At 37.5% G+C, this 132,867-nt stretch overlaps 3 protein-coding genes and 1 long non-coding RNA gene across 7 annotated transcripts in view; 3 read left to right on the top strand and 1 right to left on the bottom strand.

Annotated features, from left to right (window-relative positions):
• The first annotated feature begins 58,367 nt into the window (after nucleotides 1-58,367).
• On the top strand, nucleotides 58,368-94,009 carry insyn2ab (inhibitory synaptic factor 2Ab). Its single transcript, XM_017308766.1, has 6 exons — nucleotides 58,368-58,623; nucleotides 58,841-59,003; nucleotides 68,943-70,107; nucleotides 79,958-80,029; nucleotides 91,507-91,956; nucleotides 92,080-94,009. The coding sequence occupies exons 3-5, from the start codon at nucleotides 68,948-68,950 to the stop codon at nucleotides 91,688-91,690; spliced, it is 1,416 nt and encodes a 471-aa protein (XP_017164255.1). The 5' UTR covers nucleotides 58,368-58,623; nucleotides 58,841-59,003; nucleotides 68,943-68,947; the 3' UTR covers nucleotides 91,691-91,956; nucleotides 92,080-94,009.
• A 2,739-nt stretch (nucleotides 94,010-96,748) lies between these two features.
• On the bottom strand, nucleotides 96,749-103,590 carry LOC103476765 (indoleamine 2,3-dioxygenase 2-like). Its single transcript, XM_008429325.2, has 10 exons — nucleotides 103,417-103,590; nucleotides 101,849-101,944; nucleotides 101,576-101,695; nucleotides 100,797-100,915; nucleotides 100,153-100,167; nucleotides 99,958-100,057; nucleotides 98,748-98,865; nucleotides 98,603-98,654; nucleotides 98,296-98,444; nucleotides 96,749-98,116 (listed from the first exon to the last, which is right to left on the bottom strand). Exons 1-10 carry the CDS (start codon nucleotides 103,504-103,506, stop codon nucleotides 97,746-97,748), a joined length of 1,230 nt encoding a protein of 409 aa, XP_008427547.1. The 5' UTR covers nucleotides 103,507-103,590; the 3' UTR covers nucleotides 96,749-97,745.
• Nucleotides 103,591-110,334: 6,744 nt separating this feature from the next.
• LOC103476763 (uncharacterized) lies at nucleotides 110,335-111,850 on the top strand. Its single transcript, XR_535547.2, has 2 exons — nucleotides 110,335-110,571; nucleotides 110,973-111,850. It is a non-coding gene; the product is annotated as an uncharacterized LOC103476763 (long non-coding RNA).
• A 9,388-nt stretch (nucleotides 111,851-121,238) lies between these two features.
• LOC103476762 (uncharacterized) overlaps nucleotides 121,239-132,867 on the top strand; it is a 17,121-nt gene continuing 5,492 nt past the window's right edge. The window contains exons 1-5 of one of the 4 annotated variants that reach the window (XM_008429322.2): nucleotides 121,239-121,728; nucleotides 124,342-124,404; nucleotides 126,781-127,778; nucleotides 130,667-130,830; nucleotides 131,762-131,936. In XM_008429322.2, the coding sequence (XP_008427544.1) occupies nucleotides 127,058-127,778; nucleotides 130,667-130,830; nucleotides 131,762-131,936 (1,060 nt within the window). In that variant the 5' untranslated portion in view covers nucleotides 121,239-121,728; nucleotides 124,342-124,404; nucleotides 126,781-127,057. Of the gene's footprint in view, nucleotides 121,729-124,292; nucleotides 124,405-126,780; nucleotides 127,779-130,666; nucleotides 130,831-131,761; nucleotides 131,937-132,867 lie in introns of all 4 variants that reach the window. The other 3 variants (XM_008429321.2, XM_017308807.1, XM_008429323.2) reach the window with 3 other exon arrangements.

Here is a 132,867-nt window from a genome sequence, read left to right as displayed (position 1 = left end):
TATATATAATATATATAATATATATATAATATATATATAATTATTATTACTTTAATATTCTATAATGTTATATTATTTCCAAAAGTTATGTAATAATGATGCATCTTTCTATTTTTTTGTTTTGTTTTTCTTAAATTATCTGTTGTTTAGTCATTTCCTTTAAAACTCCATGTGATCTAATATTAGTTGAGCTACGTTCAAGAACATTAATAGTTCAGTGATTCTTGAGAATAGGGACAAAATGGGTTTTAATTTTCCCATATTTTTTTTTATTATTTTTCAACCTTATGTATACAAATATGACAAATAATGTTTTGGAAATGTAAAGATGCTAAGGTGCAGGCTCCCAGTTGCAACATTTTTTTTTTTTAAATTTTTAATCGACCTGACCCAGAACTTTGTCATCACCATCGGACAAAAATAAATATAACATTATTTTTAAAATACCCTATTAGTGATATTTTTACTCATTTTACAGACAAATGCTTCTCAAGAAACAAAAGAAATATGATTTTAAACAAAAAACAACAAAAAGACCATCTGACGGAGTTGACACTGCATGACGGAGTTGACACAGAACTGAAGGTCACAAACTTGTGAGTAAAATGAAAAACTTCATACTATGAAGTAATGCATTTTATGTAAGATACATTAAAATGAATTAATTGCACATTTAAGTGAGATTTGACAACAATTTCACTGAAAGAGTCACAAAAACTGATGGAGTTGACATCTGACGGAGTTGATGAAAAGCCAAACTACCTCAATTTATGTGATGTTATTCTGAAGGAGGCCATGTTGTAGTTAATCAGGTCCATGAAATCTTTAAAGTAAACTAAAATTAAGCTTTTATTTCACAAAATTTCATCAAAGTTTTGTAAATTGTCAGTTATGGTGTTGACACATCATGGTTGTGACAAACAACTTAGGAATAAAACAAAAGAAAAAACTAAATAACATAAGCTAACCGGAGCTAACTAGCCCTCGTAGCAAAGGAAGAGAAAGGAAGAGATCATGGGGTCCTCAGAAGTTATAGTGCCCCCCAATAATGCCTGATTTTTTTACATTCTTTTCATGTCTGACAGTGTTGACAAAAACTAGGGACACATTTCAATGGAGTTGGAAAATATATAAAAATGATTTTTAATTCAATTTATTGATACTTTTATAATTATTTATATGACTACTTATGCTTCATTGTCAGAATATATAATTTTAGTATTTCCTTAATCTATTATAATGTATTGAGTTCTGCTCCTGGACAAGGGCATTTACAGGCATCATCCACCAACTACAATGTTTAAAATAAAAAAAATATTCAGCAAATACCAGGAAAATATACATTGTTGTGCTCACATGACCCAGGTTAGTTGAGTCAGATATTTGAAAAAATTATATTTTGTGTACATTTTATGTTGTGCTTTATCCATAGGACCTTTTTTGTCCCTATTCTCAAGAATCTATGAGTGCCTGATTTTATTTTTATTTTTTTTGCAATATGGCTCAGTCTTTTTTTTGAATCATTGGAAGGAGTCTGTGACCATGGATTTTTCACCAAAGAGACAAAAATTATCTTTTTTTTTTTTTTTATTGGGCCATGATAATCAAAATTATGCTTTTTCTAAACCAACCAACTGAAGAGGACTGTTTACTAATTAGGTAACTTCTGAAGCCAGTTGTATGTACTGAATTTAAGTTTACCAAGATAAAAAGAGGCTGGATAAAAAATGCACAACACACATTTAAATTTGCTACTTGTGAAAACCTTATAATTCCCCTTCTATGCTTCACAGTCGAGCAATACGTCCGGTTGGTCTAAAACATAGAATTCCTGTACAAAGTTTGAAGTCTGAGGCTGGAATGTGGCAAACTGTGTTGTAGTTCAAGGACTTCAAATAATTTTGCAAGCCATTGTTCTGTCTGTGTCCTAATTACACTGTTTTTTTTAGATAATCTTCACAGTCACATTCCCTGAGTACCAAACAGACTGCTGCAGACCAAGTGGCCTTTACATGAAACTCACAAATTTGAAATATCAGCTCACACGAAACACTCCTGGGCAATTTTGTTAAAGGGCATCTGCAGGAAAAAACAAACAAAAAAAAACTCATGTTTTTTTTTTACGCTATGAGACCCTGAAGGCATGGTTCAGGTTTGTAGAAACTGATAAATATGGTGAGGATGGTTTGTGACAGCTGGAAAATTATAAACAAATATGCTCCAGAGCATACGAGATAATCCCCTGTGGCCTCATGACATAAAAACACAATTTGTATAAACATACGGCTTTGCTGACCTCTTGTGGTGACTGCAGAAACAGGTTGTTTTCAGATGAACCAAACCCTCCTGCAAAACAACTAGACTTATAAAGACAATTACTCTGTACAGATGTGTATTAATGCATTAATATGCTGTTCGTTTTTTGTTGTTTTTTTGTTTGCTTTTTTTACTGACACTGAAATAAATATGAGTGTTTTTGTAGAATTCAAGATAATTACATTTCCAAAAGCTCAATTTTGAATCAGACAGTTCCACTGAATAGTTAAACACACTCATCACGGGTATGCATTTTATGATAATTTGGTGCTTTCTTTTTAGGCTGGAACGATTATATAAGATTTGATTTCTGTAAAATTTAAACACACAAAATGGGTGCACTTAATGTAATTTGTTCCGAATTTACTCTAATTCTGTACTTACAAACTCAAAAACAGATTTAAAAAAAAAAACATTTCCCTCTTACAGCTGTGTGACGAGTGAAATTTGAGAATGTTAAAGTTTGAGCACATGAACACGGACGTGAATACGTGGGCTAGCAATGCAAGAGAAGAAAGATTAAAATACAACTAATCCCCAAGTGAAGTTTTATTGATAAACTGTTTAAAAAGTTTTACCTAGAGTTCTGTCTTTATGTTTTCCGTGTGAATTGTGACATTTTCATGCAGTCACTATTGCATCCCATGCACCCTGAGTGTAGGAAACTTTCATGAAGAACAGCAACAGGCAAAAGTTACTGCCACCCGGTGTGAAACACCTCACTGATGTTGGTTTCTTTTGGATAACCTGCTATACATTTGCAGACTATGCCTAAAAGATAAGTCCACAACAAGAACCCAAACAGTTTAAATGACCCATACCATTTATGAACGGAAGAGAAGTCAACTATCCTCCCAGACTTGCCGTCTTGCCACAGGCATATAGGGATCTTCTATCTGTGGGATTGTGTGTTCAAATTTGAGGCTGTGTGCGTTGTGTAATTTTGACCGTGTGGGTAAGAGAAAAAGCCAGCGATAATATAGTTTTGCATAATTTTTTTCCACTTTCCAAAAGGGCAAGATGTTCAATGTCTGTGATGAGTAGAGTCAAAGTTCTGACAAGAACTGAACAAGGTAGAACAAGAGGAATAAATGATCAAATAGAAAAAGATGTTCAAGTTTAGAGACCAAAACATAAACAATAATTAGTCATATCTCAGAGGGAAAGGCAAAACATTTTTTTATTGTTGTTTCATAAAGAGGATACTGACACATTTTCTAAACATAATTTTTTCAACCTTTTAAAATATCTTTGTTGATCCAAGCATATGGGCGTTTTAAGGTACTTTCCCCGTGTTTTTTTTAATGTTTTTTACATAAAGTTTTGAGCTTCATACAAAAGCAACTATTAACTATAAGGTTAAATTAAAATGCAACCTGTTATTTTTTTATTTCTAAAGCACACTAGAAACGTTTGTTGGCAGGCTTTCATTTAATTTATTTAAGTAGCCTCGGTATATGATTTCCAGGCATCCCAAAAGACATCCAATACTTTTTCTTATGTTGGCAGCTTTTTGTTTAGTTATCCGTAAAAAATAAATAAATAAATAAATAAATCCCATACAGCTTCAATGAAGTTAATATTCAGGCTCTGAGAAAGGCCATTCCCAGTGACGGTACTGCTTTGTCTGTGTTCGTATTCAGATACACTCTTGCTGGATTTGGCCAAACGAAGCTGTTCTCAGTCAGATGCTTTCCTGATTGTATTAGATGGTGGATAAGAATTTGCTTATGTTCAACTTGTCTTGTTTCCTTAATTTTGTTAAGAAAAAAACTGATATGCCAAGTCTCTAGCTAATGGATCTTTGCAAATCATGTTTTTTTTCCACAGAAAACCAAGGATCAGAAGCAGGTTGTGGTGTTTTTATAACAGGCTGCTAGCAGAAAAAAAACCCAAAAACCTCTAAATACAACAGCAAAAAAAATGTTGGGTTATGTTTGGATGCAGAAATTGCTAATTTACTGAATTCATGTCTTTCATTGCTGAGACAATTAGGGGTGAATGTATTATGTTTCAACAATACAAATTTCTAAACACGAGCCAAAAATTATTTAAGCAACAACCAAAGAAAAAGTACATATTGAGTTTTTTTTACACATTTTAATGGTGATGTACCATTGTCTTATTACAGTGCTCATCTACAGAGAAGCATCCTGCAGATAGGACAAGTAGAAACCACTGATTTTCAAAAAAGTTAATCTGCATTCAGATAATTTAGATGCCCTCAGTGTGTTTGAAAAGTGCTTAGGAATAAAGAAAGAGTGATTGAAACTGATTAGGTGGTTTTGGAGAAATACTGGAATTTCTTGAATTTGATAGAAGCATTAAAGAAAGAAGGATCAAAAGTGCTTTTTTCTGCATGTTCCTTTACTTCCCTATATGCTAAAAAAGGAAACTTATTCAGAACAGATATTTTCATTAAATATTTTAGCAACTTTTGTTTGTGTACAAATCTGACTTTTGTGTTTGAGCAAGGCGTAGGTCGGGGGAGGGGGACTAAAGGGAGAATGTATAAAGAACATTGTGTTGGCCATACAACTTTTATTTTTGAGAATCAAGCTCTTCTTTCAAGCTGCATCCTAATCTCGTGGTGCCTCTGGGTAACACCATATGTCAGCTGAGGGCAGTGTTGCTCTGAAAATGCAGCTGCAGTCTGTGCACATGCTAATCTCTGTTTAGCAATTCAAAAAGATTTATGTATGTTTCTGTGCAATAATGGCCCGTTGTCTTCTCTATCTGAGACTTTTATGTAAGTATTTTAGAGCAAATCCGTATTTAAGTCGAACCCATTTTGGCGGAATCGTGTGGTTTTCGTCTTCAGAGAAGCAACATTTACATTTCGGCTCACATTCATGTGTGTAATACTACTGTACCTGACAGCTTTGTTCTTTGTTTACATTAACATTTTGCGCTCTTAAAGTGACGCTGCACAGAGGCTTACTGTTAAGGTCAGTGTGCGCATTGAGAGCAAGGAGCAATGCTGTAGGTATGCTCACTTCCTCAAGGCTCAGAAGACCTTTTGGGAGGATTTTTTTTTTTCTTCAACCTGCATGTCAAATAGATTTCTGTCCTGAAAAACACCATGAGCTGACCTTCATCACTCCCTTTTACATCCTTTCAGGGAAAGGGAATTCTTATCATCGCAGGTATTTGATTCTAATGTCACTGATTTTTTTGGGATTCTAAGTGAACAATGATAAAAAAAAAAATATATATATATATATATATATATAGACTTTTGGAAGCAAAATTAACTCAACCTACTACACTGTGCCAGTGTACTCAAAACATCCACAACTTGGTGCTGGGGGGTATTATTCTAAAATAGGCCACGATGACAAGTTGTTCAGCAGTGACCGCTGGCAGTGATATTATTTTTTATTTTATCCCTCTGCCGTGCCCGTTGGCTCCTGTGCCAGCCTAAGAGAGAAGGTGCTTCTGTGTCGCTTTATGACAAAATGCTTTATCCTCCCATTAACCTACGCAGAGTTAACACGAGGAAGGCTTTTTAGGTGGAAATCAGCGCTGGTGTCAACAAACATCTGTACAAGTGAGCTCAAAGACAACTGGCTGCATAGCGAAAGCCACGCGCTTCTTTGCCTTTCATTTCTCCTTCTCTTTAGGGGTTATTCCTTTGAAGGGCTCTGACCCGCAGAAACCACCGATAAGAAAATGATTACGGCTCGTGGACTGGATCCAGCTCACGATCTCCGCTGCTCTGCGAAGTGCAAGAAAAAGTCCTTTCCCTGAACTGAAATGGAAGTGCCAACAGCTTTTTGATCACTCTTTCAGTGCGGCATTCATGAGTGTGTAAAGCTGCCTAACTTGCGGTCTGAAATCCACTGCCAGCACATTGTGTTTCTGAATGCGCCGCATGATGTGAATCCTGGACATAGATGGAGTGTGAATGCTGGCGCAGGATCAAAGAACTCTGCACTGTATCTGAAATGGATCAGCCTTGACTGACATGCTTTAAAAAAAAGGAAAAGACACACACACACACGCACACATGCAGTCATGCTGTATGTACAAAGGCTTATTTAGTCCACAGGGATCAGCAGTCAGTTGTGACACTCCTCTGGCGAAGCATCTCTTCTGCCCATGAAAATGGAAATGGCAGCAGCTGATCTGTCGGTGGGGACCAATCTGCCTCCTCATCAGGACTCTTCATTAAACTTGAGCTCCGTCTATTAGCCCCAGTCATTCTCCTCATTCATTGCAACACATGACCTTGAGGTGGAACAGCATGTACTGTTTTGTCAACTCCTAGGTCGCCACCGCAGAACAGTCGGTGTCGCTCTTACTTTGGATACCGGATCTCCTGGGTGAGTGAATTATTCCAAAAGATTTTCTGTTAACTCCACGATTCCCTCCCTGAGCCGTCTGTCACATTACACCCAATCATAACCAGTAATTTAACTTAACCTCGTGATGCTCGTTGCATACTGTGAGTTTCCTCGCCGTCTAGCACAGAGTGTGATCAGTGCTCTCCCCCCTCACGATAGCGCTGCTTAATTGAGCTGGATGTGCGTCGGTGATTTCACTTAGAGGGGGATCATCAAGATTCAGACAAGCACCTGGTCCTTTATGTGCCTGTAGAACGCTGGCAGGAAAAACGATTACCGGCCTCATTTGTTCTCGATAGACAGTTGTGACCTTTCCAATTGGCACACCCTCTTACGAATATGACAGCTTTTCTTTCCCGGAAACATGCAGTGAGTTTGCATTTAATATGCGCAAGAATTGCACCTGCGCCTAGTGGGAAGTTTAGAGCTGGAAGACACTGAACGGTCACGGCGGGGTTGCTTTTTGACATCAGATTTGTCTGTTGTTGGTGAAAGTCCATCATTTCGATGCTGGAATGTGACCCAATTTAATATCTAGTAAAATGAAAATATAGCTTTGGAAAAAATATAAAAGCCCACTGCGCTGAACCCCATTGAAGGCCTCCTGGTTATTCCACCAAATATTGATTTCTGAACTCTTCCTGAGTTGAAACATTAGTATTGTTGTTTCTAAATAAATATAAAGTTATTTTCTTTGCATTATTTTAGGTCTGAAAGCACTGCATCTTTTTTGTTATTTTGACCATTTCTCTTTTGTTTTTTTACAAATAAATGCTTTTTTTTTTTTGCTTGGAATTTCGGAGACATGTAATCAGAAGTTCATAGAATAAAAGAGCAATGTTAATTTTACTCAAACATTTACCTATAAAAAGTAAAATCAGATAAATTTTAAGTCATCTCTTAATTTTCTCCATAACTGTACACTCATGCAAGGAAATGGAAAAAAACATGAATATACAACATAAAAGACAGATTTCACCATAAAAAAATCTTTTGTTAATAGTATGCTTTGATGTTCCTTAAACATCTGGAAATGTTCTGTATGTCATCCAAGTTATGCCCAAAACAAACATTGAGAAAGCACCAACTTAAACTCAATATAGTCAAGTTAAACCCCACTATGATCTCAAATGTAAAGTAGAATTACAAAATATAAAAATATATGAAAGTGTGTGATTAAAGGGATATAGTAGCAATTACATTAGCATACCTTTCATTTTCACTTCCCTAGTCGGATCAGTACATTATTTTTTCTCAGATGCTCCTCAAACTAAGAATGCGATTTTAACCGACTGAATATAGAAACATACCAAAAGGACTTTGTACAACTGCACCTAAAGAAAAAAAAAAAAAAGGTGAGAATATGTTCATAATATTGTGGAGCCCTATAACATACAAGAACATGTGGAGTAGCACAAATATTCCCTACTTTCTGCTCTCTTTATAGTGAGAGAACAAAATACGCACATGGGAGATTTCAGACACAACACAGCTTTTACAAGCTACACCATGAAAATGGCCAATCTCAGTGGCCAATCACATGAGTTAGATTGGATCATAAAATGTTCTGTTTAGACGCTGGATTGGACAGAAGCACGGGGAATTATAGCCAAAATTGTTTGCTTCAATGCGTTATATTTCAGAAGCTCTCCTAGGATGTGCAATCTCCGAGAAATATGTGTGTGTGTGTGTAGTAACTCTAGGAGGCATGAAAAAGCAAATCAATTATGTGCAGATGGAAATGGTATCGGGGCCATGGAACTTATAGAGTAATAGTTACTGGTCGGTTTAATATGTTGTGAAAAACTTTATGCCTCCTATAAAAAAAAAAAAAACATACAGTATCTGAAATCTGTCTGGAAAAGGTAACAAATCTATTTCTTAGGCTGTGGGACTCCAGTAAATCACAGGGAGAAGCAATTATTCTCAAAAAAAACAAACATAAAAAGACCCCAAAAACCATATTGTAACAATAAGGAGCTTCCCCAAGTCTCTTAGATGCCATGTGTCCCACTTTTTTTTCTTTTAGATACGATTTTATCTGATTATACAAAACTTGTAAGTGAAACTAGCAAAAAAAAATCTGTGAAGGGACAATTTTTTTTTTCCACAGTCCTGATTTAAAAAGCAGGTTTAACAAAAAAAAATAAAAATCCCTACATATTTTCCATAATTGCATGGCAATTGTTTCTAATTCGCTATCAAGGATTTCCCAATAAGCAAGTGCATCACTTTTTAGTGCTCATAAAGCATCAAGTAAGTGAAAATGATTTGATTTAAACTATACTCTTCCTAACACGGTGAAAAGGATTATGAATGACAGATATATGGCCTCGAGAAGCGAGTGTGAAGTTGATGCACAACCAGCATGTCCATTTACAAGCATGCTGCAAAAGCAAAGCCCTGATGAAATGTGTTCTCATTTCTCTATGACACGAGAGGGAAGAATTCAATCTGAGGAGGTTACAGAGAGGGATTCATCGAGTGTTCAGAGACAGAGAGAGAGAGAGAAAAATCCCAGAGGAATACATTTCAGTCACTTCTCTCTCTCGCCCTCTCTGTGGGAGAACATTAATGCTTTGTAATGCTGCCTTTGTTTGTCGTGCACTGTCCAGCCTGAACATGTTTTTGAAGGCTATTTTCTAATATTGCACACTGTCAAATGCCCACACATGCCGCTATGCTGAACTAGCAGAAAACCCACACGTACACATACTAGGCAAAATCGGAAAATGGCTTCATAGACACGAGGACACCTGCACGGGCAGTGTATTTACAAACCACCGTCTTGTTTCTTTTGGATGTCGTGGCTGTGCACTGGCGGTTTTAATCTAATGGTCTTTAAAGCCATCGCATCCAGGGGCTCCTCTGTACACCACTGCTCTCCAATCTCGAGCCCAACTGGAGCCTGGTCTAAACCTGGGCCTGAGTAATGATGACCAGAGGCACAACAACCATCTGTAATGTGTCTGCTCCTCCCTTCAGGGAGCCAGAGAAGGATCTGCTGTCACTCTGGCAGGGGAAACATCTGTTCCCATTAAATTACAGTGGCCCTGCCTTGCACGTTATCTCCACTGCACTCCATTTTACTGCTAGAGTCCTGTGTCTGTCGACAAGGGGATAAAACAAGATTAGTTAAATGACTGGGAACTGGGGAAGAACGACGGGATTCATGGGAGGGGGAAGAGGGAGCATCTCTCCCCTTTGTTGCCAGTTCTCTTACCAATTAGTAAGTGGGGAATGTCCTCAAGTGATGTGACAGAGGGATAAAATCACCCCATCCATCAGTTATCTTGTCACCATGACCTAAATCCGTAACTGGAGTTACTCTGTTAGTAGCCTGAATGAAGAGGTTTGGCTGTGTTTAAGATCAACCTCCACGATTTGATAGCAACTTTAGACCGCCTAGGATCTGATGTTCTAAAGTTTACGCAAATAAAAGCAGGTACAGACTTAATATCATGCGTAAAAACCTGATCTACAAACAACATAGAAACTTGTGTAGCAAAATGAGGAGAATTGCACGCAAAATAAATTTAGCATATCTGCCTTCATGAACATCCACAATATTGGGGGAATATAAAAATATAATGACTTATCCCAAATTACATAAACAAACCTGAGAATTAGCAGGGGTTAGGTACAAAATCCTGAAAAGACAGGGTATTCGACCATACCCTAACTTCAAAAACTAAAATCCACCTAACAAGCAAATAAGTTTTACTTGTGTTTTCATTGGGATATTTTTGTCACCTTTACAGATATGTGTTCCATATTTGGCTCATTCTTTGATACCCCTCCCATTTGTCTCCTTACTTATTAGGATTCTCTGTCTTGTGTGTGTTCGTGAGGTCTTACCACTGGGGCTCCTTGATGATTCATGCAGCACACCTGCTGCTGCTGCTGCTTTCACACCTGTCGGTAATCTACTCAGGCTGCCGGAGCTTTGTAAGGAGCTGTTGGACAACCTGATGACCAGCAGAGCAAAGCCAACTGAATGGCTCTTTGAGAAACTTCTAGTTCTACTTTCACGTCTCCTGTCCAGGTTTTTCCTCATCTAAGCTTACCTTGACAGAATGCATCAAGGATCCCTCGCTCTGCAGTTGCTCAGTCAAGCTCCACAGAATCGCTGCCTGCTTATTCTCCACCAAGTTTGCCCCTGGAACATCTGGACCTCACAAGAGAACCATAAAGTTGCCTACAAAAAGACTCTGGTTAATATCTGGGACTTACTGTGGGTCAAAAAGCTTTCCTTGGAAATTACAGTACTAATTTAAGTACTTGTATTTGCATATGATCATTAAGGTTCAGCTTTGCTAATCAATTTCCCTTTAGTCACTCCAACAGTTTTCTTCTGTGTAGACGTCATCCCTTCTGCTCGTTGAACTCACGTGGCACCCATAATGCCGACAGCATTCATTCCAGTCTTTTCTGTAGCTATGCTTGTTTTCTACTGGTGATTCTTTTTTATTGCCATCTATAATTTTTCTTGGACTTCAACTCTTATAGGCTTGCACCCACCCATAACCATTTTCTTCCACCTATGCAGTTGCTGTCAAACAAATATAAATACCAATAAAATACACTGACATTTGTTGACAATGGGAACAAGTGTGGGAGCTATGAATACTTTAGCAAGCTTCTGGATGAATGAACAAAGAAAAAATAGGCTGAAAATGAAGTTCTAAAGGCAGCCCACCTCCAGAACCTACACTACTGACTGAGCATAAAGCCGAATTGGTTTTACATATCAAGATGAATTGGTGCACCAGCACAGACATCCTGAACAAGAAGGGCCAAAATTGCCTCTATATGCTGCAGGATACTGTCACATATTTTTAATGACACTTTGATGGCTTCTGTTATATTCTACAAAGTCATTTGATGGAAAGAGGAAATGCTGAAATAGGCAGAAACAGTACCCAGAGTAGTGCCCTATAGTATGTTGGCTATATATATATATATATATATATATATATATATATAAACTACCCGGCTTTATAGCTGCATTTTTAGATTCACAGATCTTTTATTTACGTGTGTGTAAGTGAGAGAGACGGAGAAAGAAGTCATTCATAATGAAAAAGCACTTCATGTTAAATACCATTTCATACATTCCCATTTCGACCTTCACAAATTGATTGCATTTTTATAGGGGAAAAAGACATCAAGACAAAACATTTCAGAAAATTCTGAAAATAAGACACCCATTGACATTTTTGGGGCTGTGTTTTATAAAGCATAAAAGAAACAACCTTAAGCAAAAAAAAAAAAAAAAGACATTTTACAAAGAAACCTTTCTGTATTTTCTCATAGAGAATATACAAAATCATTTTTATAATTTCTTTTTCAATTCCCACACAGTAGAGATATTCAGACTTCTCTGTTCAATTTTCTTAGTGAATTTTCTCCTACACATTAAAATGATGTGTTGGATGTTGGAGGAATTTCTAGTTTGAGATTGTTCTCAGGAGGAGTAGGGGTAAGAATGCATGATTTTTTTGTTATGCTGTGCTCAGCTGATGAACCGAATGACATCCAGGGTAGGACTGTAGTCCTTTGCGATTCTATAAAGTACAGCTTCAGATTGATGGTTGGATAGATGGCCACTGTTGGGGAACATATCAACAACCAACCCTACGCTGCTGTAGATGTGCTGTGTGCATTTTGTCTGTAACCAGGAGGCTCTTTCTTGAGCAGTGATGCACGCAGCGCCAACTAATACTTGTAACTCCTACTATAAAATATTTTTGTGTATGTTTGGCTTTCTTCAGGCTGAAAGAAAACATCATCAAGCATGCTGCATTTAGGAATGGTTTAATCTGACTAAACTTCAGAGTTCACAGACGACTCCGTAACGAAAGGCTCACAAGACAGAAGCCCCACAGCTTTATTGGAAAATGGAACAAAACCTGAAAACTTCTATAAAATATTTATTTATAAATAGATAAGCAAGACAAAAGCTCACTTCTGTCCGCACACCTTGACAGGCATACCTGTTGACAGCCAATGCTCAGTAAAGTAAATGATCAGCTTTTGCCAACACTCCCCGGTAGATCTTTGGATTTGAAGACAATTCTACGGAAACTCACTAACTTTGTTTAAGGAGTGCCAGGATTAAACCAGCCATATTTTCTCTTTTGTTTTTTTTTTTTTTCTATGTGTTTGACATCATTAGGAAAGCTTAGAAATCACGCTTTCAGAAACTGTAAATAACTCAAATACGCACCCAGGAAGACTTGTTGTCATGGTCAGTCACAAATATTTGGGACATTAAATTTTGTCATTTATATTCAAAAGTCCACTCCCAAAAAGGATGTGAATCATTTGGCCAGGCGTCTAAATCTGCATTAATTCAATATCTCAAACACTGGGTTTAAACGTCAGTTGCTTTGTGTGACCAAGCAATTTCTCGTGACTTTAACAATATCACATTTCATAGTTTGGAAACATTCTCTGAAGGCACAAGACTTGATATTCATGCAGCTGGAACTGGATTTGCTTGATGTGAAGCAAAGCAAACTAATTTTGGTTGCGCTCCCTTTGTAATGTAAAACAGCATCATGTTCCCCTACGTGTTGTAAACCCGCATCTCCTTCTTCTTATGTGGTATTTGCCAAATATAATTTAAATAGATGTTGCTGTAGGCTGCTTATGCAACACGTCTACTACATACTTTTGGCTGTCATAAAAGACAGGCATTATCAGAGTAGGTGTGTCACATTGTAAAATAATGTGACACTGAAATGGATGGAAACCACATTGGACAGCCCAAGTCGTGTGATGCGGTAAATTTGGCATCAGTAAAAAACATAATTTCTTCTTTTTGCCTTGAAATGAACTATAAATTATCCCTTAAAAGTTATACTGCTGTGGCTCAAAGAAATGCAAAAGAATTCAGGGCAATCCAGGTTAGAAGACAAAGACATCTGGAGGGTAAAATTAGCTGAAGGGAAGTGGAGGAATGAAGCATACCAGCTGAGAGAGAACCCTGCAGAGTTTTTGTGACAAAGTGAGGCGGAGACGACAGTGCTAAAAATAAAGATACCGAAACAGAGTAAACAAAACTAAAGTGCCGCAAATGACTTTTGCAAAAAAAAAAAAAAAATTGTTTCTCATAGACAATCTTAATGCAGACAAACACAAACACACACATCAGATGACATTCACGCCATTGGTAAAGCAGAGGAAAACTGAATACGCTGCAAGTCAGAGGATCTGGAGTATAGTGATAAGTCTCAGGGAAAAATAATGAAAGTCATGATAATTAGTCATGATAAAGTATTTGGCTTTAACAGTGTGAAAGCAAACTGGAAGTGTTTGGAAGTTCTTTTCAGTACTTGAATAACAAATTTGCCCTTATTTCATCTGAAAGCCAAATTCACAAATCTCATGATAAAACTGAAAAAGAAAATAATCATAAAATTGTGTTCTTTACTTCCCACAGACTTATTTTTTCAGCTCTTATGTGCTATAGGCACAAAACAAAGATGAAACAGGAAAACAGTCACTGCATTTTGTGAACAAATCACACAGGGAGTGTTACATCACTTTTGACATTCAAAAATGTCTGCAGTGTCAGATTGGATGAGCTGCAGAAAAGAGGATGATCAAGCTGAAGAATCAAGTTTAGTTCCAGTCCAGAACTAAACATTTCTCTCCTGTTGTAAAGAAACTCTACGTTGAAAAGTCATTTATTTTGTTGCTATGATGCACACCTCGTCTTAGTGATTATTAGCTTTAAAGATATTCTAATCTGTGAATGTATAACATTTTGCAAGATTACTGGAAATTACAGAAATGGGCCTCCGCCATCAGGTGACTGGGTTGGATTTGAAGACAATGCAAAGAGCTCCATCGTCTTTCACAAATACCAACTCAACTGACTCTCTGGTCCTCAGTAATTCATGCAAAAGGACATGTTGCACAGGACAAGGACCTGATTTTCAATAAAATAAATTACTATAAAGTTTATGCTCACGTAATGTCACACAGCGATTTGCATGAGCACAGTTTGCGCATGGCCTGCACACACATACATGAGTGCTTCATTATTTTAAAGTATTGTTTGGTGTTCATAAAATGAGAACTTATGATCACAAGCTAACACCAGATTTCTCAGAACCCTTTCAACCTTAACCACTGACTTAAAACTCTTTACAAACCAACTGAACTGAGGAATCTTTACACTGATAATGTTTGTTGCTGTGACTGTCTTTTACCTTCTTTAAGACATTCATTTCATTACTGATGTCACTTACATCTCAGTCTTCTCAGAAATGTCAAGGCTACTCAAAAAAATAGAATAAATGAAATATTTTCTAATTTGTAAAATTAAATTTAAGCTTTTAATCATCACAGTTGGAGCTCAACGTGTGTCATAAAGCCATAGTAAAAAGTGTTGTAGCTCATCACCTTTAACCTACGATTGTTCAGATTCTCAGAACTGTCTTGCCGTTAAAAAAAAAAAAAAGTGCCGCAGCTCATTGTTTTGCTTTTCAGTACAATGACTGTGAGCTGTGATAAACAGCTTTTTAATTGCAAGAGCCTGGAGTGTGACCAGCTTCAGAAGTTTGCATTTTACGCCACAGAGTTGTTCTGGTTGCAGCATAGCTCAACCTTACTTTTAATGAAATACAAAAACACAGCTACTCAAAAGACAAGCACGTATTAATTTACATGAACAATTACGTTTTATTTATTCTTCGCTATCTTTTGTTATTGTATGCTTCCTTCTGTAGGAGTTCCTTCAACTTTTGAAGGAACAACTTTTGAAGACGCCAAGTGCTGAACTAAATATTGCTGTAGGAATAATCCACCTGTCCATCTACCGGTCCATCTGTCTGTCCGTCTCTCCCCGCTCCGTTCTTCTCAGGATCATAAAGGACTGGACTCTACCTTCCATCAATCCAAAACTTGTAATCATCAGTGCGGACTGGAATGCAGACGTCCATGATCACACACTGAGATCCGGTCCATGAACAACAGAGGACTGGTGACGAGGGACTGCCCAGACATTATATATCACACCTTGGCAACAGGCTCACACTTGCACTAAGAATGCAGACACAGCTCTGACATTGTGTACACAAGAACCACATCCATTAAAAGCAGCTCAGGTACCACATACTTCTATAGAAACTTCCACAAAATGCCTCAAGGGACATGATGGACAGCTTTCTTCAGATTCACTAACCTCAGAAGGGTTGGACAGCCAAACGCCCATGAGCATCTCATAACTTCAGCAAGGGCAGAGACATGATCCATTCTTATGGTCCAACTAAGACCATAAGAGACCACATTAATACCCATACTGGTATTAAAAAATACTTAAAAATGACCATGTGCACCTCTCCAGTACCGAGTTGGACCACTTTTTGCCTTTAGAGCTAACTGCTTTAGCGCTTTGCCACACAGATTCAGCAAAGTGGGAAACATTCCCCAGAGATTCACTCATTGGATATTTGCTTTTTCCTGGTCATTCTTTGTAAACCTCAGAGATGGCTGCAAAAATTTCAGAAGACAAGCACTTCCTGATATACTTAAAGCAGTCCATTAGCCATCAACAACAATGCCATAATTAAAATAACTTTTAATACCCCCGACCCCCATTCTGATGTTATGTCTGCAAGTGAAATGCTTAATTTGCTTCTCATGTGACTGGCCAATGTGCTGTTTGAATTTCATTCATTTGCAAAACTCCAAAAAAAGGTAGCTGATAATATTTAGGGACTTAAGGCTCAATTATATAACATATAAAAATGAAACCATCTCTATACTGATAAGGACGTAATTGGGGTCTGAAGCCATTAGGCTGTAAGAGACCCTGCTACTCCTTACAAAGGAGTGATTGGTGTTGGACACAGATAATCAATATGCAATTATTCTGTCAAAGGGAAGCAAAAATGAATATGCATGAAAAAGATGGAAGGCCTCTGTCTTTTTTCCAGTTTTAACAAATCTGATGAAACACTGCCCTCGCCCAATTTCCACGTGTGAATAAATCAATGACAAAGTAGAAGATATGACAATATCTCTTCTTCTCACCCCGTCATTCTCTTCCCCTTGTTCCATCTCTGTCTGCCTCTAATAAAACCGACTGGCCTACGACTTCTCTTCCCTTCCCTCAGATCCATTTTACAGTCAGCTTTTTATAAGCAAGACATCTGAGGTGGTGATGAGACAAATGCACAGTAGAGCTCCGAGAGGTCTGCATTATTTGTGTGGAAATGATTTAAGCAGTGTTTAAACAGCACTTGATTAGTGAAACTTATTCTACCCTGAAAAGCATTTTTGCCTTATCATTACAGCCCTATCATTAATCTTCATAAAAAGTACCATAACCGGAAGAGGAAAATATTCTTTATCAGGATAACAATGTTGCTGGCTCTTGGCTTTCATTAGAATAGATTCATAAACACAATGCTGTCCCCCTGTTGTGTAAAAATTGCAAACTATGGAATTGCCTCAACAATAAGCAACAATTGGCCTCAGGCTCTTAATACCACCTTATACAGTATGAAACATCCATATTTTGCTCTCATGTACACATAAGTATAGAAAATCCATGTGCACACAATATTACATCAGCACTCACATATGGCTTCTACCTCTTTCTTGGTTTTGCATCACAGGAACACCAAAGAATACAAAGGCAGTTGCTGGTCATTTTAACTTGCCAGTCTAATTGGTTTTTTTAAAATTATTTATGATTAGCATATTCGACAGCGCAATCCCAGTGTGCTATAAGCATTGAATATATTCAGTAAGATTTCATATGTAATCATTTTGGAGCAAATCTTCATCTCCACAAACAACTTAGCCAATGCATGACTTACTTACAGGTTGTGTCAACAATAAGTAAACAGCAGGAGAGTATTTCTATGAATCCGACTCCCACTCACATTGATCCTACTTTGTCTAATTGGAAGAAAACTGTTGTAGAAACAGTTTGGTCAGAACGTCAAAGGCACTCAGCTCAAAAGTTGCAAGACCGCACTTAAGGTCAAAATCTGTATGCGTACATGTTTAATATACTAAATCCATTGCCATTTTTCTTGTGGCTCACAAATGGCACTTACAGACAAAGGTCTGTTTCAAGAGAAAGCAAATTCACAGAAGCTGCAAGACGTACACACACACTGACATTTGCATGCCTTGCTGTGCACAACCCTCCCATGCGCGCTTGTGCATGCTGGGGTGGAAACGGAGGATAGTCATTTGATATTTTTGCAGGGCAGAGCTGAGATGAATTAATTATTCCAAGTTTGGGTTTAGCTTCAAAGTTAGGTCTTCCTCCAAGGAATGCCTGCCTCTAGACTTTAGTAATGTATCTGTTTCACTTAGAGCTAAATATAACGTTGCTTTGCATTCAGACTGCAGCGGATACATTGATGGTAGAGCAGTTTTTCTTTTTATGTAATCACTTATTTTTTGTTTTCTTTGTATGATATTGACATTAGTACTGATTCAATTATACAGGTCCTTCTAAAAAAATTAGCATATTGTGATAATGTTCATTATTTTTCATAATGCAATGATAAAAACTAAACTGTCATATATTTTAGATTCATTGCACACCAACTGAAATATTTCAGGTCTTTTATTGTTTTAATTCTGATGATTTTGACATACAGCTCATGAAAACCCAAAATCCCTGTCTAAGAATGCATTTCAAAGTTTACAGTACATGACAATTTGATTATTGCTATGTAAATCATGTTTGTTTAATGACCTTTAGTTGTACTGCAAGGCAGTATTTGTGTACTTGTAATCCTACACATTGGGGTCACCATTATACACTTTAGCTGATGCACTAGTGGGAGTCATTGAGAGAAACAGAACATGAATCAATGCAAACTCACTACTCACTTTCTACTTGTATGTTTAGGTTGTTGTCCTGCTAGTAGATCAGTCTCCAATCCAGACTCTTGTCTTTTTGAACTTTAAACAGATTTTCTGCCACTTTTTTCAAATCTTTTCAACAACTCAGATTTTCCTTGGCCTGTGAAGATGAGCACAGATCAAGGCTGCCACAAACATGCTTCACTGTTGGCATGACATCATTAGGGTAATATGCAGTGTTAGTCTGTCAACACACAAAAAGTTGCATTTTAGCCACATTTGGCCAAAATATAACTTCTGGCCAAAAGTTATATTTGGCCAAATGTGACTGGTGTGTCCTTTTGGCAAACTGCAAAAAAAACCTTCTAATTGTCCGACATCATCTGTGGATCTATGAGCCAATTTGGCTATGCTCACAGCACATACAAACCAAATTAACTTCTTTGCCCAAATGTGGCTTACACTGAAGTCTCATTGCAGTCACGTTTAAGTAGCAACATGAACACGCACACACAAACACACACACACACACACACAAAATGGATTCCAGCAAAAAATCAGAATAGATCATCAAGACTTCCTGTTTGTTCACTAAAGCTCTTTAATTTTGCAGTCTTACGTGGCACTGAATGTTCTTTTAGTACCATTAGCTGTATTTTCACAATTAGCTAGATATTTTTTTATACGACATATGGAAATATTACACTGAAAATCACACAAATAATGTAGACTTACAAACAAGAATATTTAAGCATCCTAAGCCTTTTAGCCAGACTACATACATGTGTGTGCGTGTATATATATGCAATGTATACCATCTTCTACTTTAAAAGACCAAACCTGACTAGTTGTGGTAAATATTAGGCAAAAGCAAAAATAAATTAATAAAAAGAATGAATCAATATGGGATACTAAAAAGAAAAAAAATAAATTTTCAATGTTTGGTATCCTTAACAACTCAATGGGTAACATAAAAAATATCTTTCAACCTAAACACAGAAAACAAATCTACCCACCATCAAATGAAACATCGAGGTTTTTCAAGCTCTCCAGTTTAAATGTGAACAAATGCATTTTGTTTGTTGTACAATGCCCAATAGGATATATCCAGTTCTTCACATTTTCAGTCATTGCAAAAATGGGCACTCAAAGTCTGCCTTCAAAAATGTGCTCTTGATAAATGCCTGACTGCTCTAGTGAGGCGCAACCTGAACAGATCAAATTAACAAGCAATACTCTGAGGATTTCTTCAGCATTGTTCACCCACTGTGTGTGGATTGGCCACCAGAGACAAAGTGAACAGCAATAAAAGAAGATGAGAGAGGGATTTGGATAAGTCACCCAGGATCACCCTATTATATGAGCCATTTTGTCAGAAACTCTCATCAGCATGACGGGGATTTCCAAGACTGCTTCAACACAGCTGTCCGCAGGACTTTGTGTGTCATATATAAGCAAAGGATAATAAATACTTTCATTGATGAAATGAAAAGTATTGAGATTGATAAGGCTTTATAAACAATAACTGTGATTGAACTATTAGGTTGTGTCCCAAGTGGCGGGGACACAGCCTCAAGTGGTGTCCCATCTTATTAATTTTAATCTAAATTTCAAGTTTTATTAATAATTGCATAAGCAGCTATTTATACAGTTATTTATAACTAGGCCTGTCATGATAACAAATTTTGCTGGATGATTGTCTAAAAAATTATTGCGATAAACGATAATATTGTTTCAAGGCCTTTTGACACTGATTTAATGGAAATGACTAATAATACATGCGATTTCCTGATAGATACACTTTATTTTCAAAAGAACAAGTAACAACTGATAAACTAAATAAACAAAACAACCAAACACAAAAATAAAATGGATTCTCAGTCTCCATTAACAAAAAACGTGCTTGAATAAAAACTAAACAACATAAAGCCAAAGTGGAAATAAATACTGCATTCAACCAAAAGAGTGCAGATTATGAAGTCTGTATACTATATTGCCCTTCAGTAATCACGAGATTTAAATAGAGAAAACGGGCACATCCGACCACCTAATGCAGTAGTTCACACTACACAATTTTTTGCCCCTATTTTCCCCTTATGACAATCGTAGGTCGTTGGCCGATCTAAGATTGTCGCTGGTGGTTTCATAACCAATCATCCTGCAGTGTGTGGTGGGTTACGGTAGGTCGTCGTGGCCGCTCCGATCTAAATCAGGGGTTTTCCCCGTCTGGGAGCTTAACGCGCTGTTGAATGTGACAGGTAGTCAAACCCGGTAAGTTTTCAGCTGTTCTTCGTTAACGTGACATAAATAGGTTATAATGATTTTCATTCAGTCAGGACTTTATGCCGACTCTAGCCACATGCATCACAGATAGATTCTAGTAAAGCATTGATTAATGCCTGATTTTAAAATTAGTTAACTGGACTTGTAGCCATTATTTTATGCCCATGTAGCTGGACACCACAGGGCACGACGAACCCGATCGAACCGTTATACCTGGGATTTCTCTCGGCTAAGGTGTGGTCTCTCTCAGGGTTTGAAAATGGGCCGACAACTTGTGTAATGTGCGCTGGACATTAGACTAAGGAAATGAGGAAGGGAGGGTCAGTGGAGAGCACCGGAGCTGAGCCTTTTTTCATTCAGCGTCATCAACAGAAAGAAAAAAGGCCGGAAGAGACGATAAAGACGATAATTAAAATGAGGTCGATAGGTTTATCGTCCGATTAAATGATTTATCATTTATCGTGACAGGCCTATTTATAACCAAAACTAGATTGCTATTGTGGCACATGTACAACTTGTACTGAACAAGTTAGCATGTTTCCTCACATTTCATTGCTCTGTTGTTGCTTGTTCTGATGGTAAAGGCAACTGCAAGTGGAAGCACTACAGAGCCAACTAGTTCATCAAACGTCTGTTGGCTTGATGATTATTCTTGGCAATAGTGGAGGATAATGGTTTTGTTCTGGAGGTCCCACAACAATATCTGGCTGGTGCTTTAAAATCAAATTTGTCTAGTCTAGTTTGCCCTGAACTGCCTCTTGCATTTTTGTTGTTGAATGGCCCAGAAACATACGCAGTGCTCTCACATAACGCTCAAGGGCTTTGCTGCAGCCACACAGAATATAAACACAGCTCATTAAAGGACAAACGCTAATAAAACTCAGGGAAAAAAAAACAAAAGAAAAAACAATTAGTCATATTGTAAACACACAAGCTATTCCTATCTCTACCAATAATCCTTTGTTATAAAAGGAAATTCCATCTGGTTACAAATTCCTTAAAATAAAAGAGCAAAACCAATAGCAATACATTTCTTTTATCGGGAGTAAGCTACAATTGCACTCTTTAATAGCTATACCCTTTAAATTTGCCAATGTTTCTTCTGACTAGAAGTAATAATACGTTGAGAAGTCCAATTACAGTTCTAATTTAAATCCGAGAGAGAATCTGAGGGGGTGCGATAAAGATTAAGCCAATGACAAGGAAGTCTTTCAACCACAAAGACATTGAGCTCGTTAGATAGTGTCAAAATACCAGTGAGAAAAAAAAGCTGCTGCGGCATCATAAGATGTTGATGACTGAATTATCGCTGTAGATTCATTGATTGATCAATGAGAAGGGTACATATACAATGTGAACTCATTTTACATTGTTTTAATATATCTTGAGAGGTGTGCGTTTCATGCTCTATATAAAAGCAAACGTCTTGGTTTATTGAAAATGTTGAACCCAAGTCTACAGGTGGTAAAACATAATTTATAGCTTACCTGAAGTTATAAAGCAAATTAAGATTGCATGTAATGGACATGGGAGACATGGAACCTGCTTTAGTGCCCCCTTGTTGAAAACAAAACATGGGCAAAATATTCATTCATGCCACTCAAAATCAAATTTTGTTTGGAAATGTGCTTTACTTCAGAGATGCAGGGATTGTTCAGATTGCACCTTTGTTTCACTTATGTCCATTTGTGAGTCAATATTTTCCTCAAGCATCTAACCATTACTCCTGTCTCAACATTCCCTTTCAACTGGAACATGAGCTGTATCGATTAGAGGACTAAAGCTGGGATTGATCGCTGAGAAGATGCTGTTGCTTTTGGTCCGCCACAGCAGCCATATAGCTCTGCAAATGTAAAATTAGCACATGATGTAACTCTAAACAAACACAAAATGTTTTTATTTGATAAAAATGTTAGCTTCCAAGCTGCTACTTAGTGCAATATTGAACAGTACATTTGTTCTTTAAATGGCTTCTGTGTGTCATGCGCCCACTATAAGCAAAACACTCTTGTAAGGAAGACTGAAATGAAAGCTATACTTCACTATTAGACCCTCCCTTCAAAGAAGAGAACTAATGACCAGACAAGAGCCCTTGTCATGTACTTCAGTTGAACTCAAGGCAACTGATTCTTGTGATATCAGCAATTAAATATTAATTTGAAATCTGACAAAGGACCAAAAGACTTTGAGGTAAATCAAGCAGAACACAACTCATTGATAAATGTTGCATGCTCACTATAGTCATTTTAAAAAAGACTTTCAAATAAATCTTGTCACGAATGGTTGTGAGTGATTATTTGGTGTTAAAGATAAAAAATAAAAATAAAAAATGGTTCTTTGCCAAGTCTTGAATTCAACTTTCTATTTTGTCTTGAAATAAAACCCATGCACCCTTGTTACCAATTTGGAGGCTTACTATTGATTCATCCAGACTGAATGAATAAGTGCTCTGATGTTTGATGCTTTACCAGATGACCTCAAATTGCCACTATCCATCTGCATTGATGCTTACCCTACATAAGTTAGAAGGGGAGTTTATGTTTCTTCTCCCAAAACCTATCCAGTCGATGAAAACGGCAAAAACCATTCAGATCTAGTGTTTGTATGCTCGGTTTAGTTAAGAGTACATCAGAATGCTGTTTCTTTAAATAGTAGGCCCTGATTTACAGAACACTGAGGTAGACGTGTGCAGACTTTTATTTACCAATTGAAAAGGATTTTGACTTTCAAGATTCTATCTGTTGGAACAAAAAAGCCAATAAAAATCACCTTGGTTTACATGATGCATTTATTAGCTTTAAAATATTCTTGAATCAGAGTTAACAACTGTGGCACCATGCAGATATTCCAAAACTAAATCCATCCAAAACCCTGTGGGGATTCTTAAAAAGATAAGTGGACAAGATTCGTCATCTCAGTTTGTTAGATTTTGAGAATCTTTACAAGGTAGAGTTAGCAATTATGGCCAAATCCTACCACAAAAGATTGAATGCCTAGATTGAATCAAAAGTTGTTTCACCAATGCATTATTTATTTTCATAATTTAATTTTAAAACTTTTGTGAGCCAGTTTGTGCTTGAAATTCTTATTGCAATTTACAAAATAAGTAGATTTATTAAAACAGAGGTAAACAAGTTACGGTTTCATTGAACTACTTTGACAAGCTTTAAAACTTTACTGTAATAATCGTCAAGAAATTAAAATCGTTTTGCTCATTATGAGAAAATATTTCACTAAAAAGCTGTTTGAAAAAAAATCAAGACACTGGAGCTGTACGCAATAAGAGATACTAACACATTGTCTGCTGTCATTATTATTCACACAGAGCAAGGATCCTGCTGCACTACATTAAACCAAACCAGGGTGGAAACAAATCCAAACAGTAATAAGAGAAACCAAAAACATCAGATGAATATCAAAATGTGTTTTGTGCAAAATCATTGTCTGAACTGTAAAATCAGACATAAAACTGAATCATGTCGAGTCTTGGAATATTGACGTATTTGATTGGGGAAAGTTCTATTTTATCTGATTTATTTCACTCAAATATGAATAGTTCATGTAACAACTAAAAGAAATCACGAATAAAAATGAGCAGAAAGAAGTATAAACTTATAATTTCTGCCCCCTACTCACATAAAAGGATGTGAATAGGTGTTCAACTCAGTAGACTATTATGGACATATTTCCAAAACACCAAAAAATGCACAACAAATCATCAGCTTAAGAGTGCCTCATCCATAATGATTTTCACATATCTTCTAAAAGCAGAAAGAGATTTAGATTGTTTTATCTCACTGTCAAGATTGCGCCATAAACTGATACCTTTAATTGAAATGCATCTTTCCGTCATTGCCATTAAATCTATATATAAAAAAAGGAGCTTTAGTTCAAGCACAGGAGCCAAACAGACTTTTATAGCAGGTTAAAAAGTATAGCAGATGACTCATATTACCTTTTTGTCAGAGTTAAGAAGAGAGAGAGAACAAAAAGCAGAGGTAAAGAGTCGTTCTGACAGGCAACACCATGAGGAGCAGAAGCAGCAGTGGTGCTCGGATCAAGACACACCTGCTGCTTTCACAAGAGCTCTTCAACAACATGGAAGTAGTAAAAAAGGGGGAAAAAAGGCTATTTTAGGCTGTAGAAATTATTCTAGCTTACTATTTTGATTACAGGACCTAATAAAGCTGTACGATTTGTTCCCAAATCCATCTCTGTAGAGACTTGTAATCACATTATGCACAGCATTTTTCTCATCAACATACAATTGGTGTTTTTACCTGCACACTGGGATACTGCAACACATGGGGCTCATTTTGCAAATACCAAACATGCTCCTCTTTTTCAGCCCAGATTGAAAACTCCCACCAAAATGTTACAGATGTATACTAATGTGCATGAGTAGCTTTGAAACTGCAAAAGAGAAAAAGCTACATTTAACATGTTAATATCTGAGATTGAAGAATGTCATCAACCACATCTGAAAACTGTACAGAAAGAAAGAAAATAGGCTTCAACAGGCACAGAGGTCAGCCCTGAAATGATGAGTGACAGGGACAATCAGGACTCTGTCTCCCAGTGTGTGGCTTTTACAAAGCACCGTGCTGCATGTCTTCATTATGGGCACACTGGGAGCATCACGAAAGTGGGCCAACTCTCACCAATCCCTCACGTTAATCAACATCGAGCGCTTGGATTTAAGCCCAGCAGGTATTATCTATGCATCATAGTTGAAAGCATGGCCAAATATTACTCCATTGCCTTTGGAGGAAGTGGCGTAGCGAATGAAGCTATTCCACTTCCTCCACTGCAATTGCTAAAATTCCAGGCAGAATAAAATTCTTAAACGGCGCAGACAATTGACATCATCATTCACAACTTCTCCTTCTGTTCTCTGATTGGCCTGGTAGAAAATGTACGGGAGACAATTCAAGTTAATGGGAGAAAGCTCAGACTGTGCTGGAATTTTTGGCAGAATTATTTTTTTTTTTAGCAAAATTGCACAAGAAGGCAACAGCCCGGCTGCAGCAACACTTCTATAACCTTATTTAAGGGAAAGTAGCTCAACATAAAACAGAAGGGAGCGGGACCGTTTTCTTACATGCTTTAAAAGCCAGAGATGAGATTTTAATGTATTCCTTTTTTTTTTTCCCCACAATGCAACTCTCACATATTTCTAAATGTAAAAGAGCTAATTGAAGGACAATCGCTTCTACCAGAAGTTTTAAAATTTATATGGTTCTCATGGGAATTTTGCCTCCACAGTGGCTGACACAGTACAACAAGTAAGGTCTCCTGAGGGTCAATTATCTCATATTGTTCAACCAATGCCTGCTCCTTCACCATCTCCTGAAAGGGCTCCATGTCTGTGGCAGTGCAAAGATTTGCACAATAGAAATGGGGTTTTCAAAGTAAAGGAATTATGATTTCACATTAGAAAAAAAAAATAAAACACACAATTTAGTAACTTTGTGCTTTGCTCCTGCAGAGCAGTAGGTCATTTGTTGTTTTTATTTTGAAACAAATTTGAGTTGAGTTTGCTCAGGCACTAAAGAAAAAATAAATAAATGTAAACTACAATAAATAACTACTGCTTTTACATACACTGTTTTCAGTACTATTAAATATATGTGTGTTGTCTTAATATCGGCAGTCTTCAAATTGTCAGTTATTTTCACAATACTTGTCTGGCAACAGGATTTTAACAATGTAGAAAAATAAATCAGATATTTATTAAATATTAGTCTTTTATTAGCATTAGTATTTAATAAGCAAACAGTGAACACTGTACCCTCACAAAGTCTCAAATGTTTAAATGAAGGAATCACTATATATATATATATGTATATATATATATATATATATATATAAACTGTAAGAGTTGTTTTTTTTATTATGTTATGTTTTAAAGCACTTTGTATCAGCTGTGGTTGTATTAAAGTGCTTTATAAATAAAGTTGGTATATATATATATATATAAAAATATATATATATATATATATATCATGGAAATGTTTCTGTATTATTACTGTGACCTCAGCAAGAAAGACAAAATGAGGACCTGGAAAGCACTACAAACCTTTCACTTAATGGGCTCTCATGCTCCATGAATGATTGCCTGCAACGGTGGAGAACACCATTACACTTTTCCCCATTTTCATTCTTCATCATGAAAAACAGGGCGAACGAATTGGACAGCCTGAAAACAAAATAAGGAGTTTGCTTCAACATTACATTTTCTCCTGACTTTAAAATTAAAGCTCTGCCACATTGGTGGAATAGAAATCATTTACAATCTGTACTCTTTGTGCAACATTGCCTTGTTTGCAAGCATGTTTTTTTCCTCCTATAGGCTTAATGTTTCCTCTGATATTTAAACTAAAATACGCGTTAATATTGTTTTTTGTACTTTTAAGCATCTTAAGTAAACCGGTAAGTTATTAAAATTGGGTTTCGATTTTAAAATTGTAGGACTTTTTAGTGCAGCAACATCATAGCTAAATATTTAATTTACAACATCATTTCAGAGTTCAAGCGTAATTCTAAGACAACACAAGTCCAGGGTAGTTTTTTTTTTTTTTTTACAACATTTTTTTTGTGGAGTTGGATATGGAACCTGTACCAGAGGTCAGAGAGAGGCACCAATGAACAATGACAGATTTACAAGGAAAATGATTAAAGTTTTTTTCACAGATTTACTGCAGCCTTGAACTTTAAGACATAACCCAGAGGAGCTGTATGTGGAAATGCAAATGATGAAATCAGTCAAACTGGATAGTAAAAGGCTGAGTATTGGAGGAAAAGGCCCATTATATCCGATGAGCCTATATGTGAATGGTGCAAGGTAGTTGATGAGAGACTTCACAGTAATGTACTGAACTACCTGCTGCTTTGAAATGGGAAAAAAAATGTTAGAATGAGTATCTGTCATTTACTAAAACAGCATGAATTGTGATACATTACACCTCCTTAAATTAAATTAATTGCAAAGTTGAAATATCTTTTTTATTTAGTAGTTTACAAATCTATCTATAAAGGTAAATCAAAAGATTTAAAATTGCATTTACAGTTATGATTTAATTGACAAGTTTATTATGTAAAAGTGCAAAGAATCATCTTCACAGTTTAATTGCTGTTACTAATCTGTCAGATTGAATCTGATGGTATCATGGTTTTCCCAAAAGTCAGCATATTTATCAAAGATAAACCTTTATTTGTTAGCCCTGGAGTGAGTACCTCTGTGTCGCTATACTTGGACCTTATTAACACGCATACACTGGTCTGCTCATGTAGCTAGCGGCTAGCTAGGCTAATCGCCTGGAAAGGCTAATCGGCAAGTCACAACTCTTAAAAAAGTCACATTGATAAAACAGCACCCTACAACACAAAACTATTTGGCCAAAATAGTTCATACACAGCAGAACATGGTTTTATGCTACTTATGCTATTTTTCACTAGATACTAACCTTAAAATGCAGGACAACAGGATGGCGTAGCTTCTGGAATGGGCTCTTTGCACGTACGGCGCTGACGTCATATCCACATGAGCTAAATGCTGCTTTCTTGCTTCAGCCTTGAGTTACCATGACAGCTAGAAAGGACAAAGTCATATTTCAGAAGCAAATAAAGTAATACCAGGAATATTGTTGTCTTCCAAATATAATGGGCTTTAAAGTTTTCATGGATTTTCAAGCGATCCAGAATTAAGAAGATGGTGGCCTGTAAATATTTGTCTGTCTAACTTTTATTTATTTTCAAATAAAACATCTTCTCGTATTTCTAGAAGAGAAAGAACACGCAAAATACTTCCAAACAAAAATTCACAATGGAATAGTTGTGTGTTTGTCACACTGACTACGGGCTTTATGTTTTTGACCTACTTTCGATGGCTATCAAATGGGTATTAATAAAAATCTTTCGGTTGCAGAGAATGTCTGCCATTCATCTGGGAACAAGAATTTATCTTTCTCTTATCTTGAGAAATAAGCCCGAGTTTCATTTAGAACATTTAAATATATTACCTGATCTTTGGGGGAAAAAACACTTCAACTGCATATTTATAATTCTGAGGTAATCCAATAATTACAAAGTGCTGCCAGGACTTAATTAGGTATAGTAGGATAATTATATATAATACAATAATTACATATTACAAAACCGATCATGTTTTTATTGTGTCAGTATAGCAACAGCATATTTGTGCTTTGCTTAAGATATGAATCTTTACATGTTTAGAAATGTATAAACATTTGCTGATTTACAGTTTTGTCTCTAAATTTGAAAGTGAATAGCAATAAATCTAGCGTATGTTTTAGCTTACTTACAGATTTATAACAAGAGTCGAATTGTTTTGTCATGTAGGAGTGTTTTTCTTTGAATTTTTTCTCAGTTTTATTTTCATCTCAAGACTTAAATATCTAAGTAGGTTTAGCTCAGACATCACAATACAAGAACTAATGAAAATTAACAAGTTTTCACATGAATAACATTCAAATAACTTTCACATTAGACTCATCACATTATCTAAAGGCTTGAGTGATTTACCATGTGGCTGCTCTCCAAATGGCCTCTTTGCAATAGTCCTTTTGTCAACCTGAATGCCGATCAATTATTACGGTGTAGAAGAGTTGTTGACAACCATTAAGATACCTGCAGTTCACAACATCAGTTGTAAACCACACTAAAGTCTATTGCTTTGTTTTGTGAATCTGTATTTTGAGTCATAAAATTGCACCAATTATAATACCCAGCTGGTTATTCATCAAACTGAGTACTTCAGAAAAAAAACCCCAACAAAGAACATGTTGCATTAAAAATATCCCTTTGCAATTCTCATCATGAGCTTCATTATTTAAATGAGTTGAACAGCTTCTAATTTCAGGATTCTGCAGTCTTGTGTTTCAAAGCGATAAGAAGGTTTTGAATACAAGAATAAATAAACAAAATTGCTTGTTAAAATGGACACCAAGTGACAGCTTTTTGGCTGAACTCGCTAAATGTGGTATATTGCTCAGCTAGGACATTAAAAGATAAAGGATTGTGATATTCAGCAGAGACTCGCCTGGTGCTGGTTTTTAATAAGCCGCCGACTATGAGCTGCAGAGATCTCTGGCAATGTGCATTTCCACAGGGACTGCGTTGTTGTACTGACCTCCTACACTGGCTCTCCATGAACCTGCCACTGATTCGTCGTTTCTCCTTTTTTCTCTGCTCACTGACCATAAAACAGATCACGCTTGGTTGGATTCATTCTTTTGAACGTAGGAATTTTTGTAACTGATTAATAAAATGAAACATCCTTTTACGACACGCTCTGAATCGGTCTACAAGCTGTAAACACAATTTAATTTGATTTGCCAATAATATCCGTCATTTACTAGTACAAGGCTATATTACTGCCTTTTTCAGATTAAGAATACATAACTGGCCAATTGGGTTTTATTTTAAATTAGATACATATTCCTCCCCAGGGATTTACTGAGGCATCTGACAAATTTAACATAATGGCAAAGTGGTGAGTGATCTAATATATTATATAATTGTGTCAGCGACTGAGGTAGGAGTTTAGAGTTTGACTGCAATCGGTGGGTTGCCGGTTCAATCCCCGCTCTGTTCGCGTTTGTTGTTCTGTTGTTGGGCAAGAGAAATAAAATACAGGTATTCTGAAGAAAATAAATAAATTAAAAAGGATTTACCATTTATATTTCAAAGTAAACCATCTAAAGAACTTTGAAGAAATCGTATTTATTATTCGGATGATATGTTTTTTTTTTTTTTTTTTTTGTTTTTTTTTCAAATGTGATTGTCAGCTTTTGTTTTGTGGTCTTTTTAGCCAATATTTGCATATTGAATTTTACAGCCAAATATGCACAAACACGTCTTGGCTATTTTTGATCAAATTGAAAGATTCAGAGTTGAAAAAATTTAAATGAATGTTTTTCAGCCATCTTCCAAACACTGCAGCTGTGCATAAAGTCGGGTTGCCCTTTCAGTGGTCATCATGTTGTAAAAACATCTTTTAAACTTTGAATGGTTGACACTAACATTGTCCTTAAATAATATTTTAATGTCTTTAAACTGAGCATGGAGATAAGATGGACACAATTTGTATTAATATCCGTTATGAGGTGTATTTCTTTCTGTCTGCATTAGCAAACAGCAATCAGATTTCTTGTGTTTTTGTGTTTTGAAGTATAGCTTCTTACTCTCCGAGTACATGACTCGTTTCCCAGTGGATAACACTTTCTTACGAGCTCCAATCAGAATCTTCACAAAATCCTTTGATTTTCTTCTGGGGTTGATGGTTTGCGTCAAACACAGATTCATGTCTGGGACAACCTATCTGCTTCCTAAAATATATGATGGTTGGACGTATCCAGGTGCTTGGCTGGATATGTGCATATAATTGTGAATATAATTGTCGGAAGAGATAAATGTGGCACCTCCAAGTCACAATCTGGGAATTAGAACCAAGAATGAACCAGAGTTGTAGAGGTTCACAGTTCTTTTCCATGGATAATTTTTTTTTAACATTCTCACAAGATGTCACGCAAGGAAGACATGAATTTAAGGTATTGCCTTCCAGTACATCCACATGTCTGTGTCCATTAAAATATGTTTTTAATTATTGTCAGGGGTTTCTCAAATTATTTGAAACCCATAATAATGTTAGTTAGGGTATTTACTTGAATGTAAATATCTGGTTTCAGCTGGATTAAATTTACAAGGTCACATCATCTTACTGCAAAAGAGAAAAACACATGGTTGTTTTTCTGTGCTGTGCTTGTTTTATTGCGGCGCTTTGGACTTGTCAATGTGACAATAATGTCTTACATTTGATTCTCTGCTTCATTTTTGGAAGTGTTTTGGAGTAATTCCTATGACATTTCTCACCAGCTGAGCGTGAACCGCAGCTCCCACAAGCCTTTTATTATTCCTTTATGACTCTTGCTTGAGATCCTGCTCTTTGACCCAACATCCACAGCTGGAAGTTTGTGTCTGTGCAGGATCGATAAAAGCTGCGGTGAAGGCAGGCACTTCATAGCAACAGCTTGAAGTGCGGGCAGAAGTGCTCTCTAAATGGAAAAGGTAGGGATTTATGATGGAAAGGAGCACAGAAACCTTTTTAAGCTGCAGACTCCAACTTTAGCAACCTCTATGCAGTCTCATCCGGGGCCTTTTTTGGTCTGTGTGACCCGAGCTCTGAACAGTTGCCTCTTCACCGTTCATTATCTCTGCAGTTAGTTTTCAGTTTCTCTCAGTTTGGAACTGCCTTCTGTCTTAACATCTTTCTTAGTCTGATCTTCCAATGCTATTTTCTCAGAATAACTTATTAAAACACGTGACTTACTGCAGCCAAGCAGTGGAAATGTTACAGCAATGAAGAAGGAAACATCTGATGAATTATTAATTATTAATAGCGGGCATTACCTGATCATGCAGTCCACTAATTATGTAACTTATTCCATTGTCCTGACTTAATAAAGTCCAGATCAGATTTTATGAGTACTTAGACAGCTACATTAGAAAATGAAAACAGTGGATTGCTCTGGTTGGTGAGCATTGAGCTTCTGCACCCAGTAACAGTATTGAAGTACTTTGGGGTCTTTGTAAATAACAGTATCTTTGCTTGTGTTTCACTTGTAAGCTCTGTCTCTCATTTAGTGAATCAGTGGAGAAATTGATTTGTTCCACAAGAAATCATTAGGTTTGTGGAACTGATTTAAATGCTCTGGAAAAAGGCTTAAATGTCAGGGTCAAAAGTGATTAACTGCCACTTCCCAAAATGAAGCCATTTTTCAAGAAACAGATAGGTCAGGGTTACCTAAAATAAGTATTATGAGTACTTATCAACTAATTTAACATTTTTGTGCTTAAAATTACTTAAAAGTCAGATAAAATCATCAAAGACTGCGAGCATCTCTTTATTTAATAAAAAGAAGATGTTCACATCAGACATGGTTCATGGCTGTTGGTTTAGTAATGATGTTACAATATTACATATATTGTAGTGAAATACAAATACAGTCCACTCAAATCTGAAGAAAACAAAAATAAATCAAAATACGGTTTACTTTTTTCTTTTTTGAAGATTGCATTGGTTTTTCCAAAATCTCCCATACTGGTTTACTTTACTTGTATGTTTCATCTGACTGAAAGTAAAATAAAGTTTCACAGACATCCAGTTAGTCACCCGACTTTAGTCTAACAGAGTCTAAGTAGGAAACTAAAGATTATATGTGTGTGCACTCATGTGCTTTAATGCTTTTCTGATGCCTAAAACCAAAAGCTTATCTTATTTTCCTGTTGTATGCATAACTATATATAGCTGTACACACAATTTATCAAATGTTGCACAGTACGCTCTCTCTGTTCACACAAGCAACCAATCCCAAGATATTGCCATGTTTGGAGTCATTTTGCTCCTCAGCTACTGGTTGTGTTAGTATGCTTGCAGGCCTGCCAAAGGAGAACATATTTATCAGACTCCTTTGTATCAGGCTGCTAATCAACTTGATAACCTGCAGCTGCTCTTGCTGCCTGGCTGAGCCACCCTGTACTCTACACCAACAGCCTTTAAAATGTGCTTATTTTTCACTGTGAAGATTACAATGTCCTTGAACAAATCAAAGGACTTAACACTATACAGGTCTAGAACGGCATTTTAATATGGAAGAATTTTAAAATGGAAGAAATATATATGAAATATGAAAGGCACTAATTTATTTGGGGTTTAAATCTATTTGCACCACATCATAAAAAAAAAAGATTATGTATGCTTTTCTTTTTTCTCTTCTGTATGGTTACAGCTTCCTACCTGCTGGCTCCACTGTGGGAGTTGCGTGCAGCCCTCCTCCCACTGTGCCACTTCATGACTGAGGCCTACAGCAGATCTGATTGGATCATCGCTTGATATGCTGTTTAAGTTATTTAGGTTAAATACATTCACTGTAACTCTTCACTGTCCTTAGGTAATAGTGTATGTGTGCATTGTGTGACTCTGTGTTAGCCTGTGACATCCAGGACAAACCTCACCTCTCACCTGATGACTGCGAAGATTTTCCCAAGGAATGGTACAGACTATAATGACTCTAATTACTCAGCATGAAACTAAGATGAAAAGAAACATGTCTACAAATTGTATTGCTTTCTTTTTTTTTCTACATGTAACAACTGCAGCTCGAATTTAAACATACAGTAGTCATGCTCACTTCAAACACTTCTTGAGTTTTTAAAGTTGTTCATGAAATCTAAACATGTTGCTGCATGGTCATGTTTTACTTTCTCAGTATTCTGTTTGATCTGGATTCTGAAATCCTTTGTTTTCTGCCCTCTGACTTGCAATTGGTTATGACTCCTATGATGTGTGTTTAATTTGTCATGAACTCTTAACATTGCACAGTTTAATAATTGTCACCACCTTTGAATGTAGGAAAAAAAGGTTAAAGCAACAACCCCGTTTCTTCTCTTTCAGAAGCCATTCAACTTTACTCACAAACACGGTATGTTATTTTTCTTACTTCTCTGACTGCGTCTGCTGGCTGACCTCACCCTGCAGAGAGATGAAAGGTCCAGGGTCATCTTGTAAACTGTCTATGCCCCCTAGACTAGAAAAAGAGCAATGTCGCTTTCATCACTCAAAATGTTGCACAGTATATCTTTAAGACATCTCATTGTGTTTCTTGGAAACTTGTAACCACTTGAACTTGTGGAATTTTTTTCAACAATGGCACTTTGCAGGAGCTCCTTCCCAATAGTTTGGTTGTCATAGTCCTCCTCCCATTCTTGCAGTGTCTGCCATTGTAGTTCTTTCATTCAGCTGAGTGGCAGTTTTCCATTTTGTATCACATCTTTCTGGTTTTGGTTTCAGTTTTAAAGTATTGAATTCACTTTAGCTGCACATAATTTTCTTCACGTCTCCATATGTTATTGATTTGTCTATTAACTTTATCAAAGATGGCTATTTTCTGAATGGTATCTGGAATACCGGATAAGCCCTGGTGTGATGAGGAGTAAATTTTAATGTCATTTAAATCAATGGTGTTGTGGAATTTATTAATTGTTTTTCGTGTGTGTGTGTGAATTTGTTATGGATAATCAAGTATTTATCTTTTTCTGGTGTATAATTTGCCTTGCATACACACCTCATGCAAATGAGTACAAAAGGCACCAAGTCTTTTTTGTACGTAAGTGCTCCTATGACAGCTTTCTTATCATTTCATCCATATTAAACAACTGTTAAAAGTGTAACGTAAGATGATCAGACATAGTTGTATTGTGCAAATGTGGATTGTTTGATTTGTAAATGCATCCATATTTTGACGGTTTCCCACCAACCAATTTTGTTTTTATTACGGCAATAAAAAATGATAATAAAAAAGTAATTGGGTCGAAGATGAATGCGCTAATCACAATCGGTTTGATGTGTCAGTTGAATATAAAAGGTGCAACACAAACAAACACGATTCTGTTTTACACACACATCGGTGAATCACGACATGAGACTTTTAGAATTTTTTTCATAACAGTTTGTATGGTTGTAGAATATACACAGAACTCATTCAGCCAAAAGCAAGTTAAGCTGGACAGAACTCCTTAATAGATTTATTAGATTTTTCTTTGTTTCCTATGTTGCGAGTACTGCTTGATGAGTCTAGTGTTTCATGAGAGCTCTTTGAATTAACCAATAGTCATTCAGAATTGATGAAAACGTCTTTGATTTGCAAATACATGTCTTTGTTCCTGCTGTAAGTATGCATGAGTTTCTTAATGTGCCTCTTCCATGTATTGAAAGATGTTTTCATGTTGGAGCGGAAATCAATTCATAATTGAGAGTTAGTCCTTTTCATGGGCGCACACATCCATCATTGTCCACATGCAAGTCCCCATAGATTCATTGTCCTTGTGACACATGCATCGGTGCAGTTTTAAGCAATAAGGCAATCATCAATTCTGCATTTCCAATTTGACTGTGAGAAAAAGTCTGAGTGGTTGCAGTCAACGCAGTGTGTGACATCTGGTGTCTTACACAGGAGAAGCAGCAGAACTATATGCAGATAATCAATCCATCAACAGACTCTTAGGCTGACATAATTCTATTACACAGAACGTGAAGCAAATAATCCAACAGTGAACAGGGAATTGAAAATTGCTTCTGTTGTTATAGAGTAGCCATAAAATATAAAACGCTGAGGATGAAGCCATTCAGTTAACAATTTACAATTTTCTGCAAATTCACTGACTTTGTTTATTATTTAAAGTAATATTTATTTCTTGGAACATAAAAAAAACCTCTGTTATGTTTACATCACTATAAATTCATGCCAAAGAAGCATCCACCAAAATATCAATATATAAACACTGCAGTTCATGAACATTCCTAAACAGGTTGATATTTCTGCATCAGAAACTTCTTTTTGTTTACATTTTTTTTTTAAGATCTTATTTTAATTTACTGATAGGATTTTAGATTTTCGTTTGCTGTGAGACGTACAGAAGCAACAAGAAATAAAGTGTTGTGATGTTGAATTAACTTTTTGATGATATCCTAATGTATGAAAATGTACTTTGATTGTCTCTGATTAATGCCATCAATGACACTTCATTTCATTACTGCTCATATGCTTTTATGTTCTGCAGATTAAACTTCCCTTAGTATACATTTCAGTGGTGCTGTCATATAATTACAGTTTAATCACGCTGTAAACGGAGCTGCCATTTTGAGTATTGTGAAAGGGAAGTGGCTAATTTCCTGTCTAGATTCTCATCTCAAAGAAACGTGTCATCATTCGGTCTTGTTAGATGGGGCCTTTGTGCCTGTGAGAAATGATATTAGTGTTAATCTATGTCACTATGGATATAAATACCTCACAGAACATAATGAAAGGAGTTAGGTGCTTCCTGTATTCTTCTCGGTTGCCCCAAACGTTACTACTAATGCTACCATTGAACACTCTTTCTTTATATTGTTGCTATTGTAACCATAGTATTTTGGACATTAAAATAGTTTTGTATTTAAATGTTTTTTCTTGTTATCCCAGTAACTACTGCACCGATCTATTTTGGTTACACATCTATTCAATATATATATATTTTTTCTACAGTTGTATCAAATAGGCCAGAAATGAAGCTATTTGGTCCTTGGCTATTCAAGCACTTGCCAGTTATCTAGATGTCTAGAGGAAAATCTTTTTAGCCTGTCTCCTACTGAGGACATAATGACAAAATAGATGATGAAACTGAGCGGGGAAGGGAACCTGTAATGAGAAAACTAAATGATTGTGTAATATATCCCGGTTGTCCAAACAAAAATGAGGTTAGTAGGTTAACTGATTGGAGACAAAAACTGACCTGCCGCAAACTATCCGAGGTGACCCACTGCCTAACTTAATTTCCTGACTGCCGATCAAAGTGGGATTGCATCAATTAAACTTATTGTAGGCCAGTACAATAGCAAACACTTGGAGCCAGCTATGGGTCACGACACGATGAGACTCCACCTACAGACGATAAGAACCTCAACTGAGCCCAATATTTAAGGTCGATTTGTGTCAAATCTGGGAGGAATCGCTGATGAGAGAGATTCCTTCTCCTTCTATAACGAAACCAAGTCTGCACAAATCCTGTCAAACAAAGGGTGGCTGAAGTAATCAGAAATACTTATATATATATATAAATAAATAAAATGTTATTTGTATAGCACATTTCAGCAGCAAGGCATTTCAAAGTGCTTTACATAATTAAAATAAAAACAGGAATAAACAGTGAGAAAGAGAAAAAAGATTTTGAAAAAGATTAAAACAAATAAAAACAAAAAAAATAAAAACATTAAAACCTCAAGGTTTTAGTTAGAACGCCATCTAACAAGGATACTCATACCTTAAAACCTTCATTACCATTACCTTTTGTCTGAGTCGTGAATTGAATCAACATACTTCATATCAGAAGGGCGTTGACTTCTGGTGACATATTATAACCAGGGATACTAAATAAAAACTATATGTGGGTTTAAGAGAGTATCTAACACATCAAAAATAATACTAGGTATTCACCAGTGAAGAAAATAATTTGCTTTGAATAAAGACATGGTTCCACAAGAACTTGCAAAAAAAACCAAAAAAACTTACTATGACAAACAACTGAGATGCCCGGTTTGTGCTTTCAAGACACACACCTGGCATCTTGAGCAGAAAGAATAAATTCATACTGTACAGAATAAGTCCACAGCTTTATCTAGCAATATGCTGGAGCATGATATTAAATTTTTATGGGTTTGGTGTGGTTAGGCCAGTGCTCCAAAAACATAACCTACTGTTTTATCAAGAATTAAGGGGAGTGAGTCAAATGAATTCCCAAATAACACATTTTTGAGAAAACTGTAGCAAAACATTTGCTAGTCTTTAATTAATGATCTTTACAACCTTTTAGTGGTTAAGTTACAACTGCACAAATTATCTTAAGTTGTAACCAGCCTATGTGGACTTAATGAACTTTATTCACACAGTTGATTTCATTAACAGCATCTGGGTGAGGACAGTTTCAGTTCAATAGAAATCTTCCTTGCACTTCATTATTTCAAAGGTTTATCACCCAGCGCATGTTAGCAGGCTTCAACTAGATACATATGTATGTATAAAGGTAGATTAACTCTTTGCAAAGCCCCACATGGGAGAAATGCTTCTGCATGCCATGACTGAAGGCTATTTACAAGATGAAAAATCTGCTCCACCCCCTGTATGTAATACAGCTCCCTTCTGTTTGATAGTGTTGAGGCTAATAGGATTATGCAAGAAGAGGCTGCATGTGATGGAGAGGAGGGCAGACTTTCATGATTTACAAGCCTGACAGGAACAATTAGAAAGGAATGCTGGGTCGGCTATTACTCAATACACTCAAAACGAAACCCTTGCCTTTCATTGACATTATTGGAGAGATGGAGGGGAATATTGGAAATGTAGCAGGAAAGGAATCATTTTCATTAGCGACCAGAAATTCCATTAGCAACTTAAAAGAGGATCTGAACTGATAATTATTTTAGAACTAAAATATTCTAAAACACTTACACTCATCTGGATATATCTCCGTCATCTGCATTAAAATTGGAATTGTACATTATATCTCGCGGTGTTGAGAAAGGGTGCATTTAATACATTCTGACAAAGCTTATTACTAATTAATATCAGAGGAATGTGATATTAATTAGTAAAAGCATGTATACTTTCAGGTACAATGACAATCAGTAGATATCGTTGCAAAACCATTGCTATACGATGATCCTCTGCACACATCAATTGTCATTCTCTTCACCTAGCAATTTTCTCTCGGCATGTCTTTCCTGAGAGCGAGAGTAGGTAGATAAAAGTCTCCAAACAGGACAGTGCAGAGAGTGAGGTAATTAGAGCAGCTGCAGCATTTCAGGGCTGGCCCGATGGGTCACGTGCAAATGCAGCAGCGAGGGGATTCCAGCAGCTCTCTCTCCCTCACATCTGCTGAATAAATTAACAGATCAAAAAAAAAAAAACACACAAAGTATGCTGACAGCTGATTAGACTGGTACCGATGTATTCTGTTTGTTCAGTAGCTCGACAGAGACGAAGCATTAAGGTCACAGTGACAACATCTCTTTGCAAAAAACTGATCAGGAATCTGTCCATTTATTGTAAAGCTACAGGAGCCAGAGGAGATAGAGGTCTGATTTTGTTTAATCCCACTCCCACATGCTCCTGCAGGATTTTCTTCTATTATTACCTGCTCCTACAAAAGCACAATTCCACCCCTCCTGGTTCCCTCTAAGATTATGATCACTCCCACCTTCAACTGTTTTCTCTTAAAAAATCTGTCCCCATCATCTCACAACGTAGATAAGAAAGTAGCCTTTATAGACTTATTCTAATCTTAGGAAATTATATTTAAGTTACTATCATGTTTGACAAGTCACCTCTAGAAATAAGCCTTAGCTGAGATAAAACATAGACTTTAGAAAAATCCATACGGAGAGGGGGAAAAAAAAAAAGTCTTGTCGTCAAGAGGTTGCCAAGCAACCTGTAAAGGCTCCAAGAAGTCGTTGTGTCCAGTCAAGAAATAGTTCACTAAGGAATGCTCATTAAACAAATGTGTTCATTAGTGAGCTTTAAAGGGAGGACATTATGTAGTGCTGTTTTTATAGCACAGTCTTCAGTTTTTGTAAAAATACTCTTTATATCAAACATAACTTAAAAAGAAATTTGACTTCACACCTTGATAATAGTCTCTGCCTCCTTCAGGAGCTCCTACTATTTCCAACACTCCACCTCGTCACAACAATGCTCCTCCATTATGCCTTTTACAACCTTTCCTAGGAGTGTTTGTAGTTTGTAATGAATAATAATAATAATAATAATAATAATAATAATAATAATAATAATAATAATAATAATAATAATAACCAAACCATGCAGCTCATCATATATGATGAGCTCAGCAGACTTGCAGCTACAACGGGCGTTTGCTGATTGCTGCTGCCGCTAGTCTGGTGAACCGGAGTGCTGGCGGCAGCTCGGCTGGAGACTCCAGCTCCAAGGAGGAGCTTTGAATAAATAGGCATAGAGGTTTAGGTGCACCAAGTGCAGGAGATTTAAAGATTCATCAAACATGCTTGAAAGAATTGAAGCTACACTCTAGGTATGTTTGTGATGAGATGTTGTTTTGGCGTGTTAATGCTCGAGGTAATTCATGCAAAAGTAGCTCAACTTTAATTTTAACACAGGTGAATACATAAAGGAATGTGTGACAGGAGGATTGTTGCATGGAGCAAACAAAAATTGAATAAAATTGTAAAATTGCTAAAAAAAAAAAAAGTATATATTTCTCCTTAGTGCTCATCCCTTCTCCTTACAATCTGAATATTTTTAGAAAAATTACTGTGTGATCCAAAAGCGCCCCCAAATCCATGAGGAAATCTGTCAGCCATCACCGCCCACTCTTCCATGTCATACACAGTGAAGCCGATATTTTTCTGTACAAATAGCAGAATAAATCATCAGTAGCAGAGAAATGAACAGCAAATATGAACAAATTGATGATATATCACCGGATGGCCAAAGGACAGGGAGCTCACACCTATAGCCATTGGCTGTTGACATCCAGTGAGCCCTCCTACATCTTTCTGCACAAATCTTCACACACTAAAGCATGAATCGTGCCAACCTGTCCCAAAGTGAACCAGAGTCCTCAGAGTTAGAAATTAAAAGTGCTACAAATGTGTGTCAGATCCACAGCATATAATTTGTCAGTGGTTGTAGCGTGATGGTTGTCCCACTTCTCCTGCTTCTTGGTCTGCTGGGTCAAAGAGGCATGGTTGAACCACTCTGCATCTGCTGGTAGCTGTGTTCACGTGTCTGAGATGCTAATGTAAACACTGAGTTGGGAGGGTGTGGCCAGCAGCAACTCATTTGCATAATTGTGATGTACCTCTAAAACGCATTCCTTAATGAGCTCAAAACAGGCAGAACTGATCGGGTGAAATCTCAATATATGAGGAGGATTGCGTGTATTAAAAGTAACGAACATGCTTTGTATCTATCGCACACAGACCTACTCAAGATTGTTCAAGAAATCGTAACAGAGGGCCTTTAAGAGGTTCGTGCCTGGAATGTGGACACTTATCTTCTAGGAACCCGACTGTCTCTCCTCACTTGTTCTTTCGGATTATAAAGTGAGTTTTAATTTACATTGTAAATCTTTGTAACTTATTCACCTATGATTTTTAACCATCTTTAACAATTCCATGTTAATTAGCGTAACATTAATCCACAATAAAGTTGTGACTATATTGTATAGAAGAATTACAGGAAATATTTTTCAGAGACTGTATTGTTGCAAACTGATGGACTTGAATTGCTTAATGATTTTTGTCATATAAAATGAAAGCAGTTTGTGGCATGGTTTTAACCTGGATTTCTGTACAAATTTTTATTATAATATTGTAAAATACAGCAGCTGCAGCACGTTTTTTGGCTATTGGTGTTTTCCTCTGGCCCTGCATCATCAGACTTCAGTAAACTTTGGTTTTCGTTCAGCTGCTTATTTCTTTGTCCCCAAAATTTCAGCACACTAAATTTTCCCCCGCTTATATTCTAAGAGCAAAAGTACTTATTCATTGTGCAGGGGTATATAGTGCTGGATTCTTAAACCTTTAATCTGCCACCTTCATTTTCAGTCAAGTATTTTCAAATCATATTTTACAAACTGTGACGAAATTAGAATCTTTTCATCACCTACAGTCACTTTTTGTACTGTCTAATTTTTGCATCTCAAGGGATACACTTAAGCCAGTTTGATCCCCCCCAAAAATGCTGCAATTTAAAACATGATGTTTAAATGAAGAGCTTTCTGCAAGAGATGCAATTATAGCTGAAACACAACTCTTAGGTTTGCTTCTCAGTACTATTCAGGTAACATCAGTATGCTGTCTGAAGCTCGAATCTTCTAAGCTGATATATGCATTGCACTTGTAATGCTTAACTGAGCACATTTATATTTTCATGTATATTTTCAAAGTATATTTTCATGTATTTTCATGTAGTTCTGTTTTTTTTTACAGCATTAAATCCTAAGGATAGAACATGGCTCATGCATAAAAATGAATGCAGACGATGGTTCTAATGCATAGCAAGAAATTAGTTTAGAAAAACACAAATGTCATACATGAAAATATACTTTTTTTGTATAAATAAGGATGGGAAAACATGAGTAAGAGGCTGAGCAGCATGTGGTTTTTTATATATAATTGGAAACCTCCTGTCTCAGTGCAAGAATAGCCAATTTACTGTTGGCCTGTGTAACACAGCTACAAGACCCTCCATCCAATTAAACACAGATCTTTAGCTCAGCTTCCACCCGCTACCTTAAGTTCATGTTGCAAGAAATACTTCTCTTGGTTTTCAAGTTTAGACTTCCATCAAAATTACACTTCATTGCTCCCACTTAAAAATACCTTCAAACTGGATGTCTAGAAGGCTGAGAAAAGGTATAAAGTGGTCGTTTTGTTTTTGTTTTTGTCAGTTATTCTGAGATAATTGACAAAGCCAAAACAACAGGAATAATATTACTCATCTCAAATGGTCTACTTTGGCAAAGGAAAACCCAACAGAGTTTGGAGCAAGACTAAAACATTCAACAAGCAGTATCCCTCCATTCTGGGAGATAAACAGCGAGTTCCCAAGACCACAGTGTGTAAACCAAGTGATGACTAAGCACTTCCAGTGTTACTCCTGACAGATCTGACAGCTTCTCTCTACTAACACAAAGCTGGAGCTTCGTCTCAGGGGTGTGTGAATTGAGACAAATTCAGGGGCGTCATTATAAAATACTCAGTGCAACATGTTACAGTTGGATGAACCTGCATCGATCTGCTTTTTTTCTTTTATTTCCGTTTGGAAAAATACAGCTCTCTGCATACCACTCCCAAAAGTTCCCAAAAGTCAGGACTTGCAAAACACAAATAAATAAATAAATAAATAAATAAATAAATAAATAAATAAATACATAAATAAATAAATAAATAAAAAACAGATAAAAAAAATAAGAAAATAAAAACCAAGATAGTTAGTTATGTGAACATTTGTGGTGGAGAGGCTGCAGCACTAGAAAACCTATAGCAGTTAAGATTCAGAATAAGAAGTTATAAGGGTTTGTAAGCTTTTTCAAATAGCCAGTTGCTCACCACAACTTCAAAGTAAAAAAACAAAAATTGTAAGTGATGGAAATTTCTGAAGCATTTGTAAAACTGTGTGTAAAACTATTTTCAATAAGCTACATAGAAACCATTGACGTAATAAATGGAAATACATTTATGTGTAACTGAATGATAGAAATAAGTTATTCAAGCCAAAACAAAAAAAAGCCTGCGTTTCTAAAATCCTTTATTAAAGGAAGAATCACGTTATCTCTCTGGTTCTTAACAACCTTTAACTTTTGCTGCTTCTTGGTCAGGACTCCCTTGAAAAAGAGGTTTTTAATCTAAATAGTTTTTTCCTAAAGGTTCCATAATATTTTAAAAGCATTCCAGAGATTTTGAGTGAGAGGAGCTCAGCAAAATGCATCATCACATCTAGACCGTAGTGAACCCAGATCTTCATTAAAAGATCTGGTTGTGAACTTTGACCCAGAGGAACCGTGGTGTTGTTTTTTTGTTGTTTTCTACTAGTCAATCTAACAGCTTATAAGCAGTAAAGTCACAAAACTCATATGCTTTTATAATTCTGCAATCAAACAAGTTAGGAGATGTTAACGCATATCATATAAAATATGTACAAAATCATATAATCTGTTATTGTTGTGATTGCATTGCTATTGGAAAAAAAATCCAAATTAATCTCTGCCATCTGCTGCGCTGACATTCTGTTTGCATTAAATTCTCATTCTGCCGGAAAATGTCTGTTGCACAGCTGACATTGTTCTTATGGCAATAAACTTATATTTTGACTTTGACCTAGAGCAGCGTTTCTCAGTTATGGTCCTCAGGGACCAATGCCCTGCATGTTTTTGGGGTTGCCCTCCTACCACACACCTGACTTGAATAAATGGGTGATTAACAGGCTTTCTGCAGCACTTGATGGCATGCTGGGAAAATGCAATCATTTCAATTAGAGACACATCTAAGGAATATGAATTCAATTCTTCAAAAGCTTATTTTTAGGCATTTTAGCATTATATAAACTTCTAATTTTTAGGTTTTAATAGGTAAAAAATATATATTTTAGAAATTAAATTATATACTGTTTTTTGTGTGCAGATTAAATTATTTTGCTAATATTAAAGTTAGCTCTTGAGGGAACTCACAACTTCAAATGTGTTTGTTTGCTGTTATGATATTTATTGCGGTTTAAACTTGAAAATTATGAAATTCAGTTTAATTCTGCTTTCATATTCATCTTGTGTGATTAAAAGGCCTCTACAGGTGAAAGTACATGTGCATGTGCCACCTGCAAAGCAGATCTCCATTCATGGTGACAGACGGTCTCATGTTATTTGTCAGTTTAGAGCAGACGGCCATATGGTGAGCTGAAAATCTTGATTATTGCAGTGAGGACACTTTAGAAGACTTTTCCCTTTTCTCTCTTTCAATCAAATTAGAATAATGTACAAAAAAAAAGAACCCTTAGGCACACAGATGTTATCCATCCATTATCTATCATGCAATACATTCATTATCCATTGCATATAACCTTGAATCAATTCCTTCCCAGATGCCAACAACGCAAACATACTGTAAACGTGCTACATGTTGTCAAAAAAAAAACAAAAAACTCGCCTTCAGCAAGTATAAGAAGATGAACAGATGGTCTGTCCCCTTGATCTTGTTAGTCTGGGACTACATGAAGTGATGGAAGAAACTGTGACAGGCTACATTCACAACACAACTGGTGAGTTTTCCAACACGATGAAAGCGAACCACCTGGAAATAGGATACACAGATTTGATTTGGTTTGAGTGATGTTGTTATTATTATTATTTTAAGGGGTGCGTCTCCTATTTTAGAGCTGGAAACCCAAAAAATATTTCAAGTGTGAAAAAACCACCCTCAGCCTTTTTATTCATTCTTAAAATTGATGAGTTAAGAAAAACACTGTTTGGTGTTTGTTGGGTCCCAGCAGTGAAGGTCTGTAAGACGCTGTGATGGCTGATGGAGACCGATTAAGATTCTGGAGGAGCTTATGGGAAGTGTGAGTTTGGTTTGAAGGGCCAGGAGTAACCAGTAACGCTGACCAAAACCCTGGTCAGGTAAGTGTTCACTAGGTTCATTCAATAATAGCTGACCATCAGGCACAGCATGATTGCCAGACATCTCCTTCAACCTACCAAGCACAATAAGCAGATTCCTGTCAGGTGTAGCTACAGTATTCAGTGTCGCGTTGTAGGTGAAAGACCTGCATTTCTGGAGAGATAAACATGAGCTCGGCTGCACAGTGGCGCAGTTGGCAGAGCTGTTGCCTTGCAGCAAGAAGGTTCTGGGTTCAATTCCAGGCCTGGGGTCTTTCTGCATGGAGTTTGCATGTTCTCCCTGTGCATGCGTGGGTTTTCTCCGGGTACTCCGGTTTCCTCCCACAGTCCAAAAACATGACTGTCAGGTTAATTGGCATCTCTAAAATTGTCCCTACGTGTGAGTGTGTGTGTGCATGGTTGTTTGTCCTGTGTGTCTTTGTGTTGCCCTGTCCAGGGTGTACCCCGCCTCTCACCCGGAACGTTAGCTGGAGATGGGCACCAGCAACCCTCCCGACCCCACTGAGGGACAAGGGTGAAAGAAAATGGATGGATGGATAAACATGAGCTCACACACTTCATAACAGTGACATATTTACAGCCTTTTTTTCTGCACTGGTGCATGAAAGCAACTCACACTTTTTGGTATTAAACATTGTGTATGTAATTATTTAGAACTCGAGTATGCCGCTGTACAATTATGTTGTAAATTTGCCCTTGTTGTAAAGCACTGTGTTATTTTTTTTTCTTATCATATTTTACTCTTGTGTGAATTTGCGTTAGCCTTCAACCTTGCTGCTGGTACGCCTGAATTTCTTCTACTCTGTGTCTGATGCTTTCTAGATATCTTCCAAGGTGTGTCTCAACTTATTTTTATAATAGCAAAACTGGTGCTTGATAAGCAAGGACAATAATTTCATGACAAGTACTGCTGCACTCTCATACAGCCGTAGCCCCTCAGTGCCTTTGAAGTTAACTTGCCAGACTGACCAATAACACTGATGACGCAAATCTGTCAGAATGTCTTTAACAGACACACGAGAAGGAGGGTTTACTTCCTAGTTTTCAAAATAACAATCCAAAAACAATTAAATAAAACCAAGACTGGTACAAATTTGGCTCACAGTTAAGCCAAAGCTGTTCATATAAAATACAGATTTAGATAATATTTTAATTATTATTTGAAATTATTTTTATTATTTTTGACAAAAACTAAAAGTTTATGTTACACTGCAACATCTTGTAAATAGACAGGTTTGTTCATCTGATATTATTCTCAATCTGCTGTGATTTTTGTGCCACACAGATATCAAGTGAAGGTACATCAGATATTGTAAATGCAAGTACCATACATACCCTGTTGCAGTATATTTACATGCACTTTACGTTCTGCAGGTATCTGCCTGATTTTATCTTTGTAAATCATTTTTAGAGAATTTTAGTCCTTAAAAATACCAGACTTTGCAAATAGTTTTATATGTTTGTCTGTCCGATAACGTCACATTTAAAACATTAATTCAGATGTCACAACTTAAGTAGCCTGTTTCATGAAATACTTTTATACTCTTATTTTAGTCACTTCTTGAGATGCTACTTACTTTTATGAGGATAAAAATATGTTGAAGCAGTAGTACTTTCAAATATTTTTTTTTTCACTCTCCACCTCTGTGGACTGTATGTTCTTCATGCATAGGTCGTTTTTCTAACGCCTTCACAGTAGTTTAGTGTAAAACTGTCGGTGTCCATGGAGTCTGTGTTGGCTCTGACATCAAGGTGTACCCTGCCCCTTCTCTTGTGCACACAACCCCACCTCTTGATTCCAAACAGGATGAGAAGGGTACAGAAAATGGGTGAAGTTCATGAATAAAACTTATTTAATTTGAATATGCTTTGATGATATTTTCATGCACCAGGAAACTGCCAAACGGCATCTGATCAGCTGGAGCCGCAAAGTATTTTCTTAAATTCTCGCTTCAGACAAAATGAGTCCGAATTTCAATGGAAGATGTGATTAATATTATCGTTAGATCACCGAGTCCTTAACGTTTGACGCCTTTTGTGTTAGCTGAGCAGAAAACATCACACTAATTCCGAGTATCACGCCGTGTTATCTTGTTCTGATAATATGTGAGATGGTTTGGTAAATGTTGTAATAGGAGCCGTCCTTGAAACATCTGACAGTTTGAAGGTGGGGATGGAATCCAGCCCACCGAGCATCGCTGCGGCCCAGAGATCATTTCTCACTTTGATGTGCGCTCCGGCTGCGGTCTGCAGTGTTGTCACAGACCAGGGGCAAACAAAATGTGGACCGTTATTTATTTAATGGCGGAAGTGATTCCCTGGAGATCACAAGTGTTACTTATTTTTTTCTCAGCGGTAACGCAGGGGCTTAAAAGCAACCAGATATTGTCATGCTGTTAATGGGGAAATATTAGCTGTTCTGCACTGTGACTGAAAACAGTCGCTAAAAAGAAGATGGCCGTTTGCCGGGGTTTCTTTATATTTGTCTTGGAAAATCGGAATACTGTGACCATGTACCATGGTGCCACACCCTCCAGCATGTCGAAAGGTTTGCAGAGCCTTTGAAAGGTCTCTCACACTGGGTCAGTACGCTAAACAATCACGGGAAAGACTGCTGACTTGACAGAATTTGGTTTTAAAATTAAAGTAAATTCTTGGTCTGGAAGAAGAGTGGAAAAGCACAGAATCAACGTTCCTAAGAGTTCAGTGTGAAGCTTCCACAGTCAGTGATGCCATGTCATCAGCTGATGTTGGTGCACTGTTTTCTGAAGCCCACAGTCAATGCAGCCGTCAACTAAGACATTCTAGAGCATTTCATGCTACATGCATTTTTTGATTGGTTACTAACTTTTGGTAATACAAAATTTCGGATTTTCTTCCCCCGTAAGTCATATTCATCAACATTTCAAAATCTAAAAGTTTGAAACATTTTCCTCTATGTGTATTGGACCTCTATAAAAAGGACCATTTGACTTTCTGAGATGACTGGCAAATAATACACAATAAACACAATATTTGTGTTTTTTTTTTGTTGTTGTTTGTTTTAAATGTACTAGTGATTCATTTTTCCTCTACTACTGTGCGGTGATCCATCAAACTTGCTGTTGTTCCCCAGAGCCAGCTTAGCTGTGTTTGAAAGTGATCTCAGGAGGACCGGACACAGGGTGCATATGCAAATAGATTTACAGGCAACCAATTAAAACGGAAACCCTTCAAACAAAAGGGGGGCTGCAAAGGAGAGACCTGTCACAGCTGGAAGGAAAACACACAGAGAACAGAGACCCAAAGAGTCAGAGTCACAGTGTGTCGACGTTTTAATTATAAAGTTTTAGGTCATGCGCTTGTTTGGAGCAGGGCAAGTGTGGCTCGCAGTCTTCCTGTCAGACAACTTCACACTCAGCACAGTTCATCTTTGGGGACCCGGCCTATCCCCCTGTGGGCTGGGAGTAGATCGTATAAACGGTTGTCATATGATGTAAAGATCAAGGATGAGAACACGTGTAGACAGAGATTCCCTGCTTTGCAGTGGGAACATGACAGGGTCAGGCTGCTGTTATAGGCAAAGGAGACACTAAAGCTGGTGATTTGTTCCTGTGTTTACACACCATGATAAATAGTTGCCCAGTAATCATCTACAGCCAACTGAGAAATTACAGATTATGTAATGTTTCTCTACAACATAAGTTATTTGTTTCCTTGCTGGTGTTGCTAAATAAAAACAAGTTAAATGGCAAGAAGGGTGGGCTTCTCTGTGGGAGTTTTTACAGATTGCTAAGCCAATTTTCCAGAGACATTAATGGTGATTAATGATGATACTGTGTTATTAAAGCTATTTATGGGATACAAATGAGGGCAGTTGGGTGGAAAGGCTCCTGAAATAGAGCAGGAGTCAATGCATTAAATACTTGTCATCACCTTAGGAAGGACATTATAATTTAGCCTTGTAGCAGGAGAATGAGTGCCATTTCTGTTCAATGGGGTGCACAGTTCAGAATGTGTGTGAGCTCCTCTTGTCACTTTAAAAAAAATCTTTTCTGGATTTAATATTAACCTTGTCAGAAACAAAAGTGCTGGTTGGGAATATTTACACCATCTATTCAGTCTGCCTAGGGCATGGGCAGGTCATTTCTCTCAAGGTATACAGAGAGTTAATGGTGTTTTCTAAAGCTGGATAGAGCATAATGATGCAGCTCTACCCCTCCTGCTACAAAACACAGTAAGTCATCCGATGGTAGTCTCTACCTTCTCCCGTTTTTATAAGAAAGACAAATCTGAAAGTCTGAAAATAAACTTTTTTTGACAAAGGCGTTGGCTAATCTTTCTTTACACACACATTTGCTATAATGACATCCCATTCTCAATCCATAGGGTTCAACATGATGTTGCCCATTCTTTGCATCTATAACATCTTATGAAGTTAATGTGTTAACTTAGGTTTGGGAGCTGGGCCACGCCCAAACCACACCTTTAATTTTCCAGGCAGCCTATTTATACTCTGCTCTCCCACTCATCTCAGTCTGTTATGACCCGTGATTCTTGCTACGATAACAATTCTTTAAATTCAACTCACCACGGGATGCGACGTGGCTATCCAGCTCTAGCCTTCTGATTCAGACGATGATCTTCAATACTTCATCTGCTGCCCAACATTCTCCTCTTCCAGTAACTAGACAAGCTCCAAGTCACAAACGCCTGCGCTGTGTCATCTTTGATACTCGAGCTCCGTCTCGCACCTCATTAATCAAACCAAAATCCGTCCGAGGTTCAGTCCCATGGCCGTAGACCGCTTAGAGGCGTCAGCTATCAGGCTCGTTCTTCCGGGCCACTGCCGCCTTCCGGAGTCACTCAGTCAAACAACACCAACATCATTGCGTCTCAACTCGTCAAAGTCACTCACAACATAGTTTTAGTTCATAAGTTGCTCAACTGTGATGGATCTTTAATGTCATGTCAAGATTTTATTACAAAATACGGCACTGTAAATCCTAGTAGTGAATTTAACACTGTAACAAATGCAATCCCTGCTGGAGTAGTTATTTTATTTAAAAGTTTAATAGGAAAAAATCCAACTCTTGTTTCCTTTTGATCCAACTAAACTTGAAGTTGGTCAAATCTGTTTCTCCTCAACTCGTAATAGCAACCGACGTATACGCTCATTATTTCAGAAAGATGTTGTATCAACTACAGTAGGACATCTTCATTTGTCTTAAAGAAAAGTGAAACCAGTCTGAACAGTGGTGATTTACATTAGTTTTCATTTTATTTTACAAAACCTGTTAACCATCTCTTTCATTCTCTTCTTCTTCTGTCCACATACAGCATCCTTTTAACATGCATAAACCCTTCATCCCTCCTCTCTCCCCTCTCCATTTTGTCCCTCTTTCCTTCATCCCTTCATGCCTCATCCATTCATCAATAAATCTTTAAACATCAATAAATCTTTAAACATTAATAGTCCTTGCCAGTAAATTAACTATTTTGGGAGGTTCTGAAGGTTTAGGATTCCACACAAAATTATCTTATCCCGGGGCCTCATGTGCAAATGTTACAGAGAAGTTGGCATTTATAAAATAAATGTGGTGTGAAAGTTTACGTACATGTACGTAAACTTTTTACCTGCCGTGAAAATTTTCTGAGGACAATAATACTACAAAGCACCAAAAATAAATTCACTTACACTACACTTTCTCACTGAAATCTGACTCCATCCAGCATTATTTAAGCTACGGAGCATCAAACCTAATGTTTTTCATGATTTTAATCCTTAATTGTTTAAACAATTTACCACATTTATCTTCATACTGGCAACACACATACAAATATAAATAAACTAGGAAAACCTGACAAGAGGTGGAGCCACCACTAGCAGGCAAGGCGGGATGTGTCTTACCCAAAGACACAATAACAGAGGCCTGCAGAAATCAAACCGGCAACCCACCCACTGCTGGATGAACTTCTACAACCATTATCACCATAGGACGGGGCCATACTCCCAGCTGGAGCATTAAGTTGTCCAAAATGCCTTGATGTGCGAAACAATTAAATAGTTCCTTTCAATGGGTCAAGAGAGTCAAGCATAACTCCTGAAAAACACTTGTATCAAACTTTACACTTGACACAATACAATCAGGCAAGTCTCTTTCTCTTGGTAACTGCCTCACTCAAACTCATCCATTGGACTGACAGACGGAGAGGCATGATTTGTCTCTCCAGAGAATACTGTATGCACTTCAGTGTATTTCCAGTCACGAAGTCAAACAACAAACTGCCGACTGGCTGTCAAGCACCGACTCATTAACCAGCTAACACGAGCTTCTTTCACCTTCACTATACTCTACAAAGAACAGAATAGCCAAAAGGGATAATATGCAGTGCAATATGCACTTGAAAACCGCCATATATTATTATTATAGCAATTAATTATTTTAGCAATAGGAGGAAATTGGCAGATATTTTTGTTTTAAATAAAAGCAATTACAGCAGTAAAAATATGTAATATTGTTGAAAAAGTGTCTATATTTCATAATTCAGTTCACAAAGTGAACAGTCATGTTTTCAAGCTTTTATTTCTGTTATCTGATGATTTTCTGCTTACAGCTAATGGAAACATGGCATTTAAGATAAAAAAAAAACAAAAACATTTTCAATACAAAAATGAGGCCCTGTTGAAAAGTAACTTTAATGCCTGCTTAAAAGTAGTTTTTAAATATACTTTTAATAAGGCAAATGAGCCTCTTCAGATATTCTTACATATTTAATATGACTACTTACCATAAAAAATATGAAAATCACACAGAAGTAAATACTATGTACTATCAGGCGGCCATATATTCAACCCTACTTCCAGTGAAGTTGAAGCATTGTGTATCACGTTGATGAAAACAGAATACAATGCTTTACAAATCGTTTTCAATCTATAGTCAATTTAATCCACTACAAAAACAAGATATTTAATGTTCAAACAGATATAAAGTTTGTAGATTTCTCTATTTGAATTTTGATCCTTGCAACACGTTCCAAAAATACCGTGACATGGGCAGGTTTACCACTGCGTTGCATCACTTTTCTAGCGCTCAATAAATGTTTGAAAACTGACGACACTAATTACTGAAGTCTTTCCTATTCTTGCTTGATGTACAACTTCAGTTGCTCATTGTTCCGGGTCTCCGTTGTTGTACGTTCTGCTTCATATTGCGACACACATTTTAAAGGGAGACAGGTCTGCACTGCCAGCAAGCATATCTAGTTTTTGCACTCTTGGACTACGAAGCCAGCCACAACACGTGCAGAATGCGGTTTGGCATTATCATGCTGGAATAAGCAGGAATGTCCTTGAAAAATAAATTTCTTATGTTGCTTCAGAACCTGTATGTGCTTTTCATCATTAACCCTCCTGTTGTCCTCATTTTCTGTGTATAGGAAAAACATATACAAATCTCGGTCATTTTGACCCGAGATTGCATATCTGTGTTTCAACAGATATGCAAGTTATCTAAGCCATGGGCACTAACACATGAAACTACAATAAAGTTTTCCATTTGAACAATACATATCTTTGCAGTGCATTGAATTGAATATAAATTGAAAAGTATTTTCAAATTTTCATATTTTGTTTTTATTTGTAATACAAAATGACCCAACTTCATAATCATATACTAGTCAACTGTAGTCAATTAGTCAACAAAGTTCAAAACAATCAATGGATATATTAGATTTTATACTTAAATGCATTTTTTAAGTTTTCTCTCAGTAAACTCTACCAAGACAGTATACAACAGTTTGGTATATAGGTACAACATTGAATTCATTTGGTCCAATATAGTAATGGCAATATATTGGTAGTGTCATACAATCAGATGCCTATATTGCGTTTTCATTCAGGTCAGAATGGGGATATCTGTACCAAATGAAGATCCATTCAATAGTCATGGAAATATTTTCTCACATAGGCGCAAATACACCTAATATTGTTCCATCAGAAGTTATTTGGAGGTAAATTCTGGTAACCAAGCAATTTTCCATCCAGTCTTATGTTTTCACAATTTAAAAAACAGTGATGTGAAAAATTAAAAAACCTTGAATAGCTGTTCTACAACATCGAGTTAAAATACTTTTCAATGACAACAATGTCAATCTGCCTCTACAGTGCCACATTTAAGTGAAGAGAGTTGCTCGAGTAAATAGGCTTTATCCTAAGGACACGTCTTTAGAAAGTGTCATGGCAATTTATTCAACAGTTATTACCGTCTGCAGTGGTGGACCAACTGTGATACTGCTACGCCATTGGCCACCCCAGCAGCATGACTAAAACCTGCCATCTGTTGTAATGTCATCAGATACAATCAATATGTTCCACATCTTTGAAGCAAAGGAGCAAGTTTAGGCAGTTTTGCTTCCTGCAGGCTCCGCACATTATTCACCTGAAAGTTTTCTCCTTTTTCCAGCAGGTGCCCTGGGAATAGGATGAAACCCTTGTTTATTCATGTTTGTGGCTAAATCCAGTTATCATCCCTATGTGTTTTCTGCATACAGTGGGAAATTCTTCATGAATAATTTAGATAAAAGATAAAAATGTATGTTTACAGCGTTGACTGTTTCATATGCTAATGCAGAGTTATTTTTTCTTTTCTTTTTTTACTTGGGGATCATGTGTGGATCTGAGAAAGCATTTGGCAGAGCACACTTTCCTTACCTTTGAGATGCTTGAGAACTCAGTAGAGACCCAAAAATATTACCAGAAAAGAAAGGGAGCGGTGTTTATTTCTGAAATCTAACATTTTCCATGAGTCTTTTACATGCAGTGTCTGCTGTTTTCTTGCTTGCACATTTACACCTCGTTGAGGCACTTTGAATCTGTCTGCAGTGGCTCAGAGGCTCAAGTTGTCCTCAGGGATCCAACTGTAATGAACGACTAAGCTGACAGTCATCGGCAAGTAGTAGGACTGTTTTTCTTTTTTTTTTTTGCATAAATCTGGACACTCCCCTCACAGCCTTTGGCAGGTCAATAAAGAGCGTAGTTGAGAAGGGATTGTGGAAAGTGATGGGGAGAGGGAGGATTTTTGTACTTGTCAAATCAGTGTTGTTCCACTCATTAAGCACACAGAGATTAAACTGGTGTTGTGACTGAAGGGGAAGGGGGGCAGGGTTGAGGGGTTTTTTTGGCAGGTGGAATTTCCATGCATGGTGTGGGAGCAGTGAGAAGTTTGACATCGGTCTATGAACAGGCGGAGCTGGGAGAAAAACAGACAATCAAATCAATAAGCCAGCAGTCAGCAAATCTCTGTTCTGGCTTTGGTTCTTATCCCCTTTTAGAAAGAAAACACATTTTTGGAGCTCAAGCTGTTGACATTGAGAAAGAGAAAACCTCTCCCTTTATTCTAAAATGTTCAATAAGATACAGAAGTAGTTCTCAAAGTTGGGGCAGGGGTTTGCAAGTGGGGGCTCGTCCAGAAGGGGGAGGGTTCTTCAGAGCCTCTTCTGAAATGAGGTAAACATGACAATGATTATTTACTTTGTATCTATTTAATGTATTGTTAGATTCCTCTCGCAATGAGCAGTCTGACAAGTACTTTCCAGGTCTGAGTAAGTATGGAAAAAGAAAAATAGAAAAGTATTTATATTTCCAGAACCTGTTACCTGTGCCTATAATTATTCATATAGTATTTACTCTAAAAATTGATGGTAAATATTATAGGACAAAATTCAAATGTGAGAGGCTCATCTCCAAAAACAGAGACAAACATTTTAATGACAGTCTACTGCTGACTCTTTAGCTAAAGTCAGCAAGATTGTGCCAGTTCTACTCATGAAATGGCTTGTACTTGTACAACACTTTATCTAGTCCACAGGACTCCACTATTATCATTTAATCTGCATGATTTTATTGGTAATGATTATTAGGGTCTGCGACAGACTGGCGACATGTCCAGGGTGACCCCGCCTCTCGCCCGGAACATTAACTGGAGAGGCACCAGCAACCCTCCCGACCCCACTAAGGGACAAGGGTGTAAAGAAAATGGATGGATGGATGGATGGATTATTAGGGTGCAATTTGTTACATTCACTGCATTCATTGTTGGTCAAAGCTTTTCTGATAGCTCCATCAGAGGGGCAACTTTGTCTTGGTAGTTTTACTAAGATGTTTTTTAACATGAGAGGACATTAATTTGCCCTAAAACTTCAACATCTTTCAGCTCACCAGTTCATTTTCTTGTATTTTTCCACATCCCACACTCAGATCACCTTAAGCTGTCTGGATTTAATGTGCTTCCTCACGTATCGACTTGCTTCAGTGGTCTTGCAGTTAATGCTGTGCATCAGCATTGATAGTGAAAACATTGGAGAAAGACCTTAATGTAGGCTAAATAGACATGAAGAAAGCAGGGGTGAGCAAGCTGAAATAAATGAGAAATTGTGACAATATTTTGTCTTTGTGTTAACTAAAACCAAATATTGGGATACAATTTAATGCAGCTATAAGCTACATTGGGGAGGAAAAAAATAGCAAGACCTGACAATGGAAGTGAATTGCTGACTCATTCTCTGTGATGAGGTTTATTCACAAATCCCAAGGTTGTTGACATTGTTTGTACTGACTGATATTTTTTTTTTAGTTTAGGCTGAGTAAAAATGTACTCCAACTCTTGTGCACTAAATGTTTTTCTCAGTGCTGTGGTTCTATCTCACTTTTTGGAAAAAATGGAAAGCCCAAAAATTAAGCTAAATATCAGTTTCAATGTTTGAACAACACAAGACTGAGGTACAGGGAAACAATACAGTTCATGTCACCTCTACAAAAGGTAGCTTGTGTGATGTGTCAACTACTCCGCAATGGACTTTACTCTGGAAGGCTGCAGAATAAAATAGAAATATCCTTTATTGTCCCACAAAGGGGACATTTCTGTGCAACTGCAGCGAAGTGACAGAAAATTAAAGCATGTATTTATATATGCTCTGTTCTCACAAAGATAGAACATAGCATATATAAAAACACAAAATGAACTGTAAACACATTTACAGAGTAGCATAATAATACTTCAATAGCTATGTTATTTCAGTGGAACATTTTTAAACAAAAAAAAATGTTCCAAGAGATGAGACTTTCAGTTGTTTCTACTGTTACACTTACTATACATCTACATTTTAGATTTAAAGAACTTTTGGTGCCGTTTTATGTTCAAAGCAGAAATGAAAAAAAAAACAAATAATAAAAAAAAAAGACAGCTAAGCATCCTGTCAAAAGTTGCAAAAGAGTAATAATGCCACAACAGGGAATCCAAACTTACAAATTCGATGCATAAGTCATGGTCACCCCAAAGGAAAGCACTGTAGTTAAAGTAATGTCCAGGTTGATTGAGGTTCCATAAAATTACTAATAAATCTTCTGGCACAGGAGAAAATGAAGAGGGAACAAAAGAGCCATTAACTTGTATATCTAACAGACAGGCACCCAATTAACTAAAACCTTTCAGTTCTCAACAACAGTCTTTAAATTAAGTCATGCTGCAGATGGACAATAACTAGCGACATTTGCTAAATTTGACCTAGATTAGTTACATTAGCTGAACACAATACAAGTGATGCTTTTGCCTTTGCCTTGCACATTTTAAAATTAAATATTATGGGATTATGAAAACTTTTAATGACTGTCCAAATAAAATCTAGCAGTTTTGAATTTTGGACATATTTAACATCTATTTCCTGCTAAAGTTAACCTCACATGCAATCTTGTCAGCTACCTTACTAAAGTCAAATACTGATTGTCCAGCATCTTCAAGATAAATTATAACATAAGCAGAAATTATTCTTTTCAGTGTGGATAACTTGACCCATCTTTTTTTTTTTTTTTACTTCAGCTGAATCCATGCTGTGATACATCATTCACATTATTATTAATGCAATCTGACATAGAAAAAATTAAAATTAGGAATGTTTTTAGTTCTGGAAGACAGGATTGCAGCAATTACAGCAATGCACTTTTTCCCGAATTATCAACACATTGTTTTAATTATCAGAATCCAGGTGCTTGGTCTTTAACCAACATAAAAGGATTTGAACATATTTCTCCCAAATTAAAATCTTTCCTCTGGCTTTAAATTAAACAAAGATTTTAAAAGTACTTGTTTTTGTTTAGAAAGTTTTACATGTTAATTCCTACACCCCTGAGATCCACAGGCACGTCTCTTTTCCAAAGTTTTATAGATTCATGTCCTTTCTCTGCTTTGGGGGAAAATTATCTGCATGTGATCTTTTGTATAATCTACAACTGTGGTCTTAGTTGTTTTTTATATTTCTCTAACACTCACAAAATACACTCCATTAAATGAAATGGACTATAAAAAAAAGCTGACTTGACAAACTTTAGATTTAAAGAAAAAACTAAGCGAGAAACAAAAACCGCTTCGTTTCCGTACTTTTTCTCCCTTTGCCTTTTTCTTTCTGTTTTACAATTCCCTTTATTCAGTCTCGTCATTTCATTCTCTCTTCTGTCTCATCTTCTCATTAACACTTCTGCCCTGTTGGCGCTTTGTCTCCTCTCTCTCTCTCTCTCTCTCTCTCTCTCTCTCCCTCTCATACGAAGCGGCGTGGCGACCCTTTTCTTTTGCTCAGTTCATCCCCCCCACATCCTTCACCACTTCTAATAAACAATGTGTCAGATGTACTAAAGTAACAGGAGGGCAGAAGACATCCAATTAAAAACACAATGCATTATTATTTCTCAGCTCCCCCTCTCTGCCATTTCCCGAAGCCCTTCAGATTATATAACAGCTCGGTGTCAGGGGAGCCAGCCTGTGGAGGACAAGTTGAGGGGGTCTTTGCCGACGATGCGGCTCACCAACTCCGGACTTTCCCCAGCAGCTTGCATACCACCCCTCCCTGCTCCACCTCGTCCTACCTTCCCCTTCCACCCACCCACCCACAAGCCCACCCCTCTCTCTCTGCTCTTCCCACACACACACACACGCACGCACACGCACGCATGCACGCACTGAATCTTGAGTGCACAGGGATTGCAGCAACAGCAGCAATGTGAGATGGAGATCTCCGCTGCGTGTGTGAGTGCCTGTTCCTGGTGAGTGCGGGGACGAGAGTGGATGAGTGTCAGTGATGCTTGAATAAGGTGTTTGAGGGAGAGCAGAGGGGGGGTGGGGAGGAGATTGGAGTAAAAAGGCAAGAGGAAGAAAAGGGGGGAATATATCACTGTGCATTGGAGACGATGTCTGTCTGCTTTTCCCCCTCTCCCATCTTGATAACCTGAATCTTTGCCGGATGTGCTACAACTACTCCAGCTGTCACTGCACTGGCTGCCTCTCTCTCGGTCCTCCCCTACCCTGCGAGCCCTGCTCCAGAGGCTGGACGGCACCCTGGCACCCGGTAAATTCATGGATGAGCAACGGAGCTACAGGGGATCTGAGCTTTCTTGTCCGTTTCACCTTTGATCTGTTTTCCAAGGTAAGACACTTTCTTGCATGCATTTGTGGGAGTTGCACACATTTTCTTGTGCACTGCAGTAAGAGTTATTTGCTCTGACTACTAAAATTGCAACTAGATGAAAGTGTAAAGAAGAAGCATCCATAATAATTTAACAGATTTCTGCTAAACTCACTGCATATGCTCGATTTTTGTGACAAATCTTGTTGCAAGAGGAATGCTTGCAGAAAGACATTTAAAGATTAAACAGATACTCTCAAAAAACAAAGACAGGTTTAGATTTTCCTTCACAGCCAAATGAGGAAAAATGACGAGTGTCGGAGTCATTTGACTTTGATTAATATCAACTCAACATGATGCATGACTTTGTAGCTGCTGACAGACCTGCAGCATCTGAGGCAAAGGCTGATTATTGAGATTGCTATACTTGTGGATTGCCAGGGCTTGATAGAGAAGACTATTGATGAGAGCTTGCTAATAGACTATTGTGTATTCAACTGTAGCAGACAGAGGATGTACGGTAGGAGAAACCCTCCACCCCTTTTTTCTTTCTTTCTTTCTTTTTTTTTTTTTTTTTTACATCAAGTTCTGTGAACTACAGAAATTACCTGATGTGATTTTTGAGCTCAAATGTGATGAAAGCTAGTTTCAGACTTATCATGGCTAATATGTTTGATCCGGAGGACTCTAGGGTACAGCATTGCACACAGGGCTGCACTTGTCTTTGGTCTCAGCTGTTACCGCCACCCAAAACCCCTCTGCTTTTTGCAGATCATTCCTTTACTACCTAATATCATGCAGTTTTATGGTGCCACTCTCCTATTCCCCTATGCTTAGTATGAGTTTGCTAAATGTGCATTCACCCCAATGTACATAACTAAACATACATTAAAAAACTCAGTTCATAGCTCTATGCTTATATATGAGGGGGAAAAAATAATTTCTCATATCTACATTTTGAGCCCACTCTCCTAAAGGATCTATTTCACAGTCTGTGCTCTCATTCAAGACTAAGGAGATTGAAGCTTCTTTCATCCCCGTCCCCCATAATGGATACTGCAACTCGGTGATAAATGTTTAAAGCTAATAAAGTCATAAAGCAAACTTTCACAGGTCTTGCTCGCGGCCCAGATAGATACATATAGCTCTAAGCAACAGCTGGAATGAAGATGATGTGCATGTCTTCTCTTAAAGCTACAGTTGGCACTGCTTTGAACCAAACATGTAGGGGAAAATATATCACTGCAACGGGCGCAATCTAATCGCTGCACAAACCCCACACTGGGGCAACTACGCAAAATGTAGTACATGCTGATCATGTACAAGAGAAGGAGGAAGTACGATGCACTGTCATCAGATTCCTTAAATTGCTCGTCTGGTGAAAGGAGAAATGAATGCAAAAAAACTTCAAATAAAGATTCCCTCTGCAAAGACGAGTCATTGCACAGCAGAATGCATATTGGATGATTCGCATGATGACGAAGAAGCATTCTCCATTTGAATAAACAGATGTCTTAAAGCGTTTTACTAAGACAATGAACTGAAACACTCAAGACTGAGTCGTGCTTATGAAGCGTTCAGCATGCCGTGAGAATATTAAGAAGTGTACAGCCACCATCGTTACTTAACCATTAATGAGAGTGGCTAGACGGGGCTATCATATGTAAATATCCTAGTGATACAGTTCAGTATTTATTATGTTGATGCAACCAGACAGGAATACAAGCCGAACCAAGCAAAGCTGCATCAATTTTCTCTGGTTCGTGATGAGGAAGAAATCATGAGTCAGCACTGTTGCAGGCTCGCTATTGCATTGAAAATTGATCCAAGCCAACACTAAATGTCCTCATAAACAGATATGTTTCTACAGCATTCCGGCCACGATAATGGATGACGTTGCTGTGGCTAAAGATGCTTTTATTACCCTAAGCACACACACACACACACACACACACACACGCGCACACACACACACACACACACACACACACGCACACACACACACACACACACACACATTCAGCACTGCAGTTTGAAGAACTGAGGGGCAATTGGAGCAGACAACGTGGTCTGTCAGGGTACATAAGGAGATTTCAGAGGATTACTTTTGCAATTTTAGACTCAATGCATTATTCATAATCCTTTGGATAGCTGGGGCCAAATCAGGGAAGGACCTCAGGTCATTAGCAGAGATCGCTTGCTATGAGGAGGAGAAAAGAAGGCATCTGAGGAGGAAAAAAAGAAATTCTCTTTAAACAGTCTGAAAACATCCACGTATCATGATAGTCTCTCACGCCCTCTCTGTGTCTGACTTCCAACAATATTAACTCATTAAGGAGCTTTTCTTCTTTTCCTTTTTTTTGTTTTATTGAACTGTCGTTTAGCTTCTTTACGTGCGACATGGCTGCATAAGGGAATTGCGTGTGCTCAAAGAAGACTTCCTGCAGATGTGATTACCTTTTCAGTGGTGTGAGATTGGGGTTTCTGAGTGTGAAATAGTATGTTCTCATGTGAATCAGCCTTGAACATTTTTTTTTTAATCTGTGTAACCACTTCAACAAGCAACTTGACAAATCAAAGTGCAAATCAAGCAGCCACACCACGGCAACAAAATTCATCTGCACCATATTTCGAGACCACTGTATGTAAAGTCATGGGACACCATATTGTTTTTGCATGATAAGCATGAGCTGGTTCATTTGTTCACATACACGCATTTTCTGGCTTTAAAGTATTGCAGTTCCTGAAGTTTGGCTACAATTGGGACTAACAGTTGCCTTCGTGCAAAAGTAGTCTTATGTTTTAAAATATTTTCACATTTTGTTACATCAGAACCACAATACATTATGCATTGGGATCTTTTGTAACAGAGCAACATAAAATTGTGCATAATTGCTAAGTTACACATGTGAATAAATCCTTTTTAGAACCACCCTTCACTGTAGATATGCTTTCAATTGCTTTACACATTTAAATGATTTTTTATTGTGAATTTTTATTTTCAAAATGCCTCAAGCTTAGTCAGCTTGGATAAGGAGTGACTTTGAGCTTCACATTTGAAGTGTTGTGCTAGAAGATGTCATGTCTCAGCTCTGATTAACTATAAATAACTGTTTAGGGTAATTATTTATAAAACTAGTAAATTAGATTGAAATGACATTTACCTAATACCTAAAAATTGTTCTGTGTCAGTTGTTTATGAATAACTTACTGATAAAGCTTAGTTTTTAAAACATGAAAGATACAACACACACACACACACCCCCGCACACACACCCCCGCATACACATATCTGTGTGTATATATATATCCTCCTGACTACCAGTAGTTCATTTTTGTCCTCTGTAGAGGACATTTCTAAACTTGAATATCCCCCACCCCCTACATTCTACTGAATTAATTCCTTTTGATATCTAGAGAGGACATTTAGGGCTTTTCAATGATACCACATGTGAATGGGTGGGACTTTTGTATGTACCTTTTCCTAATTCATAAAAATTGCATTTATCAGTAATAACACATTTTTTGGGAAGAGACAAAGTAAGTGCATAAAACCTTTTATTACCTTACAAAGACTGGGATTTTAAAAAAATGGTGATTGGACAATTTTTTTTTTTTTACTGGTAGTCAGGTAGTCAGTTTTCCTGGTAGTCTGGTAGACATACAGTACATACAGACAACTTTTCTTCTTTACATAAGTTTATTTAAACATAATTCAACCTTACAGTCAAATAGTTTGCTGAACAAAGTCGTTAAGCTAGTGAGAAAATAACATTAAATCATGATGCTAAAACTTCTAAGGAAAAAAAAAATCTTAAAATATAACCTGTGTAATGATGTCACACTTCACTGTGAATGGCATATATTGAGGGACCAGATTTTGTTGATGAGGAATGTGGAGTGTCTTTATTCATTATAACTAATTAACCTTCATTTACACCAAAATATGTTGTGTATTCTTCACACAACACTAGAAATATGTGATGAATATAACATGAAATAACCCATAGAATAATTTATTGTACTATCACAATGTGCTATAAATATGTATGCTTAAAGCCCATGGTATTGTATTAAAGAGTTTTGTCGGTGAGGCCAATTAGCTCTAGATTAATTTAAGAATGTAGATTGACCAGAGATCAATCTTACAGCAAACTACAGAGAGGGTTTATTTGCTTCCTGTCAATAATTCAACAACTGACACTTTAATTAAGGCCAGATGTTTGTGGTGTTAGCCTGGTAAAAACCAACTCCTTGTTCTACACTTTGCATCATACAGATGTTCTGGACTCTCAACTATTGAGAAACGATTGCTTGGACTCTGTTAAGGTTTTAAATTTTACCCTGTGGCTAACATTTGGCCATGACATATCTAATGCGCCAGTTCGACGGTATGAAACTTGCTGGGAATTGCCTGCGAGATAAACAACCATCCCACACTGTGAAGCGAGAGGTGCTAAACTGAGCCATTAATGTTAATTTGATATTTGGAAGCGTGGCCAATATATTAGCCAGGCTAATAGAGTGTGCAACAACTGTGCTGTTCATAGAATCTCCCACATAAGCTGTGGATCTCTGCAGCTCCTCCAGAGATCCACATCTTGTGGTTGCTTCTCTTATTAATGGTGTCTTTGCTGGACCTGGTATGGATGGACACAAATAATGCATCTGTAGGTTTGCCGTTGGTCTGAATTTATTACATTTTGACATGATGGATTAAAGTGTGCTTTGTAGTAAGTTCAAAGCTTAGGATGACCTCACGCTGCTTTCAACTTCCCAACTGAACCGTCTGGTTTTTTCTTTGGTATTTTGTACGATCTTCAAACAAACCTCTGAGATCTTCACTGAACATCTCTATTTCTTCTCAGAACTAACTTACCCAGAGACTGTTGGCTGAAGGAAACTGACTGAATAGCATTGTTTCAAGGGCATCAAAAAAAAGGAAGACGAATACATATGCATACCACACTATTAAGATTGTTATTTGCAAAACACTTTGGATCCTATGTAGCACTTTTCGTTCTCTTCACAGTTTTGTGTTGGTCCATAGCGAACAATCTCAGTAGCATAAGTTTGTGGTTGTCAAATGATAAAATGTAAAAAATAAGTTTTGGGAACATCAGTGTTTTTTCAAGACGCTATATATATACGGTGCCTTCAAAAGTCCGAGCTAAGAGTTAGGTTGGCATGGGCAGATTGCACGGTGATCCAGAAGGCAGGCGTCCTGCAAAAAGTACAGCCCCCCTGCCTTTTGTTATCTGCTCCGGTTCTGCTTTTGTGTGTGTTTATGCCTCGTGTGAGCGGGCGCGCCTTGAGATGCCGGGAAAGGTGTCTCTTTGAAAAGGTGACTACAAGGCCCACACACACCAACACTTCCTTTTCGTTTCTTCCCTCTCTCATAGTGAGAGCTGCCATATGAAGAAGAAAAAAAAGAAAAAACACCCACACACGAATACAAAAGCAACAGAGTTATAAAGAATAAAGTCAGTTTGGACAACATCAAAGAGCGTGCCTCCTTTTAAACCGATCTCGACTAAGCAGTTTCTTTTTAAATGTCCCGCTTATTAGAAATTAACATTATGGCAATCTAGTTGTCTTTTTATAACTTTCTAAGAGATGGTAAAATGGACAGTAAGGAAAACATCTCTTCAGTGTCAGTGTCTCGTCAGAACAATCACATTGATGGATTTACAATGTCGCGGGATGATAGAACATAATTACTTTCGGGGGAGCAGCAACACCATGAATAGCTGGCTTTTGTGTTGTTATAAATGATTCATTGGGGTTTATTTATCGCGTGCTGTCATGTCATATGAAAATGATTAACCAGCTCTTTCGGGTGTTTCCCTTCAACCATATCAGACATCATTTCATTTCCTTATGCTGCTTGATATATTTCATGCACTTGCAATAGGAAATACTTCATACCAGCTGAGTCAGAAATTTTTATTTTTTATTTTTTTTTTAGGTATGGGTGACAGCAAAACAAAAAATAAAACAACTTCTCAGAATTGTCTATGAGTGGCTTTTTGTAGTTATTTTATGATACCAAATGTGTTGATGATTTATTGTTATCGCTCTGAAGTTCTATAACTTTTACTTTTGTTTGATCCTAATTTATGCAGGTTATGTCCTACTGAGAAAATTAATTCTCAGCTACAGGAGCAATATGTTCCAACACTGCATATAATCATAAAAGATATATACAAAGCAACAGTACAAAAATGTCAAAATGTGTAAGATAATAATTAATTATAAAGCTATGATTAAGCAAAAGCATGATATTTTTGACCCGCATATTAAGTTAGCCCCAAAGGTATCAAACAGTTTAGTCTCCTTTTGGAGATGATTAGAATGGTGATGGTGCAGAGAAAGAGAAAACTGCCTCCCCCCTATTTTGTACAGACTGAAGGAACACAGAGAGTGATGGTATCTTGGGATTGAAGGTTGTGACTGGTGTGTTTGGGTGACATAGGAAGGCAAGCGTACCAAGAATTGATTTGTAAATAAAAGTGTACCAATGGAAACTGCATGTCAATAGACATGGCAAAATAACTAACTACATGCTAATCCAATAACTGAAGAAGATGGAAGTAATCACATATAAAATGTCTCCATAGTCTAGAAGAGGCAGGAATGCTGGAGTAACAAGTTGATTCCTTGCATTAAAGAAGAAAACATGACCCGTCGATGTAAAAGAAACCCAATTTTCATCTCTGTTTTTTCAAATGACTCTCAACATGAGCTTTAAAATGTTGATTTTTGTCAATAACGATGCTCAGCTATTTTTAAGAAGACACAAGGAATCTTTTGAGCATCATATACTGGGTACAACAGCAGGCAAGTTTTTTTTTTCTTTTGGAAAATTCAGAATATGTTTACCATCAGGCTTTCTATGTTGCTTTTTAAAGGATTTTAATATTCTAAAAGAAATATCAGTCTATCTGCTACCTATCTACAAGTTATTAGTACTACATGGTTTCCAATATTATTGTGACTGTGCACTACTTGTGATGATTTATTTTAGACAGTGACACATATTTTGTTCTTCTGGAGTTTCTGGACATTCATCTTTGCTCCAACACAGGGTTAACTGGGTTTCAAAAAGCTACTATGACGCCCAAACATTGCAGCACCCACCATGCATAGCTTTATCTTTTAGCTCTGAAGGATTTCATGACTTTGGCATACTTGGCTGCAAATAAATAAATAAATAAATAAATAAATAAATAAATAAATAAATAAATAAATAAGTGAAGATATATATCTTCACTAAACATACATTTTGGACTTTTTAGGATCTTTAATGTTTGAGGAGTTTACCAAAGTGCTCAGCTAACGTTTGCTTCCTACTTCTTTGATAATTCAGTTCAGTTTTCTTCATGATTCGTTAACTGTGTGTAAAGACAACTGACTTACACAAGAGCTTTTTCTTGCTCCATGATGCAAGTGCTTTTCTCTAAAAGAATTGCAATTACAGGAGCTTTCAGTGCCTTCTTCAGGTCACTTCCACTTGGCAGTCTGGTTGGCCTCAGCTGACCGTAACCTTGAAATCTGCATCTGGATCTGGAGCAAAATAGATGATAGTGACCCTCCATAGCTGTTTATGTGAACCTCAAGGCTGTAGAGGGTCACAAAAACAGAACTTTAAGATTACTGTTGTGTGCTTAAATATTATTTTACTAGTCAAATTAAATCAATTCTTATTTGTATAGTGTCAAATAATATCAGTGTTCAATATTATTTAATTTTAAGAAGTACTCATTAAATGCAGAGAAAGCTATAATATTTTTAACAGTTTAATAGGTACTTTTATTCATACATTCTTGAGAATAGTCATTATCTTGGTTTGGCCCAAAAGGAAAATGAGTTTGACACTAAAGATGTAGATTGAGCTTTGCACTTCAGTTTTAGCTCTTTATCAAGCTCCATTAACATATATATGAACTTTTAAACATGTTACTTTTTTATGTAAAAAATAAATAATGCTTTGGGTGCTGGGGAGTAGCTCTTTGTTGCTAAGTGTTTCTTAATCTTTCAATTGATCCATATATTTTCTTGTTCTTTTTTTATTTACATTTTTTTTTATTTTTTTTTTACAGATATTCAGGTGATTTCATTCATCCAGCTCCCTTTAAAATGTGATCACTGAGCATGCACCGTTCATATTTTGTGTCTAGTTTTTGACCTCACCACTCCACTCAGCACAGCTGAGGTCCAGGGAGTGATGATAATAAATTTCCCCTCGGGGACTTTCAGCGCCTACAGGTGGATACAGATGGAGGAGCTCAACACCAGTTATTATTGTAGAGTGTAGCATGTGTGGGCCACAGCTGCTCCCAGGCCATTTCTTCTGCTGGCGGGCACCTGAAACCACAGGAGGAATATATTATATAGTAAACACCTTTAGCTAGGAGGCTAAGCACCAAGCACCCTCCAGCCATTTCTTAGCAAAACACCTCGAACCACTATGGCGGATATACCATTAGAAAGCTCAACGTAGCAGCTCGCAAGGCATAAAAAACGCTAAGAAGGTTTATTGAAAAGCAAGTGGATGCTGGAGTGAAATGTAAGCAATAGGTGGCTGATTGTACTGTAGCACAGCGGTGAGAAGTAAGTCAGATGCATATAAAATATAAAAATCAGCAAAGCAAACGTCTTATAAGCTCCTAGATTTGAGCCTGATCGTTTATCTAATGTGTTCCCTCACGTACATTTCATGTGAAGCTAGATATGCATTTATACATATTTTCAGGTCGATGTCACATTAAATCATGAAGTAATTGGTACACCATTACTTCAGAGAGGTCAGATTTTACAGTGATCCAGCAGGGGATCCCCACAGACCACATCATCAGAGTCAGTGCTGCTTCAGACATGTAAATACTGCTCTTTCACAACAGCATTAATAAGTAAAACAAATGTGTCACAGTGTAATCACATTCAAAAGCTAAATTATTCACTTTGGCGGTGCTATGAATTAATGATACACTGAAGCACACATAGCTATACCTGCTCATATTGCATGTTATCTTAACAGTTAACGGATTTAGCGGAGTTAGACGGCGATAGCAGCAAACGCTCCTCCTAACCCGAGTTGTGCATAGGAGTCTATAAACAGTTTTTAAATAACAGCAGAACCAGCGCGGATGGCAGGGTGGAGGCAATTATTATTCCAGAAAGGTCTCGAAGCAAATCATCAAACAGTTGGCAAGAAAGCTACATTGTGAGATGCCACTGCATGGGCAAAGGCTATAAGTGTTTGTGGAGTTGAGCGGAACAGAACAACAATGCCAGCGGTGAAGAGAAAAACTCTTTTGTCTCTGTTTTGTGTCCCCATAAAGACGTGGTGGAAACTAAATATTATGTGGGTGATCAAATGCATTTAGGTTTAAGTCTTAGGTCAGACTGGCTTCTTAACACGAGCAGCTCTAAGTGATAGACCAACATACAGGCATGTATGGCTGGAAAAAAGACAGATGTCCACCTTTAAAAAGGCTTTGCAAATAGATATTTAAAATGTGTGGCATGCATACGTATTGTGTATGCTGTCTTTACTGTGTTTTTCTGAATGTGTTTTCATTCAAATACATTAAAATGTGTGGTTTCAACAAGACAAGATGTGGAAAGGTTTTTGAAGTGATGACATGTAAGCATCCAATCCAAAAAAAAAAAAGATACATATAGCAAAAAATTACTGTGTAGCCAAAAGTCTCTTGTTTTCAAAAGACACCAAAATTTATAATATAAAGATATAAAGAGGCGTTTGAAAAGGAAATAAAATAAAGACAAACTCTGGTTTTACAGAGTTTGTTCAGCTGTAAACTTCAAGGGTTCTTACTTAGTTTGTCTTTGTTCCATAAAACCATGAACACATGTTCACTCTATTTTACAAAAATATATATTTTTTGCTTATGAAGTAACATGCAACACTCAAACTACTTTTTCTTCTTATTTCAGGAAATATGGTGAGCAAAGAGGAGACCACATGCATTGTTTTGTCAAATTCAGATGATTCAGACTCAGACGAGGGACCTTCACACACATCGCACTCTGGACCAGATTCAAGCGGGCAAGAGGTGAAAAAGAGAAACAAGGCCTTACAAGTACGTTTCAAAGATATCTGTGAAGCTCAGAAAGAGCAGCGGGGAAGACACTCAAGGTCTATTTCCTGCAAGGTTACACACAGGAAGTACATGACCATGCCTGCTAGGCGCTCGATTCCGAATGTAACCAGGAGCACTGGTGTCCAGACCTCACCAGACCTCACTAAGCGATACAAAACATTTCCTTTCGAGAGGAAAAAAGGACACACGTTTAAACATACAGCCATGGTAGAAGATTACAGACGACAAAACAATGGTTTTTTGAGTGACATAAAGACAGGGGGAGACGATGGGCAGCCGGTTGGAGAATCCTCCAAGTATAAGGGTAAGATTATAGGACAAACAAAAGCCCTGCTTCATCACACGGATGACAGCAGCGGCACAGAGGATTTGCTGTCAAGTGCCAACTGCGTGGATGGACCTTCGTATCCAGACTCCTCACGTTTTACAGAAGAGGGACATTCGAGTGAGCAGTCTTCTAAAAATGAACCGGAGTACCAAGCGTGTGGGAAGTGGACTAAACACATAGGATTACTCAAAGACGACACTGACCCCGGTTCATCCTCAAAGCGCCAGCTGGGGGACTCCGAGTTCTCAGAACACAAGCCAAGGAGCATGGGCCCTGTAGCGTGGAACTCTCTGACACAAGTGGAGGCCATAGGAAGTCCCTCGGTGAGCTGTAAGCGGAAAAAGGGTGCACAGCTGAATGAGCGGCAATCGCAGACTTTTCCTCATAGCGTTAAATGCTCTGTGCAGTCGCAAGGGCAGTGTCGGACGAGGCATGCGTCAGCATCCTCTAAACTGCAGAGAACTGCTGAGGGGGATGAGAGCTTTCCACCAGGAGGCATACAAGCTCCAGGCTTGGGGAGCAGCCAGCAGATAATACCCTTATCTGGAGACAAGGATATGAAAGCACAGCTGCAGGCCATGGAGAATCTCATCAGCTCAAGCCAGGAGACCATCAAGGTTCTTCTTGGAGTTATTCAGGAGCTGGAGAAAGGAGAAGCACAGAGGGAAGGGTAAGTATAGTGCAATTAATTGTGTAATTCTATACAAAAGCAGCAAAGTACTGATTAAATTAAGTTTATGCAAATTCTGTGCAACGCACAGAGAATTTTTAAAGCAGGATCATACTGAAATGTTAAGGATTTACTGCTTACTTCTTATTGCCATGCGCCACTTGAAATGAACATGAATGATACCTCCAAGTCATTTCTGGTATCAAGACACAGAAAAGGATCAATCAAGACTTTCACAAGGGCACAAAACCCAACCGGGAAGCATGTAAATGACACACTATTTTCTCATCATGACTAATAACTGCATAAACCGACATAATTAGAACTTGTTTCAGAAGAGAAAAATAAAGAATTATATCACTGACAATCCTTACAGAAAAATCCCAGGAATGTGACATGCAGAAATCACATGAAAGCCATGTGTAATGATTTGAGTCATTTTAAAAACCACATGTATAATTGTGGATTTGGAATTTTTCATGGTGACAAAAAAACAAAACTTGTGATCCCCGTGTTTTCATATATTTTCATATGTGTTCACTTGTGTGAAATATACAGTCACTTCTCATGTGACGGAACAATAATTTCATGGGATTTCCTGTAAGGGAATATTAGACCTGGATTATGGATGAATCTCAATTTTAATACATGCAAAACATTATGTTTATATGATCACATTCCAGAGCCTTCCTGCAGAGAAAAACAAAAGAAAGCAGAAGGTAGCAGGATTATTTCAACCACCCAATTCAAAAGCTCATATTTTACTGTATTATAGAATTTAAAACCAAGCAAAGAAGGCTTTTTGAACATATTTTTGTATCATTTTATGGTGAAATGAAACCCTCTCCCTGTCATACCAGTCTTTAGTTGTCTAGCAGCTAATTCTACTTAAGTTAACTTTTACTTATCTTCAGATTGATCTGTTTTATCTGTTTAATTTGCTACAAATTAAACATAAAACAAGATTTATTGGGTTTTTTTGGCATTGTATCAAAGGGGATCTGCTCAAACTCAGCAGAGATTTTTGCCTGTAATCGCCTGAATGCCAATTCCAAAGATATCCCTCATGATTCCCACTCCTCCTATCTCTTGGTGTTTCATTCTGTAAATGAAACCATTCTAATGATAATGTATTTATATTTGAATATCCTAAGAGAAAAGCAAGCTCAACTTCTACTACACTTACTTTTGAATGTGCTTACTTTTGAAAACCACACTTTTTAAGGGCTAAAAGATTATTTCCCATAGTAGTTCCTGCAGTCCTATAAAACAGCTGGGACACTTTATCCTTAAGAAGCGCAGGGTTTAGAGACAACAATAAAGCACAAGCCTTGGGTGAGAATCTGTTTGGTTAGAGGCTTGAAGTCATAACTTTCAAAACTTCCCTGTGTAAAATGTTTAAGTCAAAAAATAAAATAATAATAGTAATCTTTTTTCACTCATAGAAACTCGATGCTTGTGAATGCTGGATACAATGTGTGTTTGGGGTGCAGAAAAACACAAATAAAATTGGGAAATGCTACTCATAAACTTCAGCCAGCATTATTTTTTTTTTATTTCAACACATTTTATAAAGCCTAACGACGATGAATTTGTTCACAGTCGTCATCATGACTGTGACGTTTCACATAGTTACATCATTTTTCACAGCATAGGTGCGTCCTATGTTATTTAACCTGTTTTTACTACATTGTAAAACTGCAGTTGGATTTAAACCACATTACTAAATTAATGTCACTGTTAGCTTCAAGGCTATATGAAATATTTTGAGCTACAGAAAAGGCTAAACAGTTTGCATAAAAAAAGGATCAGTTTTAAACCCTACAAAAAGTAGCAATCAACATTTTTTTTTTCCTTACATGCAGGGATTTCTGGGGAAGCTAGATAAAAGAAACTGCACCACTCTCCAATTAACTGGTGAAGGGTGAGGGTTTCAGAATTGGGCTTTTTCTTTCCTTCCTGAATTTTGTGTTGTACTTAGATTTTTTTGTTGGTTCTTCAGGTTCTTGCCTTTATTTTTGCCCAAACCCACTTTGCCTTTTTCATTTACTTAGTTTTTAGTATCGGCGACTTAGTCCTGATTCCCTGTCCATTTGTCACACGTGTCCTGGATCGATGCATCTGTTTCTCATGTTTATAATAGCTCAGGTAAAATTTCATTTTTCCATCGTCCATTCATCATATTGTAATGGCTTCCTGCCTTCATTAACTTCTTTTTGTCCGGGAAGATGTTATTATACCTTATTTTGTTGATTCTGCTTTCAGGGCTCCTTTTGCTTTAATTTCTTTAGACATTGTTCACCACAACTGCCTCTGGAGATCTGATTATTTTGCATGCTCATTTCTTTGACCTGTCCTGTTTTTGGCACACAGACCTAAAGATAATTTCAAAACCGCATCAAAATGCAAGGCTGCAAAGACTGTAGGCTTTCCTACGATGAATACAGGCACTGTCCCAGAGAGAAACATAAAAGCAAAAGTCAAAAGGTTAAACATTATAAAAGCGTTAGAATGAAACGCATCCCTCAAGAGAAATAGAGCAAAGAGGTTAAGCTGGTAAAATCAAAACAAACCAAAACACAAAAAAAGAAAACAGCTGCATCAGCATTAATTCTTTTCAGAATCAAACATTTCCTGTGTGATTAAATGCTAAATTATTTAGTTTCTGAGTTAATATTTAGCTTCAGAACCATGTTCTATGAAAGAAGCTTTAAATCTGCAGCTCATAGAGTCAATCATCCTCTGGGATTTACGAACATGTATTCTGGACATGGACGATTGGACTACATTCCACAGTACCTCAGCATTTCTTGGTTTTGGCTCAGAAACGGTGTGTTAGAAGCCAGCCCTCTGGTTTTCTATTGGATTAAAGTTACAGAATTGGCCAGACCTCTTCATTTCATTAAGTCGTCACGATGCTGTTCACTTACTGGTGCGTTTGGAGTTGTTGTCTTGTTGAAACTCCCTTTTTGTAATTTTCTCATCAGCATAAGAAAACATGACCTATTCAAGTATTTAGATGTAGTTAAATTGATTTATGAGTCCTGATATACAACAAATACACTTAAATACCAAAATGCTTTTAAATGATCTGTTTGGCATTTGTAAGGGGAAAAAAAGTAATCTATTCTTCAACGTATAAACATTAATCTTTAGGCCTGACAATGAGTTTTTTTTTGTCTGTTTTTGTTTTTTGGCAACTTGTAGCTGTTTCAATCCATGTTGGTTTTCAATAATTTTGCTTTTTAGGTGCTTCTTCACAAAAGCTCAGCTTCACTTTGCTATCTTCTAATCATTGCTCTAGACCAGTGTTTAACAACTTCAGTCCTCAGGGACTCGTGCCCTGCATATTTTAGCTATATCTCTGTTTCAGAACAACTGATTCAAATCATCGCATGATCTTCTCTGCATGCCATCAAGTACTGCAGGAGCCTACTAATCATGCACTAAATCTGGCCGTAACTTTTTTTTCCATATAGAAAATAACTTTCACCAGAAACAACGCTTCACCAGGATAATGAATTTGAAATGACAGTAGTTGAAAAAAATTGTGTGTGCCACTGCAAACAGGATCGTCTCCTACAGCATTTCAAAATAAATCAGAAAAAAAAAAAAAACATGTTTACGATCTGTACAGAAGTCGGGCAATTCTATTTTGACAAACGGACAAAAAAAAACAGCAGCCACAGTAGAGGAGGCCCCTCTACTGTGGCTGCAAACCAGTTGTTTGCAAATTAGCAAACAACTGGTCCAACGTAAAATTGTGAAAGCTTAATCAGTAAAAGGTGTAAAAGTCACTGGCAGTGGTTAAAAATATACGATGCCTCGAGAATCTGAAAAGGACAACCTCAAGCTGTTCTTGAACTGAAACCTGAATATTAAGCAAGCAAGAAACAAACCAACATATTGTTGCAAAACTGCAAGAAAATATTTCTTATTTCCTGAAAGATAAAAGCATGACGCTCTGTTGCAATTAGGGGGAGTGAGAAACTAACAAAGCTATTGGGAAACTTTAAGTGAAGGGCAAGATATTTTTGCTTCTTGTCCACTGTTTATGTTTTCACATCTTATCAGACGGGCGTCAGAAACCTTTTTGAGCCCCTCATCATGATCTTCAAGGTATTCCTGAGTTTGTTTTACAAGGCCAAAAGCTGTTTTATTGGGAAAGAGGCTATCACAAAACAATAGTGGATTTAGTTTGGTGATATTTCATAGTTATGCTTGAGTAAATACCAGAATACAGATTTTACAATCACAACATGAAAACCTGTCTAGTTGAATGTGTGAGTTGTGAAATTCCACATGAAGTGTACATATTTATATTTAAATTATAGATTGGGAGTAAAGTTGAATTGAAGTGAAATTATTTGTATGCACGAACTTGACCAATAAAGCTGATTTTGATTTTGGTATTGTTGGCAATAACAGGTTACTTTTCTCCACATTGTCAGTTGACTGTAATCCTTCTCTAATACCCTAATCTCATTAAATGTGTTCTACATATCAAGAGTGAAATTTATATTGGCTAACTAAAGTTCTAGAACTTTGTTCACAGCCAGGCTCTTAAAACAACACCAATATAAAATCCAAATGAATCCAGGGCAAATTTTATTTAAGAGTTACTCATTCCCACTACAGAAGAAGGCACCCTGGTGCCACTGTGAGACTTTGTTTTAAAGGCCCAATTAGTGTGACCTCATAACCCTGCCTTTCATCTCTACAAAACTCTGCCTGCTTTTAGCATCTGCGGTGTGCGGTGTTTGGACATTGTGAGCCGGCGTTGCTGGATTACTTTCTCTGGTACATTCACAAACCGCATTTTCTGCTTTGACAAGGCTGGACAGTCGGATAGGCTTTTCTAAATCTCTGCTGAACGCTAAAACATCTTTCTGAAGTTAGCATCATATTTTATACATTGGCCGACTTACTGGAGCATCAGAACATCCTATACACAAAATTAACCTATATTTATAGGAAATCCAGTTTTGAACATTGTCGTTCAGAGGCTGGTGATGTGACTTTATTAGGTTTTGTAAAAACAACTCTTGTTTTTAAGAGTGCCAGAAGTTGATTGTTGATTTTCTTTTTTTTTTTTTCTTCTTTTTTTTTTTTAGCAATTGTAAAATATACAATCTAAAATCTGATGTATTTTATTGCAATTGTTTGTGTAAGAACAACACAGTAGTTCATAACTGGATCAAAACATACAAATCTGAAAATTGTGGTCATGTGTTCAGGCTCTTCTGATCTAATATACTTGGATAAAATCCATGAAGGGCTATATCGGAGCAACACCTGTTAAAGCCTGCAAAAGACTTACAATAGGACAATGATCCACAACACATAGGCAGAGCTATGTTGGTGTGGTTTAACTCAAAACATATTTATGTGGTAGAATGGCCGGCTGAAAGCTGGTCGATACATACAGCAAAAGACTGGAGCAGACGGCATTTGGTGGACTTAAGGATCACAGCCACACATGAATAGCTAAAACACACAAACATTTACAAAAATAAGTCCTGTGTTCATACATATTTTTGTAGGGCAATACATAGTTGCATTTAATCCTAAACGGATATTCTGGCTTGGTGTATAGTAAAAAGGAAATGAAAAAGAATAACAAGACAGGTTGTACTTTTCAAAGCCGCTGACTCATTCCTTATTACAGCTGCTCCGTATAAAAACTCTGAATCTTAAATTCCCTGTGTGGCACGTTGCATGAACCCAGTGGGAACAAATGTTCTTAGTTAATGAGTAATATCTCCAGATTCTAGACTAAAGGAAGTAAAAGTTCTCACGGTTTCACTGCAATAAGACTTATATCGATGAACCAGTCAAAGGGAAAGGTCATCTGTAGCCAAGCAGCTGCTGCGTACAAAATTCCAGACGGGAGCAAAACTTCATCTGAGCTTCCTCGGTTCAGGCCAGAATGGACGGTAGCTCTTGTAAAAACTGGGCTAAGCAGAATATTTTAGTCTTAACTGCATTTAACTGAAGACAATCTGCACATAAAAAGCTATGTTTTCATACGTGACCAGGAACAAGATCCAGATAGTGATTCTAAGCAAGTCTTTAAAAAGTAAAATGATTTTTTTGTCATTATTTTTTTTACCAACATATCATACCATCTATTCCATTGTTCTCCTTATTTTAGAGAAAAGGGTGCAATAAATATTTTGACATTTCTTTATAGAAACCTTCCTGTTTGTCATTGTCTACTGCAGTCATTGCAGTGCTTGAGCAGAATTAAAAAAAAAAATGTCTGCAATTTACAGAAGAGTTCAGTAATTAGCTTTCAATCTTGTTTTAAATGTGCCTATTTCAGTTGGTCCTGATTTTGTATCAAAAATTAATGGAAAAAAAAAAAAGCCTGAGGAGCAAATTTAACAAGTGGTTAAATGTTGGGTGTGGATGCAAGCTGCTGCTGCTTGATTATGACTAAAATCATAACAATTGTTTTGGTCAATTAACGAGAAGACAACATATGATTAATCAGTGTTTTTCTGTTGAGAACCAGATCTGGAAAAACAATCTTTCCTCAGTAATTTTGACTTTCTGCCAAAATTATTTTTAAAATTTTGAAATATAAAGCTACTATTGATTGAAATGCTGGTAAATAATTTAGATGTGTGTCTGCTTCAACACACCTGAGGCAAATAATCAGGTCATTAGCAGGACTTTGGCTGCATACCAAGGAGGTATTTCAGCTATTTGGATCAGTCACTGAGTGGTTCGATTAAGATGTAAATAACTTAAATCATAACTTTTAGCTTTTATCTTCACCATAGTCTGGATTATCATGCCTGATATTGCTTAGCCTTGTGGATTTAATGGCAAAGTTAACAGACATTGACTGCTCTGGCACAACATCGAATCATCCGCAAACAGCAGCTGACTGTACTCACAGCACCATGTGATGGTGAAATTTCTTGTAGTTTTTAATATTTACCACTGGTCCATCATATGTCAGTGAATCAATAGGTGCTCCCCCCCCCTTCTTTTGTTATAAAAACAAAACTTTCTGAAAGCAAGAAACTGATTAGGAGATTGGTGCTCACCATATGTTTCGCATCTCCTTAAATTTAGTGAAGTCAGACTTTCTTGTGGAGGTTTTCTGCGAGATCCCAAGAATAGGAAGCACAAACAACCCATTTATTTGTTGCATGTTTCACTTCTTTTAGGATTTTCCTTAGAATTTTTGGGGTAAAAGCAGGGATGAAAGTAAGGGGGTACGGCAGGGTACTGCGTACCCCTAAAAGATTTAGCGGGGGTACGCAGTACCCTCAAGAGAGGAGCGGCTCTCTGCTGTAAAAAAAAATCAATGGATTCACTGTGCAGCTGTGAGTAGAGCCACTAATCAGCCGTAACTGATTAGTTTTTCAAGAACAATCTAAAATACGACTTAATCAGTTAATAAATAGCTTTTTTCCTCATTTCATATTGTTTCTGAACTGTTCGTGCTTTGCTAGAGAAGGGGCGCAGACTGTCGAACGCGGAAGGTTTTGAGTTGATCTCAGCATTAGGTGACAAACTGAACGCCGCCTGGACGCTGAGAGCAGCACGTCCTCCTCTGACTCCTTATCAAAACGTTCATAACTTAATTAAAGAACAACGACAAAAAATCAACAAAACGTACTCAAATTAATGACCCAACAACGATAATAATCTCAGTGATTATAGTTTCAACAAGGTGTTGCGCAATTCTGTGCGTTTCGGTTCCATTATCAAAATAACGAGCAGAGCAGGAGTTTAAAATTAATCAACCACAGCTGTGTTCAGGGAGCGCTTATTAATGTTCGCAAAAATAAATATCAAGCCTGCAAACCTGATATCGTAACGTAATCTCGGGTCGGTTTGTGGAGCGCAGGAGGTTGCCATAGCAACGGGTGTGCTTAAATGAGAGACGGAGAGTAAAAAGGTGCGAGTGGCTTAGAGTTGACCACCTGTTCAGGTTGTTTTATCTTTTTTTACTTTTGTCTTGCCCCTGTAGTTTCTGAACGTTCAATAAACGATAAACTTGAACTAATTACCTCGTTCTTTGTGAGTATACGTCATTTACAACAAACATCAAATACAGTAAATATGTTTCATTAAGTATTTAATAAACAAATACTTGTTTGTTAAATCGGTGAGGAGGCACCATGTTAGGAAGAGAAGTGGAAGCTGCAGGATCTTCAGAACAAACAGGTCATGATGCTGGGCTACTGATTGTCCCTCTGTCTGGACACAGGATCAATATAACCAGTTTAAAAGCTAAAATGAATGGTTATATGCCAGACATGGAAAACTGGAACTGGGTTGCACTCCATGCCATGATGTTCAGGATTTAGGTCTCATGGCATCTCAAGGTGTCAACATTGCAGCCAGTGGGCTGAAGGAAATACAGCTTTATTTTGTAGCAATTCAAGATCTACCAGCTTTTATCGCTTCACAAAAAAATTCATCAGCACAGAAACTCCAAAGCACACAAAGATATATATATATATGTCATAGTACCCCCAAGAATTTAAAACTACTTTCACCCCTGGGTAAAAGTATATCAATTACACGCAAGGTTTAATTTGAGAAGCAAAATACGTGAAGGGGAAAACTAAATGAGGTTTTTATAGGGGCTATGTTCCTTGAAATATTATTATCAAAGATGGTGCAAAGATAGATAGATAGATAGATAGATAGATAGATAGATAGATAGATGACAACAATTCTGCTACAAAAATTGTAAGTGTACACTGCATTGCACTATAAATGAAACATGAAGGGCCACTCAAGATGGTGACCTTTGTTCTCACATTATGCAGTGCTCAGGCAGGCGGAGCAGCAGGTATATAGGCGGGGGGTCTTGAGCGCAAACCGTGTCCCAGGACAACTGATATGAACAAACACCTCAGCAGTACATCATTCTGGGTTTCAATTCATTGTCAGTAGATTCGGTCATGGACATCCTTTTGTGAATGGCTGTGTTACATTCACGTGTAGTGACTATTATTTGTGGTGAGTAGCGGAGAGAGGCTGTTTAAATGACACGAATCTAAAGATAAATCCAGGTTGCGCATCTCTGGAGCAGTCCTTGTCTTTGCGCCGAGTTCCTGTCCTTGCTCACAGCTGTTGGAGAACCCTTCATTTGAGAACCGGGCAGGGCGAATAAACCTGTCGCCCTTCAGCGCTCATCAGCATTTTCGATCTGTGCAGGAGCAGATCTGTTCCCCTCTTCAATGAGGTCACCTCCCATGCCATCGTAAGCAGGCGGGGTCGACCTCCGCCACATGTCATCCATCAGGGCGAAGGGCCGCCGTGACAGCATGCAGTTACATGTAGGGCCTGAACGCGACCGTTCTTGGATGTTTCCGATGTTGCTAAAGACTACTGCAGTAACTCGCATGCTGTGCCAGTAACAATGATTGCACTTGGTTAAGGAAATTTATATTCGAGGTTATGAATAATATGAGTTTGAAAGATGGAGACTGTTAAAGCAATTACAGTCGTGTAGTGCATAGGAGATTCTTTCTTTCGGGGAGAAGACCTGAATTGCTGCAGGTGATTTGTAGAGGGCTTTTAGCACAGTGATTGCATTGCTAGATGAGAGAAAAGTCTGGAGTAGCACAGACTGTGAAGATTTCTATTATGCAAGTTGTGCTGCAGAAATGATAACGCACTGCCATTGCGAAGCAAGATAACTCAACCAGATAAAATTAGCAAATCTGCACATCAATTAACCAAATCTAAGAGATCAACAGTGCAGTGTGTTTTAGTTCAGCTGTAACTAGAACAAATCTGATTGCTCACGCCCATCGCTGTTGACATATGGAAATGCGACTATAATTCACAGAAACATTTCTCTTTCTTTTTGCAGGCTCTCATACAAAACGGGACAAGACACGGCCAACTGTGATACGTGTCGAAACAGCGCCTGCATCATTTACAGGTTCGCCCAGTCATACATACATTAACGCTGCATTAAATCTAAACCATTGTCTGTGTGTTACATTAAGGTTCTTCCATTCTCAAACGGCTAAGCTGTCGTCTTTGCATAATGGACTGACTTTAACAAAAGCACTCTAAAATCAATTTTAATGTATCTGGGATTGTTTTTTGGGCAAAATGGTTCCACTATTTTATGTACAATGGCTATTGGAAGTATTCATACCCTTGAACAATTTTACATTTTGGCATACATAGAATTCCCGATAAACCCTTACAAAGTGGCATAAGTCGTATTATATAAAAAAGTGTGTGTTTTTTATTTGTTTACTTTTAACAAATATAGAAATTTGAACTGTGGCATTGCTTGCATTCAGGTCACCTGACATAATACTTTGTAACACAATGTATCTTGCTACAGCTTTTCAACAGGATTTCCATGAGAACTTTAAGCCATTCTAACCCATGACTATGCCATGATCAAATCTATTCCATTGTAGCTCTGGCTGTATGTTTGGGGTCATTGTCCTGCCAGGAGGTCTTGAAAAGCCTGGATCTGTTTTTTGTCAATGTTCGCCCTGTATTATGTTCCATCCAGCCTCACATCATCTTTGACTAAATGCCCTGACTCTGCAGCATAAACGCATTACCACAACATTTAGAGCCTGGTCTCCTAAAGGCAGTTGTGTCGAAAAACAGGCGGAAACCTGATCACGCACACTGACAACTCCATGCCACAGACTTCTGCTAATTTCTAAAAAAAGAAAGAAAAAAAAGAGGTTTTTTTTACTTAATGTAAAAAAAAAAGTCAGTAATTTTTTCAATTTTTTTAATATTATGCACTACTTTCTGTGTGTGTATTGCATACATTCTTAGTAAAATATATAATTTTATAGATAATAAATATATTGAGCAACATGCAGCCTTTTTAGTTAAAGAAGCTTGTAGCTACAATCAATCAACATTGGGGACAGACAGATGCAGTGGCGCAACTACACATTACTCAGGTGGATGCGAAAACATAGATCGGCGCCTCAAATTTCTCACATTTTTGAGAAATATACTGAATAGACTCTGAATGATGTGAAGGAAATGGATACACTTTACCACAAAGTGAGAAATTTATAAAATGATAAAATGTACTGGTCGATTAAAGTAGCAACACAAATAGTAACCAGTTGAACATATTTAAAGTAGAAATATTTGTATGTGTGAGCACATGTTATTCAAATTTCTCCTGTAAAATTATGGAAAATATTGGAACTTAATGTTCAGCACTACTCCTGTCTCTGGTGAGATAAATAATGACTGCTGTGTTGCTTTCTGAGGATTGCATGGCCTCAATGTGACAGAAACATAAATTTACAGAGAAGTGGGAAGTTATATAGATAAAGTAGGAAGTTTTGTGACCACGGTGTAAATCATCAGGTCCCATAAGGCTCTTTAAATATTTACAGTTAGATTTGAATTGACCTTTATCTGTAATGTCTTTGTCATTTTAAAATAATGCTTTATTTTGCATTTAAAAAAAAGTTTAATCTAATAGTGTGAGTTTTTAACCAACATAAGCTCGGAGTAATCTTGCGGGATAAAAGCTTTGACGTAATCGGTTGTATCTAAACTGTAAACAAAAAAATTGTTTGGGCTGCTCTCTCAAGCCCAAAGATGAAAGGACGATTTACAGTGTAGTTCTGTAAGAGGAAAAACGTATTTAAAATTACCTCAAAAACCTCAAACCACACATTCAGGCTTTTACCATGATTATGTCAAAAGTCAGTTTTGTCAAACTAACCCAGATTGTTGCGAAAGATCCTTGTGCAACTTGAAAGCAAAAGTTCTATTTCATACAAGCTTGAAGGGAATGACAAACCACTGATTTCTCACAGGCTACTGCTTTTGAAAAACTAAGTCGTCCTGGGGGAAGAATGTGGTGCAAAATTAAGGAATGTCCCGGGTTCCTGAATTTATAGGTTAAAAGAAATCCTAATTAGATAGGCTTTGCTGTTAAATACATACAAATTAAGCAAAAACAAACATCATAGTAGATATTAGAATGATCTCAAAATAATCTTGTAAAATAATAAAAAAAATAAATAAAGCACACAAAAACGACTGAGAGGCCGATTACTAAAAAATTGTGCATTTGACATTTAAAAAAATTGTTTCTGAATTGAAAGTCTTGTTACTTGATACAAAAACTAATCCTCACCTGAGGATAGGGAAAAATGTTAACTTTCATTCAGTCCATCTAAATCAATGCAAAGTACCCAGAAAACCAAAATAAAGTTCAAATACATTATTTTAAGTTCACTGCCAAAATGAGTAAGTAGCTTTATGCAGAAACATTGAAAAATGTACACTGTAGACAACATTTAGTTCAAAGCTGATGTTGAGGTTATGTTGGGAAAAACTTAATGAATGGTGAATCCAGTAATGTAAGTAAAGCATCCATGCTGTCTCAGTGGAGGAAGATTGACCTTTTGCAATTGTTGCAAAAGGTCATCTTAAATGTCTTTAAGATTTTTTTATCTTTAATATATCTTAAAGACAAAATAGGATGATTTCATGTCACAGAATATGATGCTATGGTCACGATCTTTGAGACTTTAGTTTTTTTTAATGTGCTTTATTTTAGTTCTTGTGTATTTGTATTATCTTCTGTGTGTTTCATCAGACATTTCTCCCATTTTCTCAGTTCTTCATCAAGTAACTCGCCTTCCCTCACAGCTGCACGCTGTTTCTAATCAACCACCTGCTCCTTGTTTAGTAATTAACTCTCCAGCAAATATCGCTGTTAGTCAGATCATTCTATTATTCACACAATGTTTGCTTGTGCTTCTCCTGTGATTTATTTATTTTGTGTTACTTTTACTCCAATTGGATCTTAGTTTTTCTAAGGTTGAGGATTCCCTGTTTCAGTGAAACTGTTTTTGTCTGCATTAAGGTCCTTCCATCAAAGCCTCATATGTTCTTTGATGCAGGTTTTCATGAGTCTGCTTGTCTTTCTTGCATAAAACTTGCAAGAAAAACAAGTAAAAAGTGAAATAACTGACTAAAAGGATGTTTAAGTATTTAAGGGGTGGAAATATTTTCATTTGCATAAAAAGAAAATAATCTGTCAAAATGTAATTTAAGTGCAGATTGCAAATGTGAAAGTAGCATATGCAATGTGCTGCCTTCATGGATGTTGTCAAGCTGGCCAAAAGTATTCGGCTGCATAATCATTGAGGGATTCTCCACTTTTAATATGGCTGCCTTTGGGTGCTTGGTAGTAAAATGAAGCAGGTACAAAACACCAGATAACGCTGGCAAAATGACTATTCAACATTTTAATTAATTTGGACTGAATGTTATCAAGTCTTGTTTGAAATCTAAGTTAAACAGACTGAAATTAAAATGGATAATTGCTCACTGGATTTTTATTTTTTTTTGTATTCTGAGATTTATGAAACTCATTCCAATTGCACTGCAAGAGAAAATTTTCAGATTGTTTTTGGCATTGGTAACATGAAACTGGAAGATTATATAGCAACTAATTTTTTAAAAAGTGTGTGATTTGGGACACTATTGCTCTATTTGTAAAAACAAAAATGTTTATTTTCTTAAAAACTGTAGACCTAGTGTTGGGTGTCCTCTCATCCTACGAGTTGGAGGATGTTGCGCACAAATATTTGTTGGTCATTCAATTTGTTAAAGTAATTTGTGTAGCTCTGACACAATTGCTCTAAACAATTGTTCTGTATTGCTATACTTTTTAACTCTCTGCTTATACTAAAATGGAAGTGTACTCAGATTGTTTGCATGTTGGAATGTTGCGCCCAAAAAGTCCTAAAGAGCAGGAAAAAAAAAAATAAATGTAAAAGTACAACATCCTTGTAGTTTTCACACTTGAGAGCCTGATCTGAGCTGGGTCTAAATGAAAATCTCAATGCGAATCAGAACAGATAAGGAATGATGATTTAATAAAGATGCATGACTAAAGACCTTTTTTGTGCTGTGTTGTTGTTCAGAAGCTTTAGTGTGAAGTTGGCAGCAGAAGAAGACTTGAAACGCTGTTCTCTGTCGATAGCTCTTAAAAACTTGGCAGAGACTTGGATCTGCGGAGTGACAGCCACACCTCCATGTCAGTACTAAACAGAGATGCTGTACTATAGTCAATAAAAAATTTGAAACGGACTCGAGGCTCTGAAAAATGAGCCTGAGTCATCATAAGAGAATGATGTTCAACAGGCACCGACAGCGGATCTAAAAGCAGCCCTCCTCTTTCCCCAGAGAGACGGGATGGCTGACCCCGAAATGCAATAAATATCAGATTTGAACAGCATGTTACATCTAAGTCCGATCTTTTTTTTTTTTTTTCCATCACTAATGTCACAAGATTAATATTAGAGGACTTGCCTTTTGTCTGACCAAAGCAAAGCATTAAGCATTAAGTTCTGGATCTGCTTATCCAGTCATTAGGACATTGTACATGTTGAACTAAATAAAGCTTTTAAACAGATGGACTTTCCTGAATTAAGAGCCAACAGTAAGCAGTTCACTTGTTAGCATGAGGCGGTCAGCCATCCAGATGTTCGCCCAACTCGTGAAGTCGGAGTCAACAAGACCAAAGGCAGTAAAGCGAGTTGTCCCAAACACCCTCTACCTCTTTCTGCCAAACCAAAGCCCAACTCTGAACCGCGAGCTCTTCAATGAGCTAGAAAATGGTAGAGGAAATTGAGACGGCAGACCTCGTAGCTGGCTCCCCTCTCGAGCAGCAAATCATATCAGAATTGATTGTTATACCAGAAAGGTATGTCATAGTATTTCTTTATGTTGCCTAATTGCATCTTTGCTGTTTCTGACTCAAAGTTAGCAGCAAACCTCTAGGACTTTGGTAAAACAAAGGGTTGGAAAAAATAGATAAAGGTTTGAACTAAAAAAAAATAAAAAATTAGAAAGCCTCTCTCGCTGGTTGCATACAGAATTTATATGCATCTGTCTCTTTACTCTGTGTGCCTTACTTATACTGGATTATCCTCTCACTTGCCTTCACAACTGCTTTAGATCTCTATACCACAGACTGAAAAAGATGATGAAAACAGTCCTCTGAGTGTTATGATCTAAGGCTCCTTGTGCTTTGTCAGTCACCTTGGTGATGTATTCAGATCGTTTTGAGTTGATATTTTTGATGTCACTCATTGTCCTCTGCACATTACTTACTATTTCAATTTGAGATTCTTTGTTTCTTCTTTGTATTCTGTTCTCTATATACTCATTGGAAATCTTATTTCAGTGCTAAAGTTTAAATTTTGGGTCAGTAAGATCCTTTATTTTGTCTTGTTTAGATCCCAGTGTATGCTTTGCTTTTGCTTTGCGGCCCCTCACCAAGTTGCACTGCATTCTGTTGAAACCCATCCGAGGTGATTGTGAGGTCGCTGACATCAACAAGGCATATTTGTCCACATATCAGGCGCTTACTGGATGTGCTTTCACTCTGTTCTCTGTCAACCCAAGAGGTGGCTGACCATTGAAATCCCACAATGTCAGCAGTTTCTAGAAATGCTTAGACCAGCTCGGCTGGTAACAATAACCATATACCACATTTGTTCAAAGTCGCTTTAATTCCTGTTTTGTTTTTTGTTTTTGTTTGTTTTTTTGCCATTTTAATGTTCTGTTTGACTTTTGGCAAGTTTCCTTCACCGTGTCCTGGAGCCTAAATACATTGTGTTGGTGCATTGTGAGTTGCTGATTAACTTTGTGTGCAAGCAGGTTAATGAACAGGTGGACAAAAAAAAAGTGGTTCTTATTTCATTTACTGCAATTTTCCTAAATATGACTTTTTAGAAAGCAAAGTTAAATAGCACCAAAATAAATTAAGTTTAAAGTAGCCCATGCTTGTTTGGAGGTCCCCCCTGCTCGGTTTAATGAACTTTATTAATCCCAGCAAAATGCTACAAAGGAAAGCTAAATAATCTCTCTTTAAATATGGCAATATGTGAGTTCTTTTTCAGCTAGCATTCAGCTGCTATGATGTCAATGTGATAAACTGAGCAATAATCATAATGCATTATTGCAGCAAAGCAGAGTAAGACTTGATCAAGATGCACATTGTGACACAGAAGCAGCTTGTCTGTGAAATTTCAGTTCTTATTGACTAAACATGGCTCTATTGATTTGTGATTTTTTTATTTTTTAAGAGTTTAGCAATTAATGTAGCTTTCAGCAACTAGGCTTTAAATAGTCAGGCAATGGCAAATACATTAAGGAAAATATCTCCACTCTTGAGAAAAGCCACTGAGGTGTATTATTTGTGTCATAGGATTTTGTTTAATTTTTGTAAGACATGGTGAACCTTTTTTACAGATACAGAAACGGCAAATGGGGTTACCAAAGGAATGTGTGGATGCCATATGATGGAGATTTGTCACACCAACACACTATCTCTGACTAGATAGAGGACTAGTTTCCTGTAAAGTGTTGCGGTTTCTCTCTTTTGTTTAACCAATAGGATGCTGGTAAGACTAAATGTGTCAGTGTAGTGAATGTTTATGTTATGTTTAACTGGGAACAGACTGCGTGGCAGCAAAAACTACACCCTTGGTTTACTCTCTCTAAATGGAAGCCATTTATATAACGAAACTACAGATGCTCTCCGCAGAGGACTAATAAAGTATGAGATAATCATTTTATCTGTTCCATGTATCATTAAATAATTGTTTATTACAGTCTAACGGAATGACTTTTACAGTCACTGAACAAAATTGAGCATTTTGCAACCAGGGTGGTAATCCATCACAGTTCTCTCTCTGCCAAAATGACTGTCACAAGTAGCAAAATTCTGCAGATAGTGCTGCACAACCCAGCTGCAAAGACTTAATGCTGGTGTTCCAAGTGTGTATGCATGCATACACACTTGTGGTGTACGGATACATCTCTATTGTGTCTTTTTTTTTTTCTTCTTCAGTTTTACTCTGCTTTGCTCTGTTATTAATAAGAGGGCCCATCACCAGTGGCCCTCTTATTAAAGTTTTCTTTACTGACTCGGTTAAACTACTGGCAGGGCAGCAACCTTGGACAAACTGCTCTGTGACACTAATAAGGAGGACCGGCTACTAATAAGGTGGGCCGTATTAGAACCAGTCCAAAACAGAGACTTAATGACAATTTCTCCTTTAAGTTAGACGGGGACTCTACGTTGTTATTGTGACCACCAAGTGTGTCACTCAATTTAGAGGATGATGTTGAATTTTAAAGAAGTCGTGCATGTAAAACGTCCAATAAATTCAGGAATCTGGCAGCCGCAGAACTAAAGCAGTCAATCTGTGGGTCGTCCAGACTCCGGCTCTCCCCTGACAGCCTCCTCCTACCTTTGTTATTGAGTAGTGTCGCATTAATCATCGCAACAAATAGGGCAAGCATTTGGCAGGTGAGATAAGGATGGATAGGATGAGACTATAGGACAAATATTACTTGGATAACTATTATGACGGTGTTCAGTAAAGTGGAGGGAAAAGTCCATTGCAAACGTAATTACTACTTTCTTGTGATGTCAATATGCAGAAATGAAAAATATTATTTTGGGAACTCACCATTACAGTTTTCAGCTGCTAGATTAATTTTACATATGAATGTTGGATAAAAATAAAAAAAAACGTTCCAATAGGTCAAAAATAAGGAGTATGTTGCATCTTGTATATGGAGATAGCTTCCACCATTTTTAATTTGTGCTTTGTTAATATTTTGAAATAAAGCAGATCAAATGTAGTTCATATTTGTCAAAATAACTGGTTAAACAGAGCTTTAGGTCAAATAGAAACCTCAAAGCAGAGCAGTAAAAAATTATGACAAAGAGAAAGACATTTCACATATGATAAAAGCTATGGTATTATGTATCTTCCAGGCACAGAGTATAATTTTATAGCACAATCACAAGCTTATGTTATAAAACAGGGGTGCCCAAAGTCGGTCCTCGAGGGCCGGCATCCTGCATGTTTTAGTTCTCTCCCTGGTTTAACACACCTGGATCAAATGATGGCTTGTTAGAGGCCTAAGAGGAACATTGACCTGCTGAAAAGGTGGTTATCACCACCAGGGAGAGAACCAAAACGTGCAGGACGCCGGCCCTCGAGGACCGACTTTGGACACCCCTGTTATAAAACGTTTTGGTTTCTTGAGAAAGCACATTAAATTATTCTCTCATTGATAAATATAGGTTTATTTTTCTCTACGTAACATACAAAAGAGGTTTTTTCTATTAGATGTCCTGTATCTACATGACAACCCGCGAGGGAAATCACTGTAATTTCCTGGCAGTTTATTTCAAATAACCCACCAGGAAACTGGTGCTCTCAGCGCTCATTTATTTTATTTTTATTTTTTTATTTTTTTGTCAAGCATGGAGCTCGGACTGAAAATGGCAAAGGAAGAGAGAGGATAATGGGAAGGAAGGCAGCTTTAGGTTTAAAGCACTGAGAATAGAAAATAGTTGGCGGGATGTTTTACAAAGACACCCGGTAGCAAAATCCCTCCCAGGAGCAGCAATTATTGAATGGTGCTCAGACAAACAAACAACTCACCACTGATCACAGCAATAGCCCCTCGCATTGCATAGATAAGGGGATGATTAATATGGTTTTCGGAGTGCCCTGGAAGGTTTCCCGTCTCCAACTGCTTCTATTTGTCTGTGCACAGAGATGATCTTAGATATGAGGCTTTTGTTTGCCGAAGCATCTGCCCTCTGGTGTTAAATGAAGCATGCAGCGCTGTTCTGGGCTTCTCTCTCAGAAGTTTGCACCCGGTGTAGAAAAATCGCATTGATCTGCCAAGTGATTAACTGCTGAATAATTGTTGAGCTTATTCTGCACTGCATCACACCGATGTTACTCTAAACTTGACTTGCATGTCAAGTCAACATCATTTGAATGTCGTTATAAATGTGCACGGCTGGTGTGACAGAGGGGAAACATCCGCAGCCATGAAAGCGAGAGAAGGTGCAAGGGGGCATAATGCGCGTATTATTAAGAGATGAGCAATGAACAGGCGAGATACAGGCATCGCCAAAAAAACGTAGTTTCTCATTTCCGAGGACTCACTTGTCAGGAGACCTACGAGAATTGACTTTCACTTGAAGTGAACATGAAATTACAGGAGAACGGGCTTAATTCTGATCAAATCGAGTTACGTGAAAAGGCTCCTTTAAACCAGGAGTGACGTCGAGGTTAAAGCAGCAATAAATTGGCCTTTACACGATTTTTGTCTCACTTTTTCATATCACCTAACACAGTGAAAAGCAGGTCTCAGCCTGCCAATCCAGCCCTCAATGAGGTCGCTCGTCTGGAGGCTTTAATAGAGCTCTGCTCTTAACTGACACTTATTGTCGGGGGGTGAGGACAGTTTCCAGTTTCATTATATCACTTTGAGTCAAGCATATCCTTTAGCAAACTAATTACTGTGCCTATCAAAGCGGCTGCCCTATCAGGGCAATCTTCGCACGTTAATGTCCGTTTCTCCGTCTGCAGATGAGAAGAGGACTGCATGTTTGACCTTGCGCTGTCTTTTCTTTATTTCTGTTTGTTCGCCTCCTCTTATTCCTCAGAATGTCAGGGGTGAGGTCTGTAAGTCCTTGAAGTCACTCCAGTCTGTTGTGTAAAATATTTAGCATTAATGGAGAAAATTAAGCAAACGGCAATCAATTGAAATATCCAAAACAGAAATTTGATTATTGGGTAAACTTTATTTATGGTCATCACTTTTCCAGTGCACATAGCAAGCAGATAGCTAATTCTTTATTATCTCCACTGTAAGGCATAAATTGCACATAGCAAGATTAGGCAAACCAGCAATATACAAGAAATCAATAGCAATAAAGAGAGAGGAAGTGGTGAACAATGGTGTATTTTCCCTTTGCTTGAATACAGCCAGTTAATCAGGGACTGCTCAGGCTCTCCATAGTTTCATTTGGATGAGATTAAGTCCCACATTTCTCCCAGCCCTGGGAGATTTAATCGGAGAGATAGTTCAGCTACGGCGCCGCTACAAAATCAGACGATGACCAGACTGGGATTACACTCGCGGCTGTTGAGGTCTGATGTCAGGAGCAACCAAAATCCTGGCTTTTTTAAAAAATATTATTATTATGCAAATATAATCTATGCAGGAAAAGCCCATTGGTGTTGGAGAAGGCAGAGAAACTCTCTTACTTCAAAGGAGTCTCTGAAACGTTGAGCTGCAGCCAGTATGTTCTGCTGGGATCTGTCAGTTCATTTGAACCAGTTGCCTCTATTCAAACAGCAGTGAATTGATACAATTAAAGTTACTAATTACTAAGACCACAAACATTAGTGTTAAATATCCCACATGCAGTGGTTTACTTACACTCATTATGGGGATAATATCCACCATAACTTTGGACTTCTCGTTGTGTTGCTTGAACAGTAGTTCTTTCAGGCTGGAATGATGCAAGATGCATTTTGAATGAAGTGGATTTTCTCTAAACTATACAGAATAAAGTTCTATCAAAATAGGCTACGTATTATACACACTCAATCCAAATAACAATCAGTTATAGAATATACATTGAACATTGCAGAAAAACTTTTAAGCAAAGTCCGCAAATGTTTTGCGTAGTTAAGCTTACTGGTTTCCAAAAGCCTGATGTTAACCTGTTTGAACTATTTCAAAACCAGATTATTGTCCCTGGTGAAATTCTCAAAAGTTTCCAAACTAGCCATTTGTTGCTTTAAAATAGGATCAGAGAATTTTTTGGTTATTCCCTTGCCGTCATTGTTCCCTTTTAGTGCAGCTAATTAGAGCTGACAAGAAATCAGTTGTCAAGTCAGTCACTGTTTAATACAAGGTTCTTAGGTTGGAAATACCCACTGTGACTCCTAACAAGACTCTCAAGGGCTTCTCTTACTGGCTATGTGAAAATGTGCTTCGTACTGGACAGTGATAATGGTATTTCATTAGTTTGCAGGTCATGACAGTAAACATTTTGCCTTTGTTGTTCCTCGACTCACTTCCTGTTCAGCATAACAATATTCCTTCATCTGACAGGAACACTTTGCATCAGATGGTTAAAACTCAGAACACAATTCTGCTCTAACAGAAAAGGTTATCCATAAAACAGATAAAAACCGGCACTGAAAAAAGTAAAGAAGGCAAAAAGTACAGGAAGTCTGCATCAACATACGCAGAAGCAAGCACTCCACAAAAAAACCTGCACAAGATGAAAACGAGCAACAAGTACATGTCTGACAATGAACACACAAGTTGTTGTTTTTTTAATTATAACTTATAACTTATAACTTAAGCAAAGTAAAAATACTATATTAAAAAAAATAGAAGGCGTATATAATTGACGCCTTCTATTTTCATCTATAAAATAGATGAAATGGAATCAAATGAAACAAAGGCTATTTCTACATCCAATTTATCTTAGTGTGTGTGTATTTATATCAGGCTGGTATTTACAATCTACTCCTTGTGTTTGTCTTGCAGCGTGGAGCTGGACTTTAAGCAACAGGAGGATAAGCTGCAGCCCTTGATGAAGCGACTTTGCCCCATGGACAGTCGACAGTGCCCTGCTCTGCCTTATTCCAACGAGGTGTTCACCTCCACCCCAAAGCGCAAGTCCAAGTCTGAGTCCAAGAAGCACGCTCGCTGGAAACTTTGGTTCCTTTGAATCAAATGTAAAGCCTTTGAAAAAAAAAAGCCATCTTTTTTGGGAGCACATCGACATCTCCAGTTATTCATGGAGCAGTTAAAGGAATATCCAGACGGAGGACCAACGAGTAGGGTGAATGGATGCTGTCGGACACCAATTGACATAAGGCTTTGAACGTAGACTGTCACGTCAGCTGGGGGGGAGCAGAGACACAAAATGTTTTCATTTCAGCCTAATCTTTTTTGACGCGTTTCCTGGACATTATCGACAGCTTCAAACTCTAGGTAAGCAGTTTTTACACCCTTTTCTGTAAATATGAAGCTACTTTTTTTAATTAATTTTCTTCTTTTGAATCTTCCAGTCAGTGGTATGCACTTTGTCTTTTTTTTCTTCTTCTTCTACTTTAGAGCCATTTTCTTTGCATCAAGTGGAGGAGACATGCAGAGGGGTCCTGCCTGAAGGAAGCTGTAATCTTTGATGGGACATCAACTCCACTTTCAGTAGAGCACAGATATTTGAAAAAGAGGAGAAACATAAAAAGACTGTCAGTACAGTAATCACCAGAGAATCAGCACTGTTATTGTAACTCTGTACTATCCTCTCCCATTCTGCCATATTTGTCGACATGCTGCTCACCTTTCGCCCCTGGCTGAAAGTCTGCTTAGCACAGTCACATCGTCACATCGTCACCCTCTGTGTATCTTTTTTGTCTGTTTGTTTCTAATGTAGCTTTATGTGTAGCCAATTTCCCCCATCCAGTTGTGATTACTGATCTGACCGACTCCTAATGTTCCCAAACTATATTTTAGAAAAATAATAACCATTTTTATAACAAAGTACTGTGAAATCTTACAGCCTAATACTTGGGAATCTCTTGATAAAGCAGGTATAATATTTTAAAGTATAGAACAAGTATTCTCAAGTGTATTCTCGTTTTTTATCAACATGGGCGATGTTTGAATATTTCTGCAGTATTTTCTACAAAAAACAAAGTTTAAACATTTGTTTTTTTATTATTATTATTTCAAAGTAAATTATATTTTCACATTTCTCTCAAAGTCAAATAAGAGTTTGCCTTGCCTCTCTGTCACTTGACGTGTCGCAGTGGAGCTCTGACAAAAAGTAGCAAAATCAGCCTTGTTTAATGTCCATCTAATGCTTCCAGAGATGTTTTGTGTCTTTGATCTACCTTGTCATTCTGCTGCAAGCCCCATCAGGCAACTCTGCTTATTCAGGAAGCACCCAAAACAACTGTGCACTGAACTTGCAGCAAAAGCAGAAGGGCTATATAGATATATACATACAGAGCTAAAGGTATATAATAGTAATCCATAAGTGAAAAAAAACAAAAAAACACTTTGTAACCACCAGCTTGGGTCACATAAATGAAGAAATGAAACACTCATGATGTAGTAGTGACAGGGAACTTGTTACTAAGCGGGTATTTAGTGATGCTTCACACTGACTTTGAAACCCCCAAATGTATGTTTTGAAATGTACAAGAAATGTCCAAAATGCATACAGGCCTCCCATCATGAAACAACATAAAACACCTTCCACATTTATTAGTACCTCAGATAAAGATGTGCAAAAAGCCTTAGAAAATCCCCTTCTTTACAAATACACTCCCCACTGTCTGTGTATTTTCACTCTGGATGCACATATTAGCAAGTCTGGTTGAGATGTTGTTACTTTTTACAATAGTTTCTCATTTTGTGAAGATCAACACACTTCTGTGTTACGTAAATGAGATATTCACTCGTCTTTCCCATTTTGAAGAGCGGCAAAGAGAGAATAGAGTCACTTTGTATCTGTTAAGGTTACACAAGGTATTATAGTTACTTAACGTACATTTAAAGTTTCACACATCTTTACTGGATGTAACAATAAATGTGGAAAATCCTGCCTTTGGAGAGGTCCAACTAGTATCCATGTTGGATGCTACTTTTATGCTGGTAGCGTCCAACATGGCTACTAGTCGTGTACAGTTCCTACATATGTAACACATAAAATCTGGGGGTGAGGGACCTTTCAAAATGTCTGTCACTAAAACTTTTACTTCTGATTCAGGTTTGATTTAGGTATTTGAAATTGGGGGCTTTTATTTTGAAAATATTTTTCTGAACTCGTCTTGAAATAAAGCAATCTAGTAAAGAATCACACAACCGATTGCCACGTGGGTTGCAACCTGCAACAAAGAGCTCACTCACTCATTAACCAGGGTCATAGTAAAGAGCTGTACTACGAGAAAGTGCAATTTAGTGACCAAGTGCAATATAATGGATTTTTCTATTGTTTTTTTTTTTTTTTAAATACAATTAAAATATTTCATCTGGACAGTGTTGCAGTGTGGTGCTGTCACATACTGAATGCAAGTTTGTCTTTTACCCTGAATCGGTGTCTTGATTCCTTCGTATTAAGGTCATAGCTCCAGGTAGCCATGTCTAAGCCTATCGATGGGAAATTTCAAAGCGTGTACTGGTTCTGTGCAGACAAAACACTGAATCCCTGCAAGGATTCCCCCAGACATACTACATTTTGATGTATCATCGGCCTAGTGAAGCAAGAAGGACAGCTCAACGCTTAGATCCGTTACAAATGAAAACCAAAGGACATTCCCTTTAAGACAGCAATGAGAAAGACAGATAGTCTAAACAACACGAGAAAGTTGTGCCGTGAAGAGCTACAGTGCATTTCCGGAAAGCTAATTTGTGCAGCTGCGAAGCTATATACTTGTGACAGTATGTCTCTGAGCAAGCCTCATGAAAAAGTCTGTGGATATCCTGACAACACAAGTGTCCAAATGCAGATAATCTCACCTCGGCTCTTAGCACAAAACAAACCTATATTCACATGTAGTCATAAAGCTCACTTGGTCCCTGGATAAGTAATCATGCGCTGCCTTGTATTACATCCTGACACCCCTTCCTGTAGCCTTGAATTGTAGTACATTCACTTTTTTTTAGCTAATGCTCTTTTGAAGCATTGAGCTTAAACTGTTTCAACAAATTGTGACCTTGTTAACTTAAAACCCGTTTTATTGTCAATTCCTCACCAAACAAAAAGGGAGTAGAAATTACAGAAGAACGTTGGCCTCGCACATGGGACTCACAGCACCGCAAGGACAAAAGTCATGTGACCTGCCATGGCCAGCTGTCCTAAATGGGCAGCCTCTGTTCGTTTACATGACAGCATTTGCTCCAAGTGTCCCATGCAGCCATAACAGGTGCATCACAGACTGACACCAAAGGATGCGTTTGACCTCTAATGAAGATGGGTTGTAAAGATTGTGCATGACTTTTGTGTGTATAATTAAAATGTTATGCATTTCATAGTGACTTCCAAAACACTTAATTTCTCCTTGAATATTTTCCCATTTTATCACAATATTACCAAAGAACCAATATTGTTAGTTTTTTTTAGGATAATTAACTTTAAAAAGAACAAAAGAACAATGTACAGCTCCAACATGAATCTCACCCTTTGATCCATGGTACCAGATTATATTTTATATAATCTAATTCACAAAAATCCCTTGAGAGATTTTAGCTGTGTCTGGAGCAAAACAAGCAGTGCAAATTAACCTGAACACACCTTCCACACTGAGGGCATGCTCTTCTTCAGCAAGGAGATTATGCTGCTGATGGGAAGATGCATTGTGCTAAACAAGAACAAACGCAGGCTGCAAAATACTGAACTCAAATTCAAGAGGAAGCATTTAAACCTGAATCCAACTGAGAATTTGTGATACACAAGAAGACATTTTTTTTAGAAATACTCTCTCTAATCCAACTGAGTTTAAGCTGTCATATATACATACACACATCAATGTGTGACCACTTCACCACATAGTGCGGGGCTTAGGCTATATTCACATTTTCAGTCTTTTGTGCTTCAAGTGAAATGGATCTGGACCATGACAAGGGCTTAGCAGTCGGGCTCCCTCCCCACTCTCTTCAAATGTGATTAGTCTTCAATAGAGAGAAGAGACACAACCTTCAAGTCTTGGAGGGGAGCAGCAGTTCCAGTCCATCAAACTGACTGACCCCATCCAGCATCTATTCGCAGCCCCTGTCACGACTGCTGTGACTCTTTCATTCCCTCCAGGATATTGCTTTAGTCTTTGCTTTAACAGTGTCTTCTTTCATTTTCCAACTTTTTTGCCTTTGCTCTTTTTCTTTTTAAAGTCATTCCACTTTCTTACCAATATTTTACATTTTACATCATTATACATAGTGTTCTCCATATTTGACAGAACCTCATTCAAACAAATAAATCTAAAATAATGTAATAAAAAAAAAATTGAGACGTAAAACTTTTTCCACATTGAAAACATTAGTTCCAATCTTTTTTTTTGAATTAATGTTCTTTAAAGTTATTATTAGTAATTGTTCACTTACCTGCAGTAGAAGGGGGTCATATAACTATGAGCTTGTTGGCAAGGTAACTAAATCCTGGACTGGTTAAAGTCTAGCTAACCAAATGAAAATCATCTTCTTTTAGGAGTTAAAGCATGAGATGGTTCTAATACGACCATGTCGGCTGCATACATCCTGCTGTGAGTCATCAGTGCAAACTAGCTCTGCTAAGATCTTTTGTATTTTGCATTAATTCTAAGAAACATCAAATATAGCATTTTCCTGACCTTGTGAGGATTGTATGAGTCAAACACAATACGTTTTAGTTTTCCTAGTTTGCTAGTCTCCATCTCTCAAAGGATTTATTTCACTTTTCAAGAAACACACTGTTATTTCTTTCTACTTTAAGTAAAATCCCACTAAAAGAAAAACGTACAGCAGACATTTTAATGTGACAATAATCCAGTGAAAAATTAACAACCAAAAAAATGATGATCAATAAAAAGCCGTAATAACCCGGTTGACTATGTGTAAACTCTAAAACAAGGACCTTGTTGAAGATTTCCCCCATCATGAGCTTAACCCTGGAATCATGTGGATCTGTTTAATATGAAACAAGGTGCAGATATCTGAGTACAACTTGCTAACAAAAGTTACAAAGGATCAAAAATATTGCAAAAAGGTATCAGCCAATAGAAGGTACAAAGAGATAAGTAAGTTGGGTTAAAAAACAGAATTTTATTCTTCAGAGAAAAATCAGCCAAGCTAAAATTCCCCCTTATGAAAGTAAGAGAATGTCCTACAGTCTGATGGGGAAAAAAAATAACAAATTCAACCATAATTAAAATAGGAATACTTGATATAAAAGCAACACAGCACATCCCCAACAGAATATCAGCATCTGAGGTCATTTTTCTTCAGCTGGATTTGAGACATTGGGTGTTGCAAGACATATGCATCATGTAAAATAGAAAAAGCTTTGAAATGATATGTTCTGACCTGTTCTTTGCATCACAAAAAATTTGAAAGATTTGTGAAATGTTGAAAGCTTCTGTGCATACATATCCATTAATGAGGGAGAAGACGACTCCGAGTCTCACAGTTCAAACAGGAAGAAATCAATGGCAAAAGCAAAATTTGACTCTTTTAAAGTTAACTCTGTCCCATCACTTGATCATAAATACTTTTTTCAAGTTAACCACAGATCACAGAAAAATACTGTTGATGTTTTTATTAAGAAAAGTTAGCAGAAAATTGCTTTGAAATCAATGCTTAATGATTATCTCTCTTTCTGAGGTTTATTTCATGTACGCTGGAGTGGGTTAGCTTGGAAAAAAAACATAACAGCGGCTGAAATCAAGCATAAACAGGGAAGCTGAAAGGCTTTATCTGAATGATTTCTGTTTTAATGTTGGTGTCTCCCCACTCTTTCTCCACAGTGACGACACAATGCAACCTAACCGGCTGTTCAGCTTGCGGTTGCTAAAAGAGAAGTCCAACTGTTTGGTTCCTCTTTTAGAACCGTACAGTTATTACAGTTTACTTTAATGTTCTGCAACACGAGTTTACTGAAGCAAGAACTGACAAATATTACTGTCACGTTTAAAAATTGCTGAAAATAATTGCACATACATATCTTTTAGTAAACTTTTCATAAATACAGTTCATAAAAATGTTTTACGCGTCCCTGCAGACGACAATATAAATATCCCAGTTTATGTTTCTCTTGTTGTCGTGGGTCTTTCTAAGATCAGCGCTTTCTGGGTGGTGTTACGGACAGTCTTGAGGAAAACCATGAGATTCGAGCCGCCAGTTCCAGTGGTGTTGAGGGCAGTACCCGCTCCTCTGAGAGGGCAGCCCATGGCTCTGGCACGGTTACCAGGCACAGTGACATACTTGGCCACGGTGTTGAGATGATAGCTCCGTAAATCCACCAGAGCAGAGACGCAGGAGTTGTAGGCCTGGCAGAGGTCAGAGTCGGAGCAAGTCGTAATGAAATCTCGTAGCGACGGACAGACAGACAGAGTTTCAATCAGCTGCCGATGTGCAGGGGGCATGTAATCTCTCATGCGTGTCAGGAAGGCTCCTAGATAGGACAAATCAATGAGAAAAAAAAAAAAAAACAACAGAGAGGAAGCAGAATAAAAATAACAACCTCTTCTGGAAAGATTTCTCACCTGGGTTATCTACTGACATCACAAAAGGCAATAGTAGTTCATGGAGGGTATCTAAGCAGGTTAAAGGTCAATAGAAATGCTTCTTTACCTGTCTCGCCTTCATGTTGAATGCATAGCAAAGCATCAAAGCACTGAATGGCTGAGCTCTGCGCTGCACTTCCACCTGACAGCAAAACCGGCTCGTTGCTAACGCCTTCGTACAGGAGCCCTCTTGGAAGCATGGGGTTATCTCGCCACCTAACAAGTATTGAAAAGTCCAGATCCAGCTTATTCGACACAAATTCTTCTTCTAATGACAAAGTGAAGTAAATGAGATCAAAAGGAAATATTTAATAAGATCTGAATCATTAATATCTCAGGTAGTTGGGACATTGGGACAGCTGCAAAAAACTCACCCTGAGACAAAAATCCTCAATGTTCCATGAAATGTGTTTGCCTCGACATGATCTGGATCGAGCACAAATCCAAGTTATTTTAATTAACCTCGATTTTACCGTTAAATTAGGAAATCATATTGATGTAGCTTTAACTGAAAATTACTGTGCATGAGTTGGAATGTTTCCTTCATCTTCTTCAGAGACTGTGTTACTTTGATTAGGCCTTTCTGTATGCCAATTAGGTCGGAAATTTTCACGGCGTGCATCACCTCCAGGGATCCCTGGTTAGAGTTGAGAGTTCAGAAATGAACTGCTAAGTTACAAGAGAAAATAACACAGAGTCTGCAACAGAATAAAACACGGAAGGGAAAAGATGAAACTGAAACCAGATTTTACATACACTGTTTATAAAAACACAATAGAGACCACAGTTTTTTTTCTTCTTTCCTCAGTCTGACTTCTTTTCTCAGTCAGATACACTAAAACAAGTATAACTTTAAACCATCTTGGAAAACGCGGACGGTAATGTAATAACTGTTTTTAAAGTTTCAATTGTTATCTTATCACATTTGAGTTTTACTGAGGCAAATATGTGGATGTACTTTGATTCAAAACCTCAAATACACGCATATCTTTTGTGACATCATGGGAAAACTGAAAAAATGAACCAAGAAATCTAGAGGACGGTTGTGTATCAACCTCAGAACAAAAACAAAAGACCTTGTGAAGACAGTGGTTAAAGTCAGACAGAGAGCGGCATTGTCTAAATAGCGTCTGCCATTGAGTGAGTAAGAACTCATTACTGCAAAAGTGAAAAAAAAAACCACAACCTTTATTTTAGGATTGGTTTGATGAAAACTAAAAGTAAAGTTTGATGAAAACTAAAAGTAAAGTGTTGGCCACAAGATCTGTCGCTACATTTAGGGGAAAAAGGAAGAAGCTTGCAAACGTGAGAATGACATTGTAACACTGAGGTTTGGAGTTGGCAGCATCATAATGTGACTGGACTGGAGCACCTTTAGAAAACCTAGGATGGTCTGCAAACCTGACTCTGTTACACCAGTTCTGTCAAGAGGAATGGGACAAAATTCCAGAAACCTATGGTTAGAAGCTCATGGAAGTAAACCTAAAACATTTGAACCAAACATAAAAAAAAAGTATCTACAAAATTCTCCTAACATTCTGGTTTTTGCAAATAATTTTGATAATGCTAACTAACCTAAAAATGAAAAAATAAATAAATAAATTATTATCAAAGAAGTGACAAAAATTGTTATCGTTCTTCAATACAGTGTATTAAAATACCCGATTTCAACTGCAAATGGTTTTCGGCTCACGTGGGAAAAAGGAAGTCTGATCAAAAAACCACTGACCGTTATGCCTGAGCTGGCAGCCATCTCCACCAGCAACGACACCATAAAAAACCCTCTGCAAGTCTCCCCTCCAGGAAAGGAAAATATTAAATCCATGTTCCTGTTTAAAAAAAAATCGTGATATAACAACCCACATGAAATGATCACCAAACAAAAATGCAACGTGGATGATGCAAGAAAATGTTCTATACTTACCCAATTTCCATATCCCTAAAACAAAAAGTGAGACATCAGTGGAACATTTGTTTCAGGAAGATTTTTGGTATTTGAGCAAAAGCTAGTAGGGATGTCCCAACGTGATCCCAAGTAACAGCTCCAAAACCCCGCCAAGACATTTCTAAAGGATCGTTATCAACCATTGCCTATATGCATGTGCTGAGCTTACAAATGCAAAATCCTAGTTCCTGCAATTTCTTTTTCAGATCAAACCTGGGTTTTCTGCCTCTCTTTCCTCGCCTTTTACAAAGACATTCAGAGAGAAAGAAAGATACAGAGAATAAAAGAGAGAGAGAAAGAGAGGCTGAAGTGAATTCCTGATATCTGTGTTATGTGACCTACTCTGCCTGCTACAGCCAGCTGGTATTGTGTAGCTGAGAGATATACTATTGGTTTCATTTCATAAAAACCTTTACTGTAGTTTTTGTCTTGCTATTTTTATAACTTAGATGAATAGGTGTGACTTGGTGTCTGCTGATGCCTAGTCCTAATTGACTTTGATTGATGTTTGGGACAAAAAGTTCCAGTTGGGACATGCCTGATTAATATAATGAAGGTTCCTAGTGTACACATGTGAGGTCAAACGTGTAAAAAAAAAAAAAAAAAAAAAAGATACTACTCACCTTGTGGGATCCTTTAATTTCCAGTTGGCTAAAACTGAATCTGCATAGGTCAGAATGGGTGGAAGGCCGATCCTGCGAGATATGAGCCAGTAAGGCCAGGCCAGGGCTTTGGGAAGAATCTGCCAAGAAATCAGTATACTAAAGTTCAGTCAAAAGGCTAACTTACAAAACAGCATGCTTCTGAGGATCCCAGTTAGCTCCTTTCAGTTGGTTCACAACCAATCAATAAAAAAGATATCCAATCAGCAGATTGGGTTGTTCCAGCAGGACGAATCTGACCCTGATGACTCCTTTGATTTTTTTTCTTTTTTCTCACTAACTATGACTTGAGCGAAGTTTTCACTTTTACTCTTAAATATTACACATTTACGCAGAGAGCTATATTAAAATTTGGTATTTATCTTCCAACATTATTTCAGTTCTTGATATTCCTGACCTATTTTGTGAAGAAATCCTCATCTTTATAACTTGTAATGCTTTCACTTTGAAAAAAAAAAAGTTCACGTTTTGGCTTTTTAAGAAGCTGCAATAAAACACCATCAAGAAAATTTGTCCAAACAATAATCCACACTGCATGAAACAGTAAATTTTTCAAAACTATCACCAAATTTCATGTTTCGACTTCAGCATTTACCTTAAGGCGATCCCGTTAAGAGGCCCTGTGGATGTTTTAGCTTGGATATAAATGTGTGGCTGGTGGCCTTGCTTTACCCTCCCGTGTCACCAGTAAATAAATCATAGCCTTTCCACTATCTTTCTCGAGTGCAGTGGTGCTTTACCTTTGCAGGCTCATGTTGTCCCTCCTGCCATACATATCCCATACTGATGAACCCCAGGGCAAGATGGGCCAGCCGGAGCTCCCGATGGTTACTTAAATGATGGGGACTCAAAATTGGCATCTGAATGGAGATTAGATTTACCTGTAGTTACTTTTTGGTGACAGTAAACACTGTATTCATTGCTTGCTGGAGCTTGCGGAGGAAAGGGGGATGGAAATGAATCTGACTGTGCAATTTCTTAATTCTTATTGCAACAGACTTCCACGCTCTTACCTTATGAACGACATCTCGCAGTTTACGAGACTCAATCAGATGTGTCAGGTTATTTGCCAAGTCCAACCACACCCGATAATAATCTGGAAGGTGAGTCTGGAAGATAATAAGAATAAAATGAGTTATTCATTGATTTTCCTTTGTTTGTGATTGTATTTGTTGAAGATGTTCATGTAGATCATCACTTCACGTCTGCTGTGGAGAAATAAAAGAAAATCAGCTAACTAAGAGACGAGGGAGGAGGGATGTTATTAGAAGATAAGCTGTTAATTTGTCTTTGGGAAGGAAATACAACTTTTTTCTTTTGCAAGATAACGTGTTAAAAACCAGCCTCTTGTTCGACGCTTTGCTTTGTTCTGTCTCTGGACCCTGAGCTATGAAGAAATGATTGTTTCCTGGACTTTGATTTGGCCATTCTAGTGCTTGATATGCTTTGATCTGAATCTTGTAGCTGTGGTGCTATGATTACAGTCCTATTGGAAGCTGAGCTCAGTCTCAAGTCTTTTGAAGCCTGCAACAAGTTTTCCTTCCATGATCATCCTGTGTTTGGCTCCACATCCTCAACAACACAACGACTCTTCTACAATCTCTCTCTCTGTAGAAGAAAAGCCTAAACCCACCATAGCCTAGTGTCACCACCACAAAAGGTGTGGTACCTTCAGGGTTATGTGCAGTATTAGTTTTTCACCTTAAATGCCTTTTTGTAGTTAGGTCAATAAGTTCAATCTCACCAAAGCACAGTTTGGTACAAGTTTGCTTTGATCCTTAAACAGCTTGTGACAAATTGTAAATAGTACTTATTGGTTGCTTCTCTGATTTATTAATTTTTGCCTGTTGGTTTAGCTGGATGGTCATGTCTTGGTAGGTTTGCAGGTGTGCCAAAATGATACACAGGTAAACTCTTTTTGACAATATGGTGACTTTTGAAAAATATTTGAATGCACATATTTTTTAGAGCTGTCACTGTAAAGGGAAATATAAGTGCAAGTCACATTCTTCAAGTTTTTCAATGTAAAAAAAAAATATATATATATATATATATGGTTTCTTTTCACGTGACAATTATGCACTGTTGTTGTTGGTTGATGCAAAATCCCAGCAAGATGCATTGAATCTTTGTGGTTATGATTTGACAAAATATATAAAATCTCATACAGCATGAGTATGTTTGTTAAGTACTGCAGTCTTTAAAATGTCTTAGAAGACAGAGGTTAAAACAAAAAACTGACAGATGTTTGATCATTTCTTTTGTAATGACCTTATTTTTGTACATTACTGCACAGTCACAGTCATGTGAAAGATTCAACTAAGGCTAGAAACAACAAGCTTCCATCGAATCAATAACCTTCCCTAACGTTACACAAGCCAAGTCAAACTTATCTGTTTCAGTCTGCAGGGATTACATGTGCTGCTGACCAAACATTTAGGCTGAGGAGACAGAAGGAATATTTGGCCTCAAAATTTAATAAAAATAACCCTGCTCCTACACAACGGATAATATCGTTCTTCTTAGAGCATTTGTTGAATGCCTGCCATTTTAGAAAAGAAAAGATGACAAGAAATATTACCAGTGGCTCTTCAAGGATAAATCCGAGCTCTTCAGATATATCAAATGCATCAAAGTCCGCCTGCAGTGTTTCTCTATAGTTTGTCTCCATATGCTCTACCCTGAACTCCACCGAAGCAGTTTGGCTTTGAAAGAAAACTCCCTCCGCGTGTGTGTGTCTGACTCAAACACAGCAATTGTTAAACTTGCTCTGAGCTTGCTTCCACTACTTTTGTCACATCCCTTTTTATTGCACTCTCTCTAACTCAAAGAGCCAATCAGATTTCTCGTGCAGAAATGTCAGGGGTTCACAGAGCAAAAAAAAAACAAACAAAAAAACAGAAGAAGCAGAAACTCTGTTTTGTGTTGTCTGCATTATACCTTCCTATTTTACAGCAGCTGATGGGAGCAGCAGATGGAAGAACAACTGCAGAGAAATAGGTGAAATATTTTAGCTCACGTGTGAAACTCAGAGCTTGGGGGGGTTAGGGCTTAATTTAACTTTAAGGAGTAAAGTCGAGTACAGAGACAGCTATTTATTTATATTTTAACAGTTTGTTGATGGGTTTTAAAAATACATTCTGCCACAACTGACCCTTTGACGGCATTCATAATATTGATATGGCCCAAAATGAAAATGAGTTTCACACCTCTCCTCTGTTATTTTAAAAATAACAGAAAGGTGTACCATATGTGTATTTGTGTTTGGTGATTATGCTGGAGTCAGAGTTAAGTGTGATTTAACTACTTTAACTACTGGGACTGACCTTTCTGTTATTTCTTTGATTATGTTTACGAATCATAGCAATTTTGCTAAAAGGTTAAAGAAAACAAAAAGTAAACTTTCCAAATCAGTTTCACTTTCAAATCCATCTCAGCAAGACAATAAAAGCCCTATAGTTATAAATATAAAGTAATCTGTGTTAAAGTTTATCCTAATGTCTAAGGAAGGCATGATTTCAATTGATCTGTGGGAATTGTTTGCATTTCAGTCAACATTTTTTCACAGGTTACAGATTTGCTTAAAGGTCAATTTTTAACCTAAAACAGTTGCTTTGGAAATTCTTAAAGGGGTAGAAAAAATTTGTTAAGAAATGAGAAAGATAGAACTTTGTCTTTAAATGTTTTCTTTCGAAGGCTGGAAGCGTTCAAGGCTCTGTCACTGAAAGGCAAACAAGAAGGCCAGAGCCCAGAGGTGCAGCTGTACACAATTCTTATACACTTTAGTTAAAACCACATCCTGTCTTGACACACACACACCCACACACGTGAAATCCCTTGCGTCTATTCCTTCTTAACTCTGACACACACACACACACACACACACACACACATATATCGGAAAGAACCTTACTTGCAACCTGTGGTCATCACCTATGTTATCTGATCTTTGAAATCCACCTACTTCTGGCACTATGTGCCTAAAACCTGCTTAGATACAGACTTATAAAAAGAAATAAAACAGACACATCTATGAAAATAACAGTGCAGACAGATATGGCATTTTTTCCACTTCACAGTCCTGCAGAGATAACTGTTATTGTGGGTTTTAGACAAAACGACTTTTTATTTTTTAAGCACAGAGCTGTCAGAGCATTTTCATTTTACATAACTGGTGTTTTCAACTCTAAATTCATGGTAGATTTTAGATGGCCGTCAAACGTTTATTTCTGATTAAAATCAAAACCACATGCTAAACATTTTACTTTTATTTCAGAAAATGTTGCAAAGACAAAATTACATGAAAATCACCTAATAATTATGAACATTAATTCATAATTAATGAATCAATACTTTATGCTGCAGGCTCTCTAGGAACCCACAGAAGACGATAACTTTCACACCTTCTCAGACAGAAAGGTGTGAAAGAATTCAGATCACCTTTAAATTGTATCTTTTTTTTATTTAATTCAGTAGAATTATACCATAATTGCCTTGAATGGAAATATAAATCTGGCCATGAAAGAGTTATTTTATCTGCTATGTTAGTTTCCTGACCTTTTCAGTCTCTTATTAAAGCAATGTGCTTTGGAAGATAATAATAGAAGTCACTTTGCCTTGCCTGATTAATGTGATGAGCCTGCAGGTTTCTGCCTCTTATTGGCTGATCAGGTTCTTCTGATGTTTCCCCGTGCTGAATGCACGATGGATGATTCAGTCATACAGAACCATTGAAGCTACATATGTGCTCTGCTGCAGTGACTCAGATCACAGATCATCATTTCCAGATTCAGTTGATGATTTGGAGTTTTTTTTGTTGTTGTCGAAAGCTTTGAAAATAATTTTTTGTCCTCTACAGCTTGGAAGTGTGTCCACAACATACTTTCTATAATATGTATACATATTTTTCTTTCTTGTCCATCCCAGTATCCATTTCAAAGCGAGGAAGCAAAAGAACATCCAATGAAATGAGCCAGAACTGAAACTCAGACTCAGTTTCATTTCAGTTTGAACAGGGATTTGTTTCAAGACCCTAGTGAGTCGACTTAACTCTGAAAATGTACTTAAAACTCGACTGAGTTGATAAACAGTCGCTAGTGGTTTGTTTTATAATTTTATCTGCTTACTTGTTTCACACCATTAATAAGTCATATGACAAAAATGAGCAGTATATAAAAATAAAAAGCATATAAGAATCATCCAAACCAATCTGGAAAGCCCCATTTGAAAAATAAGAAATTTCTCTTTTTTTAAGTCATGCTTTCATTGTGTTAAACACATTTTTTTAAAAGCTGACATCATTTTCACAAGCCATGTTCACACCCATACCTGTGGTCTCAAGAAATCATGTGAACAGAACTCAGCTGACAGCATACAACAGATGAAGAAAATCTTAAAAAAGCACCACAGCCTGCCGCGGGTTAAAGAAATTCAAGAAAACAAAAATAACACAATGACTCACATCCACCAGTCAGGAAAGGGTTACAAAACTGTTTCCAAGGCTTTGGCACTCTAGTGAACCTGAGTGAGAGACAGGCTCATAATACTGAACTCAGGTTCCATGTAATTCCCCTTAATTAAATGGTGAGACTTAAAAGTTGTTGCTGGCCGACCATAAGTACTGCAAAAAGTGCATCAATGACTGATCTAGACAAAAATAACCCAGAACAATATCTAAAGCACTGCAGCCTTCACTTGTCCCTATTAAAGTCAATATTCATGATTCAAAAATAACAAAAACAGACTGGTCATTAAATGCTGCCAGTAATCTTTCAAAGCATTTAGCGCCCCAAAAACAGTAGGAAAAACCCAGTAGGTGAGGTAGACAAGAAATCAGGATACAAACTGGGGGTGCCAAAATTTATTTCAAGACCACTAACCAAGTCATCAGGCACAAAGACAGTAAGTTTACTCAAGCAAGGAGAGAAGTAGATAAATTGGCAAGAGAGACTTGAAATCAGGAACGATGTGCACTTCTTCATGGGGGAAGGTTGGCTCCGAGAGCAGAAAAGGTTTGTTAATTTGTATAAGACTTGAGTCACAAATCCCTCTCTTGCTGCCATCTTTCATTTCTTGTTTCATGTTCACTGTCTGACACCCCCCAATTGGATTACTTTCTCTCCCACATTGACATTGTCTGGAGGCAAAAAGACTGGTGTCCAACTGGCACATGTACCAATGAGAATTTCCTCACTGTTCCAGCGAGTGCTATTTGTGGTTGGGTTTGTATAGGAATGAGATTATCAGCTTGTGGAAAGTATTTAACATTTTCTATATTTGATGCCCTTAGCCAAAAAGCACAGACTATATAAGCCCCTTGCTAATCCTGTTTTGTTTTGTTTTTTGTGCATATTTACAGCGACTTCACAGATATAAAGAACAATTTCATGTTTAGTTAATTTTTAAATTTTTTTTATGTGAACAAACTAAACCTCTTTTTAGTGGAACAATCCCAGTATCAGTTGTTTCAAATAAGCTATAATCAAGTATTCTCTTTCATTCTTTTGTTTATTAGCAATGTCAATAAGGTCTTTAGTCTTTTTCTCTTGAGTGGTGAGATTTCCAAGCAGTCTTCTTATAATTCATTCGGAATTGTTTCTCATGCATACTCATTCTAGCTCTGGGCAAAATATGAATAAAATTATAAAATGGTCTAAATGCTCTCTAAAACACATGAAATGATGCACAATCGACTGTGAGACAGAAGTTTGTTCATGTCTGACAGTCCCTTCCTCAAAGGAGTTTTTTTTTTTTTTTCTCTCCATCTCGCTGCCGGCCATCACTGCGCTAATAACAAAGTCAATTTCACAGCAAATCACTCCCACATGCTTCACTCACCTTAAGCCACATTCTGTTGTTTTGTGAACGGGTTTAGCACCACAGAATGTGTTGTTTTAGTCTGCACATGAAGACAATAAAAAAAAAGATTGTGGCTATTGTTACTTTGAAGGACAAAAAATAAAAATGAAAAAATAAAAGTGCCTGTTACCAGCCAGACCTAAAATGATGCTGTTCCAGCTAGAATAATTGGCCATGTTCTGGGGACCTATTGAGTTGTGAGAAACTTGGGTGCCGTCACAGCCTGAGGGTCAGAGTTGCGTTTTCTGGTTAAATAATTAATAGAGATGAAAACAAAAAATAGGGCATCGAGAGTTCTTCAAAGCACTATAGTTAGTATATCAAAAGTATTTTTCTGCAAATCATGACATAACTTTATACTCAGGAGTGTCCAATTAAAATCATGGAGTTATGTTTCAGTCGTCATTTCTTGTGTTTAAATTTTGCAGAATCATGGTCCCCAATCTGAGAGATAACAGAAATAACAAATAACATTCGGTTGTCGATTAGCGTTATTACTTGCTGTAGTCTCGATTGCTTTCTTATCATTGTTTGATGACAGTTTGGAGGGGAATCTTTCTTTCAGCAGGAAGAAGTCTCTAAGTAGAGACGGGTTTGATCTACTGCCATCACTAGATGTGATACTGCAGCTGATCTTGAATTTGATATCTAATCGAGGCCACCTGTTCATCCATTGATCCAGACTGACTGATCCCGACCTTTTTGGAATTCATTCTCTCGCTGACTCTAACAAGGTAAAGGATATGTTGCCCATTTAAGTGATAAAATATGCATAAAAAATTCCCAAGTGATATTTAAACACATATTTTAAAAGTTACTCTTAGATTAACTGGTTACTATAAATTGTCTACATGAGTAAGTCTGTGTGTGTGGGGGTGTGTGTGTGTGTGTGTGTGTGTGTGTGTGCATAGCTGTCTGTTTACTCCAGGACTAAAATAAGACATATGTTGCCCTGTGATGAACTGGTAACCTGACTTAGGATGTTCCAGCTTTTCCTGCAATGACCCCGGGAGATGATGGAGAAGGCACCCTAGTCCCAGGGGCCCTGCACAGACAACTGGGTCTAGACAGCAGATGATGGTTCCACAAAAGGGTTGTCTTTTCTGTGCTGTATGCAAACATTAAGAGTTTTCAAAGTTAGGTTGAGCTAACTGAGGAGAAAAGTCGACAAGAGGAGCAACAAGCAGCTTCAGCAGCAGTGAGAAGGCTAGCTTAAAAACAGGAAGCCGTTTTATTTATTCCCTTTTTTTTACTTTTGACCTCTTTCTTTCATTGTTCATAATGGATTTGGAGATGTTGGCGGCATCTTGGAAGATTTTTGTATGAAGTTGGAATGTTTACCATCAGGGAAATACAAAAAGAGTCTACTTTTAAAGTTTGCTATGCTAACTAAGCTAACAGTGCTAAGTCTTCACAAAGGTTTTGAAAACACTGAAAAATATCACAACAAGCATATGTTTCTGCTTTTGTTTCATAATAACAACACTCCCCTGTTTTATTTTTACTTCTCTGAAACCGTCATGTCCACAGAAGGTCTCCATCCATCCATCCATTTTCTTGCACCCTTTTTCCCTCAGTGGGGTCGGGAGGGGTGCTGGTGCCCATCTCCAGCCAACGTTTTGGGCGAGAGGTGGGGTACACCCTGGACAGGTCGCCAGTCTGTCGCAGGGCAACACAGAGACACAGGACACACAACCATGCACACACACACACTCATACCTAGGGGCAATTTGGAGAGGCCAATTAACCTGACAGTCATGTTTTTGGACTGTGGGAGGAAACCGGAGTACCCGGAGAAAACCCACGCATACACAGGGAGAACATGCAAACTCCATGCAGAAAGACCCCAGGCCGGGAATCGAACCCAGAACCTTCTTGCTGCAAGGCAACAGCTCTACCAACTGCGCCACTGTGCAGCCCTCACAGAAGGTCTCGACTTCATGAATAATTAATGAGCAATTAAGACGGAAAGACTCCTTATTCTGTTACAAAATGATTTTGTTACTGAAAGTAGTGGGTTTTCATTTTATGTTATTAATATTTTGCACCGTAAAAAAGCCACAGTGTTGACAGCAACTGACAGTGCCTGTGTAATTTATATACACCAGGATAAAAATATCCCTTTTAGCAAAATAAAAGTGAATGTGCTTAGATATTTAATGTTGGTTTTGAGATTGGAAAGGAACCCTAAGATCTAGAGCATATCTATTACCAGCAGAGTAGAAGCATGTTGAAAATGAGCAACAACAAAATATTCAAAAACTGTCCAGACAGAAATTGAGGCTGAGAGTAAAAGCGCCAATTCTATTTTTTGGAAGTTAAGGTAGAGCAAAAGTGTTATTGAAAAGCAGTATGCTGGGTTTATTATGACGATTAAAGCTACCTTAATACCAGATGAGCGCCTGCTGTGTACTGTTTGAACCGTCTGTTCCCACTTTAAGCAACAATAAAACCTACTGGGCCTGTCATGTCCCAAAGCCAATGCAGGCTTCTACCTTAACATCAACGGTTACAGAAATAATGTCAAATATTATCACGGGTGGCTCTAGGCAAACTCCTCCTTTTGCAAGGTTATATACGCAGTAGCTCATAACACTGCAATAAAATAACTTTACCTCACGGTTAACACGTTGTGGTTTATTCTTTTAAAATGCTGCTTTTATGATTTGTTGGAATTATATTCATAGTGTATCGTTTTTGGGGGTTTTTTTTGTAATCTGATTGTCTAAAGTTACAGTCGGAACTGAAATATAAAGAACAGAAAACTATGAACGACGTACACTGAGAAAGCTGAAGACTAGCAAGGGGCAGGTGCAATCAATAGCAAGAGAAACCAGGTGTGAATGCAGCAGCTGAACAACCACAAACGCCACAAAAGGTCAGAGACTATACAAAGTTTGTGTCCATATGCCTGTATTCAGCATATTTAACCAATGCTGTTGATGAATAGGCTCAGTGATCTTTAGTTAGATTTTTGAGAAAAGCAGCCCTGAGATGGAGAGTAATGACAGCTTGATTTTTAAGAGTGGCACTGTTTTGCCCCAGAGCTTTGGAAGCAAGTCACAACAACTCTGGCATGTCTGGAAGAAATGCAGTGGACCGTATATTGGCTTATATATATATATATATATATATATATATAAGCTGATAGAAACCAAGGTTTCTATCTGATTACGGTAAAAGGATGGGGCAGGAATAATTTTTTTAGAGACCGTTTCTGAGAGAGAATTTCTGAAATCATTATGTGCCTTTACAAGTGTTATTTTTTTCCCAGTTCAGGGATCGGTGGAATTTGCCTAGATGAAACATTGCCAAAGTCTGGGAATACACTGGACAGAGAAGTCCAGCAGCACTCAGCACTCCAGCTCAAACTGCACCACCACATGGCAGGGTTGAATAATTCACAGCCCATGAATCATGTTCTCACACTGGATGCTTGGATGCGACCTAACTGCTCTCTATGCTCTCTGTGTGTTTGCGATGCATAATAACCTTGAATCCAGTACTAAACAAAAGAAGTAGAAGAAAAGAGGAAAAATGCAAAGAGGAAAAGTCGGGAGACATGAATGTCAAACAAAAACATACTTCCTTTCCTCCTTACAGACTCCATGCTCCAATACTGACCTGAAGGAGGTGTCATGTAATGTCATTATTTTGAGGAAATCAGTATTTTTGCTACTTTGTCAAAAATCCAAATGCTGTTGCTAAGGATTGATTTGTAAAAGAAACAAAACGGGTAAAACATCAAAGGGGTTGACTTTTTTTTTTTTTTTTTAAAGAGACTGTATTATTGTCAATAGAATTTCTTGATAGTATATTATTCTTATTTTCTGTGTTCTGATCTCTGTGCATTTTATTTTATTGTTTCTGTGTTGTCTCTGTAAAACCCTGGCTCGTATTCCCTTTGTATTCAGCTTCATCTGTTCATTGCACTAATTAGTTATTTTTTCCTTCTGCTGCCCGCTCAGGACGCTCCCTCAGCTGCTCAGCATTCTTCTGATTAGCCTCACCTGGTTTCAATGTCACTTTTCACACCTCAGTATTTAGGCCCCTCGATTCTCGTTGATCTCTGATGTTTTCATGTACTGTTCTCTCTCTGTGTGACAAACCTACAAAGTTTTTCTTTGGTTCAACATTAAACCCTTATCTATTTGTCACTCTGTCCAATGTTTTGGGTCCTCCAAGAAACCACATGTGACAGGTTCTGCTTTTATTATGAAAGAGAAACTTTTTTTTTTCTTTTTTGAGGGGAAAACTATTTTTTCTTCAGATATGTGTTTTTGTATCACAGCTAAGATGAGCTTCTCATATGTAAATCAACAGCCTCTGATTCCTACAAGGACAACCTGTTGAGCTGAAAGTTGCTCCTGATAAATGTATTCATACATTCAGAACTGCAAAAATCCTTTAGCTGCCAACATGTAGCTGAGACATTTTGCCTGAGGACTAAACTGTCTAAAGTTTCTCAGTTGTCTCTGTTTTTAATTTCAGGACAAATTAAATGTATGTAAAGTTCTGGCAGACTTAAGTGTTAGTGTATGTTATGCATCTTGCATGAATAACACACACAATTAGTGTGGGTCTGGCCTGCTGATGTTGTGAAACAGTCTTGCTAACTTTACCATAGAAAATTGAAAATATCCCCTTGAAATAAATGCGTAATGTCCAAAAAAAAACACCCTCTGGCATATTGATTTGAGTTTTTAACATTACCCTGAACAAAACAGAAAACCATTTTAACACAATGTGGGTAATGTGGTATATGCATTAATGGTTTATTGCAAAGCAGCACAAAAATGAAGGTGTGTGAATGTAAAATGCGTTGCGCAGCACCTCCTGATGTAAATTGAAAACTGTGTTCTTGCAGCTCTGTGGCGGTGATGTCTTGCGTCTCTTTATGCACAGACTTTTGTCGGCCCAACACAAGTGATGTTTACACAAATCACGCAATGAAAAGTGTAGTATGATGGCCCCCTCAGGCCATGAATAAATCATGCACCTTCACAGTCAGGGAGTCTATCTAAACTGTTCTCCCACTCTGTGACGGTATGCGTGGCGGGTATGCAAATTGTCAGCCGATCGCAGCATTGTGGGTGTACGCACATGCACCCAAATTAGACTGCTTTGTTGTTCCAGCTCCTGCTAATTGATTTAGGTAGGTTTAAACCCCAGCTCCTGTTCCAACCCTCTTCCCAACACCAATTATCCTGCAGCAGCGTGTTGCCTGCTGCTCTCTGACATGTGGGCTGCAGATGGCTGTCCCGACGAACGGCGCCAGGACAGAGGCAAGCGTTTCCCTGTGAATTATTGTCAGTTTGCCACATGACATGTTCGCTGTAATAAGTCTCGTTCAGTCGGAACGGCGAGGCTCTCCTGAAGAAAGGCCAGTAGTGCTGTGCATACACAAGAGGGATTTTCCACACTCCTGCACAGAAAACAATGAAACCTCCGCCAAGCAGAACACAATTCTGCTTAGGTGGGATTTCACACGAGGCAACAGCAAAATTCCAAATCAGTGGTTTTGTATATTTATTTTTAAAAAAAGAGAAAATCTGATGTTGCAATGGCTCAGAAAGAAACGTTTTACAGCCATTTAGAACATCTTGAAGAAAAGGGACATTTACCTGTCATAAAAAGGGTGTCACTCAGTTGCTGTTTTATACTCAATCGACCCTTTAAAACACAGCTGTAATGCAACTGGAAGCCATATAAACAGATGGTCCTTTTACTGCATGTTTGCCATGCTAGACTGCACTTTCAGCTGCCCGTTAATTTGTACATGTTCTCCTGGTCCGCTTCACGTTATTGTTCAGAGAATTATTATTAGTAGATTCCAGTTATAGATGTAATAAAACAGTGTTTTCCACTTTTGAGTGATCAAGAGAAGAGGAACAGGGATGTTATTATGAAGCTGTCATTTACGACAAGGCAATCGTAGATTGTAAGCTGTAACCATAAGTAAGCTGTATCATTAGATCTACATCACCAGAAAACATGGTGGACACTTTTTGGATAAGTGCCTAAAAACCTAAAAATTAATTAATCAAGTAAATGATCACTTATTGAATACGTTTCTTTTTTTTGTTTGTGTATTTGTAGTTGTCACTAAGGTTGAGTATTTGTTCATTAAGTTATTTAATTCTGTATTTTTTTTCCCTAATTTTGACACCATTGGTTCTCCATAGTTAAATTGAATTCGAGCAGGCTTCTGATGTTCGCAAATTTCGTTGTACTATAATGAATTTACATTTATAGTGCAATAAACTGACCAGATTTAAAGACGGCCTTTCACTGCGGTGATCTCTAGAGTAATGTGCTGTCTGATTTGAGGAATTGACTGGCTTGGTGGTTTATTTTAAGGTTCATCAGTCACATCAATTCCAAGTAGATTACTTCTTCTCAGCAGGAGAGAGATCTTATTAAAGCTGAGCCTCTCTGCCTCAATTATACCTCTGGTATAATTACTTTTGCCCTTTTGCTTATGTTTTTATGTTCTGCTGCTTGCTAATTTGATAGTTGGCAGGAAACTTAAAAAAATGTTGGATGAAATTTATTTTGACGTTAACTCTTGAAATATACTCTTTATGTGAGGTTCATTCAAATTTGTTTAATAAATCCTTTATGGATTAACAATTTTTTCTTTCATACTTCTTGGTTGTGTCAAGTTAATTTTACCGTCATGAAATGTTTGCATACATGACACAAGATATCACTCATGTTACATGTTAATAACCTGAGGTAAATGGTTTTAACGTATGTGCAGAAAAGCTTTTTGGAAATCATAAACTCTTTACAGCTTTAGCTTTAAGATCAATTAGCTCAATACCAGCAGCTCACAGAACACACATTACATTACAACTCTTCATGTTGGGGGTCATGTCAGCAAAAGTGCTTGCAGGGAGATCTAGGCGTCCATAACAGTCGTCATTATCACCAGAAACTAAAGACGGCATCAACATTTCAGAGAGTTATAGTGCTACAGATAACTGAAACTGCTGCACAGTAAAATGTGGGCAACTTCTGAATTAAAATGTCTCCCCGTCGATTCTGATGTATAAAACTGTTCTTACAGTGACAGTGTTTCTGATCCTGACTTTCTTCTTTTAGTTTGCTTATCTGTCACTCATCATATGCCTATCAGTGTCTATTAGTTTCTGTGTGACTTATTTGAATGTTGTATTGTTTTCTTGTAAACGTAGAACCTCCAGATACTCTGAAAGAACAGAGAAACTTTTTTTTTTTTAACTCAAGGTAGATAGAACGATAAAAGTTATTTCTGGCTGAGTCATGTCATGTCTTACCTCAAATAAGCAAAAGTGAGTGTAGCACTCCTCGTACGAACTTTGCACTGGTCAGCATATGTCAAATATCAGCATAGTTGTCACGCCAACTTCAACTTTCTGACCATGCAGTCACAGGATAGTTGTTGGGATCCACCACAAAAAAAAAATTCTGCCCAGATGATGAGTCACAGTCAAGCTTCAAGAACTCTCAAATCAGAGCTGCAGGAATAGAACCATGCCATCTTTTCTTGCAGCTTTGGGACAGAAAACATTATATATATATAATAAGTATGCAAATGTTTTAATGTTTTTGTTGCTCTGTTCTGCTACTGCTTTCTTTTTTCCAATTTCTCCATCATAGTCGCCACTCATAGCTTGCAAAATGGAGGAGACTACTAATATGTTTTACATGTTTGTTGTTCTGCTCTTTGCACAGCAGGACTAGTATATCAAGCACACACTGGTTAATTAATCAGACTATCCTCTCTGGTAGCCAGCCTGTGATCACCTACCTCAGGCTACTTTTACATAACAGCATACTGCTTCAAAAGTGATTACACTATAGCCTTTGTGCAACCGCAGAGGACTGCCAATCAAGTAAAAAAATAAATAATTTCCCACAGTTCTCTGCCACATTATCTCATCACATGTTTGCCTAAATAGATCCAATCCAGACGCATCTGTAACATCTTTTCACACACAGGATTCTAAAACTCTTTTTGTGGTCTGGCAATAAAATGAATAAACTACAAAACCTGTCTGGACCTCCTTAAAGACAGAAAATGTGAACTGTAGCTTCCAAATGGATTTCAATTTTCTTTTTTGTACAGTTTGTAGACATATTTGATGTTCACAAAAGGACTCCATTTTAGAAAACCAACTGTATCTATTCTTAAAAACTACTTTGAAACCTTATTACAGAATAATAACATAAGGTTGAAATGAATTACACAGGGAACACAGACTTTATGCAGAAATAAACAACATTTACTGATCAAGTTTTCTACATAAAGTAGTAAAGATTAAGCAGCTTGTATTTATTACCCTACATACATCCGTACAGATACTAAAATGTCCTCACCCATGAGCAGAGCAAACGTGAATTTGAAGAGTACAACTGAAACAAGCGGAGAAGTACATTTCTATTAACTGCAGGATTGCTTTTGCAAATGTGGATGGGAGTTTTAAACATTCAGGGCTGCAGAGGCAAATATCTCTTGCTAAGAATCCTATAATGGGGAACGGCCAAATGCAATGGCATGGGAGATCTAAGAGGTCCGGGGTCAGTCTGTGGTAAGTCAAAGACGGTCAGTATAGAGGTTAATTAAACACAAAAACATAACATTAAATCACAGAAGAACTGTAGACCTGAAATGGTCTTAATTCAGCAGCAGATTACCATTTTTAAAGTGCCAACCTAGTTCCAAAAATGTGCTGCAAAATGCATTTAAAAAATCTTACTAAAGATCTATATCTTAGTAAGAAGCTGAGAATGGATTAGGGAGCTGCTCTGAGTGGGTGTGTGTGTGTGTGATATATGTGGATGTGTGTGTGTGTCTTCAGTGCTGCAGGCATAACTGTCACAGGTGAAGAGTGTAACAAGCAGATCCCGTCAAGCCGAGTCAAACACACATACTTGCATATGCCTGGTGACTTGAGCCGGCATGACAGCCAATCCTGTCAGGCGTTCACCGTGCCACGCTTCTTATCTGTGTTAACAACAGATGCTTGACTTCCCAGCAGAGAACTGGAGGACTGCGATGTTTAATCTGCAAAGTTAAAGCAATTACTCTTCCGTTAGTTACTGACTTGATTGTAAAGAAAAGAATGAAGTGGGATAAAATTGGTAAAAAAAATAAATAAATAAACCACAGCAATATGTTATTGGAAGGCAGTGGTTGTGGGGGAATTATGTAAATGTATTTATTTTTATTTTTATTTTTTAGGTTTATGTTGTATTATGTTATTCCCTCTTCAAAACCATACCTGGAGTGTTGTTTTGAGAGGTTTTAGAGGCAGGTTTCCAGAGAGGAATCGTGGAGCAAGAGCGGACACCGGATGCAATCTGGGGAACCAAGAAGAAACCAGAGAGAAACTCAGCCAGGAACTCAGCCAGGAACTCAGCGAGGTCTCCAGCTGCGAAGAAGACAAGCAACATGGGTGGTTAGCTTGTCTAGGATTCAAGACAAGCTAGCTACCACAAACCGCGGTAACCATCCGTCGCAGGGAACCCGCTCTAAATTCCAGTCCCTGATAGCCACTAATAAGCAACAGCTAGATCCAGTCATCTCGCCCATCACACCCTGCTGGAAGGAAAAACACACAAGTAGCGGATACAACGCATACTGATTGTGCTTTCTTCTGGAGCAAAGGCCTGGTAGTACTTATGCCTCGGTTACTTCTTCTTTTAGGGAATAGTTAAAAAAAAACTGACTGTTGTCCTGCGTGTTTGTTTCTCAGCCAGAAATGTTTAAATAAGCCTGTCCCTGCCACAGTTGTCAGGTCAGTGTGGCATTATGCCAACTTCCCAGTGCTCTTGTGCGGGTCTCTGTGTAAGGAGAAAGGTGTGCAATGAATGACATTTACGCCCCTATCCCCTCTGCTAGTTTTGTTATTAAAACTGGAGTATCGGAAAAAAATGTTCAGTATATTTCTCTTTACATCAAATACATTGTATATATCTTGAGTAGGGAATTAGAAATACTTTTAATTAAAAGAGTAAATAGATGGATGCTGTCTTAAAGATCAAAACGGAGCAAAACGTTCAATAAAATTCATGAAAAACAATCCTCCACTTTTCTTTTACTGTATCTGTTTTATGTGTTTGCATAGATTAAACTACTCCAATTAAAAAAGGATTATAGCCAAAGCTTTTATAAACATAAGTCATCACTATGATTCGTTGGACTTGTTTTTCCGTAATTAACACACACTCTAATTACTTTATTTTTTTTAACTTCACTGTATTGTTCTGTACTTTAGATTATAAGTGTTTCCATAACTCTTCTCCATAAATGGAAGATAATGAGCACATTGTGTTTGTTTGTTTGTTATTATGTCAACTCATACCCAAAACTACTGGAATAGCAAATTTACCTGGCATTTGAAGTGACAGATTATCAGTGTTTGATTAGCAGCCCCTGCTAGCATTTACCTTAATTATGATAAAGCACAAAGGATTTTTATTTTATTTTATTTATTTATTTATTTTACACATTGCCTTCTGCCTTGAGCAGAACCTTTTAATGTTGTTGCTATGCCTGATGGGTAAGCAGATTTAAAAGGTCTTTCCTCACTCTTTGCTATGAATGTGGCTAATAAGTCGAAGCAGCTAACGTTGTCACTGTTTATACTGTGAATACAGGCTGTTGTTTGATCGATTTAACATAGATGTTTTTAGAGGGTGGTGTTATGCTCCGTGTGAGATGACGAGTCAGGAAGCAGAAAATAACCAGCAGAGTCAGCTTGGTTCAAGATAAATTTTCCTGAGGGCACATTAAGGCGCCTTAGGCAGTGAAGAGAAAATTTTCCAAGGGAATCCTTTGGCCTTCAACTATCCACCCACCAAAATGTCTCTTCAAACAGCTCAAAACTGCATTTTTCACTTTACAAACTGTTTTTTGCTGACAAACTGTCTAAATAGGTTATTTAGGGTTCTACTTTTATGATTCTATGTGAATTTTGACATAATTTGTTTGGGTCAGCAGTATTTTTGCCTAAAACTGCCAACACTACAGGCCTCCTTTGGTCAAATGATTCTTAGGCAGTTGAATTTTCTTGCAGTGGCACACCTTCTTCACAGCCCTGGTTTGGATATAGTAGCGAAGGTACTCTCTCAATATTTCATCCGCCATTGTACAAAGAGAAGTGGAAAAATTAAAAGCAAAAGTCAAGAGACTCCTCTGACTTTAAAGTGTCCAGCTTGATGTGCTGGACTTTATTTTTGACGCGCATAACGTTTTCGTTCTGAAAGCAGCGTTACGCTGAACCTAACCCCAGAACAGCACTTCCTTTTATGAGGTCCTGGCTTTGGGCCCCATAATGAACAGTGAGTCCTCACAATGTAAGACGCTCTGCCCATGTTGGGAAAATGGGCCTTAAAAGGGACGGTGTCAAATACAAAACCTCACACACACACACACACCCGCACACGCACACACACACACACACACACACACACACACAGTATTTTGGAACCTATTGTTGCTGTCCACAAAAAATCTTCTTTCCTACTGATGAGCCTCTGTCAGATGATCCAGAGTTCTTTCCTCATAGTTTCATTATTAAGTCCCACTGAGTCTCTGGAGATGCACAAAATCCCCTGTGAAATTTCCCTTAAGTTTCAGTTTAACTAAATTTAGAGCACTTTCTGGTGTCTGATGAAATCATGCTTCAGTAATGAAAGCCAAGAGTCAGACATGAACTTCAGTGTTGTGTTTTCCACCTAGAAGAGACGCAAACGTTTAGGAATTTTAGGATTTCACCAAGTGAAAGTAAGGTGAGAAGTATTTTCTCTCTAAAAAAGAGTCCACACAACATAAATAAATGGAAAAAAAATGTTGACATTGAAAATGACTTTATTTGATCTATTAAGGTTGAAATACATATCATTAAAAATAAATTGTATCTTTTTATAGCTTTCTTACTGTTAGTAGTTGAACAGAAAGTTAAACGAGAATTAGGAGAGTATTTTTTTTTTTTATATTCCTACATTTGAAATCGGAGATACAGTATCTAAAAACTGACTGAGTGAGCCCTGTCTTTATTGACAATGGAGAACAGAGATGAGTGCATTGGACATTGGATAGGTCTTCTCCTGTGGCTTTTTCTAGGAGTTTTGCATCAGGGTAAATTGAAGTCTGACACAAAGATTACATAGTTCATACTATATGAGCTGCTCAATTCTGTAATTCATTGAAATCAGTACTTTATGTTAAAAAAAACACCTCAAACTACTAAAAAATTCAGTTTGCTGAAGAAAATGCTTCTCTTTTGTTTTTACTCTCTAGTGATTGAATCTAAATTAGTTTTCTTAGAGGATAAGGTGAAGATGACAATTTTTAGCCCGTTCATTTGCATGTGATTTTACTCAAAAGCTGATTTTAAGGAAGTCAATGAAGGGGTTTTGCAGACTTTCTCTCATAAGGAAACTAAATTGTGATCTTAGTCTTGAGCACTTCATTCCAACAGTTGCTTCCATCGTCTTTCTAATTCAGGGCCGTGTTCATGCATCTTTACCCCAATTTGCATTTTGTGGATCCATCAAGTATAATTATAAAATCAGGAACACAATTGTGAAATCAGATTCATCAAAAGCCAGCTGTTTCCCTTTTTTCCAGAAACCCAACACAAAAGGCAAGATTCTGTTGACTTTGACTTAGTTTTTCTGGTAAGGTTGTATTTAGGTTTTTTTTTTCCCTTTTTTTTTTTTTTTGGCAAAACTACAGACCAGAATTGGTGTTAAAGTTCTACAAGCACCACAAACAGACTGTCTTTTGCACAATGATACACAAATCTGGCTTTTAATATACAGGTCCACTAAATTAAATAAAAAGGTACACCCACTGTGAACCCTACATTTTTACATTCATTCTCCATGACTTTAAATTCAAAGAGGCGTTACACTTCTGCGTGTGTTTAATGATTTTTAGTGTTGTTACTCACAAGAAGTGACAAGAGTGAAATATTCTTCAATTTTATTACTCTTTTGCTTGAATAGCCGAGTAATCCATCACAGAAAAAGTGTAAACATTGGGTTCTTTATTGTAATTTGAAATCCAACCTACTTTGGCTGGGCTTTTTATTCATGGAGGGGGAAGCGATAAGCTGAACATTCAGCACTTTCCCTCTTGTACAGAATAGGTTTGTTTATTTATAGGTTTCTTTCTACAGTTTGTTCCCTGTATTTTCGTCCTCATCGTAGTCTACCTGCTTCAATAAGCGGAGGAAGTGCGTTGTTGTTCAGAAGCTTTAGGAAACTTTTTGGAAGACAGTTTTCTTTTTGAAGAAACACCCGAAAGAATAAAAAAATGTATAAAAATAGGTGTATCCAGGTGTACTTTCTCCATCTTTAAATATAGATTTTATTTTATTTTTTTCATACCAGTGTCAGAGAGACAAGCAGTGGAGCTGTTAAAGGCCTCTGGCTCCATTAATATCTGGTGCAATGGGGACTTATTATGTAAGTCCTGAAACCTGAGAGCCAGTCACCTGTTCTGCTACCTGAGCTCAGGCCCTGGGGACGGATGAAGGACAGGCAGCCTGCACTTAGCTGAGCACTCTACTCTTATGAAAGAGGCATAAGGAGCTACTGGGAGCCATAGAAAAAAATCCCTGAAGGTTGTTTTTTTTTTTTTTAACCCCAGCTCAACTAAACCAGAGGCATGAGTATGAAAATAATGAACCGGGACATATCAAAAGTTAGTGAGGTCTATAAAAGGGAGCCATCGTTGTTACACTTCTACCCAAGGATTTTATTTTCATTACTCTTGTAGCTTCGTTTTGAAGTCCTCTGTGAGCGACTTAAGCTCCGAGGTAATTTGTGTAAACATATTGACTGGTTTGATGGATTTTACTTTCCTCTCTGAACCTCTGAGGGTTGAGGGGAGCTTCCACCGAAACTTGACAAATGATCAGTGAGGACATCTCACTCCCTGGCGACACGTTGTGCTCACAGGTGAGAGCAGGACAGCTCAAACTGTGGCCTCTGTGGACGCAACTCGTTCTGTGGAGAGAAACAGCTGCTGCTTCAGGTAAGAGGCTGCAGAGAAATGATTTCAGTTTGATGGTTGGTGTCTGTTTTTAAAAGTACACAGCAAAAATATACAAAAAGGTCATCTTTGAAAATGACTTTTCTTGTGCAGCCTTACTTTAGCAAACCTACGAGTTGTTTATTTGGTATAATCTATTTCTATCTAGACTTCACACAATAGAGGGTTTGGTTGCCATTTTTGTTTGTGTTTTTGTGCATTTATTTTATACATCCTTTTTTGTGTATGATTTTTGACACATTGACAAAATTTGTAATCTGCCTCTGTTTACATGCTTTTTCTGTTTAGTTCAGTCAAGTCTTTTTGTGTAATGCCACTGATAACCATCAATAGATGTAGTTTAAGTTCATTGTTTGCTTTTGAGTTGCATCATTTACAAAGTTTTGCAAACTCTGTAAAACTCTGTAAAACTCATCCATTTCCCTTTTAATCGTGCAACAGCTGCAATAACCAACAGCATCCTTGTGAATGAAAGATGGTGTTCAGTTGTTTCTATAGTGACAGATTTTATTTATAGATTTTTTTTGTGGCATGTTCTTTCCATTCTTACATGCGTCACTGAACAGCCCTCCAGTAGATGTTCAAAGTTTGGGATTTTGATTTAGAATCTAACCATGGTTTACCCTTCAACACAAATCCATTCTAACTTTTCTGCCGTGTTTTGTGGTCTTCCTAAACTTCAGCTACTTTCTAACAAGCGTCAGACGACTTTTATACTAAGATAAAAATCACACACGGTTTGTTTTGTTGGACTCTTAGTGTATCAGAGTAAAGCAGACTGAATATAAATGCATGCCACACTTTTTAGAGTTGTATTTGTGGGAAAAAATGGAAACATTGCATTAGTTTCCCACCGCTTCCATCCACAGTTATGTGATATTTGGCGTTGATCTATGTGAAATTTCAATAAAATACACCAAGATTTGTGGCTGTGAAGTGAGAAAAGGTTTGAGGTGTATGAGCCACAGTAAAGATTTAGGTTTTCTTCAACCCGCTGCGTCTTCCTGCAGTTGTCTGCAGTCTCCATAGCAGCTCCTTGTAGCCGGAGTAGGAAACAGGTGTTTCAGATAATGACACCACTAAAGACCCTTGAGCCAACTCGTTTGTTTTCCTGCTGTCATTTCCAGAAGATTATAGTCCGTGTGACCACATTCCAGCAACTCATGGTCAGGATCATTACAGCATGTCTGCCTGAACTGAACAAATTGCTTTAACACAGAAACCATTATGTAACTGATAAACTTCATAACAAGGGCTGCGTACTTTGTGCAGCATGTTTTCCTCTACTATGATGCAACATCAGGTGGCTGATAATAGGTTTACAATTTATATAATATGACACTATTGTTCAGACAGGAGGCGCTGTTTATTTTTAGATGTAGGTTTGAAAATAATGCAGTAAACAAGATATACGTGTGAACGAACATGTTGTCTCTCTCTGTCTGTTCAATGTCTTTACAGCTATGCAGGTTCACCTCCTCACATGAAGTGCATGTTGGAGTCAGGACATGACGACTTAATCGATTAAGTGATTTTCATGTCAATATCGATACAGCAACATTGGCCAAACACAAAACCTGTTATTCACAGATGTTTTGGTTGTTATCCCTGTTTTTGAAAAGCTTTGACAAAGTGATTTTGGTTGAGGACTACATTATTGCAAGGCTTTTAAAAAAGCCTTCAAAGTTGTTTATTTCTCTGGCCTTACTGTCTTAAGTGGTCGTTCATTGTTTATAGAGGAAGCAAAGTAATATTTTGAAGTACTGTATGAGCATCGGTAGGGCAGCTAACATGAGTAAAGCACTGACGCAATGAAACATTATCTCGTTGTTTTGAAAAGTTTCTCATCGTTGCACTTTTGTACATCCTCAAACTTCATTTTAAATGCCTTGTTGATACTGAAAATACATAACTTTTAATCTTCTGCCGTTACCAGAGTCTGCACTGAAGAGTGCTGCATGACATGGCAGCTGGTCAGGGTTGATTAGGCTGAAAATTACCACCAGCATTTCTGATATATTCCCCTCTTACAACATCTCTCATGATTTTCCGCCCTTATTTTTGGGTGCATTATTTGTTTTTTAAGCTAATAAGAAATAAGGAACAGGACCAAAGTATTTTCCTGATCAAATAAATCATATAGTTTGAAAAGACTAGTTTATGTGAAGAGCAAAATGTTGATGTTAAAAGCATTGTGTGAGCCCTCCTAATGATTGAATTCAGCTTTTTCAACCACTTTCATGGCTGCAGGTGTGTGAAATCCAGTACCAAAGCATGCTAAGTGCTGCTACAAACACTTTAAAATTTGGTACAGTGAATTTCAAAGCAGTACAACAATAGGATGTTAAACAAATACAAAACATTTCTCAGTCAACTCTAACTAATGTGTAAAATTTAGTGCAGAGGAGATAACAGCCTTGTTTAATTTATCAGAAATTATTCCAGTGAAAGAAAATCTTAAATATTCAACTTGCTTATCTTGGATAATTTCATGCTCTGGTTTGGTTGGGACCAGTTGAAAGATTCATTCTTTATAATTCCAACAGGAGTGAATCTCACCCTTTTCCTGTTCTCACAAATGTTCCAAACCTTCAGGGAGGTTTTTCCTGGAAGAGTTGAAGGAGCTACAGCTGTAAAAAAGAGGCCCAACATCACAATGTAGGTGGCTTAAAAACGGGATGTATTACATGCTTACACGTAATGCTTAAATGAAAGCTATCCAAGAAAATAACCATCCAAAACATTTTACTAAATTTTCAGTTATTTCACAATGGATGGATGGATGGATGGATGGATGGATGGATGGATGGATGGATGGATGGATGGATGGATGGATGGATGGATGGATGGATGGATGGATGGATGNATGGATGGATGGATGGATGGATGGATGGATGGATGGATGGATGGATGGATGGATGGATGGATGGATGGATGGATGGATGGATGGATGGATGGATGGGTAAAAATTGCAACAGCTGGACTTTCAAAGTAACAAATGTCAGCGTCAAATATTTTAACTGGCTAATCAAGATCCAATTGTTTTAGAAGCTCAACTGTCTTTAGAAAAAAAAAACTTTTTCTGTCATTTCTGGTGGGAAGGAAGTGGTTTGGCAGGTCTTACAAAAATGCAAGTGCACGCTCATGTTGTTGAAAGATACGATGGAAATTTAAATTTGATATTTAATAAAGAAAAGTAGCTTGTATCTGGGGCTGTTTGTTTTTAATATTTACTTTTTAGGGAACAAAGTGATATATTTGCTATTAGTTTAACTTGCTGGCTGAGGGGGAGAAAATCCCATCCAAGAAGGAAATTAGTTTAACTGAAACTGTGAATCCATAAATTTCCATTACAGAGTTGTCTGAGCTTCCATTCCCATGTAGTTGATTCATAGTAGAACAAGCAGGGTAAGCACGATTACTCTTCTTCTGTCGTAGTTCTTGCATTGCAATGTTCTTGAAAATATGATAGCCGGCCTTGAATTTACTTTGACTAGATTCCAAGCCCAATTTATTCTCTGTGAATCTGACAAGTTTGCTTAAAGTCTTTATTAGAAACTAAATTTACTGACTGATACAAGGCAGCAGTAGTCTTACGAGTTCATTTGAGGATACCGTTGATCACCACCAGGATTAAAAAGGACACAGTGGATATCATTGAGTGTGGTCAAACAAGAGCAGCATCTTTGATACAAGAGTTTGAAATATTCAAGCTTTAGTTTCGTGTTCATCTGCCCATCTATCCATACATCCATACATGCTTGTCCTTGCCAGGTCACAAGGGTGTTTGTGCTTATCTTCAATGACTTTTGGACATCCTGAACAGTTTACTGAGCTTTATTTTAATGAATTATCCAAAATTCGTCTGCAACTAGGCCTGATAAGCTGCCATGAGCTGAGTAGCAGAAAGCCGGAATGAGGGAGCTTTTATTTTTATTTTTGGATCGTGATGAGTGGGAATGAGCTATGAGTTCTGAATAAATATGGAATGATGAGCTGGAGTAAATAATCAAATATTGAAGTGTTGGCAGAAATAAAGCTGTAGATATTTCATCACAGGAGGAGAGTTGATAACAAATTTGGCACTTTTTCAGGTGCATCATCTTGATTTTTACATTATCGTGCGCTCTGACCAGCTTTATAAATGCAAGGAAGTTTTGTGTTTGGTGAGAACTGTAAAGGCTCTGTGGCTCTTTGTAGGTGTAGCTGTTTGTTGATTTTTTTCAAAGCTAGTTTATTCCTTTGAACAGTGTGCTAGATTGCCCGAGGTGCTCACCAAAAAGGGTAAGGTATAATTTCCCAGAAAGTTGTTAAATGTTGTTTCTCCAAAAAACCCCATGGATGTTTAGTTTCATGCTGATATAAGTTATTCTATACTTCAGGTTGCAAATGACTTTACCTGAAAAAAAATAAAAATAATGCTTTACTGTTCACACAATTCTCATGGTGAAACATGACAGTCCCACCTTCAGACTTTGGGTAAACGTCTCTCAACCAGGATAAGGAAAACTGGTCAGAACTGATGAGAAGAAACAGTAGTTAGAGGCAAAGGTTGGGTAATATTGGCTTCAATAAAAGCATTTTCAGATGTTAGAAAGGTCCAGTTAAAGTTGACTGGTGAAAATGCAAACTAGCTCTGCAGTAGTAGCAGAGGACTGGGTTTAGTTTTTTTTCTGTGGGCTTTCCTGACACCTGAAGTAAGACATTGAAATGTGGCAGAAACTGGAGACTTCATCAGAAAATCTGGATTATTATTATTATTATTATTATTATTATTATTATTATTATTATTATTATTATTATTATTATTATTATTATTATTTTATAAAGACAATTTTCCCCTATGCTCTCCTTTGTCATGGAAACACCAATTGAAACAGAAATATTTTGTGCAAAAGAGTGTGTAATAGGTCCCTGTAAACACATAAAAACACCTACGAGCTTTGCGTCTTCAGCATGTCTACTGTTTTTAGTTGCATAATCTTTCATTTTGCAAAGATATCATTAGAACATTTTTTCTCTCTTTTTTTTCAGAGTGCTTAATAAGGACATCAATGCTTCGCTGCACAAGAATGTCCAGTCGTCTGGAGTGAGGTGGGGGGAAGAGACAGAGGAGAGGTGGGAAGGAGGACAGAGGAGAGGTGGGAAGGAGGTGATGATCCTTCGGGGGAGTTTTTGACCTGGTGTGGCAAGAAAAGAGAAAGGCATTTTCTCCTTTCACTCATCCGTTTACAAGGAGTTTTTTTTTAGCCAGCCTCTGACGTTATTCAGCTACGCTAGAATAATCTGAAGAGCTTCATCCTAACCACCAATGAGGGTCTCAGACGTCCAGCTGGATCCTGCAGTCTTTATGTCAAACAATCCAAGACAAGTCCGCTCACCAGCTAACGGATTGTCAGTAGCTGACCCAGGAGTGATGAAGGTACAACTTGTTGGATGCAAAACAAACTGCTCAGAGAAGGACCAAAAACAGGGAGTGACTGATTCCTCAAGAATGAAACCGTCTTCCTCAGAGCTTTCCTACAGGGTGTGCATCCATCGTGAGATGCCTCTGAGGTCCTGTAGCTCTGCCGTGTTTTTGGACAAGTCGCTTTGCATTTCGCTCGCAGAACTTGCAGCAGGAACACGAGGAGTTCAAGCACCTCTGCACAGGTCTGCCCTGACTTGTCAGCTGGGTGTGCAATCTCTCTTTGGATCCGCCGCAGATAAGAAAACAGCCAAAACAAAGGAGGCGTGCAGAAGAGGTAACTTCAACAGGTGCAATGGCCAAGAGCAGAGACCGGATCACAGGGGGAGCCCTCTATCAAAGCGTCGTGGACTCAGGGCCAATCAAAAGGCACCTGCTTGTGGCGCCAACAGTAAGGATGATGACTCAGAAAAGCAGCGCCGCAGCACTTCTTTGGGATTGTCATTCAGAGAGCCATCTGCCTCGAACACAAAGGCTGCAAAGCAGAAGGGGAATGCAAATAAGGCAGCCTTCTCTGCTCTGAGCAATTTCAGGCACATGCAGCACACGTTCACTTATAGCCCAGGTATGAATTTCGCCACCTTCAGCTGAAAATTCAGAGTGATCGATCAGCAAGCACACGTTTCTCGAACATCCTAAAACGTCAAGGAGCATATTTATGTGCCAAGCTGGTCTTACACTATGGATAATCTCTTTATTTATATATTTTTTCCTTTCTGCCTCTCACCTCTTACTTTTTTTTTTATCTCATGCATTGTTAATAGACCCACACACGCCTTCCACACGGTTTCCACTGCGATTTTACATTGTTTAAGATAAATCCCAGTTGGCAAAGAAACATGCTGAGCTCAAACAGAGTTACATAAAGTGCAAACACATCCCTTTATACGTCTTGACTTTCTAGACTGAAATATAACACGCAAAGATAAGAAATGACTGGTGCATTGAAATGACATTGTACTGTTTCAGAATGGACTCCCAGACATTTATACCGAATGCACAAGGAAACGCTAGAGGCTTACATGTTTTGTTGAACATTCCCCGGGAAAAATGTAAAAAGCTGAGTAAGCTTAAAGCTGAATGCCTGATGTCCTTAAACGAGATGGGAGAACTGTGTTTTACATAAAAATTGAAAGAATAGGTAAAAATACAGCTTAGCAGAAATGTTACTTTGTGGCATTGATCGTGTGATCCTAACCGTGAAGCCATGCTTACCGCCTAACTTGTTCACAAATGCAGCTAAAGCAGGACAATGTTACATATTAGGGGATAAAAAAATACAAGTAAAAAAAATAATAATTACATTGAAATTAAATAAGTTTTGATTTGTAACTGGCTTTTAATTGTACCAAGAAGCAAAAGTAAGGCAAAACATGCTGACTATATTCCAATGTGTATTAGAATATTTGGCAAACAGTAACAGACATTGTCAAATTTTAATAAACTTGGGCTTTGAAGTTTAATTATTTGAAAGTAATAATTAAAATTACAAAACAAAAGATAAAAGTTATGTCTGAAAGTTAAATTTCATCCATATGTTTATTTATTCTTTTTGTGTCTAAAGATGTCGATGTAGATTTACACCAAAATACAAAAAAAAATCTAGAAAGCATTTCTTGTATTTTGCTTCCCCACAACTTGGAATCAAAATGGATTGTTTTATGGTTTGCAGCATTTCTTTTACAGAACATGTCAACAACTTTGGATATTTCATTTTCTTTTCATTGTGAAGCAAGCAACAAGTAGGACAACAGACCAGAAAACGTCGGTGTGCTTTAATATTCACCCTCTAAATTCAGTACTTTGTAGAGACATTTTGTTGCTTCAAGATGGCTCTGCAAGTCACTTTTGATCAGTTTTTATGAGCTTTTGCGGTAACACTTTATTTGAAGGGGTGTGCATTAGACTGACATAACAACTGTCATGAACATGAAGGAGTCTTCATGAATGGTTATGTTGTCATGAAGTGTTATTTGGTATATAATGACACTCAAATGCAAAGTTGGCACTTGCAATGGACTTTTAATGCAAGAATGAATGCAACTTTGCATTAAAAGTGCCATTATTTACTGAATAACACTTCAATACCACAGTCGTAAACATTCATGAAGGCACCTTCATGTTCGTGTTATGTCATGTTTATGACACTGTCGTGTCAGTTTAATGCACACTACTTTGAGTAAAGTGTTGCTGTCTTTGCCTGTTCTTCAAGGCAAAAACTGCTCCAACTCTGTCATGTTAGATGGTTTCCACCAGTAAACATAACTCTTAAAATATGACCACAAATTCTCAGGTAAATTGAGGTTTAAGCTTTGACTTTACCATACATTTACACATTTCCCCTTTTACTACTGGAGTGTTGTTTTAGCAGTATGCTTTGGACTTTCACTAGGCCCAGTTAAGGTATCGATGAGTTTTAAGGGACTATGTTTTTACTTCAAACATACTCTTAAAATGTTATGTTTCCTGACACAAGTACATTTTTGTCCAGGTCCCACATGTTTCTGTTTTTGATTTGTTTGTAAAGTTAATTTTTTTTGTTGTTAATCTTTTAGTTTAGTTGTTGACTCTCTCAATTTTTACTTCACAAAAAATAAAACAATATACTTTATGGATGTAATGGGCATAAAACAAGATAAGCGCATTAGGATATAGGTGTAGAGGTGCAAATTAACAATGATTATTTGATCTGAGCCACGATTACATAATGGACTATACACTAATTTACGAAACCTTAAAGTAATGATGGCAAAGGCTGCAGCAGAAAGGACCTGCCCTTTCATATTTGCTGTCTCATGAAAAAACATCTGCAGCACACAATACTTTTTAATTATTAAAATGTCTCAGCTCTCTGTGGGACGTGTAAGTTTTTTTGGGGGGGAGGTTTGATTTTATTTTCAAATTTTTAAGCAGACTTACTTTGTTGCAGTAAATATAGCATGTAACAAAAGCTTGACCAGTGACACCACATGCTGGTGATGCAGTCCAACAAAAAAAAGCTAAATGATTACTGCAGGGTATTCAGCTGAGAGATATACGCTCTAAAAAAAGGGGGACAAGAAAGAGGTTACGGGAGCAGAATAGATGCAATGCTATCTTTTACATTATTCATCGGCCACACTCTTGCTCCCCCTGGATTGTTTTTACTCCTTATGAGTTGTGGGGGTAGTGTGTGTTTCTGCAAGCATGAGAGTATGCTGGGTTCACTTTGAGGTCTGTTCTTCACTGTTTTACTCAAGATAATGAAAGCTTCGCTAGAAGCTCATGGCCACTGAGAATGAACCGAAGAGGCGGAAAAGCAACAGCAAAAAAAAAAAATGCATTCAGATGCTTCTAAATTCCTATTTGTCACAAAATTGATTGTGCTTTTATATGCTTCTTAGTAGGAATTATATTTTCCCTGTAATGCTAGTATTGAGTGATGTAACTTTTTTTTTTTCTTTTTCTCCCTAGTAGATTCAGGGAGCATGATGAGCAAGCAAGGAGAAAGTCAAAAGACAGATGAAGAACAAGAAGGAGGCAAATCCACAGAACCTCAGATAATTTCCACTTGTCGTCACCGCTCACCACTGAAGAACGATTCTGTGGGAGGCATTCTTAAAACCCTGAGTCTGAAAGTATGAGTCACATTTCTATACTTTTGTTTTCTCAAGAATTCTCTTTTAAAGTAGCAAAAATACTAAATACCTTTCTTGAGAAAGGTGAACAAGAACATTTGGCATAATGGAGTAGAAAACTGGAACTGTGAGGATTTGTTGAACAAAACTGTTGACTTATTGACAGGAGAATTTCATGAAAGAAGCACATTTTATGCCCTTTTTCTGAATAATGTGTCTTTTAAAAATATGTACACCAAACATGACATCCTTTTTTTTTTTTTTTTTTTTTGGCCTTGTACTTGAAAGTGTTCAGACAGGAAAGTATGGTATTGAGAGAACGTGAAGACATGTGGCAAAGGTCACTAGACCAGGAATCAAACCTGAGACGGCCGTGTCGAGGACTAAGACCTCCTTATGTGGGTTGTGCTTCACCCCTGCACCACCACAGCACCCCCAGAATTAATGGTTAAAACTGTGTCATGCTCTCATTTAATCTGTTCAACTAAATAACTGATATTTTACCAAGAGGCAAAAGTTGCAAAAATTGTAATCATGTCAATTCTAGGTCTTAAAAAATCTTAAATATCTCCATGTTTTCAACTGTAGATTTAAAAAAAAATAATAAGTTGCTTTAAAAGTTGAGAAAAAAAATGTATTAAAAGTGTCAACTTTGCATTATTTGGTAAATAATGACACTTTAATGCAAAGATGGCACTGCTAATTGACTTTTAATGCAACGTTTAAAGCAACCTTGCATTAAAAGTGTCATCATTTACCAAATGTCACTTCGTGACAACAGTCATAAACATTCATAAAGACTTCTTCATGTTCATAATAGGTGTTATGTCATGTTTATGACAGTGTTATGTCAGTTTTATGGTCAGTCCTTCAAATAAAGTGCACCTGCAAAGAGAACAAATCATAATTTGAGGGGTGTTTTCCTTTCCAGGAGGCGTTAGAGCTTTTTAGACCAGACTTCATCAGCCGATCACAGGGTCGGGTCAGAAGCTTAGAGCAGAAGGCCAGGAGAAGGAAAGCTCTGCCGGACTCAAATTTAGCCCTGGGCCTAACAGAAGATCAAGGCAAGCAAAAGAGGCACTGCACTACACCCGATCCACTTAGTGGTAAGTACAGCCGAATCAGAAAAAGCAGAAATAAGACATTAGGAAATAGCACAATGTGTAACAGCCAGTAGTAAACAGACTCAGTTTTTGTCAGATCATCAGTCTTGACAGAAGCATTCAATCAGCTCTTGATCATATGACAAGTCATCACAAGACTTTCTGCAATAAAGAAGTACATGTGATGCATTAATCCTGGTGACGACAGATAGAAAATTGATATATAACATATTCAGAGCAGATGCTTTCTTTTCCTCTCCTACATTCATCTTCTATCATGTTACATCACTTCTGCAAACACAGGCACATTTGTCAAATTCCTGGACTGCTGGGTCAAGTGCTCCTACGTCAGCAGGTGCATTTCTGGAGAAAAACAGAAACCGTAACGAGTTAACAATAAACCTGTGAACATGTCATGGCATTTCTTTTACCAATTGGTGGAATGATGCACTGTTTATTTAGTAATCATCTTTAATTTTATTGTATCAGCAGGCTTGCTGGTAAAAAAAAAAAGGGAGTAGCACATGTGATCCCCTTGTTAGTGGAGCAGCATTTCACTGACTTTGCTCTCTGGTGGCCATCATTGAGTACTACAGAGGAGCTAAAGTATCTTGAATAAATTCAGGTTGGCCAGATAATACAAAATGTGAAATGAAAAAAGACAAAAAATAAAATTAAACCCTACAAAAAGAAAACAATTCAACTGTACAACTTAAAATATTTTTTGATTTGGTTTTTTGACTCTTGAAAAAGTAGTTCTTCAAACTTTTATTGCTTTTTGATCATCGTTGTAACTAATTTACATTAGCTTACCATCCTTCCATCCTTCCATCCATCCTTCCATCCATCCATCCATCCATCCATCCATCCATCCATCCATCCATCCATCCATCCATCCATCCATCCATCCATCCATCCATCCATCCATCCATCC

Source organism: Poecilia reticulata, linkage group LG15 (genome assembly GCF_000633615.1).
Source record: "Poecilia reticulata strain Guanapo linkage group LG15, Guppy_female_1.0+MT, whole genome shotgun sequence".
Lineage (NCBI taxonomy): Eukaryota > Metazoa > Chordata > Actinopteri > Cyprinodontiformes > Poeciliidae > Poecilia > Poecilia reticulata.
Note: the sequence above shows the minus strand (reverse complement) of the source record. Positions and strands in the feature narration are given on the sequence as shown.

What these genes read in the sequence shown, in the direction of transcription:
- insyn2ab (XM_017308766.1), top strand. Translation starts at nt 68,948, where the DNA reads ATGGTGAGCAAAGAGGAGACCACATGCATTGTTTTGTCAAATTCAGAT. An exon ending in GGAGAAGCACAGAGGGAAGG is followed by an intron (nt 70,108 to 79,957) that starts GTAAGTATAGTG and finishes TTCTTTTTGCAG; the next exon opens with GCTCTCATACAAAACGGGAC. An exon ending in AGCGCCTGCATCATTTACAG is followed by an intron (nt 80,030 to 91,506) that starts GTTCGCCCAGTC and finishes TTTGTCTTGCAG; the next exon opens with CGTGGAGCTGGACTTTAAGC.
- LOC103476765 (XM_008429325.2), bottom strand. Translation starts at nt 103,506, where the DNA reads ATGGAGACAAACTATAGAGAAACACTGCAGGCGGACTTTGATGCATTT. An exon ending in GACAACATGAGCCTGCAAAG is followed by an intron (nt 100,916 to 101,575) that starts GTAAAGCACCAC and finishes ATTTCTTGGCAG; the next exon opens with ATTCTTCCCAAAGCCCTGGC. An exon ending in CTGCCAGCTCAGGCATAACG is followed by an intron (nt 98,866 to 99,957) that starts GTCAGTGGTTTT and finishes AACTCTAACCAG; the next exon opens with GGATCCCTGGAGGTGATGCA.